The sequence below is a fragment of the Copadichromis virginalis genome, linkage group LG23, assembly GCF_057382275.1.
Source record: "Copadichromis virginalis isolate Kocher_CV1m ecotype Utaka linkage group LG23, C_Virginalis_male_GT1.1, whole genome shotgun sequence".
Lineage (NCBI taxonomy): Eukaryota > Metazoa > Chordata > Actinopteri > Cichliformes > Cichlidae > Copadichromis > Copadichromis virginalis.
This window is the reverse complement of record NC_140639.1, coordinates 50138599-50282777: the sequence shown is the minus strand read 5'-3', so window position 1 is coordinate 50282777 and position 144179 is coordinate 50138599. Positions and strand designations below refer to the sequence as shown.

General features: G+C 42.0%; 5 protein-coding genes and 1 long non-coding RNA gene across 6 annotated transcripts in view; all 6 read right to left on the bottom strand.

Annotated features, from left to right (window-relative positions):
- Positions 1-8681: 8681 nt before the first annotated feature.
- Positions 8682-14688, bottom strand: LOC146682069 (NLR family CARD domain-containing protein 3-like). The gene is made up of 4 exons (XM_085448518.1): positions 14534-14688; positions 12846-13087; positions 10956-12741; positions 8682-8884 (listed from the first exon to the last, which is right to left on the bottom strand). The coding sequence occupies exons 1-4, from the start codon at positions 14686-14688 to the stop codon at positions 8707-8709; spliced, it is 2361 nt and encodes a 786-aa protein (XP_085304644.1). The 3' UTR covers positions 8682-8706.
- An 18381-nt stretch (positions 14689-33069) lies between these two features.
- On the bottom strand, positions 33070-35877 carry LOC146682068 (uncharacterized). The gene is made up of 6 exons (XM_085448470.1): positions 35672-35877; positions 35479-35550; positions 35261-35379; positions 35117-35177; positions 34932-35026; positions 33070-34496 (listed from the first exon to the last, which is right to left on the bottom strand). Exons 1-6 carry the CDS (start codon positions 35705-35707, stop codon positions 33320-33322), a joined length of 1560 nt encoding a protein of 519 aa, XP_085304596.1. The 5' UTR covers positions 35708-35877; the 3' UTR covers positions 33070-33319.
- Positions 35878-35925: 48 nt separating this feature from the next.
- On the bottom strand, positions 35926-45554 carry LOC146682067 (uncharacterized). Its single transcript, XM_085448490.1, has 8 exons — positions 45442-45554; positions 45089-45314; positions 44624-44724; positions 42497-42685; positions 42355-42429; positions 42144-42233; positions 38751-38813; positions 35926-35989 (listed from the first exon to the last, which is right to left on the bottom strand). Exons 2-8 carry the CDS (start codon positions 45312-45314, stop codon positions 35936-35938), a joined length of 798 nt encoding a protein of 265 aa, XP_085304616.1. The 5' UTR covers positions 45442-45554; the 3' UTR covers positions 35926-35935.
- Positions 45555-46290: 736 nt separating this feature from the next.
- LOC146682066 (NACHT, LRR and PYD domains-containing protein 12-like) lies at positions 46291-85554 on the bottom strand. The gene is made up of 13 exons (XM_085448816.1): positions 85489-85554; positions 84186-84312; positions 83726-83857; positions 82985-83116; positions 79764-79895; positions 77829-78142; positions 76005-77796; positions 67957-68130; positions 60856-61029; positions 52799-52993; positions 49925-50104; positions 47376-47549; positions 46291-46700 (listed from the first exon to the last, which is right to left on the bottom strand). The coding sequence occupies exons 2-13, from the start codon at positions 84284-84286 to the stop codon at positions 46688-46690; spliced, it is 3513 nt and encodes a 1170-aa protein (XP_085304942.1). The 5' UTR covers positions 84287-84312; positions 85489-85554; the 3' UTR covers positions 46291-46687.
- Positions 85555-95317: 9763 nt separating this feature from the next.
- LOC146682065 (uncharacterized) lies at positions 95318-97299 on the bottom strand. The gene is made up of 3 exons (XR_014918009.1): positions 97160-97299; positions 96012-96101; positions 95318-95927 (listed from the first exon to the last, which is right to left on the bottom strand). It is a non-coding gene; the product is annotated as an uncharacterized LOC146682065 (long non-coding RNA).
- A 40698-nt stretch (positions 97300-137997) lies between these two features.
- Positions 137998-144179, bottom strand: part of LOC146682064 (protein NLRC3-like) — a 10630-nt gene continuing 4448 nt past the window's right edge. The window contains exon 3 of the mRNA XM_085448512.1: positions 137998-138175. Within this exon, the coding sequence (XP_085304638.1) occupies positions 137998-138175 (178 nt within the window). The remainder of the gene's footprint in view (positions 138176-144179) is intronic.

Genomic DNA, 144179 nt, shown 5'->3' with positions numbered 1-144179 from the left:
GCTCTCCCTCCCATTCTACTTTTAAATACTCTAGGAACAACAAGTAGGCCTGCAGAGCGAGAGCGGAGCGCTCTAATAGGGTGATATGGTACTACAAGGTCATTAAGATAAGATGGGGCCTGATTATTTAAGACCTTGTATGTGAGGAGCAGGATTTTGAATTCAATTCTGGATTTAACAGGAAGCCAATGAAGGGAAGCCAAAACAGGAGAAATATGCTCTCTCTTTCTAGTCCCTGTCAGGACTCTTGCTGCAGCATTTTGGATTAGCTGAAGGCTTTTCAGTGAGTTTTTTGGACATCCTGATAATAATGAATTACAGTAGTCCAGCCTGGAAGTAATAAATGCATGAACTAGTTTTTCAGCATCACTCTGAGACAGGATATTTCTAATTTTAGAGATGTTGCGCAAATGGAAGAAAGCAGTCTTACATATTTGTTTAATATGTGCGTTGAAGGACATGTCCTGGTCAAAAATGACTCCAAGGTTCCTCACCGCGTTACTGGAGGCCAAGGTAATGCCATCCAGAGTAAGAATCTGATTAGATATCATATTTCTAAGATTTTCAGGGCCGAGTACAATAACCTCAGTTTTATCTGAATTAAGAAGCAGAAAGTTAGCGGCCATCCAGGTCTTTATGTCTTTAAGACATTCCTGCAGTTTAACTAATTGGTGTGTGTTATCTGGCTTCATGGACAGATAGAGCTGGGTGTCATCTGCATAGCAGTGAAAATGTATGCTATGTCTTCTAATGATACTGCCTAAGGGAAGCATGTATAATGTAAACAGAATTGGTCCTAGCACTGAACCCTGTGGAACTCCATAATTAACCTCAGTGTGTGAAGAGGACTCTCCATTTACATGCACGAATTGGAGTCTATTAGATAGATATGATACAAACCACTGCAGTGCAGTACCTGTAATACCTACAGCATGTTCTAATCGCTCTAATAGGATATTATGATCAACAGTATCGAACGCTGCACTGAGGTCTAGCAGGACAAGCACAGAGATGAGTCCACTGTCAGAGGCCATAAGAAGATCATTTGTAACCTTCACTAAAGCTGTTTCTGTGCTGTGCTGAGCTCTGAAACCTGACTGAAACTCTTCAAATAAACCATTCCTCTGCAGATGATCTGTTAGCTGTTTGACAACTACTCTTTCAAGGATTTTTGATATGAAAGGAAGGTTGGAGATTGGCCTATAATTAGCTAAGACTGCTGGGTCTAGAGATGGCTTTTTGAGTAAAGGTTTAACTACAGCCAGCTTGAAGGCCTGTGGTACATAGCCGATTATTAGAGATAGGTTGATCATATTTAAGATCGAAGAATTAATTAATGGCAGGACTTCTTTGAGCAGTTTTGTAGGAATGGGGTCTAAAAGACACGTTGATGGTTTGGAGGAAGTAATTATTGAAGTTAACTCAGAAAGATCAATTGGAGAAAAAGAGTCTAACTTAATATCAATGGTACTAAGAGTAGCTGTAGATAATATTACATCTGTGGGATGATTATTGGTAATTTTTTCTCTAATGATAAAAATTTTATTTGTGAAGAAGTTCATGAAGTCATTACTAGTTAACGTTAAAGGGATGGTTGGCTCAAAAGAGCTCTGACTTTTTGTCAGCCTGGCTACAGTGCTGAAGAGAAACCTAGGGTTGTTCTTATTTTCTTCAATCAGTGATGAATAGTAAGATGTTCTGGCTTTGCGGAGGGCTTTCTTATAAAGCAGCAAACTATTTCTCCAGGCTAAATGATGATCCTCTAGATTTGTGACACGCCATTTCCTCTCCAGATTACGAGTCATCTGCTTTAGGGTACGTGTTTCAGAATTATACCACGGAGTCAGGTACTTCTGATTTGAGGCCTTAGTTTTCACAGGAGCTACAGTATCCAGAGTCGTACGTAGTGAGGAGGTGAAATTATTAACAAGATAATCGACCTCTGTTGGGGTAGCGTTCAGATAGCTGCTTTGCTCTGTGTTGGTACAGGGCATTGGAGATGATAACAGTGGGTGGATTATATTCTTAAACTTAGTTACAGTGCTTTCAGAAAGACATCTACTTTGATAAAGTCTACTCTTCACCGCTGTGTAATCAATTATTGTAAAAGTAAATGTTATCAGGAAATGATCAGACAGGAGAGGGTTTTCAGGAAACACTGTTAAATGTTCAGGTTCGATGCCATATGTTAAAACAAGATCTAGAGTGTGATTAAAGTGGTGGGTGGGTTCTTTTACATTTTGAGAGAAACCAATTGAGTCTAATAACAGATTAAATGCCATGTTGAGGCTGTCATTTTTAGCATCTACATGGATGTTAAAATCACCCACAATAATTATTTTATCTGAGCTCAGAACTAAATCAGATAAAAACTCTGAGAAATCAGACAGAAACTCTGTGTAAGGCCCAGGTGGACGATAGATGATAACAAGTAAGACTGGTTTCTGAGTTTCACAGCTGGGGTGGACAATGTTAAGCATCAGGCTTTCAAATGAATTAAAAGTCTGTCTTGGTCTTTCATTAATTAATAGGCTGGTGTGAAAAATTGCTGCCACACCGCCCCCTCGGCCTGTGCTTCGAGATTTCTGGTAGTTAGAATGGCTCGGGGGTGTTGATTCATTTAAACTAACATAATCATCCTGCTGCAACCAGGTTTCTGTAAGGCAGAGTAAATCAATTTGTTGATCAATTATTAAGTCATGTACTAACAGAGACTTGGAGGAGAGAGACCTAATATTTAATAATCCACATTTCACTGTTTTACTCTTTGGTTCAGATGTGGATACTGTATTGTTCTTTCTTTGTGATTGTTTATGTTTAAGTTGTTTGTTGCTGGTTTTTGGTTTGTTTTTTGTCTTTTTGGAAGCTGACACAGTCTCTATGGAGATGGGTTTTTGGGGGGGGTAGCAGGAGGAGAGAAGCTGCAGAGAAGCGTGTAAGACTGCAACTCTGCTTCCTGGTCCCAACTCTGGATAGTCATATTTTGGGGGGTTTAATAAATTTGTCCATATTTCTAGAAATGAGAGCTGCTCCATCCAAAGTGGGATGGATGCCGTCTCTCCTAACAAGACCAGGTTTCCTCCAGAAGGTTTGCCAATTATCTATGAAGCCCACATCGTTTCTGGGACACCACTCAGACAGCCAGCAATTTAAGGAGAACATGCGGCTAAACATGTCACTCCTGGTCTGATTGGGGAGGGGACCAGAGAAAACTGTCCTACTAGGAGGGATCAAACTCTGGACCTTTGTTGTGGATCAGTGAAGGATGCTTAGAAATCCCTCCTGCTGCCTGAGCTTGAACATCATCAGCACTTTAACACTGAGCAGATGGACGTGGAAAAGGCCTTCTGTCTTTATCTGACTCAACTGTTTCCTTATGTGGGCTGAAGGAAACACAGTTGTAGACTGTATTTATATGAAACATGTATATTTAATGCATTTAATGTATTTGAACCATATTTAATGCATATTACAGGATGTAACAGCTGCATATGTGTCAACAATAATGGCTTTGATTTTGCCCCCTATGAACATTTCTGTAGCTCCGCCCCTGCAGCAAACGTGTGTGAGAGCAGCCACGGCCCGCTCCTCCATGGTTTCATTCACACTCATCTCATACTGAACACACACACTTTGTAGGAATCATCAGTACTTTGACTGTTTCTCAGGTTAGCTTCAGGTTAGCCATTTAGCATTTCTCCAGTCTGAGTCACAGAGCGTCACATGACGTGACAGAAGCTGATTGGTCAGCTGCAGTGATGGTGGTGGAGCAGCATTAATGATGATGCTGTAGAACAACAGGAACACGGGGATATCAGACTGTTAGTGGGTTTAGTCATTCCTGCTGCACTTTGTCCTTCTTATTGAAGTGAGCTGCTGAGAGCTCACACTGTTCTCTGTAGAAATGATGTCAGTCTGACTCGTCACATGTTTGGAGGCGTGTTTGATGTTTGCTCTTCTGGAAACTCTCAGTATCAAATATGGAAGATGCAAAGGAGACACGCTTCAGTCTGTATGGACCCGTTTCTACATGTTTGTACATCAGCTTATCAAATCCTGTCTGCCGTCTTCATTTATTACTCTTCACCTGCTTCACTGTCACTGTGTGGGCGGAGCTGCCTGAGCCCCGCTGTTAGGTTTTGTATTGTTGATTGTCATTTATGCTTAGAAATATTTAACCATATATGCTTAGAGGTGTATAATCAATTGTGTACTGATAGGATGTGTGATCTTTAGCAGGCTGCAAAGGCTTGGTGTGTATTCCACACTGGAATGCACACCTACATCCTGGGAGCACGAGAGAGGTCGTACCTTGTTTTATTGTTTTATGGCAGGATAAACGTATCTATATCTGTTTTATGCTAAGTGCCTTTTGTTTAGATGAACTGTTGGACTTCCAGACCAGCAGGTTTAGGGAAGTCATTTATGGGGTCACACTCTGACCCCCCCCCCCCACACACACACACACACAAACAGTATTCTTTGTTCACATGTATACCTATGTAGACGTCATATGTTAATGACCCTATGCATATTCATGTAACCACAATAAAAGGAGTGCAATGGGGAACGACACTTGGCTCCAGGCAGGTCTCCCTCATGCATAACTTTCTGCTTCTCATTTCAGATAAAACTGAGGTTATTGTACTCGGCCCTGAAAAGCTTAGAAATATGGTATCTAAGCAGATTCTTACTCTGGATGGCATTACCTTGGCCTCCAGTAACGCTGTGAGGAACCTTGGAGTCATTTTTGACCAGGACATGTCCTTCAATGCACATATTAAACAAACATGTAAGACTGCGTTCTTCCATTTGCGCAACATCTCTAAAGTTAGAAATATCCTGTCTCAGAGTGACGCTGAAGAACTAGTTCATGCATTTATTACGTCCAGGCTGGACTACTGTAATTCATTATTATCAGGAAGTCCAAAAAACTCCCTGAAAAGCCTTCAGCTGATCCAAAATGCTGCAGCAAGAGTCCTGACAGGGACTAGAAAGAGAGAGCAGATTTCTCCTGTTTTGGCTTCCCTTCATTGGCTTCCTGTTAAATCCAGAATTGAATTCAAAATCCTGCTCCTCACATACAAGGTCTTAAATAATCAGGCCCCATCTTATCTTAATGACCTTGTAGTACCATATCACCCTATTAGAGCACTTCGCTCTCGCTCTGCAAGCCTACTTGTTGTTCCTAGAGTATTTAAAAGTAGAATGGGAGGCAGAGCCTTCAGTTTTCAGGCCCCTCTTCTGTGGAACCAGCTTCCAGTTTGGATTCGGGAGACAGACACTATCTCTACTTTTAAGATTAGGCTTAAAACTTTCCTTTTTGCTAAAGCATATAGTTAGGGCTGGACCAGGTGACCCTGAATCCTCCCTTAGTTATGCTGCAATAGACGTAGGCTGCCGGGGGATTCCCATGATGCATTGAGTTTGTCCTTTCCAGTCACCTTTCTCATTCACTATGTGTTAACAGACCTCTCTGCATTGAATCATATCTGTTATTAGCCTCTGTCTCTCTTCCACAGCATGTCTTTATCCTGTCTTCCTTCTCTCACCCCAACCAGCAGATGGCCCCGCCCCTCCCTGAGCTTGGTTCTGCTGGAGGTTTCTTCCTGTAAAAAGGGAGTTTTTCCTTCCCACTGTCGCCAAAGTGCTTGCTCATAGGGGGTCATATGATTGTTGGGTTTTTCTCTGTATCTATGAAGCGCCTTGAGGCGACTTTTGTTGTGATTTGGCGCTATATAAATAAAATTGAATTGAATTGAATGAGTAACAAGAAGAACTTTGCCTACTTCGTGTCTTGCTTGCTGTGTAATTATATTGTCTTCAACGTTCCAGCGAATAGGTTCAAGCTACAAACCTATCACCCACCCACACAGAAACATTTCCTCTCTGGAGCTTAACTTCTGCTTCATCTCCGCCTCTTTTCTTCATCCTCCGCCTCTCTTTTCTCTTCTTCGGTGTTCTGCAGCCACAGAGTCTCACAGCCGTTAGCACGCCCATACCTGAGCAGCTAGCATTACCCAGCATGCCGTGCAGCAGTGTCAGTTTGTAAATGTGCAAGAATTCCTGCTCCAAACTGTTACACAGAGTGCTGTGTGCTGTGACCTTTGACCTGCTAAAGACAGTCAGCTGTGGATTATTCATTGTTGTGTCTGATACTTAGAACTGTGAGGAAGAAGCTACACAGTTAATCAGGGTCCCCTCTCTCTGAATCAGGAAAGGTGGGCAGGCCGCGTGTGGGCCGCGGGCCATACGTTGAGTATCACTGTTTGAAATGTGAACATTGTTCTGCTGCAGTCAATGGACTAAACCAGAGAAGAAGAAAACAGACTTTACCATGAAGATCCTCAGTGTGGATCAGTATAATATCAGCCTGATGTCTGCAGTTTAGTGTCAGCACAACTTTCACATCATATTCATCTCAGCAGAACTAAAACATGCTGACTGACCTCAGAGTTTCAAGTTTACATCCTGGACTCTCCAGGAAACCACACAGATGCTTCACTCCTGAATCCTTCAGGTTGCTGTAGGTTCCACTCAGGTCCACCTCTGTGGGATACGAGGGGTTGGACTTCAGCGCTGCTGCCAGATAATCAAGGCCAATATCTGACAAATCACAGCTCTTCAATCTGTATAAAGAATGAAAGATGTAAGTTTATTAGACAAAGTGCTTGAAATCATTCAGTGTTTCATCATCTGTTCAGAGCTGAAGAAGGTTCAGAATGTAGAAGTTTAGAAAATGGAAACTCCAAACAGCTGAAGCCAACAGGAAGCAGCTTCAAACAAACACAACAAGAGAAAAAACTCTGAATGTTTCACATTAAAGTCGTACATTTCTCATAAAAACAGGACAAAGACTTGAAAAAGTCGTGTTTTTCCTTCCAGGAACCACATGGCTTCACTTTTAAAGGTGAAGTGTGACAGAAATGGACATATTTGAAGTCCAACACCTTTTTCCAGTCACATTATTAAAGCAGACAAACTACAAGCTCATTTTCATTCCAACAAGTCATCTTCTGACCTGGACTAACAACACTGGTCTCTATGTGCAGCTGGCTGTGAGACCAGTGCTCAGGGAGCGTCTACAAAGTGCAACACTGAAAGAACATCACACACTCATTTGCTTCCAGCACTTTCACACAAACATCTACTGTCATCATTCATGTTTCTGCTCCTCTGGATTCACACGGAGCCTCTGCTCATGCCGTTGCCATGGTGAATCATAGTATGTGGCTCCATAACTCAGACTGAGCATGCTCAGAGCTGATTGGCCTTACTCTGATCAGCTGATCTAGAAGAGAAAACTCTGCTATATGTACATTATGACATCTACACCTGAATCACAACACTCACACAAATATATCAACTGTGTTTAATATTTTGGCACGTAGATCATTTATGTGCTTCAGCTCTTCTTACATTTTACCACCAACATGTTTCAAAAGGAGCAGCTTTTACTTTGAAGGCCAGCTGTCTGTGTTTCCTGTTTTCATTGTTGGATAATGAAATAAGTCGATGCTTCAGTGCTTTGAATTGTGTTACACAAAGCAAAGTTTTCACGTTGTTCAGGCAGAATCGAGCGTTGAAGAATGAATTCACACGTCAATAAACATTTTCAAGCAGGACAATGAAAGCAGGAAATACCCCAAACTGCTATTTCTCATTCTACAACTTCAACAACTGCACATGAATTATACTTCATACACAGACCCACAGTCTCTGATTGCTCTGAAATCTCACTGACAGCCAATAGAAATAAAGAAAAGTCCAGACTGACAGTCTCTGTGGGGTTAGGCAGTGAACTGCTCACGCTGCGTTAAAGTGCATCACAAACTATTGGAATTGGATCCAACTTTGTGAAGAAGATTTTTTCTCAGCTGCTGCTTTGAACATTTCCTCATGAACTGTATTAAACTCTGTAAATGAACTGAGAACTATTTCTACATTTGAAACTATGGATTCATTTTCCCGTTCACTTCTGTACGTTAGTGTATAAATGAATGTTAGACTGGGCTCCATGGAAACACTTGGACTGGTCTCAGCTGCCTTCTTTCTGTAGTCCTTTCTCTTCTCCAGCTTCTGTTTGAAATCCTCTCACAGAGCCTGAAACCTGCTTTGCTGTCATGTGTGGGCCTGTGTTCCTCTGCTTTAACACAAACCTCACCACAGCAGCTGTGTGGGTCGTCTCTGTAGCAGCCCGATCAGCTTCTGATACATGAACATCATCACAGCTCCTAACTTCACCTTTATTAGCTTTGACATTCATGTCTTTCTTTTCTCTGTCTGTTTCCACACAAGCTCAAAGTCTCTGCAGCCTGTTTTTATCTGCTATCATCAGATCTCCAACAGCCTCATTCACATCCCTCACACACTCTACAGCCTCACCAGTACTGACTTCATCTTCACTGACTGATGGAGCACAACATGAACCTGTGGAGGCTGAAAAGCTGTCCTGACAAACATCTCCCCGTCACCACTCCACTTCTGTCAGCCTTTAAATGAACGCTGCTCAAGTCTGTCACTTCTATTTGGAGCCAAGAGGAAAAACTGTTGTTCAGTCGTTTGGAAAGACACAACATTTCTGAAAGCACTCAAACGTCTTCACATTTGTCTTCAGACACATCCTGAACATTTAGGAACTAAAGAACGTTTCAAATATCAAAGATCAGAAATATAGAAAAACAACAACAGCTGCAGTCAGTGAACTCACCTCAGAGTCTCCAGTCGACAGTTTGGACTCTCCAGTCCAGCACACAGAAGCTTCACTGCTGAATCCTGCAGCTTGTTCTCACTCATGTCCAGTTCTGTCAGATGGGAGGGGATGGACTTCAGAGCCGAGGCCACAACTTCACAATGAGTCCCTGAGAGTCCACAGTCAGCCAGTCTGTGATCATAGAAAATACAAAATGTGTTATTATAAAAGCAGAAAGTCTGCATTATAAACACAGACTGAATGTATATGAAGACAAAACAGAGTGAGGTCATAATCTGATGAACATCTGCTCTTCACATCTGTGCTTCAGCTCCTCTTACTGTGTTTGACATGACACAACGATTGAGTCTCTCTCAGACCTGCAGACTTTTAATGAGAATCTTTGTTTGGCTTTAATCTGCAGATGAAGGAGGAAGATGGTGTCACATTTAGGCTTCCATAATGTCCACAGTCTGTCACTGAGATCTGATCCAGAGTCAGAGTGAAGACACACATGTGGACTGTTTCCTGTCTTGAATCCAGAACATTTTGAATGAGCTCAGCTCAGTGAAGAGTTCCAGCTGGAAAGACGATCTCTGTTTGCTACCTGCTGCTGTCAGGTACGACTGTTCACGTCCACACTCAGGAAAAATCTGCTGACTGTCACCAAACGGAGCAGAAATCTCATCACTGGACAATAATGATGAATGAACTCAGAGCTGCTGATATCACATCTGATTTCAGGGGAACTAAACACAGAAATGATTGGCTCGTTTTAGCTTTCTGAGCCATTAGTCTGCAGGTTTATCACTAGTTGGCAGAAACAGACTTGTATTAATGTTCAGCGCTTCAGTGTTTGTGACTCCAGATCCAGGTGACAGCAAGTCAAAATGATGTTACCTGTCTGTGTCCAGCAGCAGCCTTTGAATATTGTTATAAACTCACGTGGATCAGTTTGTCTTTGATTGGTTTGTAAAGTTCAAATTCATTTATATTCATCAACTCTAAATGAAAAATGTTTTTCTTCTTCTATGTTTATTATTAGAGTAACAAATTCTTATAGTTTCCTGTTGTTGAGAATTTCAGTGTAAAACCACTCGGACCTGTGCATCACTGCACACTGTGAAAGTATTACTGCAGTTTAATCTATAATCCTAATCAGTGTGTTTACTGGACTGTAGTCAGACCTCCGTTATACCAAAGGAAACACTGAACGTCTTCAAAGTCACAATAAATTTATACTAAATGCTAATAAATACTGGAGTGTTAGAAAAGATGCTTCCAGCGTGTTTGTCTTTGATAGGGTTTATTCTGTTCGTCTACAGTCTGACCACTTGGGGGCGCTTTTGTCTCTTTTGCTCTGAGCCTTGGGTTTATTCAAACTGATTTTAATAAACTATTTTATGCAAGTTGAAGCTTCATCTCCATCTCCAGTGGTTGTTGCATATTTTATGACTATATTAGTAACAGTCAGAGAGTTTAGAGTAAATTAGATCTTCACGTTTGATTTTTGACACAACATAAATGGTGAGCCAGTGTCAGAGGAAGTGACAGCATCCACCGAGGACCGGGGGGAGTGGGAGGACTGGGGGACCAGGCCAACAAAAAGGTGATCACTGATACAGGTCAGCAAACATTTGCTCATTTGGTGTCTTAGAGCAGACTCCGCCCAGCTTTGTCGTCCATGGTTGCTCTTTCAAAGGAATCTAGTTACATATTATTTTACTTAATGATTTACTGACACCACTGACTATGCAGGACAACCCCACGTTTGGAGCCAGTGCACATGTGCAGTTCAATTCCTGGGCAGGTTCTGAAGATGGCCGAGCTGTCGAGGACAAAGTTACTAATGTGAAGCTAATGTGGTTAACAAAGATCTTCATAACTATGTGGAGCACAGTGTGCTTTCATCGTGGAGAAATCACACTGAAGAACTCGGCACACATTTTGGGGGGCCTTTCTGTTTGTTGCTACAATCTGCAAATTTCATTAAAAGTTTAATAAACTATCATCTGGTCTTTATTTTTAGTTAGCACATACCTTAAAAACTCTAAGCTGTAAGCTAATGATAGTTACATAACAGCAGATGCATGCTGGTGCAATAAGCTGTATGTTTTATTTTTGATCTGATTAGTCAAATAATCACAAAAATAATTGTTTGTGGCAGCCCTAGTGTGACCTCAAATAAGAAATGATTGCAGTTTATGACTGAGTAACTAAACTATCACCAACTGATAATATTAATGATCACATCTGGACTCACCGAGCCTTTCTGAAGTTCCTCACAGCTGGAATCAGTCTCAGTCGTCCCTCCTTTGTTGTGTTGTACTTCTTCAGGTCCAACTCATCCAGAACCTCCTCTGACATCTGCAGCATGAAGGCCAGAGCTGAGCAGTGGATCTCAGAGAGTTTCTTTGATTTGTTCTCTGACTTCAGGAACTCTTGGATCTCCTGAGATAATAAGATGTCGTTCATCTCCATCAGACAGTGGAAGATGTTGATGCTTCTGTCAGGAGAGGATTTTGTCTTCCTTCCTTTTAGATTCTTGATGACTCTCTGGATGGTTTCTGGACTGTTCTCTGTCTGACCCAGCAGACCTCCTAAGAGTCTCTGGTTGGACTCCAGACAGAGGCCATGAAGGAAGCGAACAAACAGGTCCAGACGACCATTTTTACTCCTGAAGGATTTTGTTAGTGTTTCCATCAAAAAATTGTCCAGAGATGACTCTTTGTATTTTTTTCCCAGGAAGTCCTTCAGCACCTCTGACTTCCTGTTGGTGAAACAGTGGAACATGTAGACTGCAGCCAGAAACTCCTGGATGCTCAGATGAACAAAGCAGTAGACTGGTTTCTGGAAGATCACACACTCTCTTTTGAAGATCTCTGTACAAACTCCTGAGTACACCGAGGCCTCTGTCACATCCAGACCACACTGCTCCAGGTCTTCTTGGTAGAACATGATGTTTCCTTTCTCCAGATGTTCAAACGCCAGCCTCCCCAGCTTCAGAAGAACTTCCCTGTCAGCCTCCGTCAGCTCCTGTGGACTCGTCTCATGTCCCTCGTGGTACTTGTTCTTCTTCCTCTTTGTCTGAACCAGCAGGAAGTGTGAGTACATGTCAGTCAGGGTCTTGGGCAGCTCTCCTCTCTGCTCTGTAGTCAACATGTGCTCCAGAACTGTAGCAGTGATCCAGCAGAAGACTGGGATTCTACACATGATGTGGAGGCTCCTGGATGTCTTCATGTGGGAGATGATTCTGCTGGACAGCTCTTCATCACTGAATCTCCTCCTGAAGTACTCCTCCTTCTGGGCGTCAGTGAAGCCTCGTACTTCTGTTAGCCTGTCAACACATGTAGGAGGGATCTGATTGGCCGCTGCAGGTCGGGAAGTTATCCAGACGAGAGCCGAGGGAAGCAGATTCCCCTGGATGAGGTTTGTCAGCAGCTGGCTGACTGATGACTTCTGTGTGACATCAGACAGCAGCTTCCTGTTGGTGAAATCCAATGAAAGTCTGCTTTCATCCAGGCCGTCAAAGATGAACAAAAGCTGAGAGACAGCCAGCTTCTCTGCTGTGACCTTCTGTAGTGTTGGATGGAAAACATGGAGCAGCTCCAGAAGACTGTACTGCTCCTCTCTGATCAGGTTCAGCTCCCTGAATGAAAGCAGAACCACCACACTGACATGTTGGTTCTCCAAGCCCTCTGCCCAGTCCAGAGTGAACTTCTGCACTGAGAAGGTTTTTCCAACACCAGCCACGCCGTTGGTCAGAACCACTCTGATGGGTCTCTGTTGGTCAGGTAAGGCTTTAAAGATGTCCTGGCACCTGATTGGAGTGTCATGGAGGGCGTCCATCTTGGAAGCTGTCTCCAGCTGCCTCACCTCATGTTGGCTATGAACCTCTTCACTCTGTCCCTCTGTGATGTAGAGCTCAGTGTAGATCCTGTTGAGGAGGGTTCTACTTCCTGTTTCATCACTTCCTTCAGTCACACGTTCACATCTCCTCCTCAGACTGATCTTATGTTCATCTAAAACCTCCTGCAGACCAACATCTGCTGAAAGAAAGAAAAACAGAAAGAAAACTCTTCAATGTCTGAACAACAACAAGAAGTCCAGTTTTCAGAAATGAGTCCATCAGCAGACAGATGTTCAGTCTTACTTTGTACACAGCTGCTCTGACTGGCTGTCTGCAGTCCAGCTCTGCTTCTGGATCTTTCTCCACACTGGGGACAGGACCAGTCTCCTGATGAAGCAGACTGGTCCCAGTATGAGGAGATGCACTGTCTGCAGAACCAGTGTCCACAGCTGGTAGAGACTGGATCCTTCAGGACGTCCTGACACAAAGCACAGCAGGACAGCTGCTCCTCCTCACAGACACCACTCCTCTTCCTCTTCCTCCCTCTGTGAACACATTTCTTTATCACTAAAATCATTGACTGTCAGTGACAAACATCCAGATTTGATGACACTGTGCAGAAGCTCTGATGGTCACAGAGAAAAGTCAAAGTGGAGAAACTTGTGTTTGAGTTCAGAATCCAAGTTTCCTTTGCTGTTCCTGCCTGTCTTATTAAACACAGAGTGATCAGCCTACAAACTCCACAGTAAAAGCCTTCATCACAGAGCCAATCAGGCAGAAGCTTCTGCACCATCAGGACACAAACAGAGAGGAGCTTCTATCCTCAGACCATCCAAGTCCTAAATCAGAACATGCTCCCCTCATAGCATCACCATCAGGGTTTAAACAGGACCTTACATCATGTTCTTGTCTCACTGTCATATTTCAGATCATACCTGATTCATTATGACGTCACACGCTGCTACACTGATCCTGCTGCTTCATTACTGCTGATATTACTCTGCTCACTCTGTTCAGTTACTCTGTTTACATCACTTTGCTCATTTGCTTTGTTCTGCTTGCACTGCTCTGTCAGTACATGCTGTGCTAATGTGGCACAAAGCACTTTAACATTACATCTGCACAATGTTTCATTATTTCATTTAATGATTGTTTCTAATGTTTTGTCCAGTCACAGGAGCAGCTCAGCACATTTCACTGTGTTGTACGTGTATGACGATGCCTGTGACAAATAAACAGCCTCGGACTCTTCAATCTTCTGCATTTCTTTGGAGATCAGCTCAGTGGCCTGTTGAGACCATCTTTCTATTTCTGATGACTCAGTTCAGATTATTATCCTGATACTTTCTTTTAAAATGTGATGAAATCATTTATCTGATGTTCTGACACAAATACACCAAAACAATCCCAAACAGCACAAACCACCACGTTACACACAGTGTAATAAAAATACAGGCAACTACAAATAAAAACACTTTAAAAATATAAACTAAAATTACAAAGTGGTCACAGAATTTCAAACACCCGTAAATGAGTCAGCAGCTCTCTTACATGGTCAGCTGAGCTCCATGATTGAAGAACATTGTTGCTGCAGGTTCATGACTGAAATATGGAGGACCTATTTCTTTGGACCGGTCACTCCTCACAGACACACAGCTGGATGCTGGAGACTGTGACCTCTGACCTCTGCAAACACAAACACATCACATGAATTACTGATTAATCTCTGTTTAAAATCTTTTAAGCAGCTGCAAACACACAAACTGGATGATGTGATGGTTTCTGTCAGTAATAGTTGTCTCAGATTAGAGTACAGACGGCTGCAGAGACGTTCACAGCAACAGAGAAGAAATCATTACCTTGGATTGCATTACTACTACGATTGATACTAGCATTATCGTACCCGGACCACCATTAGGAATCATTTATGATGTCACTGGCAGAACATTTATAGAAACAACCTTTGAACTCTGAGTCAGCAGCTCTCTTACATGGTCAGCTGAGCTCCATGATTGAAGTTCACTGTTGGTGCAGGTTCATGACTGAAATGTGGAGGATATTCTTTGGACCAGTCACTCCTCACAGACACACAGCTGGATGCTGGAGACTGTGACCTCTGACCTCTGCAAACACAACCACATTGCATTCATTTCACATCAATTAGTACACCACAAAAGGCATGCAAGAAACACAGTCTGAAGGCAAACTTCTGGCTTCAATAACATTCAACAGGTCAGGTGGAAACTTTTCTCAGATTTGATTCATGTTTTTATAGAACGATCCAGCTAAAAAAAATATACCATTAGGTCAGAGGTCAGCAACCTTCAGGACCCAAAGAGCCATTTGGAGCCAGTTTCCACGCAAAAGAAAACACTGGGAGCCACAAATACTTTTTGACATCTAGAATGAAGATAACACTGTATATACTGTTTTTTACCTTTATGCTTTGTGTGAACAACTAAGGTGTGTTGCTTATGAAATCCATGAAGTGCTACAGAGAAAATTACATGTTATTTATGTAATGAACACATTTGAACTCTTAAAGAAATATAACCAAAGGAAAGACACCCAGCTGAACTAAAATGATGTAGCAAACAAAAGCTGCTGTGAGCCGCCACCCTTATATCTCCTTTGGGCTTTTGGAGCCTTGACCTGACTTTTAAAAAATAATTGAAAAAAAGCTCTATGCTGCTGAAAGATGAAAAATAGATATTTGCAAAATTCTGCCTAAATATGTATTTTACCTGGTTAATGTGTGTGGCGGGGCGTGGTCTGCAGCGCCGCTGCAGGGGAGGCGGACGCACCTGAGCGGCACCCGCAATCACGCCTCGCCGCCTTAACGTCTGTGCTGTTGTGTTGGTGTGTGTCGGGCTGTGAGCTGCAAAGTTACAGCCGGCTGTGTGCGTACAGCAACCGTGTGTGAAAAGTGGTCAATAAAGAGAAGCTGAAAAGCGTGTTCATGCAAACATCGTCGGGTCTGCCGTGATATGTTTACAACCGGACTTCTGCTCCTGAACCTCTGCGCACAGCGTCTGCAGGTCGGGGCTGTACGAAGTCACTTTCATCTTTACAGGACTGTAAGCTGTCGTCTGTGAGGCGTGAGCGGTGTTTGTTTTTAACATAGTTCACGGTGGAGAACAGCTGCTGACATAATGTGGATCCAAGATCCATAACTGGCCTTCCTGGGGCTGAAAGTCTCGATAAATGCACGGCGTTTCGGCGGGTACACCGGCTTCCACGAGTGTGACGCTTATTTGAACGATGAAAAAATAAAAAAATATAATTTTCTTTTTATATTTCAATATCACAATAATCTTCCAATTTAGAACTACAAGTTAAAAAAGAACATAAATAAAATACACTTCAGCTAAATACTTCTAATTTATTTTCCCAAACCACGAGGAGCCGCACTGTAAGGACTAAAGAGCCGCAGGTTGCCGACCCCTGCATTAGTGTTAGTCAATGTTGCAACTGAACTGAAAAACAAAAGATTTTGGTCCAAAGAAACAAAGTCACTATTAATACAACACAACCCCCCCAAAAAGAGCCATGTAGACCCCGGGCTCTATGGGTCTTGTGCTCGGAGCTTGTTCCTGTGCTGCCATGATTAGTGCCTCTGTGCTGTCTTTCAGTCCAGCTTTGTTCAGCCACTGGTAGGATTTCTGGATGTCAGCCACTTCCTCTGCCTGCTGGTGGTGCAAACTGTGTCGTTCTGAGTTTCATTGGACGTCTTTGTCCAAAGCACCAGACAAAGGGCAAAGTAGATGCATTTGCATCAGCAGGAAAATACACCCCAAACTAGCATCATCATTATACAACTTTAACAACTGCCACTAAATGATACTTCATACACAGACCAGTGTTAGGTTAAGTTATGATGTCACTGGCAGAACATTTATAGAAACAACCTTTGAACTCTGAGTCAGCAGCTCTCTTACATGGTCAGCTGAGCTCCATGATTGAAGAACATTGTTGCTGCAGGTTCATGACTGAAATATGGAGGACCTATTTCTTTGGACCAGTCACTCCTCACAGACACACAGCTGGATGCTGGAGACTGTGACCTCTGACCTCTGCAAACACAAACACATCACATGAATTACTGATTAATCTCTGTTTAAAATCTTTTAAGCAGCTGCAAACACACAAACTGGATGATGTGATGGTTTCTGTCAGTAATAGTTGTCTCAGATTAGAGTACAGACGGCTGCAGAGACGTTCACAGCAACAGAGAAGAAATCATTACCTTGGATTGCATTACTACTACGATTGATACTAGCATTATCGTACCCGGACCACCATTAGGAATCATTTATGATGTCACTGGCAGAACATTTATAGAAACAACCTTTGAACTCTGAGTCAGCAGCTCTCTTACATGGTCAGCTGAGCTCCATGATTGAAGTTCATTGTTGCTGCAGGTTCATGACTGAAGACTGGAGGAAGTCTTTCTTTGGACCAGTCACTCCTCACAGACACACAGCTGGATGCTGGAGACTGTGACCTCTGACCTCTGCAAACACAACCACATTGCATTCATTTCACATCAATTAGTACACCACAAAAGGCATGCAAGAAACACAGTATGAAGGCAAACTTCTGGCTTCAATAACATTCAACAGGTCAGGTGGAAACTTTTCTCAGATTTGATTCATGTTTTTATAGAACGATCCAGCTAAAAAAAATATACCATTAGGTCAGAGGTCAGCAACCTTCAGGACCCAAAGAGCCATTTGGAGCCAGTTTCCACGCAAAAGAAAACACTGGGAGCCACAAATACTTTTTGACATCTAGAATGAAGATAACACTGTATATACTGTTTTTTACCTTTATGCTTTGTGTGAACAACTAAGGTGTGTTGCTTATGAAATCCATGAAGTGCTACAGAGAAAATTACATGTTATTTATGTAATGAACACATTTGAACTCTTAAAGAAATATAACCAAAGGAAAGACACCCAGCTGAACTAAAATGATGTAGCAAACAAAAACTGCTGTGAGCCGCCACCCTTATATCTCCTTTGGGCTTTTGGAGCCTTGACCTGACTTTTAAAAAATAATTGGAAAAAAAGCTCTATGCTGCTGAAAGATGAAAAATAGATATTTGCAAAATTCTGCCTAAATATGTATTTTACCTGGTTAATGTGTGTGGCGGGGCGTGGTCTGCAGCGCCGCTGCAGGGGAGGCGGACGCACCTGAGCGGCACCCGCAATCACGCCTCGCCGCCTTAACGTCTGTGCTGTTGTGTTGGTGTGTGTCGGGCTGTGAGCTGCAAAGCTACAGCCGGCTGTGTGCGTACAGCAACCGTGTGTGAAAAGTGGTCAATAAAGAGAAGCTGAAAAGCGTGTTCATGCAAACATCGTCGGGTCTGCCGTGACATGTTTACAACGGGACTTCTGCTGCTGAACCTCTGCGCACAGCGTCTGCAGGTCGGGGCTGTACGAAGTCACTTTCATCTTTACAGTTAGTCTGAGAGGTAATCACACACACTCAGAGGTGCTGTTGTACTGGAAGCATCACACTGACGGCTTTCTAATGTTGGAGCTTTGGCCCTAAAGTCCAAACCAGTTATTTTAGAGGCTCAAAGTCTTTAAAAAACACCAAAACCATCACATTATTTAATAAGTACATGATCAGGTGGATGAAGGAACTCAGTGTGTTTGGGATCATCATCATGGTGAGGAGCCCACATGTTACGGCTCCTTTGGAGAGAAGCTGAGGATCACTGCAGGAAGTGAGCTCATGAAACCAAACTGCTGTTTGTGAGCAGGATGACTCTGTTATTGGACCTGCTCTGTGTTCTACATATGATCAATACTTCAAATATCTGTAAACATCTCATCTTATATTTGTTGCACTTGGTCACATCTGTCTTTAAAAATAGATTTTTAATGTCACTGAGAGTTCTTTTCTACCTTTATTGATTTATTTTGGAATAAATTAAATATAAAGGTGCCAAAAACTGCCTGCAGCTTCTGCTCTGTGACAGGAAACTACTGTCAGGCTCAAAATGACTTCAGCTTATTCATCACAGAGTGTTTATAGATCACAGGACACGTTACAGTTTCACTGTCGATGTTTTAGTTTAAAAGAATGACGTGATAAGATCTTACTGTGAATCTGCGCGCTCATTGGCTAATACCCTGAGACTGACAGGTGGTTATCCAATCAGCGTGCGGCCTCACACGGACATAAAACTCTTAAAGTTTGTTTCTGAAGGGATTTTCAGATCAGACCTGATGTTTCTGCCTACAGCCTGTTTACCGATATAATCAATATCAGACATCAGAGCAACAGAAACCTCGGTGATCAGGACGCCGGGACTGAGAACAGGAAGTGGCTCAAACGTCGCACTTTCATAAAGTCAGCCTGAACTCCACTCACCGAGTTTCTGTCGCCATTTTAGTTTTAAAAGACGTCGTGATAAGGGCGGGTCTTACTGTGAACCTGCGCGCTCATTGGCTAATAACTTGAGATTGACAAGTCGTTATCCAATGAGCGTGCGGCTTCTCCCAACATAAAGTAGTTTCCTTTGAAAAACCAAAGTCTGATTATTTTTGCCTCCACTGACGGAGCCTGTTGTTCCCGCCACAGAGACACAGTAATGTCAGAGCGGTGTTAACACTCACCTGCCTCAGCACAGCTCTCACTCTCCTCCTGCTCTCTCAGCTAAACTCACTTCCTCTCTACTTACAGGAAACCAGCGCTCAGAGGAGCCGACCGGCCTCACGTTTCACCCACAGACACGAACAGCGTGGAATTATTTTATGTCATAAGAAGAAACATATTCATGTTAACACTCACCTGCCTCAGCTCCACCTTCCTCCTCCTGCTGCTCTGAACGGAGGATCAACACTTTCACTTTCACTGCTCCTCCCTAAACACAGAGGATGCTGGGACTTGTAGTTTTTACCTTGTGTGATATTTATGGCTGTGACACTAAATCACAGCATGAAAACTTCCTGCAAACATGTCACAGGCGATAAAAGTTTCACATTAAAGGTGAAGTTATTTTTCTGTCTCATGTTCAATAAACAGTGAGCTGGGAAAACTGAAGAACAGACTTCAGACGTTCCCTGCAGAGTTTCTGCTGCTCGGTCGTCTGCATGTTGCTGAGACTGAGCTGATGATGAAGCTGTGACGGGTTTATGGCACGTTTGGTTCTGGAGAAGAGTTTTACTGCCGGTGCAGGTGAAATGATCAGAGGTTACAGCCTCTGGTTAAAGTGGAGGCAGCGATCAGGACGGCTGAGCAGCAGAGGTCTCGAGGGTCCTAAAGTGTAAAAGCATCAGTGTTAGTAACACAAAGATCACAGAATGGGATCATCCACACAACACTAACATCTAAATCCACGGCAGGAACTCTTCCAGTGTCCTGAAAAATCTGTGTGCACGATGCTGAGATTAAAATCTGTCTGCTCATCTTAATGCAATATTGTGAAGTTACAATTCTTTTCTGTAAAAAGAATTTTCATTTTTGTATGTAAATAAATGTTGATGTTGTGCTTTGGGATCGTGTGCTTCAATTTGACTTATAATGTGCCAAATGACTGCAACAGGCGGCTTAAGGCAATGCCATCCAGAGTAAGGATCTTGTTAGCCACAGTGTTTCTAAGATTTTTACGCCCCGTTACAATAACCTCAGTTTTATCTGAACTTAGAAGCAGAAAATTAAAGCTCATTATGTGTCTAAGACATCCCGGCAGTTTAACCAATAAAAGCGGGTATCATATGCATAGCAGTGAAAATGTATGCTATGTCTTCTAAAGCACGTATAATGTAAACAGAACTGGTCTTTGCACAGAAGCCTGTGGAGCTTCATAATTAACCTCAGTGTGTGAAGAGGACTCTCCATTTAATAATAGCTGTAATAAAATGTTCTGGCCAACGGTGTTAAACGCTGCACTTGGGTCTAGCAGGGAAGATTTCAACTTTTCAATATGAATGAAGGCTGAAAACTGATTAGATTAATGTCTGATGATCTTTTCTGTGCTTCTTCAAGTTTGTAACACCGAACATATTAAAGGATGATATAAGGTTCACAGGAAGAGTTTAATTAGACACACATTTACTATTTTTCTTTATACTCTTTCTTTCTTGACATGTTTAATATGCTTACTATCAGAGGAGAAAATGAACCTTGTGTAGTTTAAAAACTTTTTATTTAATCAAACTGTAATGTTGTTGAACTCTGACGGACGTGTCTTTTAATCTTGTCAACAAATCCTTAATCACCTAAATGTGCCATTTATCATCTAGTAAAATGTTCCCTCTGCTTCTGTTGCACATCTCCCCCGACACTCTCTGCTTCACCAGCCCTGTGCAGCTGGTCCAATCGCTGCGTCCTTAAACTGGTGTGTTTAAATCTCTTTACCTCTGTTGTGAACTTCACACAAAGTTTGTGGTAACAAAATCAAACTGAGGAGGATCTGGTTTGAAAAACACACACTCGCGAGACAAAATAAAAACAGACTGCTCAAAGCAAAAGCAGGACTAAAAATAGACTAAACCATTACGCACAAAACTTGAAAAACCTAAAGAGTGTGTGAGACTGCCAGCTGTGTCGTTCAGCAATAAACTCATCTACAAATGTGTTAGTAAAGAGTGACTTGTACTTCTGTCCCATTAAGCAACGGTTTAACAAATTTCACTGCAAACTATAAAAGGAATCTGGATTTAAATAGAACATAGTAGTGCAGGAAACACTAGTATAAGGTGTCTATGGAACAAATCTCCTTCAGCGTTCAAAATGACCAAAGTGAGGCCTACAGGCGTTTCTCTCAGTTGGTTGTGTTCAGGGAAAAAGCAGCTAAATACACTGAGACTGCTCCACATTGTTAGTGAGTTAACTCTGGATATCTGTAGGTTTGTCAAACTTGGAGTGAACAAAAGCAGAAAACAGTAAAAGATGCAGACAGTGAAAGTCTGGTTTATTTCATGAACACAATGAAACATTTTCGGCAAAGTAGCATACATGATAAATAGATACACATAACACGGACAGTGAGAAGTAAAACTCGTCGTCTTACCACATGTTATATTCTGTAAACTTAAAATAAACCACAGAAATGAGTGTTTTAAAGTCATTATTAAAAACATGAGTCAACATTACTGAAGTGACACTTTAACGATGCTTCACATCACCGTGTTTATGATGATAAAACATGTTCTCTCGTTAGTAGATGTCTGCGCTGACACTTGTCATGAAAATGTCCCGAGCCAGGGTTCCTCTTCAATTCTCCAATCTCCAATAAAGAGGAATTCATCATCTGCAGTTCGTCAAAAAAGTGCCATTAAAACAATTCAACAGATCCTCAAAGTTTGGATACAAACTGTTTTCATCTGTAGAGGTACACTTCATGCACTTATCAACATGCAGTTTAGAGGTTTGCATTAGAGTGCATTGGTGCTTGGGCATCTTTTATTTAGCATGGTTATACCATTGTGAATGTAGCTATATAAATAAATATGCTCAAGAGTCTATCATATGTTTGTCATGCAACTAAAAATTTGAAAATATATTTTTAAATCAGTAACTTTGCAAATTTAGAGGAACGGTGTCGCTGCAGCTCTCAGGATAGTCAGGCTTTTATTTATATTTGCATTCTGGTGTGTTAAAACTAGCAGCCTCTGTGTCCCGCTTGGATCATCATTCCGAAAATTCAGATATTTAAATAAAATGGTGAATTGGCTCGTGATGAGGAGCCACTTAGATCCGTAAAATGAGGTTTGATTCAATTAAACTCATGTGAATTCTACCTCTCTGCTGCTGTGTTCCAAACAAACGATGTTATCTACATGTCCAAACTGTGTGCTAAGTACCTCACACCGCTGTGTCTGGGATCCGAAAAAGTAAAAAGTTAAAACGCTATACCTTGCGGTAGTTGTGAAGTGCTGAGGAAAAATACAGGGTTTCTGATTAGGGTGTTTTTATACAGGTGGACTTGGTTTCAGTTGGGCTCTGAGATGTAGAGATAAAAGAGTAGGATGTAAAGAAGAAAGGTAGAAAGCCTATGGAGGTTCAGTTGGTCTGTAGAAAGTGTAATTGACAGATAAAAGAGCAGTTTGTAATGAAAAAAGCTGGAAACTATAGAGGTACAGTTAGTCAGTAGGAGGTGTAATTGTCTGCCTGCAGAGATAAAGGTGTGGGGTGTAAGAAAAGGTGTAAAACCTTTGGAGGTTCAGGTGGACATGGTTTCAGTTGACCTCTGACATGATAAGATAAGATAAAGGAACTGTTTGTAATGAAAAAGGTGGAAAAACTATGGAACTACAGTTGGGATGTGTGAGTGCTGGGATGCTCTTGATAAAGGGAGCCTCTTTTATTGTTTTATGACTTCTTTTGCTGACTGTTGGGGGCCTAACTGTAACCCACTCTGTCTAACTGTTGCAGAGTGTGACTAGTTAAGAATCTGTAGTTTTTAGAAGTAACACCAGAAAAGTTTATTTCTAAAGGAATACCTGTTGTTGTTTGTGGTGCTCTATTTAAAACTATTAGCCTCTGTGTCTTTTCGGAGCGCTAAAGAAAAAGTCAAATGCTCCTAAAGTAGATAAATCATCTATGTGTAATCAACAAGTCTTACTGTTGCAGTGTGTTTGTGACTAGTAGATAATTATAGGGCTAGTTGCATTAAAGGAACATTGGGGGTTGATACAGTGCTAGTGTGGCTAGGTGTGAATATGTGCTTTTAGAAGTCTCACAGTTTGATTTCTAAAGGGATACATGTTGTTTGTGCTATTCTGTTTAAAAACTATTAGCCTGTGAAACTATTAGAAAAGTGAAATCAAAAAAAGTGTAGGTATTACTACTAATGGGAACTGAAGCAGTTGTAGGAATTGAAATTGATACTCAGCCCTAATCACATTGTCTCCTGTTATTTTTCTTGCAAACCAGGCGAAACAGGATTTAATGATAACATGCAGCAAAACTGAATCCTAAATCATCAAAGCAGCCGTAACAATGACACAAACAACATGTTTAATCAGTAAAAAATATTGCGAAATAAAGAAATCACAGGATAAAATGATTAATTAGGCAAGTTTCTTTATTTAAAATGTTTTCTTTAAAATATTTTGTATTAATCACGTTACAATCGAATAAAAAAGGGAAAAACTAACATTTTAAAGGTGTTATTCAGTTTTTCCTCATGCAAATCTTTAGATCTTTTTTAGAAAAGCAAAGTCTTGATGAACCTGCATGAGTGCTCACTGTGTATGTTAACAATGATCAGATGAGTTTCTTTTTTGTTCATTTAAACCTGTTTTATATTTAGTTTTTTTCTAATTTGACTCGATTCACAGAAGATGAAGCATTTGAACTGAAGTTCAAACTAGAATTTCTTAGAGAGACTCCGCCTGAAAGAGTGAAACCCGCATGTGAGATTTTGTGGCCTCTGTGTGACTGTTGGTGGGTCAAAAAGGTTTCAGCTGCACAGCCAGACGTTATTGAGCGAGCCACCGGTTGAGAGGCACACTTCTCGCAGCTCCTTCCTTTCGTCAGACTTTAAAAGAAACATTTATAGGGTTTAGAGATATTAATATTGATACCACCTCTGGAGAGGTTACGGTGTTGTGCCAAAAAGTGATTTCCAATGTTTCTGTGTATTTTTTATGTGTAATATCTTTACGTACGTTGGTAAATAGACTTCGGTTGTCAGGTTAAGGCTGTGTGCAGGCAAGAGTGGAAGTAGAAGGACCCAAAGTGCAGACACTCGGAGGCGGAAAGTAACTCAAAACTCAGCTTTTATTGCTGGATGGCAAAAAGTGGCAAAACGTAACAAAAATCCAAATAACGTTACATGACCAGGCAGCCAGAACACACAGCATAAATGAAAGCCGATCACGACACCGACACAAAGAAACACAGGGCTTAAATACACAGAGGGAGCAATCAGGGAATGGGTAACAGGAGGGAAACACAGCTGGGGCAAATCAGGCCTAACGAGACAAGGGGAAGCAAAACCAGACACATTAACATCAGACATGGACTTTCAAAGTAAAACAGGAAACATAACACAGACTCAGGCAGGCTCTATAACAAAGGGAACAGAGACGTGGGACCAGGGCAGACACAGACACTGGCTGTATCCCAATTCAGGATCTGCAGCCTTAAAGTACGCAGCCTCAACGATCCTCAAGGGCCGCGTACTCAAAGACCGCTAAGGCCGGAAGTGCGAGGCTTGTGAAATGGGACGGTCTAGCCTCCGTTGCGCTGCCCAGGTTGCCTAGCAACCATGATACCAACAGCTGGAAACGTGTCTTACAGCTTTGTTTGACAGAAATGAAGGAGAAAATCTTTTGTGCATTTGTTTGTTTGTTTCTACATGAGCTTTGATCAATCTCTGTAAGATTAAGCTCAGCTATTGAACGGCGTATATTTGAAAGTAAAGGCTTTAAAACCAAGTTAGTACAAACGTCACTAATGTCACATAACTTTGCCGACATGTGGCCAACAGTAATGTTTTAATGTTCTTCGTTATTAAACATTTGCACATAAATAAGTGACGTAATATTCAGTACTTACTTAAAGTTTACTCTTCGGGCGCCCCTCATCCGCCGTTTTATTTCGGCAAAATTATCCACACCCACTGCCGCACTATGCATTCTGGGATATGTTGGGCCACGAAGTCTACACTGCCACGTCCTTAAAATTCAGGGAAATGAAGGACGCATTTGGGGGCCGCATTTCGAGCAGCCTTCGAATTGGGACAGCCTTCGTCGCGTCGCTCTGACGTAATCGGCCTTAAAATGCGGCCCTTAAGGCTGCAGACCCTGAATTGGGATACAGCCACTGACTGGACGTGGGGAGACAGCAGATAGGGGAGACAGCAACTATGGAACACAGACAGAAAACCAGAACACTAAAACTCTAACCAAACCCCACCCAGAGAACCTAAACTAAGAATAATCCTAAAACCCATAAAGCAAAGCTAGAATATAATGAAATAACAAAATCAAAGAACCAAAAACACAAAACACTGGGTCAACGACCCAGGGACCCTAACATCGGTGAACAGGGTTTACAAAGGGGTTTTATATAGAATTAAAAAGAAATCTGTGTTTCAAGTGTCTTTACAACTCTGTGTTATTGTACTTACATTATAACCAATCCGCTCCTTTATCCCCACTTAAAATATTTTTACTGAACTATTGTAATATTTCCTCTTGGCCAACTTACTCTTACAAAAGACATGTTTAATGTTAATGAGATTTTTTTAACTACATAAATAAAGGTTATATAAAAGTCGCTGCCAAAAACTGATCGCGGCTTCTACCTTGTTACACGAATGTTGTTTGTGGCTCAAGATGACTTTATGTCATCCATGAGGGAAGCATTTGACATATGTTTCACATATTAAAGCCCAACAAGTTACTTATAGCAGTTTAAATACGAGCAATCACTTTTTGGCAAATACCAGAAATCAGTTTTTGGCAGACAATCACTTTTTGGCACAACACCGGTGTCTAGCAGGTTTTATATTTTAGAAAGTTTAAAGCTCAGCTTAATAGAAGTAGTGTGGTCGTGAGTTTTGCATAAACAAATTTGTGCAAACCTCAATGAAGTGAAGCAACATTATAAAGAAGAGTGAGCCTAAATGACTCCCCAATGATGTGAGAGACTGATAGTCATACAGAAAACAATGACTTTGAGCTGTTGCTGCTAAACGTGCTTCTACAAGCAACTGAATCTTGGAGTGGACTTTGGTTTGTCTGCTCATAAATTGGTGGTTCATGATGATAAATGAACTTCTGAACTGGTTTAACATCAGTGCAGTGGCTGGTCCATTCCTTGATGTATATGTCAACGTTCAAAATGAGCCATTTAAATCAGCTGTGTTGGATCAAGGACACATCTAAACCCTGCAGGACAGCGGCCCCGAGGCCTGGAGTTCCCACCCTCAGTGCAGTGGAAATAGTCTCGTGCCAGTCTTGGTGCTGCCTTTGAGTCTATATTGCCGAACACTGTGTGCACACATTTTTTTCCTTCCTAAACAAACACACATTTGTAAAGGAAAATTTAAATTGAACTCACAGTTGGCGGTTAATCGTTATATAGTTTAGATGTACACCGAGAGATGCATTTAGTGGGACTTTTACACCGCCACAGATTTTCTTCTTCTTTTTTGTTACATTATTGACATATACTAGATATTTTAACCTAAGCAGCAACAATCATGTCTCTGGTACAGGCACTTTCCACCATGCAGGTTAAGCTAAAATGTGACTTGAAACAAATTCTGGGTTTCCGTTCCATAAAGGTTCATTTCATCTGGTAAGTTAGCCCCTGAGGTAACAGTCTATGTGAACATAACATACTCACTGACTCACACTCAACTTGACTGATAGTGATTTCCTGAATTAGGCAAAGCGCACAGAGGAAATTCATTTGCATATGTTTGTTTTCACAATCACTGAAATCCAAGTTAGGCATGTTTCCCTTTGTTGTTGTTGTTCTTGACACGAGTGCTTCAGTTATTTTCTCATCAGTATGTTAGGACAGAAAGGATTCTGTTGTGGATTTATGATCATCTCACGTGTGTCCATCTTTCAAACTCTTAGATTGTGTAGACATTAATGCAGCTGTCAGACTGTAGGCCAGTTTCTTTGCACTGTAAGCATTGATTGGATGCTACTGTAGCAATCAGTGCTTACACAAAACGTCCCTGCGTAAACCCTCAGACACACAACAAACAGATCAATAGTATCTGAAATTCAGAGTACGGATCTTTTTACACATTTCTCACAGAAAATCACCTAAATCGCTTTCGTGTGAGATGCACATCATGTTTGCCTCATAAAGACTTGCCCTGTATGTATTCATTTCTTTTGACTTTCACGTGGAATTGTCACCTAATATAACAGGTCCATCAGTAAATGGTGTCTATCTTCAGTTTCTGTCTCCTAGACTTTGTCCCTGTCAGGTTACAGCTGAATAGATAGTCATATCATGCAGAGACTGCATCGTACTATAATGCTCGTATGATCGCGTTTGTCATAAGTGGACTGGTCTTGTTGAAACGTTGCATAAACCTTGCCCAGTAAACTGTGAGTGCTAACATTTCTATGGCATATGCAAATACTTTAGACAAATCCCACAGTTGTCTATATTTGTATATTTGACAGTTTAATGAAGCATTTAGAAATCAAAGGTCAGATTAAAATGCTGTATCACAATAGAATGTGATATCACACAATACAATATTTTTAATATCACACACAGCATGAAAGTTTGCTAGTGTATATTATAAAAATATTACAGTATGTTGGTATAACTTTATCCCCTCCTAGTTTTTAAGATACAAATTTTGGCCCACACTGATTTGTGATCATATTCCTCTGTCCACTAAATGAAGATGGAGGCTCTGCTCTTTATTTCTGTGTTTCTCTGGAGAATCCTGGTAACATGATGGCTTTCTGTCTCTAAACACACACGAGCTTAACTCCGAATGAACATGATCAGAGTTCATTGAACCAACTCTGATCAGTCTTTTCTAAGGGTTTCAAGCCTTTCTTGTTCGAGCCTCTCTTTGTTGTTGCTACAGTTATGTGTAATTATTAATAGTATTGCAGATGTTAGCCTCTGCCTGCAGTGTTGATGTGGGTAAAGGCTTTAACCATGGATTAGCGGCAGGTCCCAGCTTGTAAATTGTGGAGCATTAATGCCCACTCCAGCTCCTATAACCAAATATAAACAGTTGGGATGAGAGTTAGCTCAAGCCACTACAACAGCCAGCAAGAATGATCTGTTCATGCTAGCATTAACAGTGCCTATACACATAGCGACACACGGGGGAGGGGCCTAACTAATAACCAAGATGACTACAGGCTTGGAGGTGCTAAAAGTCAGATATACCAGGAGCAGTTTGGGCTTTAGAACAAATTTTGTGTAATTATAACAATATGTAATTTAGGAGCTGGTTACATATGATGCTGCTGATTTTTTAAATCGAATTTTTACGTTGCATTAATTTCTTTTTGTCAGACAGGGAATCAAACAAGTTCTGTTTTCTCGAATGAATCCCACTGTTATTTCTTTGTCCTACCAACAGGGATGTTTACATGGTATTCATGACTGCTGCACCTGATGACTTTCACAGCTTGAGGACTGCAAACATTTCCCAACAAGACATGAGTGGTGGGGTGATCGTTGGTATTCCTGATCAGGTGAGGATCTGTTCCCATCAAACCACCAAAACCAGTTGTTCAGGATGTTTACAGGATGAAGAATCCCCAGTTATTCTTTGTGGTTGGAATGTGCCTACATATGGCTGTGTGTGATTCTGGCTTACTTTAGGGTCAGAGCAGTTGGTATGTGGAGCAAATACTGACACAGTCAGAGTGGGCAAACCAGCAATAGGCTTGTTGTCATACCTGGAAGTCTGAAAGCTCCCGATGCTGGATGGTCTTTCTAGTTTTTAATGACAGGTCGTCTAACAAAGCTTCCATGAGGTGCTATAATGGAGACTGTCCTTTTCAAGGAGTTTCTCATGTCTTATCCTACTTTTTTCTTTTTTTAATTAACAGGAGTGAGAATTTGAAATCCTCTATATTGACATGATTACATTTCTTCTATTAAATGAGAAGTACATTTTGAACACAGTATAGTGAACACAATATCCAAGAAGCTAAATCTGGTGAAATGGTTTCTTTAGCTGTCAGCTTGAAAGGCTGATTGGGGTATTTTTGTCACCTTGCATGCGGGTGGCATGGACACCCGACTTTTGTGTGCATTTATCAAAAAGCTTGGATGATTTTGAAGATCAGTGGCATTCAACTCATGATCAGCGTTCAAGTTTTCTTAAAATCTTGTAACATGATAACTGGAAAGAAGACAGCTAGGATTTTCAAACTGATCCCATAGATGGATCTACTATGAAGCTGAGGGACAGCACTGCTTAAAAGATCCTTTTTAAATGACTCCAGCTGTCTGATTTAATGAGACCACGTGTGCTCAAGTTTCCTGCTCTGACTCGGCCTCAGAATGTCTAGAGGCAGAAATCAAGCACACTCAAAGGAAATAAGCGTATCAGTGGGCATGTGCTCAGCACGCAGAGTGGGAGTGACTAAAGGTGCCACTGCAGAGCATCGCAGTTGTTTCGTGTGATTAAGTTGTGTGTTTATGAACCTGTGAGTGTTAGTCCTTTTGGCAGGATGACTCGCATGAAGCTGTTATAATTGTTTGTGCATGTTAAAGTTATGCCTCAGTTCTTTGATACCATGTTGGTAGGATTATTTGGCACTAAGTTAATAGCAGTGGCTGTAATCTCCCGCAGTCATTACATCCAGCGGTATTACAAATAAAGGACTTTTCTATTGTTTAGTTTAACTGTGGCTAGCTTGCCATGTCCGTGCCTTATGATTGGCAATTTGTATGACGTGCTATTTAGGCAATATATGATCTATAGTCACCCCTTGTGGATATTGTGAGATATTGCTGTGTTGAGTACATTATGTTTTCAATTGTTTTTCTAGTTATTTGTGACTCTACTAATGATAAAATTGCCTGTTTCTGTTTCCAGAAAACCATTGCTCATAGTCCCACATACTATACAATGATAAGTTCAAGTATGGCTGTACCTAATTTGGATTAAGCCTGGCAAGCACTTTGATGTAAACATTTCTTCTGTGGGACTTAAAGACAGTTAACCCAACTCCTGGACTGCTGCAGTCTTCCTGACAGAAAGCTTAGGCCAGGCTTGTATGCCCAGTATATATATTCTATAACGTGTGTAACTACTTCGTTTAGTTGTTTTTGTTTGGATTTAGTTTAGTTGTTTTTCTTTTCAGTGTATTTCAGTGTCAGTAATTTGTGTAGTGCTCACTCACATTTCAACTGGAAAAGACCTGCAATAGAAACGTATTTAGGAGCAAACAAGTGAATGAAAAGTTTGACATCATTAAGGTCAAACAGCACCTAGTTTTCAACAAAAACACATAACATAAGAGCAGCAGTGACGATGCAGCTGACACACATGAACCCATTTAAACTGGTCCCAGTGTTTTTAGCCTAACTTGAGTCTTGAACCATTGGGGCAAATGAAAAATTCCAGCAGTTCTTGAAAGCAGCAACTCTGTGCTTTTTTGTGATGTTCGGGACATTATGGTAACTCGAGGCAGAACACCATCCAAATCTTGGTAAATAACACATGAAAGAACAAAAGAAACAAACATGTTAAAAAGAAGCCAAACGTGTGATAACATTGTTCCATCACGCTCACTCACTATTCTCTCAACCTTTGCCTTCACGGGGCTGCTGCAACAATGTACCTGGGATTACCGTAATGATGCAAATATTAATGAAAAGTGCAGAGTTGCTGCTCTCAGGAATCATTGGACTTCTTTTAATTGAGGAAATGGATCAGGAGTTACGGTAGTTACAGATGTTTAATACAACCCTAGAAAAGAGCTTTCTGTAGTGCTGTGTGATACGGAAAGATTTTTTATGTATCCGATACAAGTAAATACAGGGCTGATATGATCTCTACTTTTTAATGTGGATGATGCATCATCAAAATGCCAAATTGTTTACATTTTCATGACCTTTACGTTGTTTTTTAGGGGGCTTCATCCTAATGATTATTAATGAGTTAAAACCGAGGACAGAAATAATAAAAGGATTTAGTTTGTAGCCCATAGTTTAAAAGCAGTAATCACACATTATCCCTTTCTTTAACAGCAACACAAAAGGATCATTATATTCCATTAAATCTGAGCCATATTATATTCAGTATATTTATTTTAATTTCAGTGAATGTTTTTATTTAAATGACATGTTTCAGTGAGATAAATGTGTTATTTCAAGGTCGTTGCATCATTTTTACTTTTCGAGTTGGCTAAAATAAGAATTAGCCAGTTGCACTTTAAAGTAATATAACCAACATATCGCCACAGTTATCTACCTGGATATTCTTCAGAGCATGCTTTCTTGCATGTGACAACAAGAGACCTCTCGGTTGTCTGGTGGAGCATTTAGCGCCTCGCTACATGTTTCCAAATCGGCATTTCTTCTCAGTGAAAGCTGTCCTAGAGAAGTAAAGCAAGTTTGTAAGTTTCTCTCTCAATGTTTGTAACGCATTCCCACGTTAAGCTTAACAACCGATATATGGAGCGACTGCCGCGCCTCCTCTCCCCCTCCCTCTCCTGCTGCTACTTCAATCATGAAACTAATCAATGATCAGCTGATCGCAAGTTCCGTCTCTCTTGTTTGTTTCCCACTTTGCGCCAGAAAGAGGAAACCAGCAGATAAACCACAGCAGCACGTTTAAGCTTGATAAGCTGTTGTTAGAATTTATTTAATATTACTTTAATGCCTAATGCTATAAGTAGCTGACAGCTGGTAACTGTGCAGGGGCGGGTCTAGCACGGTTTTGCCAGGGGGCCAGCTGGGGCATTAACAGGGAAAAGGGGGGCACAAAGAAATACTTTTCTTTCTTATTCTCGTTTAAAATGTCTCGTTTTTAATAAATAATTGAATAGTTGAAGTGTACCTCTGGTGCAAATTACTGACCTCTGTCATCATTTTAGGTGGGGGAACTTGCACAATCGGTGGCTGACTAAATACTTTTTTGCCCCACTGTATTTCTATTTACATTCAGGTGACAGCAATCCATGGATGGTTTCGACATGCAAGAGGATATTTTCCTCGGTGCCCAGCGGGAGAAGACACTGCTTGCGATGTCGATGAGGTCCTGTGGCCAGACCCCAACAGACGGCGGGATCCATGAGCCCACGTATGCACAATTGTCATGATTTTTTGTGTGTACAGTATAGTGTTTTTTCTATTACTGTATTATGTTTGTGTTTTGCTTTATCTGAATTGATGGTGCTGCAGTGGACAATATTGAGTAGGCCTATTTGCTTTTTTTGGTTGTTTGTGTCTCCTGAAAATGTGCCTTCAGAATAAACAATGACAATGAAAGACTGCAGTGTTTTATATGAAGTAGACTAGTGTGTCCCCCTGATCTGATCTGCATGTGATGCAAGTATGTGTCATTTTGTCAACAGAGTTACATCTTGACAGAGGAATGTTAGGTTTTGACAGCAGAGTTTCAGTTTGGCACAGATGTGAATGGTATATTTTGATGTGTCATGTTTACTTGTGTTTAGAGTTTTGGCACAATGAGCGACGTTTTGCAAAATGTGTTCAAGCAACGGGCAAAAACTGTAACATGTTTTTCACCAAAGATTTCAGCAATTATAAAAATTCAACTCAAGCTATTCAGCTATTAGCATTCACACTGCATTTTCTACAGGAAGTACATTTTATATACCAGTTTCAGTTCAAAGTGCATTAAAAATAATAAATAATTATTAAAAATAATACCATCAATATGTTACTGCACTACACTTACTGGACTTGTGGAAGTATTTTGAGAACCATAAGAGATTCTTACAAATGTTTGAAAGAAAAAAAATCTTTAACATAGCTGGAGACTCGTGTAGAAATATGAATGAGTTTATAAAGTTTCTGTCATGGTGTGCTGTGACAGGCAGGTAGTAGGACCCAAACACAGGACTCTTACGTGGAATGAAACTTGAATCGGCAGCTTTTATTGCTGGAAACTCAGGTGGACTCAAGAAACTACAAACTAAGAAACAAGAACTAGGAAAACAAATCAGGAACTATGAACAAGAATCAAGTAAAGAACACGGAGGAGAAAAAACACCCAGCCCACTGAAAACTAAAGAAACCCCCCAAAACATGAAGAACAATCATTAAGGAACATATTTACATATTTAGAGTTACTGCAACACCAACACTGGGTCACAGCTTCAGTGTCAGTCGGTGACTTTTGGTCTGCAACAGCAGCAGAACAGACTTCTCAGTCTTTTGAAGAAGCCCTTTTTCTTCTTCTTGATCTGACGGTCTTCGGACTTCATGCTGGCTTCAGGTTCTGGAAAAGGTTCCTCAAAGGGAACATCAGGAACCGGCCCAATTTCATAACAAGATCCGTTGATCATATGATCTTCACCTTCAACACAGGATTTGGACTCGCCATAGGGTTCCTCACAGGGAGCGTCGGGCTCTGCAACACTTTCTGACAGAGCTCCTTCGATCGTAAGGTCTCGAGTACTCAGACTGGATGCCCTTTCAGAAAGTTCCTCACAGGGAACGTCGGGCTCTGCAACACTTTCTGACAGAGCTCCTTCGATCGTAAGGTCTTGAGTACTCAGACTGGATGCCCTTTCAGAAAGAAGTTCCTCACAGGGAACGTCGGGCTCTGCAACACTTTCTGACAGAGCTCCTTCGATCGTAAGGTCTTGAGTACTCAGACTGGATGCCCTTTCAGAAAGAAGTTCCTCACAGGGAGCGTCGGGCTCTGCAACACTTTCTGACAGAGCTCCTTCGATCGTAAGGTCTCGAGTACTCAGACTGGATGCCCTTTCAGAAAGAAGTTCCTCACAGGGAACGTCGGGCTCTGCAACACTTTCTGACAGAGCTTCTTCGGCTGGTGGAACATTTGCCACTGAAAGGCCGTCAGAGGAGCGCTCACCATTTGTGCTCTTCACATCAGGACTTGAAGGGGGCTCAAAGATTTCACATATCCGGATCCTTGCTACATCAGCAATGGTCTTCAGCAACAGGGGTGCAAAGTTTGCAACTTGGATAGACAGAATTTCTTCAGGAAATTTCTGTCTAATCTCCGTCAGGATGCTGTCGACCAGATCGTCTCGGATAGAGCGGGTGAAGACGGCCTGTGTTTCCATCGCCGTGAGGCTCTTGGAGACACGATCTAAAGTGGCCTTGGTGACACTGGTGGAGAGGATACTTAGACTCTGGGAGGCCATGTTTAGGAGGGGACGAGGAGGAAGCTCCCAGAAGCCCTGGAGAACGCGGGGAACTACCTCGACCACTACCTCCTGCGCGGTGAGCAGTTTGCTGTTAGGCTGTTCCTGCTGCTTCTTTTTCAGGATTTCAACGTAATCCTTCACCGCGCTGAGGAATTTAGGTGCTCTGTAGAAAAACATGATAAGAGTTATCTGTTAAACATATTCAAAGCATCATTTAAATATTGAAACACTGTAGCTGGACTGTTAACCCTGTAACCACCTTTGTATCATACATGAGTTTCTGAGACCTCGATCTCATCAACATGATCAATACTTGCTATAATTTCTAAATGTTGTGGACAAAACTCTTTTTTAGTCTAAAGTTAACATTGTCGTTAACAAAAAGTTGCCAAAAACACCCAGTGTATCAAATGTGATACAAAAAATAAATACACAATAAAAGTAAATCATACACAACATGACATAGCAAAGAACTCATGTGTGGCTTTTGTTTAAAGGGTTGATAAACATCTCAGTTCCAAAGAATCTGAATTTTCTGGCTGTTTTTTGATGGGTTGGGTCTTACAGGGTTAATAACTGTATGTTACATGAGACTCACTGAAATTTAGGAGGTACGGCCTCTGGGAACTGAAGAAGCAACCTGGCTTCAAATTCAACGTCCCTCATTTTATTGCTGACGTTCACCGCCCACACCTGAAACAGAAAACACATTTACAGTGCGCTTATGTGTAAAGGTTATGTGCACGTAATGAAAAAAAAGTCTTGTGGGTTTTCTCGTCTTACCAGCCTTAGAAGAGGTTTGGCTTCCTCTTCGTCAAAATCCTCTAACTCAAACTCCCACAGCCTTCAAAAGAAAGCAAAGCAGAGGTTTTCTCTCAGCACTTACACGTCACCACAAACAGACTTTCAGGTGTGACAGTAACTCACTGCTCTCTGAGCGTCTCCCTGCTCTTCTCCACCAAAAGATCTCTCAGATCTTCAGCAGTGAGGTTCGGTGGAATTAGATCTTCCTGCTGAAGTCTGAGAAACTCCGTCATTATCGCAACCTAAAAGTAAAGGAGACATTTAATCACCACCACTCTCAGGTCCTCAGAAATGACCTGATATTTTCTGTCAGCTTTGGTTTGCATGAATCTGGGTCTAACCTGAGCCTTGTAGCCCGGAAGATACCAGCAGATCTTTACAGCTGTTTCATAAATCGGTGTGTTGAACAACACCTGTCAAAGAAATAGCAATTTAGTCATTGTTACTTAAAATGATTCTCAGTTTGTCAACTTTTAAAACGACATCAAATTCTTCAAATTACTGAAATGCAGTAAAAGCAAAAGCGTCACATACCCTGATAGGCTTATAGATTCCTTGACTCTTTTCCATTTAAACGTGTTCAAATCAAAGTCAGGAAGAAAAACGTCAACTGCTCTCCAACGATGGCGTACGGGGGATCTGGACCTGAAAATGCTCTCAGCTCGGTGGTCTCGCACAGATGAGCTCTTTTGACAGTCTGATGTTTATTTATGAATGCAGAATTTCTTGAGCAGTCACCATGGAAACTTGATGCAGCTTCATGTTGTTAAATTAAAAGTAAACACTGTGTATTTTGCACTACACTCCACTAAACTTATCATATAAGTAAATAAAGTGTGGGTTAGGTCCCTCCTGTGGAAAGAGCCACACAAACCGATGGATCAGAAAAGACAAAGTCAGCTCCAGCATGCCTTTTCATATTATGTGCCTGCTTATCTCCATTTCTTTACAGTAGATGGGAACTTTTGCAGTAAAGCAATGGCTTACAAACAGTGGACTGTGGACTAATGCAGACATCTGAAGCCTGACAGCAGCTGGTATATACACAGCTTTGGACAAACTGGCCCTTTAAACAGCCCAGAGGAAGAAGAGACCTCTGCGTTATCAGTGCAGCCTAAAGCACAATAATAATAATACTATTAATATGATTTTTAGAGCAATAATGCCCCCAAATAATGAAGTCATTAATTACACATCCGTCATGCTTCACAGGAGGTCAGGAGTGACCGATGAACGTGATGCTACATTAGAGTCTGTCCTATGAGTTCAGCAAGAGGAGGTGAACCCACAGCTGGGACCAGTTCTCTAGTGGGTCCAGTATCATACTTGTGTTCATCCTGGTCTGAACCTGGTCAGAAGAACTGACTTCACTTTTGAAAATTCAATACTTATAAAAGGTAACCCCAAACAGTCTACAACGGCTGTTTTCTGTCCACCGAAGCAAATTTGATTGACGAGGTTTTTGTACCTTCACTTCTCCAAAAAGCAAATAAAGAGATTAAACAAAGATTTACTGAACGACCGTCAGAATTCCCAGAGCTAACGTAGATCGCTTTATGCTCTTGAGTCAGGAGGGATAAGAAAAGTGACTGCAAACATTGTGGAACGATTCATAGCGTTTGATTGCTTGTGTGAATGTATTAAACAGGAAACCAGGAGCTGCAGAAACCCAGTAATGCTGAAGACGCATGCGTGTGCGTTTATTACAGGTTTTTCTGAATGCTTAAACCCTAACTGTGATTCTTACAGCACAATTCCTAAAACTATTGATACTTATAGCAAAACCACTCACTGAGTGTGCAAAACTAAAAGCACAAACACTGCTTTGCACTCAGTTTGCCATTTTGTAACACACACTTTGCAAACCTGTAGCTACAATCCACTGCACAGCACTCTTTTTGCAGAACTGTAAACACAACTCACTGCTTTGCACTCAATTTCCAAATGATCAACGCACTCCTAGCAAAACTATACACATTTATGGCCATTATTTACACTATTTTGTCAACTGTCTGGCACACTGCCACATGTGAAAGCTTTTTTAGATAATTAGTTCACTTTGCAATCAGCCTAAGCACTATGATACAGGTAAGCTCTGTGTGTGGAGTACAATGGAGGGAGCAGGAAGAGTGAGAGGAGGCCGAGGAAGAGGACGTGGAGGTGAAGTAGTAGGATGAAGAGGACGACAAGGACAAGGAGGAGCAAGAGGAGGACGAGGAGGGGGGAGAGGAAGGGTAGGAAGAGTAAGAAATAGAATTGCTGATGACATCAGAGCTACAATAGTGGACCATGTCATCAACCGTGGAGTGACCCTGAGGGAAGCTGACCAACGTTTTTTTTGGTTTTTCTCAAACTTAAGTAACTGAAACCTTTCATTGAACTACAGCAGAAACAGATTGGAAATGCCAAGTTATTCTAACACTAGTGGACTTGTTAAACAAAACATTTGTTTCACTTCTTTCTCAACATGCAGCACCATTAAGAACAGTGGACCAGCATAGTTGGTCTGCATGAGCACACTTACTGCAACAGTTGTACATGCTGAAACTGGTTGCTGGCAGCTGATGTGAAGAAATGTCTGGACACATCAAAAGTTTTCTTTTTCATTTTCTTCCTCCCTTGGATAACATACACATGGCAAATAAAAACATGTAACTAGGGTGACGTGAAGTGTGTATCATCAGGTTTAACTAAAATATAATGAGGCTGTCCATCTGTGAAGTAATTGTTCCTTCAAAAACCACTGTGACAACAGATTTTATTTCATTCATTTGATGGTTTTCTATTCTGTATACTGGAACTTTTTAATAGCCCCCCTGTCCACACATCCTTGACATGAGACTTTCTGCAGAGTTGCACATGATGAATGCACACAAAACTTAAAGTGTTGCTGTCATATTTTTTTGGATGTGGTTTGTTGTCATAATCAAGAACGTGTCTTATTTTTTTATTTGTTTTGTTGCTGATCGGCCATTGGACTGCTGAGCCTGCAGTGAACAGCCAGTCACTGACTCTTGATGCTAGAGCAAGGACAACTGAGCTCTCTCTCTCTCTCTCTCTCTCTCTCTCTCTCTCTCTCTCTCTTTTAAATAAATAATACGTTCGAGCTGTTTATGTTTTTGACTTGTTATGGACTCTGACTGGCAATGGGAGGGCTGGCGGACTCATATTATGGAGGTGGAGGGTAGACACATTTTGTGTGCAAGAGACCACATACTACAGTGGTGATTGACACAGACTTCAATGGACATTTAGGTGAAGGGAACAGAGGTTATGAGGTGTTGGGTAGGTGTGGTGTTTAGGAGAGAAATCTAGAAAGACAGATGTGGGGCAGATTTTCCAAGTGGAAATGGCCGTGGTGCACACATACTTCAAGAACAGGGAGGAACTTGTAGAAATATATGAAAGTGGAGGAAGCTGCACACAGGGCAACTAAATATTATGCAGAAGGTGAAATCAAAAAGACAGGAGACAAGGAGGTGTCAGGGAGAATGCAGCTATGCAGCATCAAATGGTAGTTTGAAGGATGAGTTTGGACATCAAGAAGAGGAAGTGAGTGAAGGCAGAGACATGCAGGAGTATAAACAGGCTCTGGGTAGTAGGGAAGACTTACCAGATGGCTGGGATAGTACAGCTTTATTGAGATAAACTGCCAAGAAGGGGTTTGACGTCTTCTCTGCACAGAAGAAAGGGAAAAAAGAAAAGTGATTTTGAAAGTATTTGAAGGAAGAGATTTACAAAGAAAAAGAAGTGTAGTTAGCGAAATGAAGAAAATAGACCAAGAAACTGGGAGGCTAGGCATGTAGCAGAAAGAGGTGACAAAGGAAAAGGCTCAGTGCCACGTATGTGAAGCTGGACCCCAAGGAAATGAGGGAATGAGACTTGCTAGGCAGAGAGTGAGTTTGAATGGATGTTCAAACCCAAAAAGAAAAAGATATATTCACATAACATAGATTGAAAGAAGCTGCAGGTGGCACAGCAGCTTTAATGTCTTCCAGACAGGAAGTTTTGGAAAGAAATATCATCATTTCCCAGATTTTACTATCTTAGTGTTCTGTAACAAAATCACTGTTGTGCGCATGGTGTTAGAGATGATGATGATTACAAACAAACTTAATGTGCTAGTCGTGCTTTTCTTGAGGGATTTGTCCTTCGACCAGTTTTCATGTCATTGGAATCATTTGTATTCACTGATTCTGGCACTTATTTCATCAAACCAAACTCCAAGTAAATACTTTCGGCTTTTTGGTTTTGTCAAACGAACTAATGTAAAGAATGCCTGGCTGTGCACTACACCACGCAGTGGGAATTTGTCTTCTCCAGTTAAATTCAGGATTAACTTGCTTTATAACACAGACCTCAAAAGTAACCGTTATAACCCCAAACACAAGAAAATGTGATCTACAGCACAGTGAGAACTGGCAACGCTTATCTGGAGGGGTCAGAGTGAATGAACTGGACACCTGTAGAAGCAGGATTTGATTTCCACTGATTTCCTTTCCGATCCGATACCAAGTAAAGTTCAGGGTGGTATCGACGATACTGATCTGATACGATACTCTGAACAAAAACTTATTTTTTTTACTCTATCTTTTATTTTATCTCAAATTATAGCGTCGTAATGATCACAGGACATCAGATTACTTGTTCTTATCACTTAATGATGCAGAATTATCATATAGAAATGAAAAACCTGAAGTTGTGGCTATTTGTTGCCTGCCTGCAGCATTAAAGGACTCCGTGAGAGACGTCTGTCTCGCCCTGGCAGCACCTCTCCCTCTCCTCCTCTTCAGTTCGCCTCAACATACGCTCGTCATATTCTGTGATATGATTCACTCTGAGGTGTTTGACCAGGTCAGCGGTGTTACCACAACACCTCACATTCTTGCCACATGTATGGCAAACCACGTCTCAGCTGTTCGTGGAGGTAAAATACGTCTGCACATGACTCTGTTTACGCTCAGCCATTGTTGTGAGTGTGCACGCCAAGGGGCCGGACACAATGACGGGTATCGGAGGAATCGATATTTCAGTATCGATCCGCACATCACTAGTTGAGATACGTTTTAAACTGGTCCAAAAAACAAATGCATATTTTCCCGAACCACTGTTCCTTGACTAAGGTGGATAACGTGATGAGGTCAAGGAAGGGTGTGACGGAGATTTGATTGAAAAACTTTGTCGTCCGTTAAAGTTTCACGTTGGCTTTTTCATCTTGAAAGCCCTCTCTGCTCGTGTCCAACCCGGGTGAACAATCACAGATGTGAGAAATGTAAACAAACCGTCGGCAGAACGATGATCAGGTTATTTTAAGCGCAAGAAAACAAAAACGTTGCGCTCACCGTCGGCGTCACGGACGAGGCCTGGGGGTCCGGGCCCGTCCACAAAGGTCATTGTAACACAAATCATACGATTGCTAATGAAAATGCTATAAAGCTACATCGCAGATAAGTCTCTGGAGTAACAATCAAGGCCATGTTAGTTATTTGATGAATAGTATCTGTGCCACTCATGGCGCATGACTGAGGAGGACATTGACCTCTGCAAGTCAGGAAAGTCTGCTGCTCATTGTATAAATATGAGATGTTTTCAAAAACCAGCCAGCCATCATCTCGGGAGGCTGACTCCAAAGTACCATCTCACTTCAAACTTGCAAAACAAGTCGAGTCGATGCGAGCGCACTGCTTGTTTCTAGTTAGTCTTTAAGGATGACAGCATTAGTCTGCTCCTTTGTATGAAATAAAGTGAGTCGAGTCCATGTGGTCTGGCACCCACCCACATTTCTCTGCTAGTGATCCATGAGGACTCCACCTTGTTGCCAGTTCTCTTGTGTGGAAGCTTCAGGAAATGACAGCTTCACTCTGACGTGTGTGAGCTGTGTGAGGTCTGTGGTTAGAAGTTTACAGTGTTTGCTCTTTGTGTCGTCTGTAATATGCTCTATGGCTTTAAAAAAATGGCCACATGTTTCTGTAGCTGAATTTGTCCATCTCTGACCTTCTGAGACTGTATTTTCAAATAGGGACGTTCTGACTTTTCTTCACCTTGTACTTCATTCTGCAAATGTTTTATACTCTATTAGAGTTATTACATTATTCTGTTATGCTATAAAATCAACCCCCATATAAGATCGTACTTAAGAAATACATTTAAAAACCTTCCTGTGCAAATAACCCAAGTTATCTAGAAGAAATAAAAACTGCACCGCAAACCAAACTCAGGTGTTCGACCTGTTGAGCTCGGGAAACTAACTGGTGTTTCATTTTAGTGAGTGCTTTGTTAGATTCCTTCATTTGAACCAAATGAAGTTGATTAAAGTTGATGCATTGATGTGTTTGAAGTGTTTTGTTAGTTGCGATGGATCTCCTGCTGTCTTTTTTCCTCATTATTAAAAGAGGATTTCTTTGAATTTCAAACATCCATTTCCTGTTTATCTGGTCCCGGGTCACAGGTGCAGCAGTCTAAGCAGAGAATCCCAGACCTCCCTAAACAACCACTTCCTCCAGCATATCCAGGACAATACTGAGGCATTCCCAGGCCTGCTGAGAGATATAACCTCTCTAGTGTGTCCTGGGTCTGCCCTGGAGACTCCTCCTCATGGGACAGGCCCCAAACACCTCACCCAGGATATTTTTAATTAAAACATCACAAATAAGTCGTCAGGTCTGATGGTCACATTTGTGAGATTCAACCACCATAAAGCAGAGATCACACAGGACACACTGTGTAACCCTCAGCTCAGGTGTGTTCAGGACATTTGCTTGGAAGAAGCCGTCTGTGGATAAATCCTGCTCTCCACCTCAGCTGTCAGGTTTATCCAGAGAACGGCCGTCCTGACTTCCAGCAGCCCCACAGTCCTCGTTTCTAATAAACTGGCATCACTGAAATGAACTGTCTGCCTCGCTGTTCAATAATCTGCTCTTTGCCAATTTCCCAGCAGAAGCTTCCACTCATATCAGCATTTTTCTGTGATTCTCACATGAACTAAACATAAAAAGCTGAAGCCAACCTCAGAGTTCCCCGTAGTGAGGAAGAGTTTCCTCTGAGCCACAGCTGAGTTTGATGCGTCCACAAAGGAAGACTGACGGGAGGACAGACTCTGGGAGAAAGGCAGATATTAAAAGATATGAATACAAAGTACGGTGCAACAAACAGGACAGCAGATTATGAAGAGCGGTTAGACCTTCATGTGTCAGTCATTGAAATGTGATCAAAGTTACCTGTTTGACATCCTGATAGAAGAAAATCAGCTTCTTGGATCCGTTTGCAGCAAAGAATTCATGGATCAGACTGAACTGGAAGAATCAGACATTAATGACTCAAAGGTTCAACTCTGAGGAAGGATCACGTCTCTGAACTTACTCTGTCATCAGAGACGATGGCGTCTTCCACCGCCGCCTCCTCCAGGCTGCCGGCGTCGGCCAGCCTGCTCATCAGGTATTTATGTCGGGCATCCAGAGCTGCCCGCCGTTCCTCCTTCACGGCTCTCGCCTGTTTGGCTACTTCTCTCCTCGCCTCATTGGACAGCAGCATCGTCCTTTTACCAGACACCTGGAGAAACATCAGCTCAGTCTACAGACGCAGAGACCAGTGAGAGCTTGGCCCAAACATCTGCAGGTTTCTGAGGACCACGTTTGACCCTGACTGGAGGCATCGATTCTGAGTGTGACTGCCTAAACTGAGCTACTGTCCCCCCTCCACTGAGACGTTCTCCTGTGATGTGTCATGGGGGGAAGTGTTCCTCACGGTTGGACTCGTGAGAAGTTCAGTCAGTTTATTCAAACTTTAAAAAGACGCATTTTCAGTCTCTGGATTTCAGCAGAAACTAATGTGAACACAGCACTTTTTGATTGAGTATAAAAGGATGAAAGAGTCAGTGATTAGTAACATTGTTGCTGACTGATGCTGTTGTAGAGCTGTCTTTGGATCCTCACCTTCCTGGAAGCCTTCCCTGGATTGCTCATATATCATTAACTTGTTTGTGTTCAGTAGAATCAGGTGTTGTGGATGCAGGTCGTAGCTGTGTGAGGCCTGTACAGTCAGCGCTGTGTGAGCGCTGTGTAACGTTAGCTTAGACTTCTTTCTGTTGTTATCATCCTTCAGGTTAATGTTGTTTTCATTATGCATCACAGGAAGTGTGGGTGGCTGTTAGCCTCACAGCTCATGGAGAGTTGCTGCTGCTCTGCCTCCTTTTTGATGTTTCTGCTCTTTGTGGCTTTGTGTTACTTTGTGTCGTGTCTGAAACAAAGTGAGTCCATGTTACTAACTGTAGTCGGCTCTCTGTCTCGTGCACAGCTGACTGTTGTCTGAATGAAAGTATTTTTGTACTTTGTGTAATCTGTTGGGTCTTTGAGCCCTTTTTAAACAGCATATGAGCCATATGTATGTGTGTATATGAAAGGTTGTTTGTAAGACATCAAATTGTTGCTTATTCTAGAGCTGCTGCTGTGCCTGATTGGTCTACTCGCTCGAAACTGAAGGTTGACTTGATTCTTTTGGTTTTTTACATTTTGTCAATAAACCAACTTCTTTATGATTTGAACGGCGTCTCTGACGTGTCACAGGCCTGTCAGCTTTCTTGGTGATTGGTATAGATTTGAGCTTCATGCTCTGGCTGTTGTTGGGTTTTCCTCTTTCATATTAAAGCTTTTGTCCTACATTTGGCTCTAAAGTCTAATTCTAATCCCAGCACTGTGTCTGGGTGTGTGATGCTTGTTTTCCTGCTCTTTCTCATGAAACAGTCACAACATTCTCAGTCCAACTTTCACTCTTTGCTGCGTTTGCTGCAGCTGCAGTGAACATGGTGCCGTTTGCCTTTAAGAAAGTTGTGCACAAAGGCTTTTTCTCTAGCAGACAGCTGTGTGGCTAAAAGTCAGATCATTTTTTACCACCTCAGTCACACTGGACTGAAACAAGAGTGAAACTAGGAAGAATCAGAGTTTGTCCAGTGACTGCACTGATTTTCTTCATATTCACAAACTGATTCTAAGTAGTTGCATCAGCTAATCACCCGGACACTGAGCGTCCAACACGCTCCCTGAAGGGAAACGATTACATCCTCCAAACAATCACAATCTGTCTCTGAATGACTGGAATTATTCTCTGATTTGTCAATAACTGGAGTTTATCAATGCAGACACGTTGCCAACATGATGAAGTCAGTCTGAGTCGCATCTCTTTGGCTAACTTAACTCAAGTGGTTGCCGACTATTCTGGTTCTATTCCCATATAACAGCAGGGTTGCTGAGCACCTCTGTCACTCTGCACTTATGTTCCCAGTTCTCTTTTGTGGAGGAATTTTCCAGGAATTCCTGGGACCAGCTTTCCATGAGAGACCCGATCAGGAGCGACTGTCCTGGACACTCCCAGCATCACAGGGACTCACAAACCCGTCTACCACAGTGAGAAGACTGATGGTCACAGGCCCACATGTAGCTTTAGATCACACGTGTGCACTTCCTGTGGTCACTGCTGTAACTCTAGACTCACCGAGGGGCCAGTGGTTGGTGAGGCAGCAGCAGCTGAAGTCATGTGACTAATGGCTCTCAGCTTCTGTCCTCCTATTCGCCGGTGTCCTTCACCTGTCACACCTGGTCAAGAAAGAGTGAGAATGTTCAGAGCTTTAATGGAAAAGAATATTATTACATATAAAAGGCCTCTAACAAGTATTGTAGTGTTAATCAGGATGAAGTCCATCATGAAGACTTCAGAGTGCTTCAGACAGTCGGTGTTTCATCCACAGAGCCTCCAGTCTGCATATCAAAGCATCCTGAGGAATGACAGTGAAGCCCGAGTTCCCCTCATTACATTCATGTGTGTGACTGTGAGGAAAAGGTGATTGTATGAACGTGTGTGAGCGAGTGAATGAGGCTTGTATCAGAGTGGAGATAATGTCAGCGGCACAAGCTGGACGCTGCAGGTGTCACATGTGAATCTGTGCATCAGTGTCTGCACCTTTGTGGAGGTGAAGCTCAGGAGGTTTGGATTTGTTCAAAGCTCTGTCTGCTCCATCTTTCTTTCCCTCAGGCCTCTCCAGATCAGGAAGGAGGTCCTGTTCTCCTTCTCCCTCCTGGATTTCTGGATCCAGGGAAGGATCAAAGTCTCTCAGCCCAGCATCAGAGCTTCTGGCTGGGGGAGGACTGGAAGTTTCAGCTGGAGGCTGAGAGCCTGGATCTGCCATCTGAGTCACAATTCAAATATTCTCAGTAATCTCAAAAAGCAACAGAAAGGTGCCATTTTCATGAGCAGTGGGTTATCCAGCAGTTTGATTCATGTCAGCAGCATTTAGTTTGTAACTGCTGACTCACCTCTGGCTGTGTCCTGCTCTCAGGGTCACAGTGGACACTGTACCTTTGACCGAAGCTGCAAAGACAGTCAGCAGGGGTCTGGATGCATTCAGCACCACGTCCTTGTTGGGCAGACACCTTCAGTGACAGGACAGACAGTCCAAAGTAAGGAGACGTGGGACACAGTGAAGACACAGAAACAGAAACCAGAACTATAATCACAAAACAAACTCAGAAACATAAAGAGTGAATCAGCTGATTCAGTGTTTGTGACAAAAACATGGATCCTGGTTAATAACTTTTATTTGTTTGTTTCTGTATTATTTTGTGTATCGTTCTTATGAGCTGTTGTTTTGTCAGTGAAATATTATTTCATTGTTTTAAGCTTTTTGTTGACTTTGAAGTGCTTAAGTTGATATTTTTGAACATTTAATTTGTTCGATTATTGTCGAGTCGATAAAACTGTCAAACGCACAGCTGCTTCCAGCACGGCCGGAGGAGAGGTGGCCGAGCAGACGCACAACACACACAGCTCACAGGTTTGCATTTCTAGATATTGCAGATGTTGCAGAAATTGAGAGTAAAGAACTCAGAGATCCAGCGCTGTCTCCTGCCCCTTATTTATACACCACAACACAACGACAGGCGTAACTCACACAAACGGGTAACATGAGGCTCAGATGCTTTGGACGTGTTCACATATACTGGACACAGAATGATGAAGATGGAGCTGCAGGAAGGAGGAAAAGAGGAAAAACACAGAAAAGATTCACAGATGTGGTGAAAAAGGACACGACAGCTTCTGTTTGTTAGTTTGGTTTTTCTTTATTTGGTAAAGATTCAGAAATAAAGAGAAAATCACATGTTGGAATATTATATTAACGTTCTGTAATTACAACAAGTTGTAAAATCTTTCCAGAGTGAGACAGAGACTGTGCAGAGACTGTAGAAGGACAGAGCAGCAGCAGAGCAGTCCAGATACACTGATGATCCTCTGTCAGATCCAGAGGGACACACAGGGCTGATGCTGGACTCTACATTGTGTCTGACAGTGGAGCTGTTCTCAGAGCAGTTCACTCTGCAGCACTGACAGTCATCTGCACTTCATTCCTCTGTCAGTCACTGCTGGATGAAGCTCTCCTCTCCACCTCCCAGTAACATGGCCCAGTCAGAGCGTCTCTACACACAAGCTGCTGCTGCTTCAACCTCTCTGGATCATCAGGACACAGCTGCTCCTCTCTCAGCACACACACCGTCCTGTTTACCATCATCGCCTCCACCTGCAGAGAGAAGGAGGAAGAGCAGAGGAGATAAACGAGTGTTTCCAGAGACTCTTCATCAGCTGTCAGTCAGTGATGCAGCACATCCAGTATAAAGAGCAGCAGGGACGTCAGTGCTGGGACTATACTAGGACTCATTGTTGCTTCACTTTTTCTAATCTTTGGATTTTTATTGAAGTTGCTGAAAATGTTTTTCCCTCCTAGTTTGAGTTTGGACTTTCATTCATTAGAAGAACCTTGGTGTGTCCACTCTGAGCTCTGTAGGAACCCCAACAACAAGCCCAACAATCCAGATGGACGGTTCCAGCTGTTAACTGGAGGAATTCCATCCAAACATCTGCTCTCACTAAATTCTTCCTCACCTACAGACTGTGTTCTTCACTGCTTTAAACTTGGAAATCAATGCAGTCATTGGTCTGCGTGCTGCTTTGTTCAGAGAGCTGATTGGCTGTTGACAGTGTTTGATCAGAGCGTGTCAGCCGTTACTATGGTGACCATAAAGGTGAGAAACAGGAAGTGTTTGTGTCCAATCCTGAAGCCTGTCACCGTTCTCCTCTCACAGCTTCACTGAGAAGCTGCAGCTTTACAGGAAACACTGGATCTTTGTTTCATACTGACTGTGTTTAGTACAATACTGCTGACAGCACCACCCACTCACTCCATCACTCTACTTACACCAGAGACTCCAGTCTGTAGTCTGGACTCTGCTGAAGATCAGACAGCTGCTTCACATCTGGATCCTTCAGGTTGTTGATGCTCAGGTCCAGCTGTCTCAGATGGGAGGGGTTGGACTTCAGTGCTGCTGCCAGATAATCACAGCTGATCTTTGACAAACCACAGAAACTCAATCTGTATAAAGAATGAAAGATGTAAGTTTATTAGACAAAGTGCTTGAAATCATTCAGTGTTTCATCATCTGTTCAGAGCTGAAGAAGGTTCAGAATGTAGAAGTTTAGAAAATGGAAACTCCAAACAGCTGAAGCCAACAGGAAGCAGCTTCAAACAGGAAACTGTGCAGAGTTTCAGACTATATGTCCTGATGCAGCCAGTTGGATTTTGGAGATTTGAATCTCTGTTCTGTGACTAAGTCCTTGAATCATTTCTTCCAGTTGGTCCAACAAGACAGACTAAGTATTGGACATGTGTTGTGGCTCCATCAGGGGAGCTTCTAAATGTGATGTGATGGCCCCTCTGGGTCTGTCAGGTCACAGCACTGAAGAGAGCTCAAACTGGGCACACAGCTGTTCCAGTCTGGACCAAAGACTCTATACTGGGACTGAGGGACTGCTTTGACTGCACCCACTGGGACTTTTTAAAGGCTCATGTTCTCACTTAGATCATCGATTTCTACTGACATTTCTTTCTGGGAAAAATGGGGATTACTTTGGAAACAGGAAGTATTTTCCCCAATAAGCAGCCCTGGATTAGTAAATCACTCCAACATGTTCTCAGGCAGAAGAAGCTGTCTTGTTATGAGGGAGAGAAGAAAAAGATTGAGGCACAGAAACCTGTTGAAAGAGAGATAAAGCAGCTAAAATCAGGTGTAAAAGTAAAGCAGAGGATGAGCTGAATAAAGGACACTCAAGGCTGGCTTGGAAAGGAATGAAGTCCATGGTGGGGATGCAGAACAAGGAGCAAAGATGAATGTGATGCTGAATCAGCAGAAGACTTGGACTCATTTGATTCCAGCTTTGATATCATTGATTTCAATGAAGAGCTTTGTGATTGTAGCAAAGGGCTGGTAGCTCTGAGAGTCCCACTGATGAGGTGTTTGTGTGGAAATCTCTTAGTGGGACCAAAGAGAGAAAAAGCCCTGGTCCTGATGCTGTGGGAGGGAAATGATTGAAGTGTGCTGTGAGGAACTGACTGGGAGATTTTCACACATTTTCCAGTCCTCCTTGGAACAACAGGAAGTTCCCAGCATATGGAAACAAAGGTTAAGTGTCCTATGGCACTCAGTGATGATGGTGCTGTGGCCCCACCACCTCCACCTCTTTGTAAAGGAACTAACTGTAATCTGAAGCTTCAAATGGAACTAAGACTTCCTCCACTAGGTGGCAGTGTCTGATGAGAAAGTGTTAGTGGAGCTGGCCTGGAGTCAGAAACAGGAAGATGCAGGATTTGGGCTGAAATGGGCAAAAGTGGTTAGCACTAGTGCCTTAGAGCAAGAAGGTTGTAGGTTGAAGCTTGTTGGTCAGCTGGGCCTTTCTGTGGAGGTTGGATGTTCTCCCACAGTCCAATGAAATGCTGCTTAGGTTCATTGGTGCTTCTACATTGGCTGTAGGTGTGGATGTGAGGGAGTGCTTCTCTGTCTCTCTCTGTTGGCCCTGTGATGGACTGCTCACCTGTGCAGGTGGACCACGCCTCTTGCCCTATGACAGCTAGGGCACAGGCTGCAGCCCTGTGAGCCTAAGCTGAATAAACAGTTAGCAAAAATGATCCATAGATGGCCTGAAATCCCCCAGTTAGCAGTTTGGTAGATAGCTATGACATGCTAATCCCATCCAGCAGCTGTATTCTACCTGTAAGCTGATCCCTGCTGAGCCAAAGCACTTTTTCATATACAAATTACAACCTTTAATAGAAACCTATTGGTCAGCATCTTATTAGCCTGCTGTTAGCTTCATTCCACAGAAAACTGAGAGAAACTAACAGAGTTGATAAAGAATAAAGAGAAATGTGCTGATTTAAAGCCTTTGAAGTGCTTCAGATGATCTCTGTCCACTTCTGTCCACTCATTCATTCATGTAAGCTTTCTAATGCAGCTTTGATCTTCACAGTCTGCTTGATGAAACTCATTCTAAGCCTGAATGTCAGAGTGTTCCTCCTTCTCTTTCCCATCATTCATGCTGGCAGTGGAGGAGATTTGGATGTTGGACTGTGTTTTGGATGATGTGTGTATGTTTGTGTTGGACTGCTGTCTGTAAAGCAAACGCACATTTTGCTTTGGATTTCAGTGTCACACAGACTTTAAGGTGCAATGAAGAGTTTGAGAGTTTCACAGTGAATTTTCCAGTGGAGGATTTTTCTTCTTCTTTGAAGGTTTGAAATGTGAACATTGTTCTGCTGCAGTCAATGGACTAAACCAGAGAAGAAGAAAACAGACTTTACCATGAAGATCCTCAGTGTGGATCAGTATAATATCAGCCTGATGTCTGCAGTTTAGTGTCAGCACAACTTTCACATCATATTCATCTCAGCACAACTAAAACATGCTGACTGACCTCAGAGTTTCAAGTTTACATCCTGGACTCTCCAGGAAACCACACAGATGCTTCACTCCTGAATCCTGCAGCTTTTTGTAGGTGAAGCTCAGGTCCAGCTGTCTCAGATGGGAGGGGTTGGACTTCAGTGCTGCTGCCAGATAATCACAGCTGATCTCTGACAAACCACAGCCCACCAATCTGTATAAAGAATGAAAGATGTAAGTTTATTAGACAAAGTGCTTGAAATCATTCAGTGTTTCATCATCTGTTCAGAGCTGAAGAAGGTTCAGAATGTAGAAGTTTAGAAAATGGAAACTCCAAACAGCTGAAGCCAACAGGAAGCAGCTTCAAACAAACACAACAAGAGAAAAAACTCTGAATGTTTCACATTAAAGTCGTACATTTCTCATAAAAACAGGACAAAGACTTGAAAAAGTCGTGTTTTTCCTTCCAGGAACCACATGGCTTCACTTTTAAAGGTGAAGTGTGACAGAAATGGACATATTTGAAGTCCAACACCTTTTTCCAGTCACATTATTAAAGCAGACAAACTACAAGCTCATTTTCATTCCAACAAGTCATCTTCTGACCTGGACTAACAACACTGGTCTCTATGTGCAGCTGGCTGTGAGACCAGTGCTCAGGGAGCGTCTACAAAGTGCAACACTGAAAGAACATCACACACTCATTTGCTTCCAGCACTTTCACACAAACATCTACTGTCATTATTGTCACCAAACTCTGTGGATCCTTTATTGCAAATTCAAATGGGATCAAATGGTCAGACAAAAGAGGGTTATGAGGAAATATGATGAAATGTTGTGTATTAGCAGCAACTTATTGAATCATTTTCCTCAGAAACCAAACAAAATGATTGACAAACATGTTTTTACAAACTCAGTGTTGGACTTGGATCAGCAGGATAAGCTGATGTTTAAAGGCATTCGAGTCTCGCTGTATGAGAGTCCAGTTCTTACTCAATATTTATGGATGAATGAAACAGAGACTGCAGCAAACAGAGACTGCAGCGTGTTGTGCGCTCTGCTGAGAAGGTGATTGGCTGCAGACTCCCATCTCTGCAGGACCTGTACACCTCCAGGACACTGGGGCGTGCAGCTCGGATCTCAGCTGACCCTTCTCACCCTGGACACAGTCTGTTTGACCTGCTCCCCTCAGGCAGGAGGCTCCGGTCCATTCGCACCAGAACCTCTCGCCATAAGAACAGTTTCTTCCCCTCTGCTGTCAGACACATGAACAATAACCATATGACTGTTCCCATCACTAACACATGACCCTACGCTGTGTTCACTGCATCATTCCATGTTTGGCACTGATCACCACCTGCACTCATGTATATATCTTTCAACGTAGCACTCTTAATTCTTATTCTCATGTATATCTCATGCACATATCTTCCCACGTAGCACTTTTAATTCTTATCCCTACTTTTATTTTTTTCCATGTCTATTTAAGTGCAATTTATGACACTATGTTTGCACTGAAGCACCGCAGCAATTTCCTAATGTTGTAAACCTGCTCAACATTTGGCAATAAACCCCATTCTGATTCTGATTCTGATGATGTTCTTTCAGTGTTGCACTTTGTAGACGCTCCCTGAGCCTCACAGCCAGCTGCACATGGACCAGCTGACATTACCCAGCATTAGAGGCGGCTGTAAAAAATTCATGTTCCCATTTAAATGGTTTTAATTTGAATAAAACGATGTTGATTCATTCAATCCTGAATCGATGTTTAATATAAATGTATTTTGCCAGAATCTCAGGTTAAAGCTCACAAACTATTTCAACAAGCAGCAAACAGCTAAAACAGTAAATGAGAGCAGCTAAACACACAAAGATGGAAACACAGAGCGTGGATCGTTCACTCGACGGCACGTACACGGACACGCCGTCGGGGCTGAAAGTGGACAGCTCACAGATCCTGAAGCTGCAGGTTTCATCTGTCTCCAACCAAAACTGAGTGAAGCAGCAGCAAAAGAAGATCCAAACTCTGCTTCACGTTTGATCAATATGCTCATGAATTCTCTCTGACTTTGGCTGTTCCTGCCTGCACAGCTCTCTCTCTCTCAGTGTACTCCAAGAACAGCTTCAAACATCTGTTTCTGCATCATTCACTGTTTATTAGCCACCAGTCTGCTGTTGTGTTCAGTGCTGTCGGCCTCTGACAGTAAAGCCTCATTTCTGCTGTTCCATGGAAACTTTTTAAAATGATGACAGATTACAAACTCTCAGCTGTGTCTGTAATCAAACCTCTGTAACTTTGCTTCACTTCAGCAGCATCAGCTCATGTTCACATGTTGCTTCATGGTTTGCTTCAGTTTTTGATCGACTGCAGAATATTTTGAAGGTTATCTGCTATAAAAAGCCAGAAGAGGAAAATCTGCTTCATGTGTTTCTGTTTGATCCTCAGTGACTTTGACACAAAGGCCTCTGCTGTGATGATCACACCTCTGATCAAGTCTCACAGTGTCACAACTGATAAATGATCAGAGTTAGAATATTTCTGACTGTCTGCTGTGTGCCGTGACCTTTGACCTGCTAAAGACAGTCAGCTGTGGATTATTCATTGTTGTGTCTGATACTTAGAACTGTGAGGAAGAAGCTACACAGTTAATCAGGGTCCCCTCTCTCTGAATCAGGAAAGGTGGGCAGGCCGCGTGTGGGCCGCGGGCCATACGTTGAGTATCACTGTTTGAAATGTGAACATTGTTCTGCTGCAGTCAATGGACTAAACCAGAGAAGAAGAAAACAGACTTTACCATGAAGATCCTCAGTGTGGATCAGTATAATATCAGCCTGATGTCTGCAGTTTAGTGTCAGCACAACTTTCACATCATATTCATCTCAGCACAACTAAAACATGCTGACTGACCTCAGAGTTTCAAGTTTACATCCTGGACTCTCCAGGAAACCACACAGATGCTTCACTCCTGAATCCTGCACGTTGTTCTTAGTTGAAGAAGAGGAGTCATTACTCAGGTCCAGCTGTCTCAGATGGGAGGGGTTGGACTTCAGTGCTGCTGCCAGATAATCACAGCTGATCTCTGACAAACCACAGTTCCTCAATCTGTATAAAGAATGAAAGATGTAAGTTTATTAGACAAAGTGCTTGAAATCATTCAGTGTTTCATCATCTGTTCAGAGCTGAAGAAGGTTCAGAATGTAGAAGTTTAGAAAATGGAAACTCCAAACAGCTGAAGCCAACAGGAAGCAGCTTCAAACAAACACAACAAGAGAAAAAACTCTGAATGTTTCACATTAAAGTCGTACATTTCTCATAAAAACAGGACAAAGACTTGAAAAAGTCGTGTTTTTCCTTCCAGGAACCACATGGCTTCACTTTTAAAGGTGAAGTGTGAAAGAAATGGACATATTTGAAGTCCAACACCTTTTTCCAGTCACATTATTAAAGCAGACAAACTACAAGCTCATTTTCATTCCAACAAGTCATCTTCTGACCTGGACTAACAACACTGGTCTCTATGTGCAGCTGGCTGTGAGACCAGTGCTCAGGGAGCGTCTACAAAGTGCAACACTGAAAGAACATCACACACTCATTTGCTTCCAGCACTTTCACACAAACATCTACTGTCATTATTGTCACCAAACTCTGTGGATCCTTTATTGCAAATTCAAATGGGATCAAATGGTCAGACAAAAGAGGGTTATGAGGAAATATGATGAAATGTTGTGTATTAGCAGCAACTTATTGAATCTTTTTCCTCAGAAACCAAACAAAATGATTGACAAACATGTTTTTACAAACTCAGTGTTGGACTTGGATCAGCAGGATAAGCTGATGTTTAAAGGCATTTGAGTCTCGCTGTATGAGAGTCCAGTTCTTACTCAATATTTATGGATGATGTTCTTTCAGTGTTGCACTTTGTTTGGCACAAAATGAAATTATTTGGCCTCTCAGATGCTTTTAGAGATTCCCAAATGACTGATGATGACATCTCTGGGGTCTGATTGATAGAAAAAAAATGTCTTTGAGACCTTTTGTAACTGACAAACTCTTCATCTGCTAACAACACTGAGTTGAATCTCCATGGCTGATAGTTGGAGCAGGCATCAGGAATACACATTGAAAAAACAAGAGGAGAAATCACCAGAGTCTTATAATCACATTCTGTAACTAAAGGGAGACGTTTTTCTATACAAATATATGTTTTATGGACATTAGAAAAAAAAGAGTATTGACGTGAAGCAGGATTATGAAATCTCCATACATCAGCCAGCCCATAATTATCAAGAAAGCTCTGAATGACGCATGCTGACTTTGGACTAAGTGTACTTTTGTGTGAACTGTGGTCCATAGCAGATAATGAGCAGTTTAGGTCTCCCTCAAAGATGATATTGTGTGATGACATATTGGGGAGCCGCGCAAAGACATTAGTGAAAAATCTGTGATCGTCCCAATTAGAGGCGTAGATATTTGCTAAGATCAAAGGAAAACCATAAACTATATTTTCTGCACTTAAAATCCTGTAATTTTCTCATAAATCGACAGTGCGCCTTATGGATGAATTCTGGTTGTGCTTACTGACCTCGAACCGATTTTATGTGCTACACGGCGCTCAGAAACCTTTCAAAAGATGTTTTGGTACGACTTTGCTCAGCTACGAGGCCGCACCGCTTGATGGATTGTTGGAGCATTACAGCTACGAGGAGCCTCGCGGAGTGATACGTACTCTGCTTCAACGTAATATTACTGTATTGAGTGTGTATAAGGACCATAAATGGCACCTGTAAGAGACACGGTTACAAAGAGGGTTTCAAACTCCAGGCTGTCAGTCACGCAGTAGAACCTGGGAACAGAGCAGCTGCTTGTTATTATGCTCAGCGTCTGTTTACATTTTGACTGCACGATTGTGAGCTTTTTGTTATGCACAAAAACAACATTGTTTTCTTTTATTTATGGAGCATTATTATTTAATAAATGCTGATCATTTATTCCTGAGTAATTGTTTCATGTACATCTACGCTGTATGTTAATAAATGTGCCTGTGTGAGATTTGGGACACAGCTTTGACTAAGAACTCTCTTTTTGTTCGTACTTTCTGGCTTCAAAAATATCGAGATATATATCGTATATCGCCATCCAGCTAAAGAATATCGAGATATGAACTTTGGGTCATATCGCCCAGTCGTAATATTGCAATAGGTTGTCCGTTAAACTCAAGCGGGGCTTGGGCCCTGGCACGGCGTAGCCACACAATCCTGGTAGTAGTGACGCTCGGCTATGACGGTGTGCGGGTTACCAGCTGGCTTTCTCAGGATAGGGCTCCTGTGTGAGCGGTCGACAATAACGTCTTTATCCATACCCAGCACTTCACGTAGTAGCACGGATACGGCCGTGGAGGAGCTCGAGTCCAGGCCCTCTGGGATCCCTATGATGTGGATGTTAGCTCTCCGCTTCCTGCCTTCATCACATTTATCCTTCAGGTCAGACAGCTCCTCCTTCATACTCTCTACTGTAGACTGCAGGGTGGTCACCTCATCGCTCCACATTGACAGCCCATCCTCAGCTTCTTTCACTCTAACCTTTACTCCATCAACTTCGCCGCACGTCGCCGCCATGCTGTTAGCGATCTCATTTCTCAGTCCTTGCACGTCAGCCCTTATATTGTCAAAATCTTCTTTCAATGCATTTCTGAGTTCTTCTTTTAACAGCGTACTAATGTCCTCTTTAATGGATTGAAGAAGCTCCAGTTTTAGAGCAGTAGGATCCACATCACGCGCGTCTGTTGAGTCTGCTCTTCAGCGGCCGTAGAGCTGGACGCTGCCCTTTGGCCATCATCGATACTCTCGCCCGAGATCGCACCGGGGCTAAAATATTCACCTGCTCAGCTGTTTTTGATCAGTTTGAGCCTGTGTGGTTTGATCAGGTGGAGGAACGATGTGATGCTATAAAGACATCATCTTGTCCAAATGAAGTTGTTCCAACACGTGTTTAAAAAGATTTTAAAGGTTGTTGGTTTCGACATCTTAGCGATTTTTAACAGCAGTCTTAGTTCAGGTGTTGTACAGCCTGTTTTAAACATGCTGTTGTACAGCCTGTACTAAAAACCTGATCTGGATCCTCTGTCCGCTCAAACTTCAGGCCTATTTCAAAGCTTCCCTTCCTGTCGAAGATTTTGTAAAAGATTATATTTGTTCAGCTGCAATCTGTTGTAAAGGTTTCAGTCTGGTTTTAAAGCTCTTCACAGCACTGAAACTGCACTTTGGAAAGTTCTTAATGATCTTTTATCAGCCACTGATCAGGAGACTCAGCTGTGCTTTTGGATCTGACCGCTGCCTTGACCACAGCATCTTGACCTCACCATTGGAGCATGGTGGCATCAAGGGCGCTCTATTAGACTGGTTCAGCTCTTTTATTAAATCGCATTATTACATTTGGGGCTTATATTTGACGGCAATTTGAAAAACAGCTGAGCTCAGTTGTACAGCGGTCTTTCTTCAAACTGAGGCTTTTATCTAAGGTGAGATCATTTCTATCTTTTAAAAACCTTGAACGGGCGATCCACGTTTTCATGACGTCCCAGCTGGATTATTGTAACTCCTTATATGTTGGAGTTAGTGGGACCTGCCTGGCAAGACTGCAGCTGGTCCAGAAAGCTGCAGCTCGTCTTCTGACACAAGCTCAAAGACATTTATCGTCCCAACAACCACATATACGCTGGTCCCTCGCTGTAATACAGTTCACCTTTGGCGGCCTCGCTGTTTCGCTGATCTTTTTTGTGCAATTTTGCATGTTTTTGTTTTTTACAGCGCATTGTGTTCTGCGTCCTGATTGGCTGTAGACCATTGTCAGCCAATCTCGTGCCGTGTCTCCTGTACAGTACAGAATGTGTTCAAATTTACAGCAGTGTGACTCTGCAGTGCTGCACTGTATGTTTGTACGTTTTGTCCCAACAAACAACAATGATGACGAGACGTTTTGCACCTGTGGTAGCAGCCAAAGGCAGAGGAAGATGCTGACCATCATAGTTTCAACAAGGAGGCAAAAAGGTTGTAACTGTCCACAACAAGAACATCGTAAGGATGGAGTCAGCTTTGGCTTTGTGGCTCAGTGACCGCAGGAAAAAGAACATCGTGCTGGACACCAACATTATCTGCAGAAAAACTCAAACGCTTTATGAAACTTTACCTGACAGCGAGGAGCCCAGGCCATGGACGAGTGCTCCTCACACAGAAGCTCATTTAATGCCAGCAAAGGCTGATTTGACACATTTCAGAAACACTTTGCTTTCACTCTTTAATAATGAACTTATTTTTCTATGAAGGTTTGAACTTTGTTTAAACAAGAGAGAAAAGTGTGAAAATGTTCATGCCTGTCTGAGAAAAGTGTAGAAAGTGTGCAGTGAGGGTTTAACTGCCTTAAAACTTCTATAATACTTGTAAAACATAAAGCTGCTACTTCATTCTGAGACTTATTTTTAGAACGTAACTCGATAAACGAGCGACCGCAGTACTGTATTGTGTTTATTTTGAAAACTCTCAACAGGATCTTCAGATTTATTTTGAAAGCTTTATCTGGAAAACACAAACACATAAGCAGGAAACAAAGAGCGTGATATGAAACGATAGACGTTTTCATATGGTCATCATATATACATCGTTCTATCGAACAGCCCCAGCTCCTGCTGTCAGTCTCTGTAAATCTGCTCTTAAAACACATTTGTATTCACTGGCTTTTAATACAGCATGAGAGTTATTTGATATTTGATGTGTGATATTAATATTAGGAGTTATTTTAATAGTTATTTTGGATTCTTGTACAGCACTGTGGTCAACGTTGCTGCTGTAATTAATGTGCTATAAACACATAAACAATCTGCAGTTAAACATCCAAAACTAAAGATGTGATCGCTGCCTTTAGAAAATGTGCTGATGCACAAGATATCAGCTCCATTAAGGTGGAATGTGGCCGTGTTAGAAACATGTTGGAAGAAGTTTGAAGCTGAAACTGTGAAGCTGAGAGTGAAAGAGCTCCATCGTCTGTCACAGGAAACTTTCTTATTTCCACACTGATGAAAGCATCAAGCTTTGATTTCCTGCTGCTTTTATTGAGTCACACTGTGAAACTGAGCCACAGCTGAACCAGCATCCCTGTACAGCAGACACTTACAGCGCTTGGCTGCTTCCATTGGACCCTCTGCACAGAGCTTCAGTTTCCTCTTCTGGTCCCAAAGTGCAGAACAACAAGGTTTCAAACAGCTTCGTTCCAGCAGCATCAGCCACAGACATGCAGAGAGAATCCTTTGGTTGTGTTGTGTGTTTGCATATCTGCTGTGTTGCTTTGTGAGGATGGATCATCTCCTGCAGCTCCAGATAAACAAGCTGGACCTGAACCTGGTAGCTTCACTTAGAAGACACTTGTGACGGGAACATGTGAGAAGTTTTGTGCAGACAAGTTTGGATTTAGAGTGTGGGACGAGCTCTCCACAGTCTTTGTGGAGATCCACATTCTGCATACTGCCTGTGAGAAGCTGCAGACATTTGTCCTCCAAATCCACTGAGCAGCTGCTCGTGGTGGTATTAGCTTCATGTGTGCGTGTTAGCATGAAGCCTCGGTCACACTCTGCTGTGGACACGGTCACGGACAGCTGGACGCCTGATGGACGAGTCGTCCTTCCTGTTAAACTTCTTTGAGCATGAGAATAGCATGAGAAGCTCAGTGGACACTGTTCAGGGTTTTAACTCTCGCTTTCACTTCAGCTTCACCAACAACAGCACAAGCAGAGCAGCCCACTGCCTGCATGGCTGGGACAGCGCCCCCTGGTGACTGTAAACCACTACAACATGTAGACGGCCGTCTGCAGGCTGGATGTAGCACCACCGCAGAGACGTGCTGCAGCTCTGTTTAGTTACCCAGCTGACAGCAGAGGCTGTAGTTTACTGTTACCAACATGGAAAACTGAAGCTTCACCAGCTGGAGCTACAGAGCTGGAGAACAAAGGAGACTGAGAGGCCAGAATGATGTGGGAGGAAACATCAAGAGCCTGTTTGAAAGGAGACACATGTGGATGCTGTGCCAGTCTGTGGTCTGTCAGAAGTCAGCTGAGTCACACTGCAAGAAGCTGCAGAATCTCAGAGGAGGAGATTTGGAAGTGTTTGTGGGACAAACTGGACTCAAAGAAAGAAGATGTTTGTGAAGTCTTTGGTGGAGGTGAGCAGTGTGAAGCAGAACACATGCAGATGAATCAGGAGGTCAGCATCGGTGTCTCCTTGTGGTGGACGGTAAAAGAATCAGAGCCAACGCTCCCGTCCACCCTCGGCATGAAGCAGTGCTGTTTCTGAAACAGGAGGACAAGTCCAGAGAAGACAGAGGAAGCAAAGATGAGGGTGGGACAGGACAGCAGGACTTCCTTCACACCTGCAGCTCCATCACACTGCTGTAGCTCCTCTTCATCACACATGTACCTGCAGCCTGTCTTCAAGTCCAGGAGTCACCTCCACACAGTGTAGAAGCCTCCTGTGCAGACCATGGAGTCCAGCCTCTGTCAGGGAAGTCGGCACTAAAGCCTGAAAGACTTCAATCTGTCTCTGCTCCACCCGAGAAAGACCAGCACCGTACTTGTTGTGCATTCAAGGAGGGAACATCAGCGCTGCATCGTGGGAACAACACCGCAGGAACAAAGACACAGCACGGCCGATGAAGGACGAGGACAAAGGAAAGGTGAGTGAGAAGACCCTGGTGGTGTGGACGGACCTGCAGGGGCTCCAAGACTGAGGAGCAGAGACGTCCATGTACCAGCTGAGGATGCTGCAGTGATCCAGGGAGCTCGGTCCAATCTGAGGCCGTGTGAACTACGTGGACCACAGTTTCTTCACAGACTTCAGCCACGTGAACATCTGGAGATCCAACAGTGCACGAGCTGTGAGCCATCAGCTGTTTCTCTCGTCAGCTGCTGTAATGAGAGCTGCTGGAATCATCTCGAGCAGCAGGAAATCACTGATGTTGTTTCTGAACAAAGATATGGGACTGAGCTCCGCTGAGCTCCTTCTACTTTCATCCAGATAGAAACTGCTACAGTCTGCTGATTATTGCTTTGCCTCCATCACACGAGCTCTTTATCCTGTTCTTCACTCTCATTGGTTCTTTGTCTGCTTGTTTTTACAACAGTAGTCTTCTGATTGGTCAAAGGAGACAATCAGCTGTGACTAAATGTAGCTCCTACAGCAGTGATGGGAATAACTACTGAAGCTAATCCAGTATCAAAGCTCAGGAATCAGCAGCTCCCACCTCGTTTTCTTTCAACAACTATTTTTAGCTGCTGTGTTTTTGTGTTTCTGCAGACCTCAGACATCCTGCTGCTCTGGACAACTTTTTCATTCTTTTGTATCATTATTTTGCTTTTCTTTTATTATTATGTTATATGTATTAATATGTGAAACACTTATTCTTTGTGTTTTTGCTTTGCTCCTGTCAAACTGCTTTAATAAAATCTGCTGCAGTCTAAACTGTGGACGTTCCCTTTTTAACCCTTTGTGAAACAATAAAGGTTTAAATCTGAGTATTCATCTATGTTAGTGTTTAATGGGTCTAATAGGTTGCTTTGGCCTTTCCCAGTAATATCTTCCCTTGCAGTCTGTGGTCCAGGCTTCTAAAACCATCCCAGGTTAACAAGAACTACAATCTAGAGGAGAGCTGCCATAACAGGTGTGACTGATGAGATCTGACCTGCAAGGTTACTCAGGTTTGTTTGTATCAGGACAAGCAGGGAAGCCGCCTGGACGTCAAAGTAGTTAGAGCTGGGCGAGTGTCCTCACCCACATCGGCTTCACAACTCTGCATCATCTACTGAGTAAGACTCAGAGCATCAGAGATTAGAAGGTCTACAAAAAGCTGAACCAGACTTCCTGTATAAAGGTTTTAGTTCCACAGATCGACAGTGTCAGCACAACTAAAACGTGGAGACTGACCTCAGAGTTTCAATTTGATGTTGTGGATTCTCCAGAAGAACACACAGCTGCTTCACTCCTGAATCCTGCAGCTTGTTGGAGCTCAAGTCCACCTCTCTGGGATACGAAGGGTTGAGCTTCAGCACTGCTTCCAGATAATCACAGCTGATCTCTGACAAATCACAGCGCTCCAATCTGTATAGAGAATGAAAGATGTAAGTTTATTAGACAAAGTGCTTGAAATCATTCAGTGTTTCATCATCTGTTCAGAGCTGAAGAAGGTTCAGAATGTAGAAGTTTAGAAAATGGAAACTCCAAACAGCTGAAGCCAACAGGAAGCAGCTTCAAACAAACACAACAAGAGAAAAAACTCTGAATGTTTCACATTAAAGTCGAACATTTCTAACAAGAGTGTTTTAAAGACAGAGTCACTGATGATCATCTTCTGCCCAGTAAAACTTTGGTTTTCCTCATGTGAGTGTTAATGATGCACAAAGACTGTGAGTGCAAAGAGGGAGCGAGGAGGATGACACAGAGATGGTACAGGAGCATCAAGAACATTAAAGTCTGGCGACTAAATGCCTCACTCCTAAATGATTGGCAGTTTTTTGAGTTCATACATACTGAACTAAATACTTACTTGCAGTTGAACACAACTCCAGAGATATCGCCTTTAACTCTCTGGGATTGCACCAAGGCATACATTAGAGGTCGCATAATATCATTTGCAAGTGCCGGGAAAAAAAGAAAAGAGGCTAGGCGGTGTGAATTGGAGGCCAAAATAAAACACCTAGATCAACAACACAAAAAAGCACAGACAGCCAATTTGCTTTCCGATCTTAAAATGTTACGTAGTGATCTTAATAGTTTAATAAACGAGAAAATTGAGGGCAATTTAAGATTCATTAAACAAAAGTACTATGAACAGGGTAGTAGGGCTAGTAGATTGCTGGCAATAAGACTCAGGAAACAGCAAACTTGTAATATGGTCCAAAAGTTGAAGTCAGATCAAACCCTGATTACTAAACCAGTTGTTTTGCCAATTTTTCAAGCCATTATATAAAAATTCAGATACATGTAAAGATAACAATACACTGTCTGATTTCTTAGAAAAGATCAATTTAAAAACACTGCCAGAGTCTGTAGCAAAGGAGTTAGATGAACAAGAAATTTTACAGGTGATTTCAAACCTTAACACTTAAGAGGCTTAGCACTTAAAAAACTTAAGGACAAAGTCGCACCCTTATTACTGAAAGCTTACCACTGCGCTCTGGAGACTGGGACTATGAATTGAATGAATGCTTTATTGGCCATATGCAGGTTGCCCCGCAGAGGAATAGGACCCCTCCCCCCCGACTTACACACACAACAAAGACATCACATGGGAATACAGTCGGAGATCGGCAGCGTTACAGAAAAAAAAAAAAAAAACTGAAAAAGTACACAACAATGGGAAAAGTACATGAGGAAAAAAAGAGACCTCTTCTCACGCTGGGCACCTATGGGAGGACAGCATGAGAACAGGAAAAAAAAAAAGTCCTCTGCACAGAGAGCACATAAATGTCCACATTACAACATTGGAGCACGTGACAAGCCACCGGGGTTGGGTAGGGGGTGAGGAGTAATACGAAGGAACACAGCAGTCGTCCTACACAGCGCTACCATTCCAGCGTGGCACACGGACCCGCCGTCTTCCCCCACAGGAAAGAAGCATCGAAGGCATTTGGAAAGGGAGGGGGATGAGTGCGTGCTTATCAGTGTAAGTGTATGTGTGTGCGCGTCGTCCTGGAACGATGCTACAGTTGTTGTAATCCATAAAGAGGGCAAGGACCCCACAAACTGTCAATCATACAGGCCAATCTCATTACTTAATACTGATTCACACATTCTCACCACGATTTTAGCCAAAAGAGTTAGTAAAATTATTACACAGGTTATAAATCCAGATCAAACGGGGTTCATTGCAGGAAGGCACTATTGTCACGGCTGGCGGAGGGAGCCGTGTGGTGTGGAGGAAAAGGAGGACCCAAGATGCAGCGAACTGATGACAGAGTGATGTTTATTTACAAGGTGGTGGTGGTGGCAAAAACAGGCAACTCAACATGAGCAATTACAAACCTAAACTGGGAGAAACTAAAGACAAACCTGAGACCATACAAAAGGGGTGCGGGGCAGAGAGACGCAGAGACAGGAACGAAACACCATAGAATGCAGAGCTACACGGAGGAACGCAGTGATACATGGATGAACGCAGACGAGCCGACGAGGAGCACAGGCAGACACCAACTATAAATACACACACCAGGTAATGAGGAAATGGCACACAGGAGGGGACACAGCTGGAACTTAATGGGCATAACGAGACACAGACCTACAAAGTAAAACAGGAAATCTAGAACCCGAACCGGACACAAGGGGGGAGGACACAGAATAACTAGAACAGAGGGAAATAGTCACAAAACACAAAACGCTGGGTCAACGACCCAGGACCATGACAACTATGGCACTATATTGCCTTCCTGCAATATAGTGCCATATTGACAAAACATTGGCAATGGATATAGGAGGAAACATTTCACTAACATTCAAGGAGCGATGTGGCTTTAAATGGCCAAACGAAGGTATCAAGTATTTAGGAATTCAAATTCCTCACTCATTATCAGACTTGTTTAAAGTAAATTATGAAGTTACAGTTGCAAAAATAAAGATTTAGAGAGATGGACAGTCCTGCCTCTGTCTTTCTTGGGTCGGATCGAGAGTATACGTATGAATGTATTGCCAAGACTTCTAGACCTTTTTCAAATGCTGCCTATTAACATTCCCAACTCTACATTTGATAATTTAGATAAACTTTTTTCCAAATTTATATGGCAAAGCAAACGCCCAAGGATCAAGTTCCAAACATTAAAACTGTCAAACCTGCAGGGGGGATTGACTGTTCCAAACCTGAAATATTATTTCTGGGCAGCTCAGATGAGACCCCTGACTGTATGGGTGCGGGATTTGTCTGAAACTCAGTGGCTAAACATTGAGAAGACAATGTGCGAAAGATCATTGGAATCCCTGCTTTGTTCTAACATTTCAATTAAAAATGTGCATATGGGGGAACGGACGAGGGTCACACTAAAGATTTGGCGTAGAATCAAACAATCATTTGGTCTTCCAAAAGAAATTTCAATGTTATCAAGCCTCTCCTCCCTGCAGGGTTTTTCTCCTATTGTGGAAGACTCTGGCTTCAGAGCATGGTCACATAGCGGGCTTCATAAACTTTGTCATGTTGTGAGGAATGGGCACCTGAGCTCATTTGAACAGTTGAGGTCAGTTTCGGCTTCCTTCTTCTGACTTTTTTAGATTTCTGCAGCTAAGAAGCTTTTTGACAAAACATAAAGAATGGAGGCAAGTTTTGGAGCCCTCACCCATTGAGGAAATATTTCTAAAAACATTTCAAAGTAATTCCTCCCCAAAATTAATCAGTCATTTTTATAACCCATTTATGAGTTTCAATACAAATGCAACTTTGGATATTAAGGCAAGGTGGGAAGCTGAGACTGGCACTCAAATCTCAGAGGACACCTGGGAAGAGGTGTTCGGTAAAGCCCATCTGGTGACTAATTCTGGGCTGTGGAGAGAATTTAAATGGAAGGTGGTCATGAGATATTTTAGAACCCCAGAGATAATGGCCAAAATGAAGCCTACAAATCCTGACACCTGCTGGCGAAATTGTGGTACTTCTTTAGGAACCCACTCACATATATTCTGGTCATGCCCAAAACTCTGCTCACTTTGGAATGACATATTTAAAGTTCTCAGTACAGTTTTCCAACAACCATTAACAAAAGACCAACAGTTAGTCATTTTAGGAGTCTTACCAAAGGGTTTTGCGGGAAACAATAAAAAGTATCTCTTAAGAATCTTACAGCAGCACTAAAGTGTATCACTATTAAATGGCTGAATCTTGACCCACCTTCATATAATATGTGGATTGATAAAGCAAGAGAAATTTACCAGATGGAGGAAATAACATCTGCTCTGCAGATTCAGAGAGAATTGTTTACTGAGCGTTGGCGACCCATACATGCTTTACTGTTTCAATAATTTAGCATAGGTCTGTTTCGTTTTGTCCATTTACGGCTAAGTTTGTCACATGTTAGGGCTGGGCGATATGGCCTAAAATCAGTATCATGATAAATTGAGCAGTTAACCTCGATAACGATAAATGGACGATAACCACCCCAAGTGCCAAAAAACAAACGTTTTTTTTTTTTTTCATTTGATGGGGCTGTGGCAGGCAGCATAGTTCCTCCAGTTATTTTGATAATATTATTCCCCCTAGACGTATTCATTGTAATTATATTATTACCACTTTAAAGGACTGTAAAATGTCACTGAAAATAAATGAAGACAATAGTAGTAAGTACTTTTAGTGGTTAAGATTTATTAACTGAACAAAATAAAAAGTGTCGGATACAATATGTAACCATGCTCTCTAAAAAATGTATATCCCTTGTAAACAAAATAGTTTAATAATAAATATTATTTATTAAGAGGTTGGTTGTGTTACCTTGACTTGACGCAACAGTCTTTTTGCAGAGTTTACATTTAACAATTTTTTGATCAATATCATCCTTGTTGAATCCAAAATGTTGCCAAACGATTGATGATGCATTTTTTTTGTTAACAAGCGTCTCCTCTTCCTCCTCCACCAGCCTACCTCCGTCGCTGCTGCTTCAACATTTAAATCGTCCTCCATTTGTTCACTCGTGTCTCGTCTTGTTACAGGTAGTAGAGTCATGTGACTCCACCCCGTCAAGTCTGTAACGTAGCACAGCGTCTTAAAGGGACATGAACATCGCCAACCTGCACATGCCTTTCCTTTTTTTTTTTTAAATACCGAATTTACCGACATGGGCAAAATGACGTCGATGAGAGTCATAAATTTCGGTAACGATAAATTTTTGATATATCGCCCAGCCCTATCACATGTTATTTAATATTACATAAAGTTTTTGTTTTGTTTTCTTTTTGTTATGTTGTTGTCTGTTTGTTTGTTTTGCTTGGGTTTTGTTTTGTGCTTCCTAATTGCAGTTCTTATTTTAATCTACATTTCTGCATTGCGGTTCCTGTAACTGTCCTACTTGTGAACATTGACAAGTACAAGTTGCAATGTTGTAAATTATAATAAAAATTGAGTATAAAAAAAAGAACATTAAAGTCGTACATTTCTCATAAAAACAGGACAAAGACTTGAAAAAGTCGTGTTTTTCCTTCCAGGAACCACATGGCTTCACTTTTAAAGGTGAAGTGTGACAGAAATGGACATATTTGAAGTCCAACACCTTTTTCCAGTCACATTATTAAAGCAGACAAACTACAAGCTCATTTTCATTCCAACAAGTCATCTTCTGACCTGGACTAACAACACTGGTCTCTATGTGCAGCTGGCTGTGAGGCCAGTGCTCAGGGAGCGTCTACAAAGTGCAACACTGAAAGAACATCACACACTCATTTGCTTCCAGCACTTTCACACAAACATCTACTGTCATTATTGTCACCAAACTCTGTGGATCCTTTATTGCAAATTCAAATGGGATCAAATGGTCAGACAAAAGAGGGTTATGAGGAAATATGATGAAATGTTGTGTGTTAGCAGCAAGTTATTGAATCTTTTTCCTCAGAAACCAAACAAAATGATTGACAAACATGTTTTTACAAACTCAGTGTTGGACTTGGATCAGCAGGATAAGCTGATGTTTAAAGGCATTAGAGTCTCGCTGTATGAGAGTCCAGTTATTACTCAATATTTATGGATGATGTTCTTTCAGTGTTGCACTTTGTAGACGCTCCCTGAGCCTCACAGCCAGCTGCACATGGACCAGCTGACATTACCCAGCATTAGAGGCGGCTGTAAAAAATTCATGTTCCCATTTAAATGGTTTTAATTTGAATAAAACGATGTTGATTCATTCAATCCTGAATCGATGTTTAATATAAATGTATTTTGCCAGAATCTCAGGTTAAAGCTCACAAACTATTTCAACAAGCAGCAAACAGATAAAACAGTAAATGAGAGCAGCTAAACACACAAAGATGGAAACACAGAGCGTGGATCGTTCACTCGACGGCACGTACACGGACACGCCGTCGGGGCTGAAAGTGGACAGCTCACAGATCCTGAAGCTGCAGGTTTCATCTGTCTCCAACCAAAACTGAGTGAAGCAGCAGCAAAAGAAGATCCAAACTCTGCTTCACGTTTGATCAATATGCTCATGAATTCTCTCTGACTTTGGCTGTTCCTGCCTGCACAGCTCTCTCTCTCTCAGTGTACTCCAAGAACAGCTTCAAACATCTGTTTCTGCATCATTCACTGTTTATTAGCCACCAGTCTGCTGTTGTGTTCAGTGCTGTCGGCCTCTGACAGTAAAGCCTCATTTCTGCTGTTCCATGGAAACTTTTTAAAATGATGACAGATTACAAACTCTCAGCTGTGTCTGTAATCAAACCTCTGTAACTTTGCTTCACTTCAGCAGCATCAGCTCATGTTCACATGTTGCTTCATGGTTTGCTTCAGTTTTTGATCGACTGCAGAATATTTTGAAGGTTATCTGCTATAAAAAGCCAGAAGAGGAAAATCTGCTTCATGTGTTTCTGTTTGATCCTCAGTGACTTTGACACAAAGGCCTCTGCTGTGATGATCACACCTCTGATCAAGTCTCACAGTGTCACAACTGATAAATGATCAGAGTTAGAATATTTCTGACTGTCTGCTGTGTGCCGTGACCTTTGACCTGCTAAAGACAGTCAGCTGTGGATTATTCATTGTTGTGTCTGATACTTAGAACTGTGAGGAAGAAGCTACACAGGTAATCAGGGTCCCCTCTCTCTGAATCAGGAAAGGTGGGCAGGCCGCGTGTGGGCCGCGGGCCATACGTTGAGTATCACTGTTTGAAATGTGAACATTGTTCTGCTGCAGTCAATGGACTAAACCAGAGAAGAAGAAAACAGACTTTACCATGAAGATCCTCAGTGTGGATCAGTATAATATCAGCCTGATGTCTGCAGTTTAGTGTCAGCACAACTTTCACATCATATTCATCTCAGCACAACTAAAACATGCTGACTGACCTCAGAGTTTCAAATCGACATCGTGGATTCTCCAGGAAACCACACAGATGCTTCACTCCTGGATCCTTCAGGTTGCTGTAGGTTCCACTCAGGTCCACCTCTGTGGGATACGAGGGGTTGGACTTCAGCGCTGCTGCCAGATAATCAAGGCCAATATCTGACAAACCACAGACACTGTATAAAGAATGAAAGATGTAAGTTTATTAGACAAAGTGCTTGACATCATTCAGTGTTTCATCATCTGTTCAGAGCTGAAGAAGCTTCAGAATGTAGAAGTTTAGAAAATGGAAACTCCAAACAGCTGAAGCCAACAGGAAGCAGCTTCAAACAAACACAACAAGAGAAAAAACTCTGAATGTTTCACATTAAAGTCGAACATTTCTCATAAAAACAGGACAAAGACTTGAAAAAGTCGTGTTTTTCCTTCCAGGAACCACATGGCTTCACTTTTAAAGGTGAAGTGTGACAGAAATGGACATATTTGAAGTCCAACACCTTTTTCCAGTCACTTTATTAAAGCAGACAAACTACAAGCTCATTTTCATTCCAACAAGTCATCTTCTGACCTGGACTAACAACACTGGTCTCTATGTGCAGCTGGCTGTGAGACCAGTGCTCAGGGAGCGTCTACAAAGTGCAACACTGAAAGAACATCACACACTCATTTGCTTCCAGCACTTTCACACAAACATCTACTGTCATTATTCATGTTCCTGCTCCTGCCGTCCCATTTCACAAGCCTTGCACTTCCGGCCTTTGCGGTCTTTGAGTACGCGGCCCTTGAGGACCGTTAAGGCTTCAGACCCTGAATTGTGATACAGCCAGTGAGTACTTTCATAGGCTGCATCCTCCTGAGGACCCGGCCTTCACGGTCTATGTGGGCCGGGTCCTCCGAAGGTCGGGTAGGCCGGAAGTGCGAGGCTGTAATATCAGACGGTCTAGCCTTCTGATTAGCATCACCGCTGTCTCGGTGGAGTTTAATAACCTCGGCCGTCTGCTCCTTGCTATCTAAAATATAACAGGACACTGGTGGATGACGTCAGTGCGCACACACAGTGTTTACACACATCTTCAACCTTTCCCTCTCTCTGTCTGTAGTCCCAGCCTTCTTCAAAATGGCCACCATCGTCTCTGTACCCAAATCCTCCACCATCTCATCATTGAACTTCTGGCGACCTGTAGCCCTGACCCCCATTGTGAGCAAATGCTTCGAGAAGCTGGTCAGGGACTTCATCTGCTCTGCACTACCCGACTCACTGGACCCTCTACAATTTGCATACCGCCACAAGAGGTCCACTGATGATGCCATAGCCCTGACACTACACACTGCCCTGTCACACCTGGAGAAGAGAGACACGTATGTGAGAATGCTGTTTGTAGATTACAGCTCAGTATTCAATACCATCGTTCCCTCAAAGCTGGACAGGAAACTGCAGGATCTAGGACTGAGCAGCTCCCTCTGCAGCTGGATTCTTAACTTCCTGTCTGACAGATGCCAAGTGGTCAGACTGGGCAGCATCAACTCATCCCCCATCACACTGAACACTGGTGCTCCACAGGGGTGTGTACTGAGCCCTGTCCTGTACTCACAGGAGAGGGCGGAGTACAGTTTGTGGACGACACTACAGTGGTGGGTCTTATCACCAACAGTGATGAGACAGCTTACAGGGAGGAGGTCAGCGCCCTGACCCACCGGTGTCAAGACAACCATCTCACCCTCAACGTCGCAAAGACAAAGGAGTTGATAGTGGACTTCCGGAGGTGCAGAGAAGTACACACCCCATCACCATCAATGGTGCTGCTGTGGAGAGTGAGCAGCTTCCGCTTCCTTGGTGTACACCTGGCTGACGATCTTACGTGGTCAGTACTAGGGCTGCACGATTTTGCATAAAATGAGAATCACGATTTTTTTGCTTAGAATTGAGATCACGATTCTCTCACGGTTTTCTTTTCCAGTATAAATATTTATTGCACTTATTAACTGCACATCAACTTCGTAACAGTTGAGACTGAACATAAAAACAATAAATAAACATAAAAACAACAAATGTCTCACGTTTTGTTGTTGCCGCAAAATGTTGTACTGCTTGAAATTCCGTCTCCACCGTTGCTCCACACTGCGTGTATAGAGCAGGTAGTGCAACAATAGAAAAATAGTTGCGGGACAGCACTGTGTAGCGTTTGTCTAGGGTGTTGATCATTTTCCTAAATCCCTCGTTTTGCACAGTGTTGATGGGAGCCATATCTTTGGTCAGGTGATAAGTGATAGCCTCCCTAATTTCTTTGTGCCTGCGGGAGTTCGACGTGTATAGGGAAGCGCTGTATAAGGTTCCCGTTATTGATGTTTGGGTTGTTGACCGGGACGGATTTTCTCCTGTTACTTTCGTCATCCCTGACGTGCTCTCCGTGGTTTTTTCCCTGCTAATTTTCGCAGCCAGCTTCTGTACCACGTGGTATAAGGCTCCGCCCTTGTCATTTGTTGAGCAGGAAGAGTGAGCGCTTGTTTTCATGCAGATTACGTCCCGGATCTAAATGCGGTACAATCGTCGTCGTCTTTTCTCGCTCTCTTTTTTTTAAAATCGTTGTAATTTGGAAATGAGATCGCACATAAGTATGAATTGAGATCGCGATTTTCTAACGATTAATCATGCAGCCCTAGTCAGGACACATAAACAAAACAGTGAAGAAGGCGCAGCAGCGCCTCTTCTTTGTCAGGAGACTGAAAAGATTCGGCATGAGCCCCCGCATCCTCAGGACCTTCTATCGCTTTGCCATTGAGAGCATCCTCACCGGATGCATCACCACCTGGTACGGCAACAGCACCGCTTACAACCGCAAAGCTCTCCACCGAGTAGTGCGGTGTTCTGAACGGATAATTGGAGGTGAGCTTCCCTCCCTCCAAGACATCTACAGGAAGCGCTGCCTGAGGAAAGTGGGGAGGACCATCAAGGACTCCAGTCCCCCCAGCCATCAACTGTTCAGACTACTTCCATCAGGAAGGAGGTTCTGCAGCATCCGGTCCCGTACCAGCAGACTGAGAGACAGCTTCTTCCATCAGGCCATCAGACTGCTGGACACTTCATAGACACCTCACCTTCACTACGGGAACTTCAACATTATGCACTCCACACTGTATATAAATGCCACTTGTTTTGCACATGTCCAACTACCAACCTCTGTATATTTTATTTTATTGTTTACTCTATTTAATTTCCATATAACTCTCAGATTTAGCCATTCTTCTATTTTGCTTGTTCTTATGTTATTGTATTTTTGCACACCTCTGTTGCTTGTGAAGCTCGCACACAAGAATTTCACTCGCATGTACTGTACCAGTGTACCTGCACATGTGATGTGACAGTCAAAGTGATTTGATTTCAGCCGCCATAACCCCCGCAGTACACTGACTTCATTTACTGAGGTTATATTCATCAGGTTTTTATTTCCTGATGTTCGTATGTGTCCTGCGTGTTTCAGTCGCCAATTCTGAATTATAACTAACATAAAAACATGTTTAAGGAGGAGAGAAAGCAAATAAATCCGATTAACATCTGATCTTTGTGTTTTTGTTCAGTAATCAGCGTGACCTGCGTATAAACGCATAAAAGAGATAACGTTGGTGTTTCATGTAGTAACTGCTGGCTTTAACTGTACAAAGGTTGTTCGACACTATGACACACATACAGACTTCATGATGTTCGGCTAATATTTTAATTGTGAATATTAATCACGAGGGTAAACGGCCCTGTACACCACGGAGCGAGGTCAGCATGTCCACGATATCTTCAGCTCTCTGAGTTAACCCAGAGTTTCCCAGCTGACTAATCTAACTGTCATCTATGAATATGTCACGGCTCATATCAATATGATTTTACAGAAAATCATCCTTTTTACTGCCAACTATTCCAGAGACGTGAAAATCTACAGCATAAAGAACAAAAAATATAGCAGTCTAACGCAACACTGTAACAGAGATGAACCGTCTGTTTGTCGCAGATCAAAGTGGAATGAATGTGATTGGTTGAACAGGTGTCCGTGATCTGTGTTTTCTGCATTTTCATCAGCGTAAGAGACTCAGCAGCAGATTAGAATAACATTTATACGTTTAATAAATCATAAATCATACACGAAACGATCAAACCTGTTCCGACAGTTTGAGTTTGTGTTCCCTCAGCTGCAGACTCGCTGCTGTTTAAATGTTTGAGAGGAAGATTAGATATAAAAAACGTCAAACATAGACTCAGTCTGCGTTCACATTTGATATGAGGCCAGCACGTACAGTGGCTGTGTCCTGTTTTAAGATCGTATATGTAAAATTGTTGTCTGACCTGGAGTCCGTGGTTACCATGGTTACTGCATAAGCAGCTGTAATGTAAACAGCTGGCACAGCGGAAACCTACCGGCGACATGAGGTTTGTCATTGCAACAGAACTGTCTGAATGGTTAACTGACGTTAACTTGGATAAATTATAGTTAAGCAGTCTCACAGATAACACCCACGGAGCTGTGTGACTGTTCACCACTACACTGAAATCAGCAGGCTATTACTGAAATACATGTGCTATATCATAAACTATGATATAAATAGGGAGGTCCTATTAACATGTTTAGTTTTACAGGACACCTTCCTGCCTTTAGTCTCATTCATGAGCAGTATTCGTTTTCTTCTAACATCCAGAAGTCTGCATGATGTGTTTCATAGTTTCTAACAAGCCTTTGACAGGTAAACATAACATGACCGAAACACACACAAACAGATTGTTTAGAATACAGTTGAATAACTATTAAAAACCAGATGATGTAATATTTCTGCCCAGGTTGCAGTCTGAACACGCTGTTGCAAGCTCTGCTCCTCTCAGTGGAAATACGCCGTCTCTTTCCTCTTTGTATAAAAACATTTTAAGTCAGTTTAATCTCAAAATTCACTGTTAAATCCAAAACACACCAGATAAAGAAAAGCGAACGGTTCAGTCTAACACAGTGAACCATTAAACGTCAGTAAAACTATGAAGTTATGACGTCTTGATGCATTCTCAATCATCCAGGGAAGTAAGTGAAAAGGGAAAGACCATCTCTGAATCGAGGAGGAGCCTAAGGGTACATCTGTCACCATCTTACATGCTGTGATTGCAGCCGTTCCCCAACTCTCTGTGAATGGGACTCATGGACATTGATCAGTGGTTGTTGATCAATGGCCGTGACAGTTTGCATAATTCTGATGAAGGAACTGACCTCCCAGCCCATTGTTCCTTCAGTGGGCTGGTTTCAGTCATTATGCAAATGTACTGTTTATAAGATTGAAACCTGCAGTCAGCTGAGACTGAAGAAGTCACCTGATGATGACGAAACAAAACGCTACGTCCAGATGAACAGAATCAACTTTTGGAGACATGCAGTTTAACCTCAGCCAAACCGATTTGCTCAGTTGTAAATAAAACAGTGAAGTAAACGTGACCCGACAGACAGAACCTGAGTGAATTAAGTCCAGCGTTTAACCACTGAGAGCTAAAACTCAGGTGAGGTTTCAAAGCTGTGTGATTGGACATCAGCTGCTGATGAAGTTGGTTCGCCTATAAAGTGCTCTGTAGGGAAACAAGCTTCAGCAGCTCTGCGCTCGGGGAAAAAACTATATTTACTTATCTTGTGCAGAAAAATGCGCTGACATTGCGTTATATCGAGCACCGGCTGCCCAGTTAAACTGTGACTATCACCAGGTCACGTGGGCGCGTTTCTTGAATTAGCAGCTAAACAGCTGACAGGTGAGAAGGAGGATGCATGCAGGTAAACTGAGGGCCTGTTGAGCTGATCGCTGGTCTCCTGAGAAACACGTCAGCTCGTTCTTTATGTTACAGAAGCACAGAGACACAAGGCGGAAAAAGACGGTGAAAATGAGAATCTGCAAATGCAACATGTGGAACACGGACAGTGGAATATGTAAACAAACTGGGTAACGTAACCCCCCCCCAAAAAACCCCCAAAAAAACAGTTAAGCTGGAACACCGGGGCTGTGAGCTCGGTGCTCTCTGTCAGCTGACTGTTAGCAGAGCGAGTGAAATCTCTGAAAACATCTGAGCACTTTTGCAAACACGTTCTATGTTGACAACCTGACCAGACGTGTGAAGATTACGCTGCGACATTTGCGGCTAAAACACTGTTAAAAGTGTAGTTGGTGACAGAAAAACAGGATATTTTATAACTTTACACCACCATTGCTGACGGTGATTTGAAATGCATTCTGGGATACCTGGCTGCCCCAAGGCCACACAAGCAATCGATTATCTAGGATCGACCTGTCTTGACTTACTTTGCACGGCAACCAATCAAATGCTAGAGAAGCTGCAGTGGCAGTGTTAACCCCGCCCACTTAGTTTGATGGGTGAGGCTGACAGATAAAATGATTTCAAGTTGAGACATGAAGGGGACAAAAGTGCCAAAATGAATTAAATAAATACATCATTAAATAATTAATTAAAACTGTCAATACTTATTTAAATGTGTTGTAAATATTTATTTAATTATTTCCAATTTTAATTAATTATTGCCACATTTAATTAATTATTTAATGGTGTATTTAATTATTTCATTATGGCAGTCCTGGCGTTCCACAGCACCGTGCCATAAGGCAAAAGTGATAACTGGCTCGGGGACCAGGTCCCCAGATCTTAATCCAATTGAGAATTTGTGGTCAATCCTCAAGAAGCAGGTGGAGGAAACAAAAACCCCACTAATTCTGACAAACTCCAAGAAGTGATTATGACAGAATGGGTTGCTGTCAGTCAGGATTTGACTGAGAGCACGCCCAGTCGAATTGCAGAGGTCCTGAAAAAGAAGGGCCAACACTGCAAATACTGACTGTTTGCATAAATGTCATGTAATTGTCAATAAAAGCCTTTGAAACGTATGAAGTGCTTGTCATTATATTTCAGTACATCACAGACACAACTGAAACAAAGATCTAAAAGCAGTTTAGCAGCAAACTTTGTGAAAACTAATATTTGTGTCATTCTCAAAACTTTTTGGCCACGACTGTACTTTCTTCTCACATGTCCATCACTCCTACTCTCGCCTGGATTATTTTTTGGTCAGCAGCTCACTGCTGAGTGACATCTCAGACACTGAGATGAAGACTTTGTTAAATATTTTTAAAAAAGAGTGGACTTAGGAAATACTGAACAAAATACCCCAAAAATTTGAACACAGTAACAAATTTGGTTGATTTTTAGCTAACCAGTTAAAAATAAAGAAAGAAAAAACAACTATATGTGCTGTTAAAGATGATCTGGGAACACAATGTATGACCTGAAAGAATGAACAACATTTTTAGGGATTTCTATGAAACTTTATATTCACCACAAATAAACGCGTCTAAAAAAAGACATTTATTAGTTTCTTGACAGCGTAACTCTTCCAAAATTACTAGACAGTCAAGCAATGTCAGTGGATTCACCAGGTGACGCCGGGTGAACTCCAGGAAGCCCTGATAAGTATGCCCAATAATAAGGCTCCAGGTCCAGATGGCAGAATTCTACAAAGAATTCTGGACGATTCTGGCACCAGTTTTTTACAGAACGTTGTTGGAAATCAAAGAAAAGGGCAGACTTCCATCAAATATGAATTCTGCAAACATTAGTCTCCTGCTAAAACCAGGCAAAGCCCCTGTATATCCCTCAAGCTATCGTCCAATATCACTTATAAATGTAGACCTTAAAATAATCTGCAAAGCTCTCTCAAAGAGATTAGAGAAAATAACCTCCCTCTTAATTCATCCTGACCAAACTGGTTTCATAAAAGGTCGGCACTCATCAACAAATACACATAGATTACTTAGTTTCATAGACTACTCATGCAGTAAAAACATCGAAACTACAATATTTTCTTTAGATGCAGAAAAAACGTTTGACACAGTTAACTGGAAATGTTTATTTCCAACTTTACACAAATTTGGTTTTGGAAACTCTTTCAAAAATATTACACAACAGCTTGTGTCAGAACAAATGACCAAACATCCTCCAGCTTCTGCATTTCTGAATAACAAATCTTGGACTCACCGAGCCTTTCTGCAGTTCCTCACAGCTGGAATCAGTCTCTGTCGTCCCTCTGCTGTTGTGTTGTACTTCTGCAGGTCCAACTCATCCAGAACCTCCTCTGACATCTGCAGCATGAAGGCCAGAGCTGAGCACTGGATCATAGTGAGTTTCTTCTTTGATCTGTTCTCTGACTTCAGGAACTCTTGGATCTCCTGGTGTAATGAGAGGTCGTTAATCTCCATCAGACAGTGGAAGATGTTGATGCTTCTGTCAGGAGAGATTTTAAGCTTCTTGTTATTCTTCAGGTTCTTGATGACACTCTGGATGGTTTCTGGACTGTTCTCTGTCTGACCCAGCAGACCTCCTAAGAGTCTCTGGTTGGACTCCAGACAGAGGCCATGAAGGAAGCGGACAAACAGGTCCAGACGACCATTTTTACTCCTGAAGGATTTTGTTAGTGTTTCCATCAAAAAATCATCCAGAGATGACTCTTTGTATTTTTTTCCCAAGAAGTCCTTCAGCACCTCTGACTTCCTGTTGGTGAAACAGTGGAACATGTAGACTGCAGCCAGAAACTCCTGGATGCTCAGATGAACAAAGCAGTAGACTGGTTTCTGGAAGATCACACACTCTCTTTTGAAGATCTCTGTACAAACTCCTGAGTACACCGAGGCCTCTGTCACATCCAGACCACACTGCTCCAGGTCTTCTTGGTAGAACATGATGTTTCCTTTCTCCAGATGTTCAAACGCCAGCCTCCCCAGCTTCAGAAGAACTTCCCTGTCAGCCTCCGTCAGCTCCTGTGGACTCGTCTCATGTCCCTCGTGGTACTTGTTCTTCTTCCTCTTTGTCTGAACCAGCAGGAAGTGTGAGTACATGTCAGTCAGGGTCTTGGGCAGCTCTCCTCTCTGCTCTGTAGTCAACATGTGCTCCAGAACTGTAGCAGTGATCCAGCAGAAGACTGGGATTCTACACATGATGTGGAGGCTCCTGGATGTCTTCATGTGGGAGATGATTCTGCTGGACAGCTCTTCATCACTGAATCTCCTCCTGAAGTACTCCTCCTTCTGGGCGTCAGTGAAGCCTCGTACTTCTGTTAGCCTGTCAACACATGTAGGAGGGATCTGATTGGCCGCTGCAGGTCGGGAAGTTATCCAGACGAGAGCCGAGGGAAGCAGATTCCCCTGGATGAGGTTTGTCAGCAGCTGGCTGACTGATGACTTCTGTGTGACATCAGACAGCAGCTTCCTGTTGGTGAAATCCAATGAAAGTCTGCTTTCATCCAGGCCGTCAAAGATGAACAAAAGCTGAGAGACAGCCAGCTTCTCTGCTGTGACCTTCTGTAATGTTGGATGGAAAACATGGAGCAGCTCCAGAAGACTGTACTGCTCCTCTCTGATCAGGTTCAGCTCCCTGAATGAAAGCAGAACCACCACACTGACATGTTGGTTCTCCAAGCCCTCTGCCCAGTCCAGAGTGAACTTCTGCACTGAGAAGGTTTTTCCAACACCAGCCACGCCGTTGGTCAGAACCACTCTGATGGGTCTCTGTTGGTCAGGTAAGGCTTTAAAGATGTCCTGGCACCTGATTGGAGTGTCATGGAGGGCGTCCATCTTGGAAGCTGTCTCCAGCTGCCTCACCTCATGTTGGCTATGAACCTCTTCACTCTGTCCCTCTGTGATGTAGAGCTCAGTGTAGATCCTGTTGAGGAGGGTTCTACTTCCTGTTTCATCACTTCCTTCAGTCACACGTTCACATCTCCTCCTCAGACTGATCTTATGTTCATCTAAAACCTCCTGCAGACCAACATCTGCTGAAAGAAAGAAAAACAGACAGAAAACTCTTCAATGTCTGAACAACAACAAGAAGTCCAGTTTTCAGAAATGAGTCCATCAGCAGACAGATGTTCAGTCTTACTTTGTACACAGCTGCTCTGACTGGCTGTCTGCAGTCCAGCTCTGCTTCTGGATCTTTCTCCACACTGGGGACAGGACCAGTCTCCTGATGAAGCAGACTGGTCCCAGTATGAGGAGATGCACTGTCTGCAGAACCAGTGTCCACAGCTGGTAGAGACTGGATCCTTCAGGACGTCCTGACACAAAGCACAGCAGGACAGCTGCTCCTCCTCACAGACACCACTCCTCTTCCTCTTCCTCCCTCTGTGAACACATTTCTTTATCACTAAAATCATTGACTGTCAGTGACAAACATCCAGATTTGATGACACTGTGCAGAAGCTCTGATGGTCACAGAGAAAAGTCAAAGTGGAGAAACTTGTGTTTGAGTTCAGAATCCAAGTTTCCTTTGCTGTTCCTGCCTGTCTTATTAAACACAGAGTGATCAGCCTACAAACTCCACAGCAAAAGCCTTCATCACAGAGCTGATTATGTCCTTCACTGGATGTACTGGAAGTTTGGGATCCATCACTTTCAACTGACCTTTGACCTCCTCTAAAAACTGTGGTGGAGCAGCGGTGTCACATTCAGAGCTTTCAGCTTTATTTTGAAAGAGTTCAGTCATCAGGAAGTGAACTTCTGGGTTCTGATTTCCTTTCTATTATTTTACAGAAGTGAAGAAGAAGAACTAAAAGCTTTGAAATGATCTGAGTGATATTTTTGAACATTGCCACCAAATTGAGTTCAGCCTCCAGCAGTAACTTTGTTTCATGATGCCTCCCTGATGATGTGATGTTTGATTACAAACCTGTTTATGTGTTAGACATTAATCACATGAACACAGGCAGAAAAAAGAAGCCAATGAAACAAATGACAGAAACGTGTTCATTCACTGCCATGATCCATATTTTCTATGTACAGATGTTTGTAAAGAACACGTGTGCAGCGCTTTGTTCTGAGTATCTGCTGTCAAGCACACAGTGCAGCAATAACTACAACCACACGTTTCTGTAGATCCTGAACATCAGCCTGGAGGAATCTGACCTCAGGTCTGCACACAGAGGAGCTTCACCTCTGGGATGATGCTGGCTTCAGCTCCTTCTACAATCAGGCAGAAGCTTCTGCACCATCAGGACACAAACAGAGAGGAGCTTCTATCCTCAGACCATCCAAGTCCTAAATCAGAACATGCTCCCCTCATAGCATCACCATCAGGGTTTAAACAGGACCTTACATCATGTTCTTGTCTCACTGTCATATTTCAGATCATACCTGATTCATTATGACGTCACACGCTGCTACACTGATCCTGCTGCTTCATTACTGCTGATATTACTCTGCTCACTCTGTTCAGTTACTCTGTTTACATCACTTTGCTCATTTGCTTTGTTCTGCTTGCACTGCTCTGTCAGTACATGCTGTGCTAATGTGGCACAAAGCACTTTAACATTACATCTGCACAATGTTTCATTATTTCATTTAATGATTGTTTCTAATGTTTTGTCCAGTCACAGGAGCAGCTCAGCACATTTCACTGTGTTGTACGTGTATGACGATGCCTGTGACAAATAAACAGCCTCGGACTCTTCAATCTTCTGCATTTCTTTGGAGATCAGCTCAGTGGCCTGTTGAGACCATCTTTCTATTTCTGATGACTCAGTTCAGATTATTATCCTGATACTTTCTTTTAAAATGTGATGAAATCATTTATCTGATGTTCTGACACAAATACACCAAAACGATCCCAAACAGCACAAACCACCACGTTACACACAGTGTAATAAAAATACAGGCAACTACAAATAAACACTTTAAAATATAAACTAAAATTACAAAGTGGTCACAGAATTTCAAACACCCGTAAATGAGTCAGAAGCTCTCTTACATGGTCAGCTGAGCTCCATGATGGAGGTTTGGTGTTGGTGCAGGTTCATCACTGAAATATGGAGGTAGGAATATGGACCCATCACTCCTCATAGACGCAGAGCTGGATACTGGAGACTGTGACCTCTGACCTCTGCAAACACAGAAGGGTTTCTATTAGTGCTGTCAGCGTTAATCTCGTTAAAATGCCGCTAATACGTTAACGAGCTAAATGAGCTAACCCGTTGACGCCGTGCAGGCCAGCATGGCGGTGCAGCATGGCAGCACTGTATGTACAAGGATGCCAGCTGCCGTTAAACCCCGAAGAAGAAGAAGAAGCAGTGTCCGGTATTGTAGCTGTGTCCAAATTTAGGGGCCGCATTTGTTGGTGACGTTACGGCGACGCAACGAAGAAAGCCCAAATTCGAAGACGCCTCCAAATGCAGCCGACAGAGGCCGCAGCAGATGGCCCCGCCCCTCCCTGAGCTGGAGGTTTCTTCCTGTTAAAAGGGAGTTTTTCCTTCCCACTGTCGCCAAAGTGCTGCTCATAGGGGGTCATATGATTGCTGGGTTTTTCTCTGTATCTATTATTGTATGATCTACTGTACAATATAGAGTGCCGTGAGGCGACTGTTGTTGTGATTTGGTGCTGTATAAATAAAACTGAATTGAATTGACAAATGCATCCTCCTTTTCCCCAGATTTTAAAGATGGGTCGGGTGTGTCCTTCATGGCCCACCATATCCCAGAATTCATAGCGCGGCGCAGCCAATTCCAGTTTCCAACAATGGCAGCAGCTACTTAGTTTTAATATTACTCTTATTACTCTTTCTGGGTCACAAAATAAACTTTTAAGCAATGTTCAGGCGAGAATGTAGCTGTGTAAACTTCAAATATCTGCTCGGTTTATCAAGACACCACATGTTTGTAAAAGTGCTCCGACGTTTTCAGAGACGTATGTTGCCCACCAGCTCGATAGCTAGCTGGGAGCTCGAGGGTCACTACAGCCGACGAGAACAGCGAACTCTCGACACATCATTTTCAGATACCGCGGTCTTTGGCCTCTCAGGTTAAACATGATATATAAGTCACTTAGATAGCTTAAAAATGTTATTGTTTCACTTTTTTAAGTATTTTATTTGTTCCTGAGTAAATTGGTTTGGCTGAGATTAAAGTTATAGTTTTTACTAGAGATGGACCGATCTGATATTACGTATCAGTATCGGTCCGATACTGACCTAAATTACTGGATCGGATATCGGAGAAAAATAAAAAATGTAATCCGATCCATTAAATATCACGAAAGCACCTCACAAAACTTGCAACACGCCGTAACTCACCTCAGAACGTTAGCACGTCGGAGCAGTATGCATCACGTGATAGAGCAGCTGTGGCATGCGGGACCTGTGGGTGGTCTGGATAGCATGTGGAGCTTCGCTAGCAACCCGGCATTTCATCTCCGACAAAGTTATCCCCGAGAGAAGTAAAGCAGGTGTGTAAGTCCATCTCTGAATGTTTGTAAAGCATTCCTGCATTAAGCTTAACAAACGATATATGGAGCGACTGCCTCTTCTTGCTGCTACTTCAATCATGAAACTGCTTAATGATCAGCTGATCGGCTTTTCTGTTGCGAGTCCGTGTCTCTAGTTTGTTTTTGGTCCACTTTGCACCAGAAAGAGGAAACCAGCGGCTGAACAACAGCAGCACATTTAAGCTTGATAAGCTGTTGTTAGAATTTATTTATTATTACTTTCTACTCGAGGATCTTTTTTTTACGTAGCTGACGGCTGGTAACTGTGCAGGGGCGGATCTAGCAAAGTTTAGCCAGGGGGGCCGATAGGGCATTAACTGGGAAAAGGGGGCACAAAGACATACTTTTCTTTCTTATTCTCATTTAAAATGTCTAGCTTTTAATAAATAATTATCTTACACCCAAAGTTTTAATCTGATGTAAAATGAATAGAAGTCAATTACTGTATATAGTGACTATTAAGTCTAATATATACCCTAGTAAGCTATAGTACTTTTTCCTTTGGGAAGGTACCATCTGTGCAGTCTGCAATTTTGTTGAAGAAAGATGTTGAATCTATTTAATATTTTAATATCTTGAAAAATAATTGATTTCTGTGCATTTTTTTTTCACACTGCATCAAATTAAGGTTGATTACGTCGATTAAGCATCATGAGGTGGAGCGTGAGGGGTGGTTCCCTATTTTTTATTTATTTATTTTTGTTGTTGCTGGGAGTTGGAACCCTATTAGTTAGGTTGCTTAATATTTACGCTAAGTACTCTTTAAAATACCAGAATAGGGAGGATGGTGTAGGTTTAAGTTTATTAGATTGATCAGTATTGCTGAACTATGAAATTTTTTTTTTTTGCATACAGGTATAACAGAATAGCTTTAGTGTAGTTGTTGTTTTAAACTTGAGTATGAACTTAAACAAAATGCAGCAAGATATTTAAAAAACAGTTTTGTTGATTAAAAAACACTATATCGGATTCATATCGGTATCGGTAGATATCCAAATTTATGATATCGGTATCGGACATAAAAAAGTGGTATCGTGCCATCTCTAGTTTTCACACAGCTGAATAAACGTCAAGCAGAAAACTGATTAATCAGAAGTGTGAGACGGTCGAGAGTTTACTCCAGTGTCCTGTTATATTTTAGATAGCAAGGAGCAGACGGCTGAGTTTATTAAACTCCACTGAGACAATCTGCAAATGTCATTAAAATTTAATAAACTATCATCTTGTTTTTATTTTTAGTTAGCACACACCTGAAACACTTTAGACAGTTTGTAACTCTCAGTGATGCCACAGTGTTCGTTTGACTTTGGGACCTGAAGTGACGGAGTTTAGGACCCAGATTACTCTGCGAGGCTACGGCAGCCGTAATGCTCCGACAATCCATCAGGCGGTGCGGCTTCATCGCTTACCAAAGTCGTACTAAAACATTTTTGACAGATTGTTGAGCGCTGTGCTCCACATAAAATCGGTTCGAGGTCAGTAAGCACAAGCAGAATTCATACATAAGGAGCACTGTCGATTTTTGAGAAAATTAAAGGATTTTAAGTGCGCCTTATAGTGCGGAAAATACAGTATAAACAAATAACAGCAAAATTAGATTACTTATTTTCTTGTTCTGTCTACTTTTGGGATCTGTGTGAAAGTCTGATGACACTTTAGAAACTTGTAAAAAGATCATAAACTTCCAAAGAGCACAGCAGCAGATCTCTTACATTATCAGCTGAGGTCCATGATGGAGGTTTGGTGTTGGTGCAGGTTCATTACTGAAATATGGAGGTAGGAACATGGACCCATCACTCCTCACAGACACACAGCTGGATACTGGAGACTGTGACCTCTGACCTCTGCAAACACAGAAGGGTTTCTCGTCACAATCAATGATAAAATCTGTCATGACAGAGTCTAATTTAGAGTCCAGATATTAGAATGACCTCATCATGACAAACCAATATCCAAAGAAAAGCCCAGAGAAATATTGTCTAAACTGACAACAAAGCCTGGCTCATTGGGAGCAAAACACAACGTATTACTCAAAACTCAGGAGTTCTGCACAGTGTGTTATTTTCTTGGTTTTGTAGGTTTGGAGTTAGAGTCAGCTGACGTTTCTCCATGTTTGCCAACTAGCTAGCTGGCTAATAAGTTGAGCTATGCAGCAGGGACTGTTGGTTAAGTCTAATAAATCTTTCAGGTCCTATTTATTCAGAAAAATCTAAATCTAAAGAAAATCCTCAAGTATTTTTATTTTAACCACGGCTATAAACTCACTGGTATCAGTTCTCTAACATTAAAACTCCAGGACAACAACTAAAGTTAGACGTCCAGGTCCTTCCTCATACAGGGACACAGGATAATCTGACGGTGCTTTAGGTTTGTTTATGCAGAAATATAAAAAAAGTCAAGTGTTCACAAAACTTCAAGCAAAACTCAACATGAGTCAGCAGCAGATCTCTTACATTATCAGGTGAGGTCCATGGTTGAGGTTTGGTGTTGGTGCAGGTTCATCACTGAAATATGGAGGTAGAAATATGGACCCATTACTCCTCACAGACGCACAGCTGGATACTGGAGACTGTGACCTCTGACCTCTGCAAACACAAACATCAATAACTGATCAGTTCTCTCTGACAGCCATATGATCAGCTGATCCCTCTGTGATATTGTGTCTGCCTCATAACGCTGACAGGTCAGCCAATCATCAGCGGTTTTTTCTGTCTCTGAATGAACTCAGTTTGTTCTCAGCTCTTCTCTCTGATTCTGCTGCACTGACTTCACTTAAACTTACAGAGTTCAGATCTTAGCAAGAAAACAAGTCAATAAAAATCAAACTCAGATCAAACAGTTTGAACCAATCACAGATCAATGATTCTGTCATGGTTATGTTGAAATGACTAATAAAGTTAGTAGTGTTCTTACATTGTTGCTGCAGGTCCATGACTGTAAGGTGGAGGTGTTTGTGTAACCCCGTCACTCCTCACAGACATACAGCTGGATGCTGCTCCGTCCTCTTCCTCCATCTTCTTGATGTCAGGGTGGAGTTAGTCTGAGAGGTAAACACACACACTCAGAGGTGCTGTTGTACTGGAAGCATCACACTGACGGCTTTCTAATGTTGGAGCTTTGGCCCTAAAGTCCAAACCAGTTATTTTAGAGGCTCAAAGTCTTTAAAAAACACCAAAACCATCACATTATTTAATAAGTACATGATCAGGTGGATGAAGGAACTCAGTGTGTTTGGGATCATCATCATGGTGAGGAGCCCACATGTTACGGCTCCTTTGGAGAGAAGCTGAGGATCACTGCGGAGAGAAGCTGAGGATTCTTTTCTACCTTTATTGATTTATTTTGGAATAAATTAAATATAAAGGTGCCAAAAACTGCCTGCAGCTTCTGCTCTGTGACAGGAAACTACTGTCAGGCTCAAAATGACTTCAGATTATTCATCACAGAGTGTTTATAGATCACAGGACACGTTACAGTTTTACTGTCGATGTTTTAGTTTAAAAGAATGACGTGATAAGATCTTACTGTGAATCTGCGCGCTCATTGGCTAATACCCTGAGACTGACAGGTGGTTATCCAATCAGCGTGCGGCCTCACACGGACATAAAACTCTTAAAGTTTGTTTCTGAAGGGATTTTCAGATCAGACCTGATGTTTCTGCCTACAGCCTGTTTACCGATATAATCAATATCAGACATCAGAGCAACAGAAACCTCGGTGATCAGGACGCCGGGACTGAGAACAGGAAGTGGCTCAAACGTCGCACTTTCATAAAGTCAGCCTGAACTCCACTCACAGAGTTTCTGTCGCCATTTTAGTTTTAAAACCCGTCGTGATAAGGGCGGGTCTTACTGTGAACCGGCACGCTCATTGGCTAATAACTTGAGATTGACAAGTCGTTATCCAATGAGCGCGCGGCTTCTCCCAACATAAAGTAGTTTCCTTTGAAAAACCAAAGTCTGATTATTTTTGCCTCCACTGACGGAGCCTGTTGTTCCCGCCACAGAGACACAGTAATGTCAGAGCGGTGTTAACACTCAGCTGCCTCAGCACAGCTCTCACTCTCCTCCTGCTCTCTCAGCTAAACTCACTTCCTCTCTACTTACAGGAAACCAGCGCTCAGAGGAGCCGACCGGCCTCACGTTTCACCCACAGACACGAACAGCGTGGAATTATTTTATGTCATAAGAAGAAACATATTCATGTTAACACTCACCTGCCTCAGCTCCACCTTCCTCCTCCTGCTGCTCTGAACGGAGGATCAACACTTTCACTTTCACTGCTCCTCCCTAAACACAGAGGATGCTGGGACTTGTAGTTTTTACCTTGTGTGATATTTATGGCTGTGACACTAAATCACAGCATTAAAACTTCCTGCAAACATGTCACAGGTGATAAAAGTTTCACATTAAAGGTGAAATTATTTTTCTGTCTCATGTTCAATAAACAGTGAGCTGGGAAAACTGAAGAACAGACTTCAGACGTTCCCTGCAGAGTTTCTGCTGCTCGGTCGTCTGCATGTTGCTGAGACTGAGCTGATGATGAAGCTGTGATGGGTTTATGGCACTTTTGGTTGTGGAGAAGAGTTTTACTGCCGGTGCAGGTGAAATGATCAGAGGTTACAGCCTCTGGTTAAAGTGGAGGCAGCGATCAGGACGGCTGAGCAGCAGAGGTCTCGAGGGTCCTAAAGTGTAAAAGCATCAGTGTTAGTAACACAAAGATCACAGAATGGGATCATCCACACAACACTAACATCTAAATCCACGGCAGGAACTCTTCCAGTGTCCTGAAAAATCTGTGTGCACGATGCTGAGATTAAAATCTGTCTGCTCATCTTAATGCAATATTTACTAAAGTCTGGTAGAAGTTTTACTGATTTCCAGTCCACTTAGCAGACGTGTGGATAGGTGGTGGGTTGTAGAGCAGACTGAAAGCTTTAACTTCATCCTCTGATTAAAAACTCAGACCCACAGATACAGGAAGTATAACCCTGGTGTAAGAAAGGAAACAGCAACACGGCAGCCATCTTTTTCCTCCCATGATGACCAGTGTCCCAGCAGAAGCTGGGGTTTGTTAGATCCTGTTCGATCCAGAGGAAACAGGCTAAAAGAGTCGATCAGGGGGGATCATGGTTTTATTATGTGCTCGTTATGATTGAAGCTCTGGTTGTGTGTTAGAGACAGAACCTGCAGATTCCTCCACTCTGCCTCCTCCTCTGCAGGAATCAGCCTCTTGGCTGGTTTTATTCACCAACGTGAATAAAATCATCAAACTAATCCAAGTTCATTGTGAAATGCCTGAAAATGGAGGAATAAATCTGTCAGTTACCGTATAAAGTTTGAGTTTGTCAGTGTTTTACACGGAGACGGTCGTCAGAATGTTGAATGTTTAGCATGAAAGTTCCACATCTGGAGAAACCTTCAAGATTAAAGCCAGTGAAAAGTGAAGAGTTTCTGCAGCAGCCGCACTTCCAGCAAATCTGTTCTTTCAAAATAAAGTGAAGAGTCTAAAATTATATTCACGACAGGTTTAAAGGTGAAGGTGGTCACATGGTTTTAGTGGAATGCCTACGTGGGCGCGTCTGAGTGATTTTGATTCAGATTCGTGCAGCGTGGAGCAGTAAACACTTGTTTTTGTTCATCTGGACTCATGAAGGATTCCAGTTAGCACATTTCCAGCCAATGAAACGTAACTACAGATGAAGACAAACACATTTAAGCTGCCTGACTCTCGAGTGTGGGTGCGTGTTCCCATTTTCAGTCTGTTTTAGTTTTCAGTTTAGAGGAACGCTGCAAACTCACAAAAACTTCTTTCTTGTGAGGTTTTGTTGTCAGACTGATAAAAGCAGCAGCAGCTGGTGTTTGATGAGCAGACGTGTGTTTCCTGTTCTGTAATAATCAGCTTGTTACCATCACATAATGAACTCAGCCGTGACCAATGAGGCCGTCCTTGTGCGGTTCTCTGGCGCTGATTCTGACTGTGACCTTCACCTCTGCAGGGTCGCCTCTGCTCGTGGCTGAGCTCGTGTTTGTCAGGCTGACAAAATAAAAGCTTCTTCATTTCTGTGGCTGAAGAGGAGTCTGCTCTTCTTCACCAACAGGAAGTGAAACATTTCTCACTGATTCTGAAATCTTCACTTGTTTCACAAATTCACAGTAACACACACACACGGTTGTGTTTTCATATCCTTGTGGGGACATCTATTTGACATCATGCTCTCCTCAGCCTTTTACTCTAACCATTAAGACTGAATGCCTAACCCTGACCTGACTGTCCCTGACACTAAAACCACATTCTGAGTCTCAAAAATGTCTTCAAACTTGTGGGGACGGGCATTTTGGTCCCCACAAAGACATGTAAACATGCACACACACAGGTATTAATGACCTCACAGGTTCATGTTTGGGGCTTTTAGCATCTTTGTGTGTCGCTCAGATTTAATTCACTCTTGTTTTGAGGTTTTGTGCCTTTTTGTTTCATTCTTTGTGCGTTTATTTTCTCTTTAAGCCTTTCAGGACTCGTGCTGTTGGCTTTTTCCTGGTGTGTTATTAGTATTTTTCATTTCTAAACTTATTCTAAAAGAAGGACCGATGGAACATTTATGTGAAAATAAACATGATCATTTAATGTTTTTGTCAATCACGGTGTTGGGACTAACGCGTTATTAAGTAACACGTTACAGTAACTACGTTATTATTGTGGTAACGAGCACGGTAACTAGTTATTATGCTAAAATCAGGAACGCGTTAGTCGTTACTGGGATTTAGATAGGCTCGTTACTCGTTACTTCGTGTGGTGGCTGTCGCGGAGCTTCCACAGATTCAGTAACATTAGCAAGTGGTGGAAGCCAGCAGGTGGAGGAGGGAAAGGGGGATGCAGAAGGAAAAGAGACCCGAGGCGGCCGCCGGTCCAAGTGTGAACTGAACTTCAGGTAAGAAGTTATGACCTGCAGTCTCTCTGGGTCAGATATAAACCAAGTTTAGGTGGAGTTTATTTTTGTTATTCTGACTTTTTCCGTACTGCATACTAGCTAGCATGACAGAGTTTCTATACAGCTGGGTGGGTGCTATGAAGTTAATGATGTTGAACTTTATTTTGTTCATAAGTTATTAGAATTGCCAACCGTCTCATCTGGTATTCAGAGAAAATATTACGCATTTCTTATTGAGGTGAAAAGGAACAGTTAGTCTCGTAATTCAGCTACAATGAAAAAGGCACAAAGCTGGATTTATTCTGTGTCTTTGCTGCACAGCTGCCTCTTCTTCTTTCATTCTCCCCCCTCCCTCTCCCGTTTCTACTTCAATCATGAAAACTGATCAATGATCAGCTGATCGTCTCTCTTGTTTGTTTATCTCCCACTTTGCATCAGAAAGAGGAAACCAGCGGAGTTCACGTTAAACAACAGCAGCACGTTTAAGCTTGATCAGCTGTTGTTAGAATTTATTTCATATTAATTTCTAGTATCAGCTGATGTTTGCTGGAGCCACAGCTGCAAAAAAGCTGCTGGTCATGATGTCGGTTTGGTTATGTGGTGAGAGGGAAACATGAAGATGAAACCAGGAGATGTCCTTACTGAATCATCAGAGCTGTGATGGAGAAACAGGTTTACCTTTTAGGTGACATGAATGAGTTGAAGGGAAGTTATGAACTGTTTCTGAGAGACAAATAACACCAGGATCCTTTTTTAGGTAGCTGACAGCTGGTAACTGTGCAGGGGCAGCTCTAGCAAAGTTTTGCCAGGGGGGCATGTAGGGCATTAACAGGGAAAGGGGGGCACAAAGAAATACTTTTCTTTCTTATTCTCGTTTAAAATGTCTCGCTTTTAAAAAATAATTATCTGAATCTTACAACAAACGATTGATAGATTGATGCATATATACCATCAAAACAGTGAGCATCACTGTCACAGCAGCGTTTGTTTTCATTCAAAGGCTTTAGGATTTTTGCTATAATGGTGGGCCGGTCTCTAGTCACAATGCCCAGGCTGATTTTTTTGTCCCAGTCCAGCCCTGTATGCAGCTCATCTGCAGTCTGGTGTTACCTACATCTTCCTATTCAGAAGGCAGAATTTCCGAGTTCTGAGTACAATCGACAGCACCACGACTGCAGTTTTTGTGTTGGATGTAAAAGGCGCACATGATGCTGTGACGTAAGGCTAGAATCATGGTGGCGGTCAACGGCGGTCCAGGCGTGGGATTTCTCTCGTGGAAATATGCACATTATCTTTTCCTTTCTATTGGTAGGTGGCACAGTGCACTTGTGGCAAGTAAGCAAGCTAGAAGACTGGCAAAGTTATGGAAGCAACACATTAACAAGAGAATTCTGAGTAAAACCAAAGTTACTTTCCCTAGTAACTAGTTACTTTGAAAGTAACGAGTAACTTGAAGTAACTGAGTTACTTTTGATAGAAGTAACTAGCAATGTAACTAAGTTACTAATTTAAAGTAACTTACCCAACACTGGTCAATCATTAAAAATAAATCCTGGTCTTTCATTTTGCTGCTGCATTGTTCACAGAAACACATATTTTCCTGTTTCTTTCTGTTTGTGTGTTTCTGCTTTTGCCTGTTTAGAGCTGCTGAGCAGGAAAACCCAGACGAACAAAAACCTCTTTTAAGTAAATGTTTGAGTCACTTTGGGTCTGAAATGTAAAAATCTGCAAACTGAAACAGATTTGAAGGCATCACAGGAACAGCCTCACATTCAAAACATGAAAGAGAGGACTTTTATTTTGAAACACTCAGGAAATGACAGAGAGAAAGTTTTTTAATTAAAACAAATTATTAGTTTATGCATTCTAAGTTCATACAACCACCAAAACTGTGATGATCCTCACATCAGCTTTACTGTGTGAGGTCCCATACAAAATCATTAATGTTATTATTATTATTATTATTATTATTATTAGAGACTTGCAGAGAGAAGAGGTGGAAACATTTTGATTTTCATAAATTTAACAGACTAAAAACCTACAAACATGTTTGGTGCTGAAGAAAAATGGAAAATATCAGAACATCAGAATAAAAAAGTGAAACCTGTGGGGAGGTCTGAGTGAGACACGGCAGAGCCCCACGGTGAGTGTCTGTCCGTGTCTGTGGAACAACAACGTTTGGATCACTTGCAGTCGCAGAGCAGCGCGGCGCCTCGCAGCGTCCAGTGCTCGGGCGGCTGCACGCTCCTCAGCTGCAGGGAGAAGATGAAGTTCAGGTCGGTGCGTCAAGGCTTCTTGTAGACGGGACACGAGTACAGGCTGACCGCCCCCCACATTCATTCGCACATTCACACCTAGTGACAATTTGGATTATCCAAATAACCTATCCCCACAAGCTTCATGTCTTTGGGCGGTGGGAGGAAGCCGGAGTACCCGGAGGGAACCCACGCAAACACGGGGAGAACAGTGGACCATTGATCAGAGGTCCATTGTGGTATCAATCAGACCACTGGTCTTTGATAATTATGATTGACATGGCAGCACTGAATGCACATGTGCTGTATCAAGCATGCACCGGGACGCAGGAAAGACGGTGGACTTCCTGGTGGAGCTTGCAAGAGAGCTGGCTCACTCTCATGTAGCTGGGAAGAAGGCAAGAAAAGAACAGTTGCTTCGGACACAACCCTCCACACCTAGCCCTGGAAAAAGAGCCATGTGTCAGGTCAAACACAAATGCAAGAACAATCATGTCACTGTGCGATGTGTTCACTGCTACAGATACACATGTGGTAAATGCAGACTACAGATACCATGGCAGTGCCAGGATTGTGAGTGATTGCTGAAAATGTTGAAATGTACTCACTCACTTTTTATTATTATTTGTAAATATGTGTACAAATGGTTGGTTTTTTTGTACTGTTTTTATCAATAAATCTCAGCAACAAAGGAAATACACCCATGTGTGTTGATTTCTCCCTAAGATGGCAAACTGAAACACAAGTTTCCTTGTGGCTCAGGAAACTAACCACTCCAAGTTGGTGACTTTTGGAGATTTATTTTCCTGGATGATTGAGAATGCATCAAGACGAACACAAAAGGAAGTTCACCGCTTTTAGCAGCTCCCCCCCAGACAAACAAAGAGGCAGTTGGCAGTTAGAAATCAGCAATCATTCACACACCCCCACTCCCCTCCAGAATTCTCAGGTAACAACCTAATTTACATATGAATGACTAGCCAATTTATCTTCCACTTGGCTGAAGCTAAAGTCTAGCTAAAAGCCTACCAGCCATTTGGCAACTCAGCCCATCACACGTCCACGTCTCTCCTTGTTTCGTCTTTTATTATGAAAGGGTTGTGTTTCCATGTTCAGTGTGTTTCATGTTGCTTCCCCTGTGGTGTCAGGTTCATTTGTGTCAGCTGTGTTTCCACTTCCCTCCTTTCTCTTCTGTGTATTTAAGTCCGCTGTCTTCCTCTGGGCAGTGTTGGTGCGTTTTCCTCCGTTCACGTTATTCCGGGTTTCAGGTTATCTCCTGATTCTGTTTAGGTCCATGTTCATGTTCATGTTTTTTCATCAGAGTTTCTCGCATGCACCTCCTCGGATTCATGTTCATGTTTTTCTTGTCATAGTTGTCATAGTCATACCGAGTTATTCCCAGGATAGGTTTTAGTTTTAGTTTCCGCCCCTGTTTGCTGGGCCTTGTTTTGTGTTCGTGGTTTTCAACCTAATAAATGGTTTGTTTTTTTGTTAAGATTCAGTTCCATCTCTCCCTTGTCTGCTTCCGGGTTCATATTGCAATCACATCAGCCACAGTGACAATAAACTTATTTTGATTTTTAACTTTCTTTAGTTTTTCAACAATATTATGTATATATAAACATTTTGCATCTTACAATATAAAGCCTGGATCCTGCACATATTGCACTTTGAACTTGAACTGTGTTGTCTGTTTATTGGAGATTGTACTACTTGAATTCATTATCCTGGTGATACACTCTAAAAAATGTTTTGTTGGCTCAACTTTAAAAAATTGAGGTAACAATTTCCACTCAACTTTTTAAGTTACAAATTTTGCATATTATTAAGTAAATCCAGCAAGTAATTTTTAGGTTTGGCTAACTCAACTAGTTCAACAAACCAACATGATTTACTTTGACCTGTAAAAGCATAATTAAGTTTAAGCAACCTAATATTAATTTAAAATTTCTGGTAATATTGAGTTGACAAATTACATTAGTTGAGTTAATCTAACTTACTTTTTTACATATATCCTACTCACAATTATCCATGCAAACATAGCCATTTAAATTATTCCAACTGATGAAACAGTTTATTGCATAACATTTTCGAAGTAATACACTTCTGTGTCATACAACATAAATCAAACATTACAGCAGCCCTTTAATTATAAATGAGTGGGCAAAAACAATAATGTATTTCAGTACAATTCCTCCACAAACAACCTCAGTAACAAAAGAAAATGTAGCATGTTTATTACCTGGACAAGGTGGGTTGAATCAGAAGCTAAAACATACCAATTTACTTCGTTTTTCTTACTCCACAATAGGGCTGCCACAAACGATTATTTTGATAGTCGACTAGTCACCGATTATTTTTGCGATTAGTCGACTAATCAGATCATCATCCATTGGACGTACAGCGTACAGCTTATTGCACCAGCAGCATCTGGTCTTATATAACTATCATTAGCTTACAGCTTGAAGTGTTTGTGCTAACTAAAAATAAAGACAAGATGGTAGTTTATTAATTTTTAATGAAATTTGCAGATTGTTTCGGTGAAGTTTAATAAACTCCTTGCTTTCTACACTCAACAAAAATATAAACGCAACACCTTTGTTACTGCTCCCATTCCCCATGGGATGGACGTAGAGACCTAAAATTCATTCCAGATACACAATATAACCATCCCTCCCAAACAGTGGTCACAAATCTGTCCAAATGTGTGGTAGTGGGCACATCTGCCATATTGAGATAATCCATCCCACCTCACAGGTGTGCCACATCAGGATGCTGATCTGACATCATGAGTAGTGCACAGGTGTACGTCAGACTGCCCACAACAAAAGGCCACCCTGGAATGTGCAGTTTTGTCTCACAGCAAAATGCCACAGATGCCACAAGCAATGAGGGAGCGTGCAACTGGCATGCTGACAGCAGGAATGTCAACCAGATCTGTCGCCCGTGCATTGAATGTTCATTTCTCAACCATAAGCCGTCTCCACAGGCGTTTCAGAGAATATGGCAGCACATCCAACCGGCCTCACAACCGCAGACCTCGTGTAACCACACCAGCCCAGGACCTCCACATCCAGCAGGTTCACCTCCAAGATCGTCTGAGACCAGCCACCCAGACAGCTGCTGGAACAATTGGTTTGCACAACCAAACAATTTCTGCAAAAACTGTCAGAAACCGTCTCAGGGACACTCAACTGCATGCCCGTTGTCCTCATCGGGGTCTTGACCTGACTCCAGCTCGTCGCCGTAACAGACTTGTGTGGGCAAATGCTCACATTCGATGGCGTCTGGCACGTTGGAGAGGTGTGCGCTTCACGGATGAATCATGGTTCACATTGTTCAGGGCAGATGGCAGCTGAGAATGTCCCAGTTCTTGCATGGCCAGCATACTCACCGGACATGTCACCCATTGAGCATGTTCGGGATGTGCTTGACCGGCGTATACGACAGCGTGTACCAGTTCCCACGAATATCCAACAACCTCGCACAGCCATTGAAGTGGAGTGGACCAACATTCCACAGGCCACAATTGACAATCTGATAGACTCCATGCGACGATGTGTTGCACTGCATGAGGCAAATGGTGGTCACACCAGATACTGACCGGTTCTGGGTCCCCAGACCCCCAATAGCGCAAAAAACTGCACATTCCAGGGTGGCCTTTTGTTGTGGGCAGTCTGAGGTACACCTGTGCACTACTCATGATGTCAGATCAGCATCCTGATGTGGCACACCTGTGAGGTGGGATGGATTATCTCAATATGGCAGATGTGCCCACTACCACACATTTGGACTGATTTGTGACCACTGTTTGGGAGGGATGGTTATATTGTGTATCTGGAATGAATTTTAGGTCTCTACGTCCATCCCATGGGGAATGGGAGCAGTAACAAAGGTGTTGCGTTTATATTTTTGTTGAGTGTAAAATATAACAGGACACCGGAGTATATTCTCCAGCGTCTCACACTTCTGATAATCAGCTGTCTGCTTGACAGTTTTAGCTGTGCAAAAACTATAACTTTAATCTCAGCCAAACCGATTTACTCAGGAACAAATAAAATACTAAAGAAAGCCAAACAATAACATTTTTAAGTTATCTAAGTGACTTATATATATGTTTAACCTGACTAGCGAAAGACGGCGGTGGGTTTGAAAACGATTTGCCGGGAGTCCGGTGTTCTCACGGCTCTAGTTAGCCTTGCCCCCGCCTAGCTAACGAGCTAGTGGGTAACAGACGTCTCCGAAAACGTCGGAGCGCTTTTGAAAATATGTGGTGTCTTGATAAACTGAGCAGATATTTGAGGTTTACACAGCTACATTCTCGCCTGAAAATATGTTAAACGTTTATTTTGTGACCAAGAAAGAATAATAAGAGTAAAGTTAAAACTAACTAGCTGCCGCCATTGTTGACAACTGCGCTGGGCTGCGCTATGAATTCTGGGACACAGCTTCTTCTTCTTCGGGGTTTAACGGCAGCTGGCCTCCTTGTACATGCAGTGCTGCCATCTTCTGTTTCAGTCCGTTATTACACTCTTAAATCCTACTACTCATTCCTGCGTCCTTTGTGATCTTACAAAGCTTCAAACGATGCGTCGACTATTAAATTAGTCGTCGACGATTTTAATAGTCGACATAATCGTGACTAGTCGACTAATCGTGGCAGCCCTACTCCACAATGGTGTCTACAACTTCTGATTAACTGAACACACCAGCCAATCAACAGTGTTTAGTTATTAATAGAAACAAGCAGAGCAGTGGGGCCTGATGACCGACTTTGAGAACCACTATAAAGATTTGTAAAGGTATATTAAAAATAAAGCGGCGCATATATATATATATATATATATATATATATATATATATCAAGTCTTCCAAATAACAATAATTTTAAATCACACCCTTCTAAAATACCTCAGAAAACAAACATTGCAAAGTAAGGCAATTTGTTTTTGCAAATCTGCTTACCGGTATTATTAAACATTAACTTTAACCTAGCAACTTGGTAAATATCACAGAATCAAGAAAATTACAAAACATGTTAATATTTAACAACGCAACAATCCAAAGGTAAGGTTATACGTATTATGAACTCTCAAAACTACACTTGTCTAAGACTGCATAAAAAACACAAGCATCAGCACATCTGAATATTGCAGCCTAAATTACATTTGTTTTATAACAGAAGTTTGTACTTAAGAGACATTACCTGTGGGCTGGCTTTAAGCCCATCAAGTTCCAGAAACACCTTCTGGAATACCTCTAGAGTGTTCTTTACTTGTTTGGGGTAGCTCAGATTGAGAGCGTATATACAGTAAGTCCCATCATTAAGGCACACGCTCTGGGCACATCAAGGTCTTCCAGGACAGCTGTTCCTTCAATCACAATTTTAGCGACGGCTGGAAGTGGCACTGCTGCACGTCTGGTGACTACGATCTTTACCACTTCTTCTGAGAACTGTTCTTCACCATCCTGGCAAGTAGGTTAAAAAGAAACATGTCGGTATTTTATGTGCTATTTAAAAATATAACACAAAACAATGTGAGATTTACCTACCAGCTGTTCTCTGAAGAGATCCTCTTCTTTCTCTTTCAGATACACCATCAGGCAACGGATTGCGACCTCTCTTCTTGTTTCCACTGAACTCTGGAGAATAAAAAAAGTTTACTAGGCCAAAAGTCAAACATATTACATTCATAGGACTAGCGTTTTGCTAATTATTGATTTAATTTTTGTTTTTAACAAATAAACAATTTAATTTTTATAACTTGAATTTAATCTGTTACATACTGCCCTGCTTTCAATGCACCCTTTGCTAGCAGTAGGATAAGGTGAGTGAAAGTAAATGTAACCTAGATTTGGAGACTATTTCAAACAGTTTTTGTTGAGTTCTAAGGACTATAAAAGACTACAAAGGCTTATCGAGGCTTTTGAGTTAACAAGTTATTTTAAGTATAAAACCTTCTCTAAAATACTACAATGAAACACTGAAAAGATGAATCCAAAATTCAAAAAATAAATAAATAAATCTACAGACTGTAGTTTAAAATTGGAAAAAGTGTGTCATATCCAAATGTGTGAGAGAATTTTCTTTTTAATTATTTGAAGACCACTGTAGACATGCCACAATCCCACACTTCACATTATGCTTACAATTACAGAAGGTAACGAAAGCAAGTCTTATGTGCACACACACAATTTAGTTTTTTCTTGCTAGGTCAACTAACTTTAACCTCAGGCATATTTCACATTTGCGCTTAAAATATCAATACATTTGATAGAAATACTTTTACTCACATAAATACTCTGGCATAAATTCACCACATTTCACTCTGTCAGTAATTAGTTACCTCACCCAAGACCGTCGAAACAAATTTACTCTGACACCATGATAAAAATGCAGGCAGCTGCTGACTGGTTAATTTGAACATATACAGGTTCAAATTGAACATGCTCTGCTGTCTGCAAGGTCTGTCAGCTAACCAAATGAACCCTGACAAGTGACAAATTTTAAGTATAAGTGGAAAAATTGACAATGTACTCTGTATTTGCGAGGAACGTTTGCTAGCTAAAAGAAAGCTAGCTAACAACTTTAACTTTAGCAACTTTACTATGCTAAACTATGATTAAAACCATCAAATTTAAAGTGTACAAATATAACTTGTAATTAATCTATTTTGAAATTCAATACTTAGTTAACTCACCGAACACAGTCTAGGGGAAACACACCTCTACTCCCACAAAGTGATAAGAATGCAGACAACTGCTACGCCTGTGATGATACGAACATATGCTACGGGGTTACCCTCTGCTGTATGCATGGTCTCATACACACCTATGGCTAACCAAAGTAACGACCGGAGTGACAGATTTAATTGACAGATTTCATTAACAACAGGAAAAAATACAAACGCTCTTTTATACTTTTATAGAGTAACAACTAGCATAACACAGAGTGTCAATTCACATCATGTAGCTGCCATTGTCAGACTAAACTTAAGCAGTAAATTCCTGTAACTAGTACATATTTATTAAAGACTATAAAACAAGGAACTTACCAGGTAGTGGTGCCAACCTCTGTTTTTTTCCATTTCTTCTTTTTTTATGGTAGTTGTAATTATTTTTTCGTTATGGTCCAGTTATGGGCAGTTCAATATGGGCAGTTCAAACACGAAAGATGTTCAAACTCACTTTTACATGTTACACAAACTTAATATTTTCTGTTGTTGATTGATGATAAAAGTATTTTGTTCAATATACTCAAACATTTAAGTTAAGGAGGTGTTTATTAATTTCTGTGTTGCACTAACTTTTAACATTGATTAGTCAACTCACTGAAACGTGTACATGTAGACAACTTACTTTTTTAAGTAGAAAAATGCTCTTTTGTTAAGTTCTACCTACAAACACCATGAATATTTTTTAGAGTGTATAACACATTAATTCTCCATTTGGAATCAATATAGTATATAATACAGTATCTGTCTATCCATCTATATAGCTATTGAATTGAACTGGAGTGAATGGAAGAGAATTAAATAATGGATTTCATGTTCATGTTTATCTATGTTGTAACAGTGGCGACTTGAGACATCTGTTTGGCACTATATGAAGAGAATTAAATAAAATTTAAATGAAAATGATATTAACTGTATTTATACATTTTATATTTTTGGATGAGACACTGTCAGTGTGCTGTTATATAACTCAGGTATTTTTAAGGCCTGACTGGTGGCATTGGTGCCCATTGCTTTACTGTGCTGTTGGATGTGTATGTGGGCTATCCCTTGTACCTGACATTTGATTGGGCATCACTGTGTTGCTATGGTATGATCCTGGTAGTTGTTGTTAATAAAACAATAACAAATTCAAATTCAAACATTGCTGCATTCTTCTGTCACTGAGGATTCCAAACCTGCACTCAGTCTCCTCATTACTTTGGTATTGAACAGACAAACTTTGGAGCTCCTGCAAACTTTATTAACAAACTGCAAATATTTTACACAAATCTGCGACTGACAACAAGCACAGAGACTTCAAACAATCACTGAAGTAAGGACTGAAAGATTTACTTTAAAACAATAATGATTAAGACCTTTTTCGTAAGGTTGTTTTCCCTTGATTGCCAGCTGTTACTGTTTTTATCTTCATATCTTTCATATTTGTCCACCTGAACAATGCTTTAATGATACAGTTTGAGAAGTTTGATATGAATTTATCCAACTGACTTGAAAATGAAACTGACAACTGTCCTGTAATCTTACACAGAGAAACCAAATCCTGCATCTTTGCCTTGACAGACGCCTAAAATGGCTCGAGCTGTGGTAAGTTACCCTTCACTGTGTCTGTTTCTAAACATTAAATCGTGTGAATTTTTAAAGAAAAATCCAACAACAACAATAATAATATGTAACAGAGCAAAACGTCAGATGACTTGAATGTTCCTCTGCAACACAAAGTCAAAGTCTGCCTCCTCCACAGGCAAAGGAGAAGCTCCCACGCTCATCCAGTGCAGACCGTTGTGCTCTGGACAATGAAGTTCCCGCTTTCATGTTCCGACCTATCAGCGCACCTGCATGTGAGCTCCTAAGTCCACCACCTGCTGATGCCAGCTTTCAGTCGAAGGACACAGACAAGATCATGCATCCAGATTTGAAAAACGATCGTTCATCCCTGGATGATGACGTGACGTTTTTCATGTGTCCTACTGATGTTCCTCTGCCTCCGAGACCTCCACCCACTGCAGAGGTAGGTCTCTGCAGAAAGCGCAGATATTCTACTGCTTTTTCTGTTAATGATGAAGAGGAACATTTGATGCCCAAACGCATGAGGCTGATGAGTTCTGATGTACCAGTTTCTTCAAATCCTCCACCTGCTGATGCCAGCTTTCATGCAAAGGACACTGACAAGATCATTCATCCAGATTTGAAAAACGATCGTTCATCCCTGGATGATGAAGTGATGTTTTTCATGTGTCCTACTGATGTTCCTCTGCCTCCGAGACCTCCACCCACTGCAGAGTTAGGTCTCTGCAGAAAGCGCAGATATTCTACTGCTTTTTCTGTGGAGGATGAAGAGGAACATTTGATGCCCAAACGCATGAGGCTGATGAGTTCTGATGTACCAGTTTCTTCAAATCCTCCACCTGCTGATGCCAGCTTTCATGCAAAGGACACAAACAAGATCATGCATCCAGATTTGAAAAACGATCATACATCCCTGGATGATGACGTGACGTTTTTCATGTGTCCTAGCGATGTTCCTCTGCCTCCGAGACCTCCACCCACTGCAGAGGTAGGTCTCTGCAGAAAGCGCAGGTATTCTACTGCTTTTTCTGTTAATGATGAAGAGGAACATTTGATGCCCAAACGCATGAGGCTGATGAGTTGGGATGTCTCTAAGTCTCCAGCTGCTGAGAAGGAGTATGTTTGCTTTACGTGTCCTGAAGACAAGAGGTCTGAGTTACCTCTCAGCTCCCTCCAAGGCCATCCACCATCACAGGTCAATAATAATGACACTGACCAGTGTACCATTCTGCTGCCTCCTGAAATCCCAGTACCTCCAAGTCCTGCCCCTGTTGGAGTTCTAGAAACTGTTGATTTTCCTTTTGTTGATAATTAAATACGTGTTTGTGGTAATAAATACATTTTTGAGCAAATACGTGTTGAGATGATTCGGTTGATTATGATGGTTATAACTCTCCAAACAGTATTATTCCTAATAAGATCTTTACTTTTTATACTTATTTTCTCCATGACCTATTTTGATGTCTGTTTTGAAGATCCACTCATATCATGACAGTATGCTTATTCTCAGTAGAGTGTATAGCCACATGTGAACAAATAATAAATTAAAGTCACTCATTAACAACTTACCACATACGCCGGAGCTGAATTCAAGATGTAAGCAGACGTTTCACAGATATCTTGGTTGTCTTTCCATTTCCTACACTAACAGTATCCTGAGAATTGGCTTATAGAGCTGATATAAAGGTGAAATTTGATGACTTAATCGAAGCATCATCAGCTTAAATGCAAATGAATCCACTGTACTTGAGGTAACCTAACACTGACCATGAACGCCACAATCACTGTGCGCCAGTCCAACACAGTGCTTTACTGTGAACTCACCACAGTACTGCAAACTAAAGTGTTTATCTTCCAGTCCAATCCAATCCATCTTTATTGAGAAAGCACTTTAAAAAACCCAGGACAAAACCAAAGTGCTGTACAGTAAATGAGTTAAGAACAATAGAATAAAACATAACAGTAAAAAAATAAAACACATAATACATAAAAAATGTAAACAGCCCTATATTTCAAAACAAGATAAAACAGCAAAAATAAACTAAAAAACTCAAACTAAAAACCAACATCTTACAAGGTGTCAAAGGTCAGGGTGAAGAGATGAGTTTTCAGGAGTGATTTAAGAACAGGCAGAGAAGAAGCCTGTCTAATCTCTAAAGGCAGATCGTGTCACAGTTTCAGAGATGCTGCAGCAAAAGCACGATGTCCTCTAAGTTTACGCTCAGTCCTGGGAACATTCAGGAACAGCTGATCAGCTGACCTGAGACAGCGGGTGGGTTTATAAGACTGTGGCAGCTCAGAGAGTTAAGATGCAGCTAGGTCATGGAGAGCTTTAAGAGACATTAATACCAATAAGCTGCTAACATGATGTTGTATTTTATTTACATGTCTGTTTTAGCACTTTAACATTTGCATCTGTCTAACTGGCTAACCATGCAAGACTATTGCAAGCATTGCTCTGTAATAGTGCGACATTTTGGACCCCAGGAGGTCCTTCTGTATCTGCACGATGTTTGACCTGCAGTCTTTATAGCCGCCTATGTATATTCTTTTAAACCTTTTTATTGTTTTTAAATGATAGTTACGGACCAAATGTTAAACTATATAGTTGAATATATAGTTAAAGTGTTTCTCTAGATACAGAGAAAGGTTTTACATCAAAAGGTCATCTGTCTGCATATAAAACAGAAGCTTTCATGCAGATGCACTTCCTGTTTAGAGACTTTGAGGTTTAGGTAGTGACGGGGGTGATTTACTGAGCGTGTAAGTTTTCCTCCTGTCAACACACTCTACAATGCCGCCCACATGCCACTCCTGTCCAGTCTTGAAAGCAAAACATGTATGTATAGTATAAAATGGTGAAATGCTGATTTCCATGTTTCAATTGAATCACTTGATTGTAATCAATTGATTGCAGAGACTTTTGTCAAGACCCTATAGAATCAGAAGTCCCGTGAACATGCACTAATAAAAGCTGCAGTTGTAATAGGGGATAAAGTGGTGTGCACAATGTGTGTTTGCATAAGATGTCAGTAATGCATTCACATTAAAATCACAGGGTTTCTTTCTTTTTCTTACATATCATGTAAAAAAACAACAACAAAAAAACACTCCTGCAACATTTTTTCTCTGCCACAGATTTAGGAGAGGAAGAGTCCAGCATTTCAACACCTGTGCAAATGTTAGTTTATTTGATAGGTGCATCAGTAGTAATTATTTAAATTAGAGTTTTCAGCAGTGTTGTTGTATTTACAGCAAAGTGCCTGCAAAGTGTAAAAACTAATTAACTGATGATACTAGACCCTTAAAAGAGATAAACACCACTAGTCAAGTCATAATGGCTACTTACAAATACATAAGCACTCAACACAACCCACACAGTGATCTAATGCACAAAAACAAAGGAGACTTAAACTGGCTGAATCAATTACTGTAAAGAAAACATGGAGGAAGGCTTCCTGTGGTGTCTGTCTGCAGTATAGGTCATAAACCTGCCTCCTGCATTACAGCAGACAGGTCAGGGGTCAAATGAAAAGCAAAATGTTTACCTCAGATAAGGGATGCACCAATACCACTTTTTTGGAAACGAGTACGAGTACGAGTGCTTGCATTTCAGTACTCGCCGATACCGAGTACTTAATAAAAACATGATTTAAATTTACAGGTAACAGCTTTAGTCCTATAATTTAACAACAAAAAAACAAGGGACTGGTTTGGAATTAAGAACATTTATTTAAAATGAAAAGCATGTTGTATGCAACATATTACAGAATAAATAATTATAAAAAAAATTTAAACAGTGACAGTGCAACTCAAGTATTTTTCAGTTTATTTTAAACTCTGCCGCTTTGGACAACACAAGGGGCATTAATAAACATCTTTGCCATTTAGTGCACAATATGTGAATAAACTAACAACATCCACTGACATAGAACTGTGGCAGTCAGTGCAGCTGAGGTAGGTATTAACATCGAGTCTAAGATGACTCACTAAATGGAGAGAAACAGTGAGTGGCAGGGTTTTTTAAGAAAAGTAGCTTTTCTGCATCATCAGCAGTCAGACTGTTTCTGTTTTCATCTATAATGTGTGACACTGAGCTAAAAAGCCTTTCACTGTCCACACTGCTACATGGGGCTGAGAGCTATTTACAGGCTATTTTAGCCAAAGTGGGGAACCTGATTTTGTTGACACCCCAGTACTTCAGAGGACTGTCTTCACGAGGGCTTGGGGCCTCTCCGAGGTATGTGTCGAGCTCAATGGCAGCACCTGCTGCCAGCGGCAGCCTGGGCCTTGAGGAACAGTTTAGCAGGAGGTTCTGCAGCTTCTGCCCGACTCCCCTCTGCCTCACCTCTAGAAGCTCCTGCTTCAGGTGCAGCTTGGCCTCTGGAGCAGTGTTGGAGAAGAAGCGATCTTTATACCTGCACAAAATTCATAAATGTATTAATATGTGGAAAAATAGGACTGATGTCATGTAATACGTGCTCTTCCAGCGTGTCTGTATGTCCTGCTGCAGTCTCTTTATTGGCTGGTTGAGCTGTCCCTGAATGTCCTCGAGGCGGGAGTAGGCTAAGGCGTTTAAAATGTTTAAAATGCCCAACTATTTTCCGTCCCACTGCTTTAGCATCAGCTATGCTCCTCTGTGCTAATAAGCGTGGGTAAATAAGCGTGGGCAAACTCTTTGTACTCGTTGTCGTGTTGGGATTTTAGGTGCTTGATTAAATTACTTGTGTTAAATGCGCTACCTTTTGAGCCTCCTCTGGACAATTTCGATGAGCACAATTTGCAGTCCGCCTTTGTTTTCGTGTCTTCGTTCACTTTGAAATAGTTCCACACGGCTGACTTGTCTCGCCTCGCTTTCTCCCAGCTCTGAGATGCAGTCGGGGCCTGTGGGGCGGGCACTCGGCGCCTGTGATTAACCCCTTACATGCCGCTCAAACATAGACAGGTCTCAGACCGTGGTATCGGTCCTCGGTATCGGGGAACTTTTCACGAGTACTTTAGAAAATGCGGTATCGAGGCCGATACCAGATACCGGTATCGGTGCAACCCTACCTCAGATTAAATATTTCCCAAAGTAAATTGGACTGAACTGGCCAGTTAAATACACGAGGGGATACGAATAGAAAAAAAATTATCTAAAAACAAAGAATGAAAACCAACTATTAATTTAATACTTAAGTCTGTGAAGGTTCTCAGTCATCCAGGTCATCGTAGTCTAAGGAGCTTGGAAAGAAAAGCGTCTGGACTTCTTGAGTTGCTTGAAGACGTTTCACCTCTCATCCGAGAAGCTTCTTCAGTTCTAAGGGTCAATGGTGGGGAGTCCCAGACTTAAAACCAGTGGGAGTTTCCCCCCAAAGAGGGACAAAGGACCCCTGATGATCCTCTACCTAATCACATGAGCCAAGGTGTGAAAGCGGATGTGGGTCCTAATCAGCCAGGGTTTCGGGTGAGCTCATTGTGAAACCTGGCCCCACCTTATCATGTGATTTCCTGAGGTCAGATGGCCCAGGATGTAAATGGTCTGAGATCCCTTCCCAGACGCCTTAACGCCCAATGAAAACAACACATCATTTTCTCTCCAGTTACCCTCAGCAGTCCAACAGACCTCCAGCACCAGTAAAACTTTAACCAGAAATTGTTTATGGGACATGTGTTGTTATTTATGTTTGTGGAAATGTGCATTAAAATTAAAATAAAGATGCTGGTGTCTGACGTTACTGACTTCCCAATTGTGTGGCTTCTGGTGTGGCCTTCACAATTCAATTTTCAATTCAATTTTATTTTCTCAGCGACAAATCACAACAATATTATAAGGCAGACCCTACAATAATACATACAGAGAAAAAGCCCAACAATCATATGACTCCCTATGAGTGAGCAGTCTGGAGACAGTGGGAAGGAAAATCCCCCTTTTAACAGGAAGAAACCTCCAGCAGAACCAGGCTCAGGGAGGGGCGGGGCCATCTGCTGCGACTGGTTGGGATGAGAGAAGGAAGACAGGATAAAGACACGCTGTGGAAGAGAGACAGAGGTTAATAACAGGTATGATTCAATGCAGAGAGCTGCATTAACACACAGTGAGTAGGAAAGGTGACTGAAGAAGAAATACGCATTGCATCATGGGAATCCCTCAGCCACATACACCTGTTGCACTACACAACAAATGCAAGCATGTCAGTTTTATTCATTTTATGCTCATCTTCGTACAAATTTTAAAGGTAATGCAGTGCTTGGATGAAGCGGTTTGATGACGTAACACGTATTAGATTATAATATTATTTTATGCCATGTTAGACCCCTAATTAAAGATGGTGAATTATTATGTAGTTTTAGTTGGCATTATTCTCCTGAATTAGAAGAAGCTGATAACTATTGCATTAGTTAAACTGATTTGCATTACATTAAACTGCTGACTTGTTGTGAATGAATGATATTGTTTTATGATGCATTATACTGCTGAGTTATAAGAAATACTGTTCGCAGAAAGTTATTGTCTTATTTGTCTGATTAGAAGAGAACAGAATATACTGGAGTTTTCTGCCCCATCTCAGCAGGAGCAGATAGACGGGGAGCCAAGGTCGTAGCTTAGGCGCTGTGTGAGAGAAAGCATGTGAATGTTTAGGCTTTTTATGATAAGGTGGAGGCTATAAGAGTTTGAGCAATGCTCCACCATTTTGAGATCTGAGGCTGTCTGCATCAGTGTCCATCTCCCACGCGTGTGATCATTAAAATCATCGTTTGACTCAACCCGACCGGACCAGTGTTGTTATTGTGGTTTTTCCTCTTGTCTCCATCCCCAATATTTTGAACCATAACATTTTGGGGGCTCGTCCTGTGGTATTGGGGTGGAATTTAAAAGTTTGGACGGTCCGAGGTTGTCGAACGGACAGGCACGAGCCAGTGGTCTTATGTGAGTGGGCATAAGCCGGCTTATCTAAAGGTAAGGCACTACCTGTTGAATTATTTCCAAAGTGTGCCAAATTGGATATGACTAAATTAAAGTCTACTCACTGAAATTACTGGTAGAGGGTCTGTTTTGATTTTGATGAGGATCCGTGTGTGTTATGCAGTTAAAGTCGGCTAAGAGTCTTTAATGAAGTTGAAAAAGGAATTGAAAGAAATGCTGGGTTCGAGTCCCAAGGAATTGAGTTAGAGTCTCAAGTAGTTTGATAGGGAATTGGTCATTTTGTTGGTTAGAGTCCAAATTGGTTATAGAGTGGACCTGAGTGGTCAGTTTGTGGGTTCGAGTCCCCATTGACCTCTAGGTGGCACTTGCCTTAGTCATACTCTTGTTTTAGGGCGTTGACTGGTGTTTGAAATTGTTATAAATTATTATAGAACGGCGGTTAGAGTCCGCTAAGAAGCGCATAGCCCGGAGGTTACGCTCCCTCCTGGCCGTGGACGCGCGGTCTTGACCTGTCGGCGAACAGGGTTAGTTCAGTTTGGCTTATCTGTGGGGTACAGGGCATCCTGAAATAAGCTAGGAGTTAGAGTCTCCTCACCGTTTGGAACGGTGTGATGTGCTTTTTTGAATACTGTTAAATTGAGTTAGGGACCTTAGGGATTAGGCCAGATAAAGTTAGAGTCTGATACTGGTTAATTGATTACAAAAAAGTTGGACTTTCTTCGGTTGGACCCGTTATGGTTAAATTTGTCGAAATTGTGTAGGTGCTCTTTAGAAATTAGGTCAGAAACTGTTCCAGAAGTAACAGATACTGTTTGATTGATTACAAAAAAGTTGGACTTTCTTCGGTTGGACCCGTTAACTTAAATTTGTCGAAATTGTTAGGCGCTGAATCTGTCAGGCCTGTCAGTGATTGTAAATATAAGACGTCTTTGTAATATAAAATAATAGAGTTTTGCCTGAGCTTTGTGTGACCCTGTGTGTGACGACAGCGCACTGCAGCGCTGCGAGCTATTTTTAGACTGTGTGTGAACATGCAAATGAGCTGTGGAGCGCACAGAGGACTTTTGTTGCTGTTTAGCGTGTTTTTGAGTTTTATAATTATGATTTGCAAATAATGATACATGCCTGTAATTAAAACGCTGATTTTGCTGATTATAATACTACAGATAAGGTTTTGAATGACTACGCTGAATGTTTGATGTTCGGCTGGGTTTTGATATAGAAGAGACAAATCGAGCATGATTAAGACCGGCACGTCAGCCGGCAGAGTAAGATTGTGAGGAAAATGATATTAAATAAATCTCTCAGTGTGTTGATACAGGTGGCTACGGGCCTGGACCAACTGCCCCCACAAGCACAGCGGCCGAAGCAAATTATAGTAATGGAAACCACACTCAGCAAGAATCAGCAGCTGTGGAAAAGACAGCAGCTAGCAGAGAATTAAAGGAGAAATTAAGAGAAGCTTTAACACATAAAATTGGGGCCAACAGACTTGTGGAGGTTGGGAAGGCTTCCGGAGCATCACAACAAAAGGTGAAACAAAAACACACACAAGCAGAGTAATGTGAGAGAGAGGCACATGTTAGAGAAATGCCTTGTTTGAGGAAAAAACGTTAAATTAGCCCACCTACAAACGCACATACACGCAATGAAGAAACAGCTTACACTCATGAACACGTGAAGATTTTCCAGCAAGTTTAAAGCAGTGAAACTTAACATACACCCGCCGTTAAATAATAAAGTTTATCCACTACTAACAAATAAACTCTCTGGGTTGCAGGACAACAACTTAACTTCAAAAAAAAAAAAAAGGCACTGGTCTGACCAACCAGTGATAACACGACAAATTTAGTGGTTAGAAAAGTCAAATTGTGACATGTTTTCTGCTGATTGATTAATACAAGTGATTACCAGATGAAAGAAAATTCAAATTTTTGTGCTTTTAAACATGATCTTAAGAATTTTAACATGTACCTGTGATGTCCTGTCAGCTTGGTGGGTCATGAGTGGATTATATGGTGAGAAAAAACAAAAAAAGGGGGAGAGAAGGCTGACACAGGGCCTGGTCCCGTTGTTTCTCCCCTCTCTGAATAACGCAGCCAAAATAACATCATTTTCCTGTTCATCTGTTTTTGTTTTGTTTTTGTTTTGTTTTTTCTCTTTATGCTTGATTACAGGCTGCTTTGTCGGCCCTGAAAGCCGAAGCTGACCCTGGACTCCTGCTCTCCCCCCTACCATCTTTGCTCTCTCCTCTACCATCTTTGATGTGACCCTGACCAAATGCTAAAGCAGCTGGACCCACAACAACAACTTGAAAATGTCAACAGTGCTGCAGGAAAACGATCTCATGCAGCGGAGACGGAGAGCGTTAAATCCAAGGCCCGTTTCACTACACGGGGAGATTTCCGTCAGCGTCTCTTCTTTCTGAGAAGACTGAGAAAGGCCCGGCTCCCACCACCGATTCTGACCACCTTCTATAGAGGAACTATCGAGAGCATCCTGAGCAGCTGTATCACTGTCTGGTTCGGGAACAGCACCATGCCGGACAGACAAGCTCTACAGAGGGTTGTGCAATCAGCTGAGCGCACCATCCGCTCTGAGCACCCTGACCTGCACTCAATCTACAGCAGGCGGTGCTGGACCAAGACCAGGAAGATCGTGAAGGACCTCAGCCATCCCAACAACAGACTGTTCTCTCTGTTGCTGTGTACGTGACAAATAAACATCTGGATTTGGAAAACGAGGCATTCGCAAAGCCACCAGCATTGTGCCTGATCGGACACACCCCTCTCACACACTCTTCACACTCTTGCCATATGGAAAAAGACAGCTTCAGCTGACAGAGCTGTGATGAGACGCCCATTAAGCCCAGATGAAAAGTGAGGCCGAGCAAAACAATGCTGACCTTAACCACTCTGCATTAAAACTGTGCAGGACAGTGACGGACCAACAATGATCGTCGGGCAGCAAAAAGGGCGTGCCAGAGACAGGAGGAGTAACTGAGGTCAGGAGGCACCTCAGAATGGACAAAACACCAGGAGAAAATAAGCTGAAGGCACAGGTGTCGGGGCTCGGCCAGGAGCTGACCTCTGAGAAGAGCCGAACAGCAGAGCCGCAAAAGGCCGTGGAGCAAAGCAAGGAAAACATCGAGGGACTTCAATCTGAAGTGGACGGAAAAGATTCTGAGGTTTCTGCCCTCAGTAAGAGCTCAAGGCATCAGAGCAGAAACTGACCATGGCTCAGGAGGAGCTGGCTGATAATCGAACCCATCAGGCTTGGAGTCCCAGACACAGGACTTGGAATCAGGCCGGAGCTTGCTGGAGCAGGAGGTCGCCAAACCTGACGAAGAAGCTCCAACAGCAGGAGCAAGCCCTGAAGGAGCTACAGAAGAAAAAGGGTCAAGTTAAGGAGGAGTGGAACAGGGAGAAGTTGCAGGACACTGGAGAAAAGCACTGCCTCAATTGGGGCCAGAACCAGTATGGACAGAACTTTGAGCAGCAGCACCAACAGATGCAAACAGACTGAAAAGGAGGAGGGCAGGACCCCAGGGCATGCTTCAGGCCGTGGTTTACCCAGAACACCAGAACAGGAAAGTGATGAACACAAACACCCACACAAACACACACATCTACATGCACTGACTCAGAATGAAGAGAAACACACATATGAACATATGCACTCGTTGATTGAGTGAGAAATGACACACACACGTGCAAAAAAAAAAAAATCGAAATGCTGATTCAACTCACTGAGGAGTGATCCACACACACACATTTACAAGCTTGTGCAATAAAGAGTGATACACACACGCTGTTGCAATGAAGAATGCTTTACTAACAAATGCTGCACACAAACATCCAAATATGGAGTCGGTTACAACAACAAGAAGCCATTGATTGTTTATTGGTTAAATGCATTTCATGCCACACAGAGGGCATCTGTGTAGATTTAGGGGACAAGGTCTAAAGTAGTTTGGTTGTGAAAACAATGTCTGTGCGTGATGTCTGTTTATGGCTCAAGGCCTCCACTGAATTGTTTACTGTGCTTCACACAGCCTGATAAGGAGCAGTGGTACAGAGTGAAAATGATGAATGAACGGTGTGAGTTTTATTTCGGAGAGAATATGAAAAGGTTGTGTTGATTTGACTCAGTTGTTTAAGTTTCTGCCAAAGCAAAACATTTGTGTGCAACCAGTGTCCACTATTGAATTAAGTCAATCCAACATGTATTTGTCAGTGCAAAAAGGAGTTACGGTGCCTGTATGCCTACACAATATAGTGTGTGAAGTTTTGGTTGATTTTTGGGTTTTGTTTGACACTAGGTTGATTCTATCAGTGAGGTTTGGATTGTTCTCTTTCTCTAACATAGAGAAAGAGGGTTTGATCTTTGGACATGTTTGTAATGGGCCCCAGTATTTGTTATTATATGAGTGTTTTATTGGTTACGTTTGTTTTTGCTTTTGTTACAGTGCACTGAGATAAGAACATCAGAGAGGTGTGATCCACCGGTGGTGATATTTTGGTATCTTGTGAGTTCCTGATTTAACAAATCAGCTCTTTAATCCAGGCCTGAGAGATTGAACTTTAAAGCGCTATAAAATATTCTTACTGAAAACAGTCGCAAAGTATTTTTCTCCATGATTATAATGGGCTTGGGAGAAATTCACTTATATGGGACATTGATCACATGAGAAGTCCTGAGCCTAAAAGGATTGCAGCGAGTCGATCCAGTCCAAAAAAGAAAAAAAAACAAACAAGGAGCTGTTTCCTTTAAAATGATGACGTCATCTTGCTGGTGATGGAGGCTCGAATAGGTTGCGCGTGAGACTCCATTATCAGCAATATCTGGTATGAATGTGTGTGGATGTATGCATGTGACTGGACTGTGACGGACTGACGACTAAAAGTTTTAACTGACTTGATATTGAGACAAAAACGGTGCCGACTTTAGGATTATTGAATGTCCACAGACAATTCACCCAGCCTGTAAAAGAAGGGTGGATGTTTTGTTTTTGCAAGAACAGAAGGATGACAGAGACTAAAGAGCTGTAGCTTCACAGGAGTGTGAACTGCAGGCTGAACCCTTTGGTTGCTAATTTTGAGTTACTGATGTTTGCATTAAGAAAATTGTGTTTTAGTAGCTGTGTTTCGATTAATGTATCATATTATATGGTGGGGAATGTTAAATGCTAAAGTGAAGAAAAGGTTTGATTCCACTCATGACTGAACATGTTATTATTAACCATAGTGGGTCACTGTAAAGAGTCAATTAATTTTTATAGAGGTAAAAAAAAACAACAACAACAAAAAAAAAACCTCCACCGAGGTCTATGAATAACAGGGGAATGATAGACAGCCACACTCAAAATGGAGATATGTAATGATAAACACTGGTCCCCGTCTTTTGGGCGCTTTCTTGAAGTAGTCAACAATTTAAAAGTAAGATAAAATAACAGGGGCATGTGCTGAGGGGTGGTGCTGCACAAGAACAAGAGTAAAATAAAGAAAATATTGTTTTCAGTTTTGAGAAGTGCAAATTAAAATGTACCATTACACTAAGAGGATCAATATGAAGCTTGATATATGTTAATTTTGAATGAAGTACATGATTGGTGACTGTTCTGTCCTGAGCTTTTGTTTTTACAGCACCCGCTTGATCACACCAACAGTTTCTCGCCACCGAAGAGGGGTACTTGCAAAAAATAGAGAATGGGGAGGAATATCATCAAAACTGGAAAAGGTAATCCCCAAAGGGGGTGATAACGCCATAACTTTCACTTATGGTCAAATTCTCAAAATTTGACCCCGAACTTGAAAAATTCTTCAAACATTTAGAGACAGAGTGGAGGTTTAGATCAACACATGTCACAAACCACATAAGGCTGGAGCATTTGAATCAAAAAGGTGAATTGATACGCAGCAAAATGTTGATCATATTGATTATGTTTATTCCAGGGTGCAGAGAAGATTATTATTATTAAAGACAACAAATGAAATAACGAAAACTAGAAGTGGAAAAATTTGCGTTAACGGTAATAAAATCAAAACAAAAAGGAAAACTAACTAAAACTGTACTGAATGTTCACAAAACTAACTAAAATTAACTAGATTTATAGCAAAATGTGTTTAGTTGCATTGATGTGTGCGTGCCCTGCAATAGTAAAGTCAAGGCAGTACGTTAGTCGAGTCGTCTGTGTTGCTGCTCCGTCCACGCGCAGAATCATGTCAGGAAAAGTCGGGAGAAAGCGCCAGAGTCCAATTTAGGATTACTTTGAATATGACTGTTTTTTAGATATAGCAAGAGTCTTGTAGTGGAGAGAGACACAATGTCCTCCTGAGACCCAGGGAAAGAAAAAAGGGAAAAGTATTTTCATTTTTTTCTTTTTCTTTTTTCTTTTTAAGATAAATCAAGTGCTGGGACGGTAAAATAAACACATTACAAAAACAAAATTGTTTTTAACTAATTTTATTTAAATTTTACAACATGTGCACTACAGTGCACAAGGGGAGTTCATTGATCACAAATGTGAAACTAACAACATTCAAGAGCTATTTAAGAAGATTACATGTTCCACTGAAATTTTTGTAAGCAGGATATTAAAACTTATTTATATAACAATATCATAAAAATGTAGATCACGGATCAACTTAGAAGTCACTGACACTTCACTAGCTGTAAGCCATTGGTTCAGGAATAAGTGATTGCACTGGGCTTTCTATTTCACAAAAGTCAATTCATTTATGATATCTGAGGAAGTACTGTGATTTTTATTTTTATTTGGAGACACAAAGGAACATTTGGCACTTCCCACATCTCACATATGTTTTACTGTTGCACCCAACCATTCTACAACTGAAATGCCTTGGACTGTTAACCATTTCAGGCAAGTGGAGTGAACCATATTTTGTCATGTTCTCCGTGAAACTAAATGAGCCTAATTCTTAAAGACCCCTCAAATCATTTACTAGATGTTTATTCTTTGAAAATTAATAAAAATCTGAGTTTAACAAAACATTTTAAATGTAAATATCAAGCTTACCTTTCTTTCTTCCATAAAATGTGCTTGTGGGCACGTCAGCCATTTTGAAAAGGTGGGAAAAACAATTGGCAAGGCCACACCCCCACACATGTGATATAATTTTAAAGGTACTGTTGTCCTCGCTAAGAAACATCAGGACTTAGAGGAGTGGCAAGTAGAGTATGAGAGCTACAAGCAAAAACTAAATGTGTACTACAGTGCGCAAAAATGAATTACTGGGCCATCAGGGGGTTATGAGGGACATTTATGACACGAAAAATCCCACAAACCTTAAAGTGCACTTGAAAAGCTCACACAAGAAGGTTAACCTAGCTTACCTTGAAGAGCTCCCCCACTCAACCCGCATCCCCCGAAAACAGCTAACCCCAGATAAGGCAGCGTGATGTATCCCGAGATAACAGGACTGGGACATCTAAATAAATGTGTGAAACAATCGCCTTCAAAACGGTTATCAATTCACTTCAACCAAAATTAGGACCACTCGGTGCGGCAAGAGTTAATAGTTATTAGTCTCAACACCCAAGGATAACCAGAAGAGCATGATTGATATGATGGAACTGAGATTTTGTTACACTTAATTTTTGCAAAACACAACTAAAACTAAACTGAAACTAAGGATTTTCAGGAAAATAAAAACTAGACTAAACTAGCAAAGAATTGGTAAAAACTGATTCCAACTGGTAAAAAAAAATTGAAAATCTGGAGGCAAAACTAGAAAAAACATAGAAACTAATGAAAATTGCAAAATAGTTAAAACCCTGGGGCGGAGATTGGCAGATCTGACCAGGAAATGTTATAAGATGGATTGTCAGGACAGTCAGCGTTAAAGCCACTTTCAGTCCATACTAGGATGGCATTGGACATCTTCGGGGTGGAAGAGAGTTGGTGTGACCAAGGTGTGGTTTGGCTTGTTTTATGTATATTTGAGATCATATGGCTCTGGATGGACCAGTTACCAGGGCATGGAAGGAGGACAGACTCATTGACTGAGGAGAAGGAATTTCCTGGGATTGGAGATCCTCTGGGTGAGTGGTTGATTAAAAGCATGCATAAAATAGAAGTTATCTGTTGTTATTGATTGGTAATAGATTGATAATTGGCCACATTTACAGCTGTATTGACTTGTTGTGGACGTAGTCGACTTCAGGTTTAAGCACTCTAATTAACAGGTTGAAAATAGTGACATTAAAGGAAGAATATGCAGCACCACCCTGTCAGACGCCAGTGACGGTGGAGCTCACTGATGAATCAGGTGAGCTGGATTCATGGCTGATTCAAAACTAAGATCCCCCTGCTGTGGTCAGGAAGGGGAGAACAGGGGGAAATAACATTTAAAAGAGGCATTTATAAACGTTTATGGGTCAAGCGAAACGGGACAAAAGGGGGTGTTTTACTGTTATTTCAATGTCAGCATTATTATTGTATGAGAATCATGCAACAAGTATTGCATCGATGATCATATATTGAAGCTTTTGACCTTATACTAACATCTGTGTTCCTGTGATGGTTATAACCTCTGATGAATCTTCTATTTACAGGTGTTAGGATAATGATATAATTTTTCATTGCAGGTGTAACCATGATCATTTTTATACATATTGCAACTTGTTGCTCATTGTAGAGTTGTGCTCAAGTTAATAAGGGTTAAAAGCTACAGTCAGCGCGAATGTCTGACTGATCTATTGAGGGAAAAGGCTTCGAGCACAGAAGGCCGCACGCGCTTACAAAACACTGATATCATGTTATTCTTTGTGATCTTTTCTTCAATTATGTCTTTAAGTTTAGTTTAAATAGTGGCAGTTAATTAAACGACATTTATTAAAATATTAAATACCTGAGTCAGAACATTACACGCAGATCACCTTAACGATCTGGGAAACCTTGTAGCTGCCTAACCTTTTCTTTTAATGTTCTAGCTCCGTTGATTTGACACATGGGGATGTGTCAAAAAAAAAAAAAGGGGGGGGGGGAAGTTGAGCTTTAACATCAAACAAGGATTATTTGAACATTTTATAACTTCATTTGTGTCTTTAATACCTTAGGAATGGTAAAACTTAAGCTAATAGCGGCCCGAGAAGTTTCCGGTCTTTTGTAGAGAATCAGTAAGAAGCATAGATCATTATTTCCATGTGTAAGCATCAATCATTGAAATGAACTGAATAGCGTTTAGAAGATTTGTTAATTTCTTTGTCTTTTGTTAAAAAGAGTGGTTTCAATAATGTTCAGACACACCTTGCAAATGTGCTTATAACGAGTTGGCACTTGGTCTTTTGAAGGTCATAAGCTTCGTTCGGCGTGATGGTCCGGACTGATATATTGCAGGTATTGACTTTGAGTGCAGAGGGCTAAATGCAAACACGCTTACACACACATAGGATATGATTAGAATAAGTCCCTGGAACATTCTGAATGTTTTTAAACCAATTCTGAATCACTAGAAGGTCAGTAGATAACAACATTAGATTATTAGGGTTAGGAAGAGGGGTGTTTTGGTTTTCTGTCTCTTACAGAGAAAGGAACAGACACCAGACGAGGTCACAGATATACGAGGATCCTCCGCAGCAGAGACAGACACAGTGACTGCCAAGACACCAACTGGGTCCAAGGGTCATGGCGTTTGGGCTCCAGCTAGTCACCACAAAAGGATGGATCCCATAAACACAGCAATAACCATGAAGGGGTTGGCGGAAATCCGGGAACACCAGACCAACGAAGTTCGAGAGGCTCTTGGGCAAAAAGGGGGACATCTTCCTGTTCCTTTTTCTGGAGGATACACAGATCGTTGTTTGAAATCGGGGCAGAATAATCCCCTGATCTGTGCCACGACTGAAGGGTTGTCTAACCCCTGAGGTTGAAGAATGAAGAGCAGAGGATCACCCAACTGGACGACACTGGTAGCTGCAGCAATAAAATAAAGGCTAAAAACTCCTTGGACAGAGGTTCTAGTCTGAGTACGTCTGGAGGGTATAAGGTAGCACCAAATAAAGCTGTGGGAGACCTGGGGAGTGTCATCTGTACCTGCTATTGTTGGAATAATAGTTTGTCTTGCATCTGAACTGAACAAACAAGAGGTCATCCCACATATGGTTCGCCCCTCAGGGGGACAAAGGACCTCAGGAGTGAGAAGAGATGAACCCAGCCACACTGGATTATGGGGTGTTGGTGAGCTCATTATTCTAATGAGCTCATCAGGGGGAATTATTAGATTATAATATTATTTTATGCCATGTTAGACCCCTAATTAAAGATGGTGAATTATTATGTAGTTTTAGTTGGCATTATTCTCCTGAATTAGAAGAAGCTGATAACTATTGCATTAGTTAAACTGATTTGCATTACATTAAACTGCTGACTTGTTGTGAATGAATGATATTGTTTTATGATGCATTATACTGCTGAGTTATAAGAAATACTGTTCGCAGAAAGTAATTGTCTTATTTGTCTGATTAGAAGAGAACAGAATATACTGGAGTTTTCTGCCCCATCTCAGCAGGAGCAGATAGACGGGGAGCCAAGGTCGTAGCTCAGGCGCTGTGTGAGAGAAAGCATGTGAATGTTTAGGCTTTTTATGATAAGGTGGAGGCACCAGAGGCTATAAGAGTTTGAGCAATGCTCCACCATTTTGAGATCTGAGGCTGTCTGCATCAGTGCCCATCTTGTCATGGTCCCCGTGTCTCTCTGGTTGGCCCACGCTGGCTACAGGTTTTGTTGTTGTTAGTTTTAGTTTTTTGTCTCTCCTCCTCCTCTCTGCCTGGGTGGAGCTCATTACGGGCTCTCACTCTTGGCCCACGCACCCCTGTGGATGGTGTCCACCTGCGGCTGATCTGGCTGATTTCCCCAGCTGCTATTTAAGGCAGTGGCACAGAGCAGCTCACCGCTGGAACGTCGAACCACCTGAGTTCGTGCTCGCGGCATATTCAAAGAAGAATCGCTTACACGTGTTTTATGTTGTGGAACTAACCTTTGACCTTCTGTCTGTAGATTCTGGACCGAATCACCGGACCTGTCCAAGTGGGGCAGTGTGTGGAGTGTTGGAGCGAGTGCGGCTGAAGAGGAGTGCGTGTGTGCGGAGGAGCGGTGGCGTGTGTGTGGATTCCCCCCCCCCTTCTCTCCCTGGAGCCCTGGACCCCCTCCCAACTCACTGTACATATATTTTGCACTAAGGTGATCCCTATTGTAAATAAATCCCCTTTTGTTTCCTTGAAAGAACTGTCTGCGCGTGGGTCCGTTCAGTAGCCATGACACATCTCCCACGCGTGTGTTCATTAAAATCATCGTTTGACTCAACCCGACCGGACCAGTGTTGTTATTGTGGTTTTTCCTCTTGTCTCCATCCCCAATATTTTGAACCATAACACACGCTATTTTAGTTTAAAATGCTTATAATGTTATGATAAATGGTAGTTTTGTTGTTACTTTTACAATATTATCCATCCTTCAGTTTCAGCGAACATGACAGTTAGCAGTGTAATAATTCCTCTGTGATAAAGAAAAATTAGCTTGTTTTCTTTTTGTGTGGGAGCTCGCACAGTGTTTCAACTTTACAGCCTTTTAATATGAAAGTCCTGTCAGCACACTTCCTTTTTACATCATTTCACACTTGCCCCGTGAAGGGCAACAGTCTGACGTCTGCTTAGCCAGGAAAGCTTCAGCTTGTTTCTTTCCGCACAGCTTCCTCTTCACTGTCGGTGGCTCACAGACATGTTAACAAGCATGGACGTATCAAAACTTTGCTTGATTTTGCTGTTACCACTAGCTGTGTCCCATGATGCTGAAGGTAATACAAGGAAACTATTTTCATTATGCATTATTAATATTTTTAAATTTATAACCTCCTTGCTTTTAGTTTAAACTAAACACATTATTATGGGATTAAAAAGATGGTTTAACATTCACAAAATATAGAAACTAAAGTCCTCTCTGACACAGGCTGAATCTTGTATTTACCGTATTTTGCTGTCCCTGTTTACAGAGACTGTTGTGAAGACAGTCAGGAGAGAACACGATGTCACTCGGATTTGCAACAAGGAAAGTCAGACTACTATTGTTTTGATTATCTGTAAGATCAAAAGACAGAGGGACACAGGAGGAGAGTGTCATCTGCTGTATCGACACGGAGAGAACGTTACTCAGGAATGTGACCCCAGGTTCTCAATAACAAAAGAAAATCAGACTGCCTTTCTGGAGCTGACCAGTTTAACACCAGCTGATAGTGGGAACTTCACCTGTGAGTGTACAAACACTGAAGGGACATATATTGTCCATATCAGTGTCACTGTGGAAGGTAAATGCATTTTGGTTTCTTTATCTGACACAGTTATTCAGCACTGTGTCAGCATTGTATTGACCTGCTTATGTGTTTTTTATTCTTGTAATTTGTTCATTTCTTTTCTTCTTATTTTCACTTACAGCAGTTTAAATACTCTCACTGACTCATTTATCAGGTACATCTTTGAATCGAGTTGGACCACCTTCAGCCATCAAACATGTCTTCATTTTTTGTGGCACAACAAGGCGCTAAAAACATTCCTCAAAGATTCTCAAGACATATTGAAATTACATCATCACACAGTTGCTGCAGATTCGTCAGCTGCTCTTACTTGAAGCAAACTTTCCGTTCCACCACATCCCAAAGGTGCTCTGCTGGATTGAGATCTGGTGACTGCGCAGGCCGTACATGATTTGAGCGCCGTGACATGGTGTGGTATCCTGCTGGAAGCAGCCATCAGACGATGGGTATTTTTTGGGCATAAAGACATGAATGTGGTCAGCAACAACCTTCAGGCAGGCTGTGGTGTTTAAATGATGCTCAGTGGTTACTACAGGGTCCAAAGTTTGCAAAGAAAATCCTTCACAGAGCATTACACCACCAGCAGTCTGAACTGTTAGAAATCAACTCATCGGGCAAGGCATCGTTTTTTTAGTCTTCTGTTGTCCAGACTTGCAAACTGTAGCCTCAGCTTGCTGTTGTTAGAGGACAGCAGTGATATCCAGTGTGGTCCGCTCTGCCTCAAGGTTTGATGTGTAAACAGCATTTTTACCCAGAGAATCACAGCTCACTGGATATTTTCTATTTTTCAGACCATTGTCTGTGAACAGAGATGATTGTGTGGGAAAATCCCAGCAGATCAGCAGTTTGTGAAGCACTGGGACCAGTAACATGTGCCATGTTGCTCTGTTTGAGCATTGATTTGCTGACATTTTATTATTTTATTAACCTTTATTTAACCAGGAAGATGAAGCTGACATGTGATTGACAAATGAAATGAACACTGAAATATTTGTGTTACACCCTGAACAAGTATACCTCATAAAGTGGCCAGTGAATGTATATAAGCAGTTGGACCAATTTCAGTTCATAGTAATATTCAGAAAAGATGCAAAAGAAGAAGAAGAAGACAAAAGAAAAGAGTACAGTGACAATATTTAAAGCTCTGTGGTTATAAAACTGGGGTTTCATTACTTCACTCAGAGTTTGATTTGTGTTTTGATTTCCAGGAAATGAAAGTAAATGATTTTACTGACAAATGCATCTTTTCAATGATTTAGACACAAACGAGGCCCACACTTCAGCAGACAAATCTTTTTCCGTTTATCTGCCCGGTGTTGTGATCATCTTTATAACTGGAGTTATCGTGGGATTTATCTACTGGAGGAAAAGTAATGGGTGAGACTATTTTTGCTGCAGTAATTCAAAGATGATATAGATGTAGAGAAAGTAAAAGGAAACATCACATTTCAATAAATGAGAATTCGGTGTATGTTAAACATCATGTCTAGAATGAACACTTTTTATCCTTCCAAAAATAATTATCATTATTAAGAGAGAAGATAATATAAATGTAGATGTTCTGACTTGATTTTTCTCTGTTTGAATGTGAATAGTGTTACACTAATGCTGACATCCTTTCTTATCAACGTGGCTGCTTAAGGTCAGGAACATCTGGAGTGTCTGTACCTGAAAATCCCAACGGTTTGGTGAGCAATTTATTGCTACGATCTACAGCAGCTAGTTAAAAGTTTGCAGAAATGTAGTTTTTTACCATCAGGGCCTTATGAGCCTATACTGGTGTTTTTAAAAGTTATGTTTGACTTTATGACTTTCTGTGTCGTTTCTGGGATGCTTAGAACTCATATTGCACTGCTGGAAATAGTTTATTTTGATGATTAATTTTGCATTATAATATTTATTTTTGTTTTTCCTGCATTATATAAAAATTGGTGTATTTCAGAAATAAAACTATGAAGACACTCAAAATAAATTTCCTGTGGTGGGAAACTATTTTGTGCAACTATTTTGTATTTACAGTTTTGAGAGATAAGCCTCTTAAATTTCTCTAACTAGAAATATATGTTCAAAAACAAAAACGATTTTCAATTTTTTGGTAGTTTATTGCATTTTTTTGCAATTTATGTAATTACTGTGCACTTAATGCAGACATATTATTAGAATTTGGGCTATAATGGTTGTATTGATGTATATCAACTTGAAATGCTCCCAAAAATGGCACTACAGCATGTAAAAATATAATATGAGCTCTGGCAGACTTGGTAAAACATGTACATTTATGTTTTAGGATGTTACTTATATAGATAATTACAGATTAGTGTTATAATACTATTAGTGCCAACTTCAGTGTCCTTTATTTTGTGAAGAAGCTCTTACAGAAATGAGCAGAAACATTAAATAATCCAGGCAACAGATGGAGAGATTTAAAGATCAATAGAGTGTGTGGGTAGACCGGGTTGAACTTGATTAATACCTAAAATATTTCACTTTTCTAAAGGATGACGATGAGCCAGATCAGCCCTATACAAACCTTCAGCAGCCATCGAGTGATTCCTACCAGACTATCATCTCAGTGAACCATCAACACGACAACAAGACACGCTCAGCAAGAAGCACAGGAACTGTGGGAGTGGATAATAAAGCTCTATGAAACATTTTAAAGTATATAAAACTTTAGGTGACATACTAATATAATAATATTCATATATTATAATAAACGTCCATCTTTTCACACTGGATAGTTGTTTCCCAGTAATGGAGACCATTCAGTCATAATACTCCAACTCAGGCTCTCAGATTTAATACAATACAAACACAATAAACTGTGGCAAACATGACTCTTTGTATCAGACTAGTTTTGTTTTTGAACAAACATCTCATCATAATTTGAACACAATGTCCATCCAGATAAACAGAGAGATCAGTCTGGCTTAAACAATGTTGGTGGTTTACCTTCTACTGTCCTTCCACTTTTATGCACTTCTATTTTAGACATAGTAAAAGTTTCAGTGTAGACACAAGAGGTGAAATAAGGAGGGTGCAAGTCTTCCTGCTTTCACTATAGTCTACCTCACACTGTCAGCCACAGTTACTTCCTCACCAGCATGACTGCACGGAAACTCTGCTTTCTCCTGCTTCTGCTTGTGGTTTTTAGCAGTGAAGGTAAATATATATAATTAAAAAAGAAAAGCTGTAAAGCCAGGTGTTTAAGAAGAAAGCTTTAGTTAGGTTAGTGAAATAATATATGTGATTGATTTTCCCACAACAACAAATATATAGAAACTATAATCCCGATTTTGTTTCATTTTAACTGGAACAATTTATAGAGACTCTTGTGAAGACAATTGGAAAGAAACCCGATTCCACTCAAATATGCAGCAAAACAACTCTGAATATTACTGTGATGATACTGTGTGAGATCAGCACAGAGAGGAGCCGAGGAGAACAGCGTCGTCTGCTCTATCGTTACGACCGAGGCTTTATTCATGGCTGTGACTCCAGGTTCACACTGATCAAAGAAAATGAGACTGTGTTTCTCCACCTGCTCAACTTAACATCTGAAGACAGTGGGAACTACACCTGTGAGTGTGGATTTCGTGGTGGATTGTATGTTCTCCATCTCAGTGTGACTGTGAGAGGTAAAAACATTTTCTATTTATACCCACACCGCAGATTCAAGGTGGATGTTTGGAACTGCGTTAACACTTTCTTTTCTGTCATACATGGTTTGAGGTCGTCATTCCCGCCTGCAGCGGATTAATGAAAGGTTTCAGTCAGGAGATGAACATCTGGAATGTTTTTAAGCTCTTCTTCTGGCTAATTTGTTTAAAATTTCATTATAAAACTGCTCCAATCACAACTTTGGTGTTATTTCATCAGTGAAATGTTTGAATGACGCAATTGTAACTCTAATGTAATGAAAAGATAAACATGTTTTCCACTTTAATATAACAGGTTAATGCAAATTTCGTGACTTTTCATGTTTTCAAAATGAAGTTTTTTTGTGTGTGTGGCAACATTCAACAGACGATGGAGATTCTTCTGGCATGAAGTTCATGGCTACAGTTCCCATCATTTCTGCTGCTGCTTCACTCATCAGTGTGGCTGTGATAACCTGTGGTTACAGCCTGAGGAGAAATCCTCGCAGGTGAAAACTTTTACTGACGCACTTAAACTCATGAAATGACCCTTTGAAATCACTTGAGCACATTACTGCATACAGCAGCCACTGTGGTGTTCAAAGTATCTCATAGGTTCTTTTCAAACACCACACATTAGTTGTAGACATAGCTAGTCTTGTTTTTGAGCTATTTTTCACCCCATGACCTCTGATGTTTTTATCCTAACAGAGAAAACAGATCAGGTCTAACTAACTTAACAGGATCTGAAACTCGCCAGATGTTTGTGAGTTTTCCATAGTTCTGTTTTACACTTAATTGTGCCGAGGCTGCAGTGCATTATGTCTGTGTTTTAAGCTGCACTTTAATTAAATGTAAATGACAGTGTAAATTGTTGTTTAGGACAAAGAGGACCGCTACATGAGCCTTCATCGGCAAAACATCGATGTCTACCAAACTATCTCCTCCGGTCGCCTTCATCATGATGCTGAGGCCACTGCATGTCACAGTCATGTACAATAATAATCAGAGATGGAGTTTTTACCCTGACTACGTGATCTATAAAACTATGATGCTAGACATGCTATCTATAAAAGACACTGACATTTTAACTTGCCAGCATCATGTGTACTGTTAGTTTGTTTTGCACTGAAAAAAGAGAAAAATATTAACGTCCAGTAAAACTTGTAATGATGTTGTGAATGAATTGCCTTAATTCATGGCTTTTAACACCATTTAATTTCTGTTTTTTATCTGGTTTGAACGTTGAAAATCCTGCCACTTGGCTCTGTGGCCTCTGCCACCATTATGGTTTTTGCTATACTGGTCCACTTGATAGTCATATTTGATGATGATTTTACTTTATTTTGAGTCATTAGAATCAGAACGGGGGTCAGGAAAGAAGAAAAAAGATAAGCTGGGGAGAAAGTTAACAGAAGAAGAGGGAAAAATAGAGAAGAAGAGAAATAGATGGAGAGGAAGAGAGAAAAAATACTGAAAATCTATTTCATCATCTGCTGAAAAACACAAGGAAAAACCAACACAGTGGGGAACCCACAGCAACAACCAATAATATGCAGTAAGTAGGCTAGTAAGTAGTAGTAAATAATAGATATTAAATGTTACTGAGCAGTAAATGGGCCCAGAGGGCCGAGACCTGAGGGCACCCCACCCGCAGCACAGGCCCAACAGAGCCAGGGGGCCGGGCCCCACCGAGCAGCCGCCCAGAGTGAGCCACTAAACACAGAGAACCACTAATGCACTGTGGGTGGGGGCACCAGCTACTGGCAGGAAGTGTGGTGGGGGGAAATAATACGTGACTATTTTTATGTGGAGTGGAATTAAACTGCCATAGAATATGCTTGTGGTGGATTTGACTCAACACAAGCGTATTGTCAAAGTGTTCTTTGGCATGCATCGAGACAGTTTCTCAGATACTGAAGTGACTTGAGCAGAGCCAGTTAAAGCCTACTGTGCTTGAGTGGGCAGCTCAAGTTTCCACGTGGAAGGTTTAGTGAGACAAAGACAGGAAGTTAAAGCTGCTGACTAATAATCTGCAGGTTCCTGATTTGAGTCTCTGTTAAGAGGATGGTGTCTCTGAGATAATTGCTTTTGTGCATCGATAAATAAACAGGGAAATAAATGAATAGAAAAAAGCATCCGAGCGGATGTGCACCGATGGTGTGCCCACTGGTCTTAAAGTGCCTTTGCGCCCCTTACCATTTATGGAGGTCCCATTTGGGCACATTGGTATGGACCTATAGTGTACATGGATGTTGCTTTGTATTAGTTCTGGTATATTATACAACACAATAACATGATGCAGTGCTGCTGTGCAACATTTCTGCAAAGAGTGTGGTGCAAGCAAGGAAGATAAGATAACTCTTGCACAGTCATACCTAGTACAATAATACAACAAAATTGGAAACTGTCCCACCATAACACAATCATTTAGATACAATATTGGACTTTGTTTACATGTAACTGCACAAATAGAATTTAGAAATGTAATTATTGACAAGAGTGAACAACCACTTATAATGTAATCTACAGCTGTGAGCAAACAGCTAGATAGAGAATCAGAAGTGTTGTTTTCTACAAAGTTTGCTGTTTCAGTGAGAGTCATATGTCATATCATTTCAAACAGTGGCGATCCAGAAATGTTGTACAAACGAGTAAGACTAACTATAGACTTTAGCCAAAGTTGTTAAGTTAGCTAAAGAGTTGGGATTGTGTGTAAGGCATAAATAAACCTAAAATGCAATGTTTTGGACGTTCTTTGGCACATTTCCCTGCTGTAGGGGTCTCTGCAAGCATACGGGGATCTGAGAGGGAACAAGATGACAACGAGGAATTCTAATAATAATGGATTGGATTTATATAGCGCTTTTCAAGGCACCCAAAGCGCTTTACAATGCCACTATTCATTCACTCTCACATTCATACACTGGTGGAGGCAAGCTACAGTTGTAGCCACAGCTGCCCTGGGGCAGACTGACAGAAGCGAGGCTGCCATATCGCGCCATCGGCCCCTCTGGCCAACACCAGTAGGCAAGTAGGGTAAAGTGTCTTACCCAGGGACACAACGACCAGGACAGAGAGCCCTGGGATCGAACCGGCGACCTTCCGGTTACAGATGCGATTCCCAACCCCCTGAGCCACGGTCGCCCACAATTCTACTGGAAACAGTCGATCATGTTCGTCAAAGCTGAATTCAGGGCAAACTAAGCTAAATTAGTGTTTTTAGCTAACAGCTACAATAAGCATAAAAGTGACTCTTGGGCTATTATTTGTTAACAGGGGCGATTTTAGCCCATTTTTGGGGGTGCTTTGGTTCATTTTTGGGGTGCTTTGGTTCATTTTTGGGGTGCTTTGGTTCATTTTTGGGGTGCTTCAGCACTTACTTACTTTTTTTTGACAATATTTCCTGTTTGTGTGACACACTACTAAAAATATAAAAGGCAGAACTTGGTTGAGAGGTAACATTTTAACAACAAAAGTATCCATAATATTTTTTAATATTTTGTAATAATTTATTTGTAATAATTTATTCTGTTTCAGGAGTGTTTTTATGCATCTGTATTATATTATACAAACACATTAAAAGTGAATCTCTGTCCAAAATATGCACTCAGTTTACTTCTTACTCACTGTGAGCATCATTCATTATTCTCCTCCAGTAATTAAGGTTAGGATATGTATTTTTTTTATTCCAATCCATTCTTCTTTGGCAGCATTTAAATAACCTTGATCAGAATTGATGGTTTTGTTACAGACTTTTCAAAAAAGTGTTTTGCTTTTCTTTCACAAATGTGGGATTAAATTGTTAAAAAGTACAAAACAGTGATGTCATGTTTTGTGACGAGGACCCAGGCACAGAGAGACTTGATGGATTTAAGAATCTTTTGATTTAATAAAGAAATTTGCAGACTTGCACAGAGATGGTAAAATTATGATGACTGATAAAGGAGACGAAGACAACATGAGGACAGGGAGGATGCAGGGACCGACAGAGACGGGGAAGAAGTCTCATTGTGACGAGTAAAGTGTATCTTGGCTGGCTGGGCAGCTCTCTGGGTGCTCAGCCCCCCGAAGCACTGATCCTAGAATCGCTCCTGAATTGTGTTAATACAGTATGTCAACATGAAAGCATAACTGTACAGGGTGGGCCAGTTATATGGATACGCCGTAATAACATAGGAATGGTTGGTGATGTTAAAGTCCTGTTTGTGGCACATTAGTATATGTGAGGGGGCAAACTCCTCAAGTTCGGTGGTGACCATGGTGGCCATTTAGAAGTCGGCCATCTGATACCAAATGATACCAAACAAGGCAAAGTAAATAATTTTTAAAGGTAAATGTAGAGGAAACATCAAACGTTGTCACGGCTGGGGCAGCAGTCGTGTGGTGGAGTGAATGAGGACCAAGATGCAGACGGCGGTGGAGATGCGAGTGGAGATTTATTTACAGTGAAAATAACAAAGGTGAGGGAAGAAGCGAACATCAACCTAAACTGGGACAAACTAACAGACAAAGCAGAAAACATGAGGGCAGCAGGGAAACACAGAGATGACACGAAGAAGGCAGAGAGACGTGGAGAAACACCGATGGACACGGAGACTTTTCACCTGTTCCTTTTGTTTGAAGTGGCCGAACTTGGCCACAGTAGGACGTGGTCTCCCGGTCGCAGCCCGCATGGGGCCGATGCGATGCACTCTATCAAAGGCGATGTTCTTCACCGTGTCCTCCAGCAGCTTCAGGTGGGTTTTGATGAAGGTTTTGCACTCTGAGCCTTCTTCATCACAAGATCCTGGAAGCACTAATCAATGTAATCTTGGAGAGCCTCTAAACTCTCCCCGTTGTTCTCCAGGGTGTTGGAGATGATTTAGACAAATATTGTTAGTTAGAAGACTATTGATAAGTGTATTTGGTAATACTGAAGCTTAAAGGAATTTGTTCAATTCTAAACTACCGTTCGCTTTAATTTTCCGCCAAAATCTCCGGCGTCTGACGTCAGTTACAACATGAGTCGCTTACCTCTGTCACTCTGAAGTCACATTGAGTTTTCCTCACCGACTGTTTCAGACAGGATTGTGGGAGCAACACAAAAAGCAGCTTCAGCTGGAAACACACAGTTTAGTGTCTTTGCTGCTCGCTTTAAGTCACAATAAACAGGAAACTCATTGTGTCTCATGTCAGAATCACTCATATACAGGACAGGAAGAGGCGGAGCTTATTTCCTGCAGGGAGAGGTTAGCAGTCTGTGTCTTTCTCATTTCTGACTCCTAAAGAGCTGAAAAACACAGGCTGTTATTGGCTGGCTGACACTGGGATTAATGTCCTTGAAGCCAGCAGTCTTTAATGTCCAGGTTCAGAACGGGCAGGTGAAAAACAGTCCTTTATGTCCTCTGATGTTCAATAAACTGTCCTGATTACTGAGGGAGCAGAGAAAGTGTCTCCATCACTCACCACAGCTGGATGCTCTGAAATCCTGGAATCCAGCTGTGGAGAGGAGCGCCGGCGGCGTGGACGCAGTTTAGTAATCAGGGAACGGGAGACAGGAGGGAAACACAGCTGGGACCAATTACACACACGAGACAGGAAACAGTAACACAGGACTGTCAAAGTAAAACAGGAAATATAACACAGAGTCCAAAGTAAGGAGACGTGGGACACAGTGAAGACACAGAAACAGAAACCAGAACTATAATCACAAAACAAACTCAGAAACATAAAGAGTGAATCAGCTGATTCAGTGTTTGTGACAAAAACATGGATCCTGGTTAATAACTTTTATTTGTTTGTTTCTGTATTATTTTGTGTATCGTTCTTATGAGCTGTTGTTTTTTCAGTGAAATATTATTTCATTGTTTTAAGCTTTTTGTTGACTTTGAAGTGCTTAAGTTGATATTTTTGAACATTTAATTTGTTCGATTATTGTCGAGTCGATAAAACTGTCAAACGCACAGCTGCTTCCAGCACGGCCGGAGGAGAGGTGGCCGAGCAGACGCACAACACACACAGCTCACAGGTTTGCATTTCTAGATATTGCAGATGTTGCAGAAATTGAGAGTAAAGAACTCAGAGATCCAGCGCTGTCTCCTGCCCCTTATTTATACACCACAACACAACGACAGGCGTAACTCACACAAACGGGTAACATGAGGCTCAGATGCTTTGGACGTGTTCACATATACTGGACACAGAATGATGAAGATGGAGCTGCAGGAAGGAGGAAAAGAGGAAAAACACAGAAAAGATTCACAGATGTGGTGAAAAAGGACACGACAGCTTCTGTTTGTTCGTTTGGTTTTTCTTTATTTGGTAAAGATTCAGAAATAAAGAGAAGATCACATGTTTGAATATTATATTAACGTTCTGTAATTACAACAAGTTGTAAAATCTTTCCAGAGTGAGACAGAGACTGTGCAGAGACTGTAGAAGGACAGAGCAGCAGCAGAGCAGTCCAGATACACTGATGATCCTCTGTCAGATCCAGAGGGACACACAGGGCTGATGCTGGACTCTACATTGTGTCTGACAGTGGAGCTGTTCTCAGAGCAGTTCACTCTGCAGCACTGACAGTCATCTGCACTTCATTCCTCTGTCAGTCACTGCTGGATGAAGCTCTCCTCTCCACCTCCCAGTAACATGGCCCAGTCAGAGCGTCTCTACACACAAGCTGCTGCTGCTTCAACCTCTCTGGATCATCAGGACACAGCTGCTCCTCTCTCAGCACACACACCGTCCTGTTTACCATCATCAGCTCCACCTGCAGAGAGAAGGAGGAAGAGCAGAGGAGATAAACGAGTGTTTCCAGAGACTCTTCATCAGCTGTCAGTCAGTGATGCAGCACATCCAGTATAAAGAGCAGCAGGGACGTCAGTGCTGGGACTGTACTAGGACTCATTGTTGCTTCACTTTTTCTAATCTTTGGATTTTTATTGAAGTTGCTGAAAATGTTTTTCCCTCCTAGTTTGAGTTTGGACTTTCATTCATTAGAAGAACCTTGGTGTGTCCACTCTGAGCTCTGTAGGAACCCCAACAACAAGCCCAACAATCCAGATGGACGGTTCCAGCTGTTAACTGGAGGAATTCCATCCAAACATCTGCTCTCACTAAATTCTTCCTCACCTACAGACTGTGTTCTTCACTGCTTTAAACTTGGAAATCAATGCAGTCATTGGTCTGCGTGCTGCTTTGTTCAGAGAGCTGATTGGCTGTTGACAGTGTTTGATCAGAGCGTGTCAGCCGTTACTATGGTGACCATAAAGGTGAGAAACAGGAAGTGTTTGTGTCCAATCCTGAAGCCTGTCACCGTTCTCCTCTCACAGCTTCACTGAGAAGCTGCAGCTTTACAGGAAACACTGGATCTTTGTTTCATACTGACTGTGTTTAGTACAATACTGCTGACAGCACCACCCACTCACTCCATCACTCTACTTACACCAGAGTCTCCAGTCTGTAGTCTGGACTCTGCTGAAGATCAGACAGCTGCTTCACATCTGGATCCTTCAGGTTGTTTCCATACAGGTACAGCTCTCTCAGATGGGAGGGGTTGGACTTCAGTGCTGCTGCCAGATAATCACAGCTGATCTCTGACAAACCACAGCCCCTCAATCTGTATAAAGAATGAAAGATGTAAGTTTATTAGACAAAGTGCTTGAAATCATTCAGTGTTTCATCATCTGTTCAGAGCTGAAGAAGGTTCAGAATGTAGAAGTTTAGAAAATGGAAACTCCAAACAGCTGAAGCCAACAGGAAGCAGCTTCAAACAGGAAACTGTGCAGAGTTTCAGACTATATGTCCTGATGCAGCCAGTTGGATTTTGGAGATTTGAATCTCTGTTCTGTGACTAAGTCCTTGAATCATTTCTTCCAGTTGGTCCAACAAGACAGACTAAGTATTGGACATGTGTTGTGGCTCCATCAGGGGAGCTTCTAAATGTGATGTGATGGCCCCTCTGGGTCTGTCAGGTCACAGCACTGAAGAGAGCTCAAACTGGGCACACAGTTGTTCCAGTCTGGACCAAAGACTCTATACTGGGACTGAGGGACTGCTTTGACTGCACCCACTGGGACTTTTGAAAGGCTCATGTTCTCACTTAGATCATCGATTTCTACTGACATTTCTTTCTGGGAAAAATGGGGATTACTTTGGAAACAGGAAGTATTTTCCCCAATAAGCAGCCCTGGATTAGTAAATCACTCCAACATGTTCTCAGGCAGAAGAAGCTGTCTTGTTATGAGGGAGAGAAGAAAAAGATTGAGGCACAGAAACCTGTTGAAAGAGAGATAAAGCAGCTAAAATCAGGTGTAAAAGTAAAGCAGAGGATGAGCTGAATAAAGGACACTCAAGGCTGGCTTGGAAAGGAATGAAGTCCATGGTGGGGATGCAGAACAAGGAGCAAAGATGAATGTGATGCTGAATCAGCAGAAGACTTGGACTCATTTGATTCCAGCTTTGATATCATTGATTTCAATGAAGAGCTTTGTGATTGTAGCAAAGGGCTGGTAGCTCTGAGAGTCCCACTGATGAGGTGTTTGTGTGGAAATCTCTTAGTGGGACCAAAGAGAGAAAAAGCCCTGGTCCTGATGCTGTGGGAGGGAAATGATTGAAGTGTGCTGTGAGGAACTGACTGGGAGATTTTCACACATTTTCCAGTCCTCCTTGGAACAACAGGAAGTTCCCAGCATATGGAAACAAAGGTTAAGTGTCCTATGGCACTCAGTGATGATGGTGCTGTGGCCCCACCACCTCCACCTCTTTGTAAAGGAACTAACTGTAATCTGAAGCTTCAAATGGAACTAAGACTTCCTCCACTAGGTGGCAGTGTCTGATGAGAAAGTGTTAGTGGAGCTGGCCTGGAGTCAGAAACAGGAAGATGCAGGATTTGGGCTGAAATGGGCAAAAGTGGTTAGCACTAGTGCCTTAGAGCAAGAAGGTTGTAGGTTGAAGCTTGTTGGTCAGCTGGGCCTTTCTGTGGAGGTTGGATGTTCTCCCACAGTCCAATGAAATGCTGCTTAGGTTCATTGGTGCTTCTACATTGGCTGTAGGTGTGGATGTGAGGGAGTGCTTCTCTGTCGCTCTCTGTTGGCCCTGTGATGGACTGCTCACCTGTGCAGGTGGACCACGCCTCTTGCCCTATGACAGCTAGGGCACAGGCTGCAGCCCTGTGAGCCTAAGCTGAATAAACAGTTAGCAAAAATGATCCATAGATGGCCTGAAATCCCCCAGTTAGCAGTTTGGTAGATAGCTATGACATGCTAATCCCATCCAGCAGCTGTATTCTACCTGTAAGCTGATCCCTGCTGAGCCAAAGCACTTTTTCATATGCAAATTACAACCTTTAATAGAAACCTATTGGTCAGCATCTTATTAGCCTGCTGTTAGCTTCATTCCACAGAAAACTGAGAGAAACTAACAGAGTTGATAAAGAATAAAGAGAAATGTGCTGATTTAAAGCCTTTGAAGTGCTTCAGATGATCTCTGTCCACTTCTGTCCACTCATTCATTCATGTAAGCTTTCTAATGCAGCTTTGATCTTCACAGTCTGCTTGATGAAACTCATTCTAACCCTGAATGTCAGAGTGTTCCTCCTTCTCTTTCCCATCATTCATGCTGGCAGTGGAGGAGATTTGGATGTTGGACTGTGTTTTGGATGATGTGTGTATGTTTGTGTTGGACTGCTGTCTGTAAAGCAAACGTACATTTTGCTTTGGATTTCAGTGTCAGACAGACTTTAAGGTGCAATGAAGAGTTTGAGAGTTTCACAGTGAATTTTCCACTGGAGGATTTTTCTTCTTCTTTGAAGGTTTGAAATGTGAACATTGTTCTGCTGCAGTCAATGGACTAAACCAGAGAAGAAGAAAACAGACTTTACCATGAAGATCCTCAGTGTGGATCAGTATAATATCAGCCTGATGTCTGCAGTTTAGTGTCAGCACAACTTTCACATCATATTCATCTCAGCACAACTAAAACATGCTGACTGACCTCAGAGTTTCAAGTTTACATCCTGGACTCTCCAGGAAACCACACAGATGCTTCACTCCTGGATCCTGCAGGTGGTTCTTACTCAGATCCAGCTCTCTCAGATGGGAGGGGTTGGACTTCAGTGCTGCTGCCAGATAATCACAGCTGATCTCTGACAAACCACAGCTCCACAATCTGTATAAAGAATGAAAGATGTAAGTTTATTAGACAAAGTGCTTGAAATCATTCAGTGTTTCATCATCTGTTCAGAGCTGAAGAAGGTTCAGAATGTAGAAGTTTAGAAAATGGAAACTCCAAACAGCTGAAGCCAACAGGAAGCAGCTTCAAACAAACACAACAAGAGAAAAAACTCTGAATGTTTCACATTAAAGTCGTACATTTCTCATAAAAACAGGACAAAGACTTGAAAAAGTCGTGTTTTTCCTTCCAGGAACCACATGGCTTCACTTTTAAAGGTGAAGTGTGACAGAAATGGACATATTTGAAGTCCAACACCTTTTTCCAGTCACATTATTAAAGCAGACAAACTACAAGCTCATTTTCATTCCAACAAGTCATCTTCTGACCTGGACTAACAACACTGGTCTCTATGTGCAGCTGGCTGTGAGACCAGTGCTCAGGGAGCGTCTACAAAGTGCAACACTGAAAGAACATCACACACTCATTTGCTTCCAGCACTTTCACACAATCATCTACTGTCATCATTCATGTTTGCAGTTCATGCTGTAACTCTGTGAATGTCCTGGAAGTGTCAGCAGTATGGTTACGTCCTTTTGACCTGAGTTTCCACAGCTCTTATAACAGCAGTGTACATTCACCTGCAGGCACACGCTGCCTCTGCTTCAGCTCTGTTTATGAAGCACAAACTGCAGGAACCAAACTCAGACTGGCTCATTTCAATCATGTCTGCTTACAAAGACACTTTGAAACTCTTATCAGTATGTTTCCTGTCCTACTAGGAGGGATCAAACTCTGGACCTTTGTTGTGGATCAGTGAAGGATGCTTAGAAATCCCTCCTGCTGCCTGAGCTTGAACATCATCAGCACTTTAACACTGAGCAGATGGACGTGGAAAAGGCCTTCTGTCTTTATCTGACTCAACTGTTTCCTTATGTGGGCTGAAGGAAACACAGTTGTAGACTGTATTTATATGAAACATGTACCGTAAATGTCGGGCTATAAGCCGCTACTTTTTGCACAAGCTTTGAACCCTGCGGCTTTTAGTCAGGTGCGGCTTTTCTATGGATTGTCCATGATTTTTGTGATATCGTAAGACGATTTGTTTTGTGTGTTCCGCTGTTGTACGGCACTACGTTGCCTGGCGGAAGGATCGGGGTTCAAGAGTGGTATGTTAGTCACATGTCCGTCCGCCAGGCAACGTAGTGCCGTACGAAGTAGCGCGAAAAACAAACTTCAAAGTAGCGCTACGCGTTCAGCGGGAGTCGTGGATGATGAGCGGCGATAAACTTGCAAGTTATGCCCAAAAAGCAAGTTATGCCCAACTCCACCGGTGGATTCTGACAGCGTGGAAAAGTGTGAAAACATCCACGATCACCAACGGATTTTGAAGGGCTGGACTGCTGCATGATGGAGAGGAGGACACCGCCACGGCCCTTCTGAGGGTGTTCGACTCTGACACTGACAATGAGGATTTCTTTGGTTTTGAAAGTGACAACGAAGGAGAGAAGAAGAGTGGATGACGAAGCCATCATGAGCCTGTTCGTTTCCGACACTGGAGAAGAGGACTTTGGTGGTTTTAGTGCGCAGGAAGAAGAGAAAGATGGTGGTGAATGACTGACTTTTCTTCTTGTTAAAGCCGTGTCACTGCACCTGAGCCTAAAAGGTAGTCTGAATCTATTGTTCTGGTGTGCTGTAGGTTATTGTTATGTACTACATGTGCAAATATGTACCCATAACTTGTTTTTCAAAATATTAATAAAAGTGATGTCTCCAAACAGCCATCTCTTTCCTGACAATTCCCTTTGTGCATATTCTCTTACATATGATAAGTCAACATTGAAACACCTGCGGCTTTTGGTCAGGTGCGGCTAATGTATGTACAAAACAGGATTTTCCCCTGATTTTAGCTTGTGCGGCTAATATTTAGGTGCGCTTTGTAGTCCGGGAAATACGGTATATTTAATGCATTTAATGTATTTGAACCATATTTAATGCATATTACAGGATGTAACAGCTGCATATGTGTCAACAATAATGGTTTTGATTTTGCCCCCTATGAACATTTCTGTAGCTCCGCCCCTGCAGTAAACGTGTGTGAGAGCAGCCACGGCCCGCTCCTCCATGGTTTCGTTCACACTCATCTCATACTGAACACACACACTTTGTAGGAATCATCAGTACTTTGACTGTTTCTCAGGTTAGCTTCAGGTTAGCCATTTAGCATTTCTCCAGTCTGAGTCACAGAGCGTCACATGACGTGACAGAAGCTGATTGGTCAGCTGCAGTGATGGTGGTGGAGCAGCATTAATGATGATGCTGTAGAACAACAGGAACACGGGGATATCAGACTGTTAGTGGGTTTAGTCATTCCTGCTGCACTTTGTCCTTCTTATTGAAGTGAGCTGCTGAGAGCTCACACTGTTCTCTGTAGAAATGATGTCAGTCTGACTCGTCACATGTTTGGAGGCGTGTTTGATGTTTGCTCTTCTGGAAACTCTCAGTATCAAATATGGAAGATGCAAAGGAGACACGCTTCAGTCTGTATGGACCCATTTCTACATGTTTGTACATCAGCTTATCAAATCCTGTCTGCTGTCTTCATTTATTACTCTTCACCTGCTTCACTGTCACTGTGTGGGCGGAGCTGCCTGAGCCCCGCTGTTAGGTTTTGTATTGTTGATTGTCATTTATGCTTAGAAATATTTAACCATATATGCTTAGAGGTGTATAATCAATTGCGTACTGATAGGATGTGTGATCTTTAGCAGGCTGCAAAGGCTTGGTGTGTATTCCACACTGGAATGCACACCTACATCCTGGGAGCATGGGAAGAGGTCGTACCTTGTTTTATTGTTTCATGGCAGGATAAACGTGGCTGTATCTGTTTTAGGCTAAGTGCCTTTTGTTTAGATGAACTGTTGGACTTCCAGACCAGCAGGTTTAGGGAAGTCATTTATGGGGTCACACTGAGCTTATTGTACTCGGCCCTGAAAAGCTTAGAAATATGGTATCTAAGCAGATTCTTACTCTGGATGGCATTACCTTGGCCTCCAGTAACGCTGTGAGGAACCTTGGAGTCATTTTTGACCAGGACATGTCCTTCAACGCACATATTAAACAAATATGTAAGACTGCGTTCTTCCATTTGCGCAACATTTCTAAAATTAGAAATATCCTGTCTCAGAGTGACGCTGAAGAACTAGTTCATGCATTTATTACGTCCAGGCTGGACTACTGTAATTCATTATTATCAGGATGTCCAAAAAACTCACTGAAAAGCCTTCAGCTGATCCAAAATGCTGCAGCAAGAGTCCTGACAGGGACTAGAAAGAGAGAGCAGATTTCTCCTGTTTTGGCTTCCCTTCATTGGCTTCCTGTTAAATCCAGAATTGAATTCAAAATCCTGCTCCTCACATACAAGGTCTTAAATAATCAGGCCCCATCTTATCTTAATGACCTTGTAGTACCATATCACCCTATTAGAGCACTTCGCTCTCGCTCTGCAGGCCTACTTGTTGTTCCTAGAGTATTTAAAAGTAGAATGGGAGGGAGAGCCTTCAGTTTTCAGGCCCCTCTTCTGTGGAACCAGCTTCCAGTTCGGATTCGGGAGACAGACACTATCTCTACTTTTAAGATTAGGCTTAAAACTTTCCTTTTTGCTAAAGCATATAGTTAGGGCTGGACCAGGTGACCCTGAATCCTCCCTTAGTTATGCTGCAATAGACGTAGGCTGCCGGGGATTCCCATGATGCACTGAGTTTTTCCTTTCCAGTCACCTTTCTCGCTCACTATGTATTAACAGACCTCTCTGCATTGAATCATATCTGTTATTAACCTCTGTCTCTCTTCCACATCATGTCTTCATCCTGTCTTCCTTCTCTCACCCCAACCAGCAGATGGCCCCGCCCCTCCCTGAGCTTGGTTCTGCTGGAGGTTTCTTCCTGTAAAAAGGGAGTTTTTCCTTCCCACTGTCGCCAAAGTGCTTGCTCATAGGGGGTCATATGATTGTTGGGTTTTTCTCTGTATCTATGAAGCGCCTTGAGGCGACTTTTGTTGTGATTTGGCGCTATATAAATAAAATTGAATTGAATTGAATGAGTAACAAGAAGAACTTTGCCTACTTTGTGTCTTGCTTGCTGTGTAATTATATTGTCTTCAACGTTCCAGCGAATAGGTTCAAGCTACAAACCTATCACCCACCCACACAGAAACATTTCCTCTCTGGAGCTTAACTTCTGCTTCATCTCCGCCTCTTTTCTTCATCCTCCACTTCTCTTTTCTCTTCTTCAGTGTTCTGCAGCCACAGAGTCTCACAGCTGTTAGCACGCCCATAACTGAGCAGCTAGCATTACCCAGCATGCCGTGCAGCAGTGTCAGTTTGTAAATGTGCAAGAATTCCTGCTCCAAACTGTTTCACAGAGTGCTGAGTGCCGTGACCTTTGACCTGCTAAAGACAGTCAGCTGTGGATTATTCATTGTTGTGTCTGATACTTAGAACTGTGAGGAAGAAGCTACACAGTTAATCAGGGTCCCCTCTCTCTGAATCAGGAAAGGTGGGCAGGCCGCGTGTGGGCCGCGGGCCATACGTTGAGCATCACTGTTTGAAATGTGAACATTGTTCTGCTGCAGTCAATGGACTAAACCAGAGAAGAAGAAAACAGACTTTACCATGAAGATCCTCAGTGTGGATCAGTATAATATCAGCCTGATGTCTGCAGTTTAGTGTCAGCACAACTTTCACATCATATTCATCTCAGCACAACTAAAACATGCTGACTGACCTCAGAGTTTCAAATCGACATCGTATATGTACATTATTACATCTACACCTGAATCACAACACTCACACAAATATATCAACTGTGTTTAATATTTTGGCATGTAGATCATTTATGTGCTTCAGCTCTTCTTACATTTTACCACCAACATGTTTCAAAAGGAGCAGCTTTTACTTTGAAGGCCAGCTGTCTGTGTTTCCTGTTTTCATTGTTGGATAATGAAATAAGTCGATGCTTCAGTGCTTTGAATTGTTACACAAAGCAAAGTTTTCTCGTTGTTCAGGCAGAATCGAGCGTTGAAGAATGAATTCACACGTCAATAAACATTTTCATCAGCACAAGCAGGACAATGAAAGCAGGAAATACCCCAAACTGCTATTTCTCATTCTACAACTTCAACAACTGCACATGAATTATACTTCATACACAGACCCACAGTCTCTGATTGCTCTGAAATCTCACTGACAGCCAATAGCAATAAAGAAAAGTCTAGACTGACAGTCTCTGTGGGGTTAGGCAGTGAACTGCTCACGCTGCGTTCAAGTGCATCACAAACTATTGGAATTGGATCCAACTTTGTGAAGCAGATTTCTTCTCAGCTGCTGTTTTGAACATTTCCTCATGAACTGTATTAAACTCTGTAAATGAACTGAGAACTGTTTCTACATTTGAAACTATGGATTCATTTTCCCGTTCACTTCTGTACGTTAGTGTATAAATGAATGTTAGACTGGGCTCCATGGAAACACTTGGACTGGTCTCAGCTGCCTTCTTTCTGTAGTCCTTTCTCTTCTCCAGCTTCTGTTTGAAATCCTCTCACAGAGCCTGAAACCTGCTTTGCTGTCATGTTTGGGCCTGTGTTCCTCTGCTTTAACACAAACCTCACCACAGCAGCTGTGTGGGTCGTCTCTGTAGCAGCCAGATCAGCTTCTGATACATGAACATCATCACAGCTCCTAACTTCACCTTTATTAGCTTTGACATTCATGTCTTTCTTTTCTCTCTGTCTGTTTCCACACAAGCTCAAAGTCTCTGCAGCCTGTTTTTATCTGCTATCATCAGATCTCCAACAGCCTCATTCACATCCATCACACACTCTACAGTCTCACCAGTACTGACTTCATCTTCACTGACTGATGGAGCACAACATGAACCTGTGGAGGCTGAAAAGCTGTCCAGACACACATCTCCCCGTCACCACTCCACTTCTGTCAGCCTTTAAATGAACGCTGCTCAAGTTTGTCACTTCTATTTGGAGCCAAGAGGAAAACTGTTGTTCAGTCGTTTGGAAAGACACAACATTTCTGAAAGCACTCAAACTTCTTCACATTTGTCTTCAGACACATCCTGAACATTTAGGAACTAAAGAACGTTTCAAATATCAAAGATCAGAAATATAGAAAAACAACAACAGCTGCAGTCAGTGAACTCACCTCAGAGTCTCCAGTCGACAGTTTGGACTCTCCAGTCCAGCACACAGAAGCTTCACTGCTGAATCCTGCAGCTTGTTGTTACTCATGTCCAGCTCTGTCAGATGGGAGGGGATGGACTTCAGAGCCGAGGCCACAACTTCACAGTGAGTCTCTGAGAGTCCACAGTCAGCCAGTCTGAGATTACAGAAAATATAAAATATGTTATTATAAAAGCAGAAAGTCTGCATTATAAACACAGACTGAATGTATATGAAGACAAAACAAAGTGAGGTCATAATCTGATGAACATCTGCTCTTCACATCTGTGCTTCAGCTCCTCTTACTGTGTTTGACATGACACAACGATTGAGTCTCTCTCAGACCTGCAGACTTTTAATGAGAATCTTTGTTTGGCTTTAATCTGCAGAAGATGGTGTCACATTTAGGCTTCCATAATGTCCACAGTCTGTCAGTGAGATCTGATCCAGAGTCAGAGTGAAGACACACATGTGGACTGTTTCCTGTCTTGAATCTAGAACATTTTGAATGAGCTCAGCTCAGTGAAGAGTTCCAGCTGGAAAGACGATCTCTGTTTGCTACCTGCTGCTGTCAGGTACGACTGTTCACGTCCACACTCAGGAAAAATCTGCTGACTGTCACCAAACGGAGCAGAAATGTCATCACTGGACAATAATGATGAATGAACTCAGAGCTGCTGATATCACATCTGATTTCAGGGGAACTAAACTAAAAAGGAACAAATAGAAACAACCATCATGACTCTGTTTGACCTTCAGATCAGAAACTATGGTTCAGAACAGCAGCAGGATTTCAGGCACTGTCACATCCTCAACATCCATATTCCAAATGCTCTTCCTTACAGGACACTCTTTGTTCCCACTCAGGGAGTTTCCATGTGTAGAAATCATTTCTGAATCTCAGTAGACTGGGAGGTTTTTCCATCTCATGAATCTCTTTCCTAACATCAAACTAGATAAATCAAACAAAGGAACTGGAGTCTGTCTAATTTCTGACCCCAGTAAAGTTTGTACTGGGATACCCCGACATACTCTCTCTCCATCTGCTCCCACAGCCTCATATTCACAGCTGGCCCTTCTCTCAGCATCCACACTCAGGGTGGGGGCGGGGTCAACACCAGTCAAAACCATTGCTTTGGCCTTATGGCCATTTTATTAGTGTTCGTTTCTGAGTAACAAGCAGGCCTACGCACAGGTGTTTGGACATGTGTGGACCCGACCTACACTTAAACTTCTTAAATCCTCTGTTTCTGTGTCACCAGCTACACTTTTAATATTAATGTATTCACTCCGACATTTTTGGGGAGCGGTCAGAGCTCGTACACTGCAGACAGACATGTCTCCCAGCACACAGCTGACTGTCAACTCTCTGAGATTGGATATGATTCATTTAGATTATATCTGTAAGGTGAAGTTTATCTCGGTGTTTATTTGTTCCTGAGGAAGTCAGCTCGGCTCAGATTAAAGTTTAATAACTGAACAATTTTAATGAACCTTAACGCCTCCCTGGAGCATATATGGAACTGAATCAGTCACTTTTCTTTATTTCCTCATGTTCATATGTGACATACATGTTTTAACCATTAATCTGGAATTAAACTGACATTTAATATATTTTAAGGAGGAAAGAGAAATTTCACCAGAGGATGTTGATGCTGTTCATGGAGACTGAAGACAGAATGATTTATCTGTCCTAATATTTCTGCTGCTCTTTCCTCTGGTGTAAAAATATTTTAACTGTTGGTTTTAATTCAAAATCAATGGTCAAAATGTTAAAATACCAACAAACTTGTGGCGTTAGTGTTGATATTCTGTGAGTTACTTAAAGAGATCACACAGGTACAGGACATATTTTATGTTTAGGTTTATGCATATTTGTGGTGTGATGTGCATGTAGTGGGCTGTTATGTTGTAAACTGTGTGGATGTGTTTGGGAACAGAAAGATTATTTTACTGCATAAAACGGCGCTGCTGAAACAGCTGTTTCTTTTTTTTTTTTTTTTTTTTCTTCTAAATGACATCAGAAACAGCAGTATGCGACATTACGTGATGGGAGAGCTTCAGTTCATCCTTTGTCATTTTTTTTTTTTTTTTTTTTTTTTTTTTTAAATAAATAGGACAGGGGGAATGAATGAGAGAAAGAGGGGGAGAGAAAGAAAGAAAACCAAAGGGGAGAAGAGACGGTGAGAAAGGGGGGGAAGAGAGAGAAAAAAAAAAAGAACTCCTGGGTCACCTGTATGGAGAAAAAAAAAACAAAAAACAAAAAAAACAAACAGAGGAGACAGCAAACAACAAAGAGTAACATAATAATAGAGAAAACAAAGCACCATCACAATAAACTAGCTAGTCATAGATATCAATATTTACTAAATAATAAACGATATTGTGCAGCACGCAAGATAGACAGCGCACAGTGTGCTTTGAGGCAGCAGCCAAGAAAGCTGTAGTCCGCATCTGTGAATACCCATGTGTACACCTGTGTGCATACCTGTGTGGATCAGCATGCTTGCATTCCAAAGGTTTCTCCATGTAATGATCTGCTAGGGAGTGTGGGGGGGCCACAGCCCCGTCCTCCAGGGTGTGAAGTGGGTATGGAGGAGATCAAAACTCCAGACATCCAGAGGCCCCCAGAACACAAGAGACCAAGGAAGACCAACAGAGGGGCAGCCGCGCCACTGTCCCAGTAAGAGCTGAGGAGAGTCCCAGATGAGGGCTCGCCCAGCAGCCGCGGAGCAGAAGTCAGGGGGAGTTGCAGTGACGCGCCCGTGAGCTCCGCCGGCCCCCAGCTGTGCCTGAGTGACCGAGCCCCAGGCCGAGAGGCCGGGGGCACCCCACCTCCAAAGGGGCCCGAGCGAGCCCCAGGCCCCAGGCCCCGACAAGCGGCCGCCAAGGAGTGAGCCGGTGTGTACCCGGACGCCCACCCCCAGACACAAAGAACCACCAACACACCGACACCTGAGGGAGTCCGCCACCGGCAGGGGAAGTGGTGGTGGGTGGAGATAGGCCTCCAAACCTTGGAGGAAACAGCTGTTTCTGCCGCTGACACACTCGGCCGGTGAACCACCTGACTCACACAGGCTCTCCTCCTCCACAGTCCTCGTTTATGAAGAGCTTTACAAACACAACATCACGGCTAACAGCTGGATTCTCCCGTTTCAGTGCCAAACAGCCACTTCCTGCTACAGACAGTAAAGTGGACAGTTCGGCGCTAAACATGTTTTTAAAACTTTAAGCTCTTATTTGTTAAAGCCAGCTTCACAGACAGATCTGTGTCAGTGTTTTAGAGCAGGGCTCAGTGGTGTAAACCAGCCTTTATATGCGTTTCATCTCCATTTTTACATTAAACTGAACCAAAACACTGAAACCTTCACCTGATATGTCTGTGTAGGTTCTCATCATACAGTCATGGTAATCTAAGGAGCCTGGAAAGAAAAGTGACTTCTTTAAGTTTCTTGAAGACGTTTCATCTCTCGAAACCTCTGCTGATAATCACCCACACCCTTTTTCACAGCTTGGCTCATGTGATGAGCCACATGATCAATAGTTGGTCAGCGACCCTCTTAAGGGACACTCCCACTAGGATTAAAATCTGGGACTCTCCACTTTTTGGTTTTAGAAGTGAAGAAGCTGAATGTTCGGATTAAACATCTTCAAGACACTTAAAGCAGTGCACTCGCTTTTCTTTCTAAGCGGCCTTTCTTAGATCACCTGATATAACCTGAGTAAATTATGTCGGGTTTGAAAACTCTGCAGCATGACCCGGGTGTTGCTGGTGGCATCATGAGCTTAGACCCCTCAGTCAGCTCGGTCTGAAGTCATCGCAGCACTAACAGGCACAAATAGGCTCTAACGTGACAAACTGACCCGACATTTAAAGAGTGCCCACTACAGTCTCAGCTAAAACATATGTGCAACGCCAAGGACTGTACACTGGACTCCATTTCAGTGCAAAAGAATAAAACGAAGTAAATCCATCCAATCTCCTCTGCCTGTCCTTATCATCAATAAAAACAATTAATAAAACAGAAAATCATAGAAACAGTCATCTTTGTTATTGCATCATCACACATCAGTTCCCAGTAACTAGTCAGAATGAGACGTTGTTTTCATCTTTCTCACACTCATCTCACTCCCCGGTCACAACAGGTGGTGACTTTAACAGGTGTTACAACCTGGCTCAAAGCTGCAAAAGAGGGCGGAGACTGAAAACAGAGACTGGTTTCATTTTGAAGTTCTTAATAACCTCGGCTAAAGATGAAAACAGACAGCGTGACAGGGTCTGACAACGAGTGGTGGCGTCGTCCTAGCCGACCTCGGCAGTTATTCACACGCCATGACCAAAAACTCCTGCAGTGTGACAGCAGACAGAGGAGGAGTCACAGAGGAGCGTAACAGCTGTGACAGATGCAACAGGAGGACGAGCTCCAACAGTAAACACACTGTGAAGACAGGAAAGCAGTCACGAGTGATGTTGGTCCTGTTTTTATCTCCACTAAAACCTCTCTAACGTCACATGTAACAGAACACAGACACATCTGATTATCAGGGACCACGACCCACATCTTTGCCTCACTATGTTTATAAGAAGAGACTGAAAATAATGATTCTCCCAACACATCACCAACACTTTTATGGCAAACAGATAATAGTGAGTGAAAAGAGGTGAACTGTTTCATATGCAGTTATCAGGGTAAATACATTTAAACCAAAGACACTGGAAGAGTAAAGGAAAGGAACTGAAGGTGACAATTCAAGAAGCTCAACAGAAGTCAAATGTAACATGATCAAGATTCCCTGTTAAAATATACTATGTTAATAATAGTGTATAGTACAATAGTATACTATACACTGTTATTAGTATAGTAGTATACTTGTCACACAGTGGAAATTTGTGTTTTTATGTTTTATCAATCTGTGTATTGGTACATAGTGTTGATTTTATTTGCATGATTTTATTGTGATATTTATATTGCATGGTTTTATCCTCATACTTATATTATGTGTGTTAATGTTGTTGTACCATATTCCTTTAATCCACTGAGGACTAAACAGATGGGGGCGTTCCCCAAGGTGGCCTATCAGCTGCCAGATTGACCTGTTAAAGGGGATGGTGAGCGCAGAGACAAGAGGAGCGACGCACGAAAGGTGAGCAGGAGAAAAAGGAACGCGTGTAAGCCCGCACGTGTGTTGAAGGAACTGCTGCCTGACTGTGGGGCGCCGCGAGTCGTTCGGCGATCCAGTCCCAACTGCAGGAACAGCAACAGTGGGTGGCGATGGCCCTCAATTCACAACAGGGCAGGGATGCCCCTCTGCCTGCATCTGACGGTGCTACGAGGGAGGCCGTGTGCAGGTGTGGAGTGGGGCGAGACTGCGGCGACGCGCTGTCAGGAGACAGGTCTGCGACAGGAGCCCCCTCCTTGTTCTTCTGGCCGGCGTGGTTTCCATCCCGGAAGAGAAATTCCTCTCCTGTTTCAGATAAGGCACATTCGCCCGCGTGTGGCTGTACTGTGGGATTATGGGACTGTGGGAGGGTAATTTTAGCATATGGAAAACATTTTTTTAGCTTTGTTTTAATAGTGTATAGTTATTTCTGCCGGCAGGGTTTTTAGCGCATTGAGAACACTCTTTTTATTGTATACGGGGGATTTTAACTTGTATTTGTGATTCTGGCTGTGTTTTTTATGGAAATAAATGGTGTGTGTTCAAAGCCAGCTTAGTTTCTGTGCCCTGAGCGCTGACCCGCTTGCTCCCCTTCCTCTTGTATGTGAACGGACTTGGAGGTGAAGATTTAGGTCCACCAGTCTTAGCGGCTACATAATTTTGGCGTTTGTCGACAGGATACAAGTTTGGGAGCAGTGTTCAGTACCTGGGGTACAGATATAGATGATAGAATGCTAAGTGTTTAAATCAGCTACCCTTGTTGAGGGTTGTGAGCAAGGGGGGTACAGAAAAGACGTTTTATTGCCACGTGAGTATTCATGAGTAGTGTTCATCCACAAGGGATATCAGAGGAGCTGAGCTGAGAGGAGTCAGTGTTCTGATAATCCCATACATTAGCTATGCTATGTGGTCACGAAATGGAAGAACAGCAGGTTACCTGGATGTGGCAATTGGACTGTATAACTCACCTATGCTGTAACTTTTCTAGGATGCATTCAAAG

Excerpts from the sequence above, each read along its gene's own strand:
- LOC146682066 (XM_085448816.1), bottom strand. The coding sequence starts at position 84,286 with ATGGAGGAAGAGGACGGAGCAGCATCCAGCTGTATGTCTGTGAGGAGT. Across the intron at positions 77,797-77,828 it reads TTGTTGTTGTTCAGACATTG|CAGATGTTGGTCTGCAGGAG; the intron begins AAGAGTTTTCTG and ends TCTTTCTTTCAG. Across the intron at positions 52,994-60,855 it reads CATCAAATTGAAACTCTGAG|ATTGAGGAACTGTGGTTTGT; the intron begins GTCAGTCTCCAC and ends TTCTTTATACAG.
- LOC146682069 (XM_085448518.1), bottom strand. The coding sequence starts at position 14,688 with ATGCAATGTGGTTGTGTTTGCAGAGGTCAGAGGTCACAGTCTCCAGCA. Across the intron at positions 13,088-14,533 it reads CATGGAGCTCAGCTGACCAT|AGGGAGGAAGAGGAAGAGGA; the intron begins GTAAGAGAGCTG and ends ATGTGTTCACAG. Across the intron at positions 8,885-10,955 it reads AGGAACTTCAGAAAGGCTCG|ACTGGCTGACTGTGGACTCT; the intron begins GTGAGTCCAGAT and ends CTATGATCACAG.
- LOC146682067 (XM_085448490.1), bottom strand. The coding sequence starts at position 45,314 with ATGGCAGATCCAGGCTCTCAGCCTCCAGCTGAAACTTCCAGTCCTCCC. Across the intron at positions 42,430-42,496 it reads CCATCGTCTCTGATGACAGA|TTCAGTCTGATCCATGAATT; the intron begins GTAAGTTCAGAG and ends TGATTCTTCCAG. Across the intron at positions 38,814-42,143 it reads TCACTACGGGGAACTCTGAG|AGAAGACGTCAAACCCCTTC; the intron begins GTTGGCTTCAGC and ends TCTTCTGTGCAG.
- LOC146682068 (XM_085448470.1), bottom strand. The coding sequence starts at position 35,707 with ATGGAAAAGAGTCAAGGAATCTATAAGCCTATCAGG. Across the intron at positions 35,380-35,478 it reads TTCCGGGCTACAAGGCTCAG|GTTGCGATAATGACGGAGTT; the intron begins GTTAGACCCAGA and ends CTTTACTTTTAG. Across the intron at positions 35,027-35,116 it reads CCAAACCTCTTCTAAGGCTG|GTGTGGGCGGTGAACGTCAG; the intron begins GTAAGACGAGAA and ends TTTCTGTTTCAG.